The 144,179-nt window shown below is 35.1% G+C and overlaps 7 protein-coding genes, 1 long non-coding RNA gene and 1 other non-coding gene across 12 annotated transcripts; 5 read left to right on the forward strand and 4 right to left on the reverse strand.

Annotated features, from left to right (window-relative positions):
• Positions 1–1,035: 1,035 nt before the first annotated feature.
• On the reverse strand, positions 1,036–5,311 carry LOC7461725 (uncharacterized). 2 transcript variants are annotated; one of them, XM_024595935.2, is made up of 7 exons: positions 4,899–5,311; positions 4,388–4,818; positions 4,141–4,255; positions 3,147–3,818; positions 2,580–2,657; positions 1,645–1,758; positions 1,036–1,427 (listed from the first exon to the last, which is right to left on the reverse strand). In XM_024595935.2, the coding sequence occupies exons 1-7, from the start codon at positions 5,211–5,213 to the stop codon at positions 1,155–1,157; spliced, it is 1,998 nt and encodes a 665-aa protein (XP_024451703.2). In that variant the 5' UTR covers positions 5,214–5,311; the 3' UTR covers positions 1,036–1,154. The 2 variants fall into 2 exon arrangements, with proteins under 2 accessions (XP_024451703.2, XP_002302543.4); XM_002302507.4 differs by having other exon boundaries at positions 1,036–1,424; positions 4,899–5,308.
• A 644-nt stretch (positions 5,312–5,955) lies between these two features.
• Positions 5,956–10,793, reverse strand: LOC7461726 (probable hexosyltransferase MUCI70). The gene is made up of 6 exons (XM_002302508.4): positions 10,220–10,793; positions 9,288–9,505; positions 8,904–9,080; positions 8,663–8,818; positions 6,753–7,029; positions 5,956–6,405 (listed from the first exon to the last, which is right to left on the reverse strand). Exons 1-6 carry the CDS (start codon positions 10,608–10,610, stop codon positions 6,173–6,175), a joined length of 1,452 nt encoding a protein of 483 aa, XP_002302544.1. The 5' UTR covers positions 10,611–10,793; the 3' UTR covers positions 5,956–6,172.
• Positions 10,794–15,468: 4,675 nt separating this feature from the next.
• LOC112326593 (uncharacterized) lies at positions 15,469–18,095 on the forward strand. Of its 3 annotated transcripts, none has more exons than XR_008058459.1 (4): positions 15,469–15,841; positions 16,896–17,194; positions 17,396–17,515; positions 17,592–18,095. XR_008058459.1 is itself a non-coding variant. In XM_052450332.1 (4 exons), exons 2-4 carry the CDS (start codon positions 16,912–16,914, stop codon positions 17,706–17,708), a joined length of 636 nt encoding a protein of 211 aa, XP_052306292.1. In that variant the 5' UTR covers positions 15,473–15,841; positions 16,896–16,911; the 3' UTR covers positions 17,709–18,095. The 3 variants fall into 3 exon arrangements, 2 of the variants coding, with proteins under 2 accessions (XP_052306293.1, XP_052306292.1); XM_052450332.1 differs by having other exon boundaries at positions 15,473–15,841; positions 16,896–17,309; positions 17,395–17,515; XM_052450333.1 differs by having other exon boundaries at positions 15,470–17,309; positions 17,395–17,515.
• A 4,845-nt stretch (positions 18,096–22,940) lies between these two features.
• LOC7461730 (BEACH domain-containing protein C2) lies at positions 22,941–48,618 on the reverse strand. Its single transcript, XM_002302512.4, has 32 exons — positions 48,419–48,618; positions 45,941–48,018; positions 44,660–45,447; positions 43,664–44,371; positions 42,716–42,850; positions 41,626–41,730; positions 41,309–41,422; positions 39,647–39,723; positions 39,151–39,232; positions 37,991–38,305; positions 37,194–37,816; positions 35,901–35,985; positions 35,476–35,670; positions 34,209–34,754; positions 33,975–34,118; positions 33,353–33,811; positions 32,500–32,636; positions 31,181–31,250; positions 31,007–31,090; positions 30,810–30,866; positions 30,643–30,711; positions 30,478–30,564; positions 30,280–30,396; positions 29,333–29,482; positions 28,153–28,237; positions 27,946–28,066; positions 27,684–27,780; positions 27,477–27,590; positions 26,483–26,852; positions 24,429–25,216; positions 23,981–24,103; positions 22,941–23,575 (listed from the first exon to the last, which is right to left on the reverse strand). Exons 2-32 carry the CDS (start codon positions 47,970–47,972, stop codon positions 23,498–23,500), a joined length of 8,955 nt encoding a protein of 2,984 aa, XP_002302548.4. The 5' UTR covers positions 47,973–48,018; positions 48,419–48,618; the 3' UTR covers positions 22,941–23,497.
• Positions 48,619–58,609: 9,991 nt separating this feature from the next.
• LOC7461731 (geraniol 8-hydroxylase) lies at positions 58,610–60,503 on the forward strand. Its single transcript, XM_002301266.4, has 2 exons — positions 58,610–59,566; positions 59,668–60,503. The coding sequence occupies exons 1-2, from the start codon at positions 58,661–58,663 to the stop codon at positions 60,259–60,261; spliced, it is 1,500 nt and encodes a 499-aa protein (XP_002301302.3). The 5' UTR covers positions 58,610–58,660; the 3' UTR covers positions 60,262–60,503.
• A 43,535-nt stretch (positions 60,504–104,038) lies between these two features.
• LOC112326707 (small nucleolar RNA Z247) lies at positions 104,039–104,177 on the forward strand. The gene has a single exon (XR_002980637.1). It is a non-coding gene; the product is annotated as a small nucleolar RNA Z247 (small nucleolar RNA).
• Positions 104,178–108,911: 4,734 nt separating this feature from the next.
• LOC7494016 (geraniol 8-hydroxylase) lies at positions 108,912–110,749 on the forward strand. Its single transcript, XM_002301269.4, has 2 exons — positions 108,912–109,875; positions 109,977–110,749. The coding sequence occupies exons 1-2, from the start codon at positions 108,970–108,972 to the stop codon at positions 110,571–110,573; spliced, it is 1,503 nt and encodes a 500-aa protein (XP_002301305.2). The 5' UTR covers positions 108,912–108,969; the 3' UTR covers positions 110,574–110,749.
• A 14,889-nt stretch (positions 110,750–125,638) lies between these two features.
• LOC112326453 (uncharacterized) lies at positions 125,639–126,589 on the reverse strand. Its single transcript, XM_024594172.1, has 2 exons — positions 126,490–126,589; positions 125,639–126,396 (listed from the first exon to the last, which is right to left on the reverse strand). Exons 1-2 carry the CDS (start codon positions 126,587–126,589, stop codon positions 125,639–125,641), a joined length of 858 nt encoding a protein of 285 aa, XP_024449940.1.
• A 13,429-nt stretch (positions 126,590–140,018) lies between these two features.
• LOC112326449 (uncharacterized) lies at positions 140,019–141,248 on the forward strand. Its single transcript, XR_002980019.2, has 2 exons — positions 140,019–140,161; positions 140,392–141,248. It is a non-coding gene; the product is annotated as an uncharacterized LOC112326449 (long non-coding RNA).
• The last annotated feature ends 2,931 nt before the right edge of the window (positions 141,249–144,179 follow it).

Here is a 144,179-nt window from a genome sequence, read left to right on the forward strand (position 1 = left end):
AAAATAAACAAGAGAGCCATGGCCCGTTGAACATACCTTTGTTTGAATGGGCTAGGCGCAGAGGCTGAGAAGCGCACCTAGCCAATTTTGACTTGATTTTGTTTCGCTTTATTTCTTGTTTCTTTCCCTACAATTTCATCCTTTTTTTTTTTTTTTCTTGCTTAAAATTTAGCTTATGTTCTCTCTCTTTTCTTTTTAAAAAAATGTCCTTGCATTATCATCATAAGTTTTTTTTTTTTAATCTTTTTACTATTGTTGTCTTTTTGTAATCAAATGTATTTGGGCTCAATCAGGTCCATGGCCTGCGGCGTGGATTCCCCCCCCCCCCCCTCTTTATAACATGCTCACATCGAATGAACATCATTTTCTTCTGCTAAAAAATAACTTTATCCAGTACGCTGTGGAGCACTGTTTACATAGCTAGCGATAACATATTGCTTGCCTACCCAAAGTTTTTAATGGACGCGCTTTCTTGTAATCCAAGGACTAGACTTCATTTTCCTTCTTGAAATAGTTTGCACATCATACTAATAATCGATGGCATGAATCTCTCTATGCTAACATGTCATTTGGTACGTCTTGGATCAAGAGATAAAAATAGATGGGATTAAATGATGTGTTTACTAGTTATTCCATTATTAAATCATTTTTTCAAATATATTTAATAATAAAATGAATAATTAAACCAATCATAAGTCAAACAAAATACTTGCACCAGCACAAAGTAAATATATAACATCATTAAATTTACAAAATAATTTTGTCACAAATGCACATTTTTATTTATAAATTAATCCCCAGTTCTTCATTATTTTTGGTTAAAATCTAACATGTTTTTTAAGATTCTTTCTTTTATATTTTCTAGTTTTCAAATCTAAAGGTGAAAATTAAGTAAATTAAAATAAATGGCCCCCTTGGTCCCGGCATGCAACTTTTATTGAATTTGTACATGCATGGCATTCAAAATATGATTAAATGTGAAAATAGGCTTTCAAGCTAAAGACAAACATAGAAAAAAACAAGACGATGCACAAATGAGAGGAAGCGGAAAATTTATTAACTCTTTTTATTAGTTATAAATATGCAATTGCAACTACAAAATAATGTTATATAATGCAAAAATAATTGCAAAATACCTGCTGAAAGCAATTACGTTATTCATCCTCGAGGATCTCTCTATGTACATGCATGCAAGACGTACTGCAGTACTTGTAATTATATCTATGAAATGGAACTTTACCAGCTAACGACACATTGCAACAGGAGCATGTTATATCTGATGTCAAGCCACTTTTGGGTTGTGCCATGGCTGGCACGGTGCTCGTGCTACTGCTTTGGGCATTGATAGCAGCAACTGCTGCCATTCTCCTCTCTGCAGCAGCTGCTCTCTTTTCCCTCTCAATAGCTTCAGCCCTCTTAAGTTCCTGCTGGACGAGAACAGAATATCAAAAGAGGAAAAATTGAACAACCTATAGAGTACAATGAACCTGAATTCTTTAAGAGTATTAAAAACTAATAAACATGTTAAAAGGACTAAAACGGAAACAGCATCAAATCACAAAAGTGCTTTTGAGGATCTTCATTGTCACAATATTCCTATTCTCAACCCAAAAATGGTTGAAAAAATAATAATAAAATCCTTACCTCTGTAGATATTTTTGATCCTCCACTAGGCTGAGATTGTCCCTTGATAGCTGAAATTGGAGTAGCTCGATTAACTAGAACTGCCGCAGCATTTTGGGATGATGCAGCCTCAGCCTGAATTAACATCATAAAAAGTGTTATCAACATATTACAGAAATTTGGAACTGTCAAAAGGCAAGAAAAAGGAAAAACACCTATTTCATGATACAGATCATTTATTGCAAATCCTGAATGCTCAATTGCTCATATAAAACACGCTTTACATGCTTTTGGGCTACTACATGCAGGTTATGCTCACATGATTCGTAAGTCATCTTGGAAGTAAAGATATCAAATCATCTATTTTGGTATACTGCCATTCAATTGCAATGCAAGCATAAGATTGGGTTATCTCTGTATGTAATAGATGATAGATCAATAATGGGCTACCAAAAAACTCCCTGAAGATGACATTACTAACAGGCCTGTTATTCAGCCTTTTAAACATTGATGATAATCTAGACTCTATTTCTCAATGGACTTCATCATTTTATAGAATCAAGAAAGCTTAGGGTCCACTTGAGTGAGAAAAAAAGGAGTGGGTGTATCTCTTTCCAGTTTGAATGACTTCATCATTTTAAGAGGTCACATGTTTCGTTCAAAAATCTCTTCCTTAAACCGGGCACAGAAAAACACACCAAAAGAAGAAGAAAAAAATTATGGCCATCTTAAATTTAATAGCTAGCAAACTTTTTTAATTAACGTAGATGAGAAGTTGATGGTCTGCCTGCCATTCAAATAGGACACTTCTGTAATTTTTTAAAATGGTTGTATTTGTATGTTTATACGTTAAATATGATGCTAATACCAGCTGTGTCCTTGAAAGCTCATCCTAAGACAATGAATAAACAGGTTAGAAGGAACATAGCATCCCAGTGTTAATGAACATAAAATACCTGAGCTTTCTTTTCTCTAGCCTTACGTAATTTCTTCAATTCTTTTGCTCTAGCTTTCCTCTTTTCCTCTTTCTCTGTCTGAACAACCACAAACATAAATTATCAATTTAAGCATTGAACTTGAATGTATCAAAATCACGAAGCAGCAGAATCATGGATGCGTTAAAGTATATGCTTCTACATTAGGCAACTGACTTTATGAAATGCCCCGGAAGTCCCAATGACTTCGTAATTCTAACTCCATACAAGATAAGTAGTGATGGTTAAGTTAACAAATAATTTATGAGCAAAGCTCCAATTGAAAATGACCAATAAAATCTTATAACAATTAGGTTACAGAAAGCCAATGCATTTGACAAGCTAGGATAAGGCATCGATGCTCCACTATGAATCAGCCTGATTAAGACTTTGTTCTGTGTCTCTTCCTTTCATCAATTTTGTCAGATGATGTTACATGGACGGTCATTACTTACAGGACCAGAAAAGGATAGATCTACTTCAAATTTGTTTAAGTAGCAAAAGGCTCAGAACAAAGAAAAAACAAAGATGCATAAATAAAATTACTACCTGCTTAGCAGCTTGAGATTCCTCCATTTCTTTTGTTAATGCACTAGGCACATTAGCAGCATGCCAATCCCATCTATCAATGTTTAAAGCCATAAAGCGTCTAAATGTATTTCTGACTTCCTTATCATTTGCCAGCATATAAGGGGTCCGCCCCCTTTCATCTTTGATACAAGGATCCAAACCCTGTTCTAGGAGTTTCAAAACCTGATGAACATCACCAGATTGTGTTGCTTCATGCAAAGGCGTTGTCATGCCAGCAACTTCACTTTCACTCCCACTTGATACATGCAGATCATCAGATTTTTTTTTAATAGAAGAAGGTTCGGTAGATTCAGCACTATTAATGCTGTCGTTCAAGTCCTCTTTGCTGGGGCCAGGGCAGCTATTTGTAATGGTGCTTGTGGTTGACACCAAGTCATCAATGGTGTCTGGTAGGCTTTCCTTCTCATCCACTTCATAGGTGACTTGTGCCAATTGGTTGTAAATGCGTCGTGCTTCTTTGAAAGTAGGCCTCCTAATACTCAATGGTATATTTCGAACATGGTGCTGATGGCTGAAATATGCTTTATTGCCATCAAAAAGTAGTTGCCGATTGCTTGAAGGTGCATATAAGTAAATACATGATGAAGCGTCAAAATAAGGCTTCCAAACATCAAGTAGTTCTTGAATGTCCTACATTTCATATTTATGAGAAAATAATCAGTTAACAAGGACAGGAATTAAAACATTTATGTCACAACGACATCAAACAATCGATTTACAAACCAAAACTTTGAATCGCCATATTAGGATAAGTTAGTGGAAAAAGATGGAAACCAAATTAATAACACTTATTTTGTTAGATCCCTATTTCACTATTTCAGGATTAACCGTGTAGTTACTTTATTTTACAAATAGATCATGGGAGCCAAACTGTTTATAGAGGCACTGAAAATAGGACTATGCTTAACAACATAATCCAAAAATTATAACAGCGACAGTTTACACTCGATACCTTCTTCAAAGCCAGTTCATTATACCGACGAAGTGAAGCTCCAGCAGAATGTGCAGCTCTACCAGTCCCATCTTTAGATGACTGCTTTTTACCAGCTTTGGCTCTTACAACATATCTAAATCACAAGGGGAGGAAAAACAAAGAATTCAACATTTCCGCAACAAAACGCAGGACAACTTTAATAATTCCCAAGCAACAATTCAAAAGGCACATAAAGATCATAGTTTTGTGCAGTCTCTACACTAACCTGTGAAATGTTTTATGAAGAACAGGCGAATTCCCATCAAAAACACACCCAACAAAATGTCCACCACTAGCAAGCAACACAATCCTCAGACGCGTCCCGTTCCTCTCCTCATGAATCAAAAACTTCAACCTCTCAATCACTTCACTCTCTCTCAAACACCCCCCAAGAACATTATCATTCTCAAAACAAACACTTTCACTATCATTCAAAACCAGACTCTTCCATATCGAAACTCTCTCTCCCGTCTTAAGACGAATAAACAACTTCTGCTTCACACTCTCTACAAACCCTCTTTGCGCATCAGTCCGCAAAATGGACACCTTTTCAGCTTCATCTTCTGATCCTGACACGCTCGAGATATCACAATCTTTGAATGATTCATCAAAATCTTCCTCTTTAACAATATCTTTTCCAGCAATGCTTAATTTAACCTGAAATTAAAACAATTGGTTTTCTACTTAAAGTAAATACATACATACATCCATACATATAAGTTAACCTCTGCAATTACATTGATTCGATGAAAATCGGATTTAAAGTGAAACCGCTGGTCTTGGAGAGAATCGAATTCGGCTTTGCAAGTGTTACAGGTCCATCTAGGAATTGTGACTTCGACGCCGTTTTTGGAAATCGTATCGACTTCGTCTAGAGTTTCGATGGGAGAGGGAATTTCGGGTGCTACTGATGTTGATGCAGGGGAGGGGGAGGAGGAGGGGGAGAGTAAACGACACGCATCGAAGAAATCGGTGGGGACGTCGAAGATAGAACGGTGCCGTTTCTCTTGTGAAGTTGAGTTAGTGGTGGGGAGGAGAGGTGCGGTCGCCATAGTCACCACTGCTTGTCTGTTGGATTACTTCTGTACACGTATTAGGGATTTTGTTGATTTATAAAGAGAGAGAGGTGTCATTCCAGTTTGTCTTCCTTGAAACGACGTCGGCTCCACATAGGAGGTTGTTTTATGCTTCTCGTTCTCTCATAGTCTCATTCAAAAGGAGGCCGTCATCTCAGTTGTCAATAATTTCCATATGTTTATTTTATTATTATTATTATTTTGAGTGTTCATTTTTACATATCCTAATTAATTCTAATTAATTTTACAGGTGATAATAAAGTTAACAATTTCTAAAATTAATAATTATATAAATTTCAAATAACTATAATATTTGTGAAACTCCAATTAATAATCTCTAGAAAATAAACTTAAAACTTAACCAATTAAACAACACCCCTCCAAGTTAAAGTTAATAAAATTAGATCTTTTACTTTCATGAAATGTAGTGTTTTAAATAAAGCTCATATATATAATTATATATTTTTATAAGCTTTTTTGAATCCAATATAATTATAATTATGGATAATTGAGAAACACAACAACATTAAATCTACATATAAAAATAAAAATCAATCATGAATAATGCTAATCCTGCGCAAAGATTGTTCTCAAGACTTTCACCCGTCCTGTAATAGATTTATGTGATCAGCTTATTTCAGGAAGTGGTTTGAGAAAAATATATTTAGTAAAATTAGATCAATTTGATAGAAGAAAAAAAAAACCCATAAAGCTTAACTTTTAGATCAAAGCAACCAACTTTTAAACCTTCCAAAGAATACAAAGAATTCAAAATGCAAGGAGAAACAACAAGGATTGAAAATAACTACAAGTGAACCGCGAAGGAAAACAATCAAACTGCAAGTAAGCCTGATTATATGAATGAATACAATCCAACTGCAAGTATCTGAGCAATGAGGCGGAACAGATGCCGGAGTACCATATGCACCAAAGGATTAACTTATCAATGGCTTTGCCTTACGTACATGCCCCATACTATTAACAAGATCCTTTCGGATGCAAACTGGAAACCTATGGATGTCCTTGAGCACTTTCAACCGCCAAAGAACATATGGGAAACTCATCTGATCCCTAGATGTGAAACGAACTACTTCATTAAACCAGAGGCACATAAACAGGTTAGTCAATGGTGTATGCTCCCTCACAATGATTGAGGCCTCGTTGAGAGCTGCAAAGACCAACAATTATGCAATCACTCATCATGTTCCTACAACGCCAAAAGGTGTGTGTGTGTGTGTCTGTTGGGGGGGGGGGGGAGGGGTTGGGGGAGGAAAGGAGGGGGATTGGATCGATGCAACTCATTCCGGCCGAATCAAATAAGGCTGTGGGCTTCAGGGTGTGAATATAGATGTGTTTCTGTGACTTTCCCTTTCCACCATTACATCCAAATATTTGAGCAAAAAACAGCATTGTGCAAGGAAACTGGCTTGGATCGTAAATCCTGGTCTAGTGTTTGTTACATAAAGCCTATTTTTATTTAATACCATCATCACCTTAAAACAAAATAGAATTTACCTTTCTTTCCGTATAATCTTTTGTCTTCAGGCAACCCATCATGCCGATACTGAGTTATCTGCACCTCCACTTCTTCAGGGGTGGCTTTGTGTTTCTTGACAACAGCCTTAGCCTCATCATAAACACTACTGCGAGCTCCATGTTCAGAAATTGCCAAGACAGAATTTGATCGCCAAAGGAGGGCTTCCAAAACACCTAAAGGGTCTCTCCTAAATTGGGACTTTGAATCGACCCAGATAGAATACTTTGCCTGAGGAAATAAGCGATGTCCCAACATCTGGCAACAGCGGAAGTTGATAAGAATACCCTCCAAAGACAATCAACACACAGACATGAAACATGCCGACAGAAGAGGAAAAGCAGATGAGTGATGCTAGCTTCCAAAAAGAATATACAAGGAATCATGCATGACTTTGATGGGTGTAAATTTCATAGAATCTTTCCAACATAGATTGTATGATCTCATAAGTGATACTGGCCAGTTAACACTTCCATTATCCAAACAGTGGGTGTTTTCTGCCAGTACTAATTAATATTTGCATGGCACTACCAGTTTACAAACAAAACAAGGAAAAACAATTGCTTACAGCAATCAACATATGGAAATTATAATATGATTAAAATAGTTTTGATGCCCCATATTGTTCTGCCTTTTTTAGACAGACAGTTGTTAAACAAGCATGTAGAAGACCAAGTAGGATCCCATTAACTCGCTGCAGATATCCTTTCTTATCCCCCCTCTCATCAATAATTTTCTAAAACAAAAACATATTGAATGGAAGTAGATTAAGAAATAGCAGGTTTTATCATTCCCATGGTTGGTTCTTAAGCACTGAACTCCTTAGATCCTTTGGATCTGAATTGCTGTCCTGGACCATATCTTTATAAATGCTCTCTCATAGACAGACATTATTAAAGGGGCTCATGATACACCGCTAAAGGCACTAGAAGCATGAAACCATAAGGATGCATGGATAACTAATATGCCATAACAAACTACTGAAAGTGAATTGAATCATGAAAATTCTAGCAATGGAAGGCGGACCCACTGTGACCATAAAATCTGACAATCTTCCCTAACCCAAAACCCACAAAGGAAACCAGTAGAAATCCATCCACCCCATTCGAGGTACCCCATGACTTCCCATCATAAACCAGTGGGCAAAGTAAAAATAAAAAAATGGCTACAAGACTCTCCATTTTGGTGACAAGTTACACAAACATTAGGAGATAAGGCCCTGTGAGGACTTCTAATCTGCAACAGATGGTTAGTACTAACCTTCGCTGAGAACCATTGTACACGTGAAAGCCCTAACTTTGGACTTTGATGGAAACCTTAGCTTTCCAGAAAAAATGAGATGAGGTAAAAGCTAGCAAGTTTGGGTTCTGGGAGAGATAGCACAAAAAAGACTAAGAGGACAAATTTCCAGACCCCTTCAAGGATCAAACTCTATGATCTCCCATCTAGAACCCAATTATTCAAGATAGGAAGTAGGGAAAGAAGATCCTGAGCTTTCCCATAATTAAGATTTCAAAGGGTATGACAAATCCAATGAATCCCCCCCCCCCTCCGGCAAGAAACACACACACACTCTCTGGTTTGAAAAAACAAGAAATAAGGAAATTTGAAGCAAATACCAAACAACTGAAAATTCATACCCAATCAAAACTTATGTCCAATCACTGTTTTCCAACAATCTTTGGATTAAGCAATGGAAGGGAGGTTATAAAAGCAGCATTATGTGGGATGAGCAAAAATTGTTAAGACTATAAGTAGAATGGAGATAATAATCATGAAGATGGAAACGAAATCTCAAATGAAGAACTAACAATGAAGCAATAGCATGTCGAAAAGAAAGGAATTCAAGAAAGGAGCAAGAAAGGAGAATGATTGCATATAACTTCGATACCTTAGGGATTTTACCATTCAACCTTTGGTCTGCAAAAGGAAGATCCCTTACAACCACAACACGCCATTTCCCAATAAAATGGTCCTCACCAATTCTGTGCCCCTGTGACTCCTGAGCTGCTAGAGTAATTTCGTCCCAAAAGGCAACATAACAAACCTGCATAGTGGTTTGCAAGTGTTTGTAAAGACTGGATGTAAGAAAGAAATAAAGTAAGACACCTGGACTACGCATGCTGACTGACCTTCTCAAGCGTGGCCTCTGACATTCCAATAGGTTGATGAAGGTCATCTCCACCACCAAAAGCACATGTAGACACCACAACTTTGCAGGTTTGCATGTAACTTCTGTCCTCATCAGAAATCTTAAACCCACCGTTTTCATTGTAAAACCCACAGTGCAGCTCAGCTGTTTCATTCACCTGAAACCACAAATTTACAGGCAGTATGAAAAACAACTGGCATATAAAACCAAAGGATTAGAGAAGTTTGAGGTCAAAGAATCCTGTAGGTTTTGCAGTTTGAGAGTTTCCAGCCAAGGCAACCTTATGCTGCACCTTAGATATCAAGGGAATAATGATCTATTTGATCTTAAATAAAGCCAAAGGTTTTGAGATGTAGCTTATAACCTTAAAACTTCTCTCCCTCTGATCAAAAGTTTGATGTCCAGTAAATAAATTAAATCTTGTGCCTTCTGTGTGCTGTCCAGACAAAGTAATGTTCCCTCCTATATGTCGTGTATCTTTCTCTGATATGTACACCACGTTTTTCACAGGACCACTGAAATTATCATGGATTGGAATATCCAAATGTTGAAGCTCTTCATAAGGTAGCAGTTTCAAGCAACCTGATACGATCCACAAGCTCTGTGTCACATATTGAACTAATTTCAACACCACTACGAATCAACATAGATAAATGCCATAAATAAAAGATCAAGATTTAAAACTTTGCCAAACATCAACACCATAAACCAACTAATCACATGCAACAATAAAGTCAATGAAAAGATTTATCTTGCCTCCTCTCCCCTCCTCCCTCTAACACATATTTTGAACAGAACCATATTTGAACGTATTGCTTATGTGATGAAAACACGGTTTTCTCCTGTGATGTGATTTTAAGGGTGTTTGAAAATGTGATACCAGTTAATTTTCAAAGTGATTTCGCTGGAAAATATATTAAAATAATATTTTTTATTTTTTAAAAGTTATTTTTTCCAGTATATTAAAATAATACGAAAATACCAAAAACTATTAATTTAACATAAATAAAAAATTAACATTTTTGAAACGCAAAAAAAAAATTACATTACTCTAGCCTAAGATTTTTTATTCACAATGGGCAAGCAATGTAATAATCACTAAGATTTTTATCATTTTTATGACAACACAGGATATTCAAGTGAAAATCAACGCAGTAAAACACAATGTATTTCTTCCATTCCAGTTATATCCAAATTAATCACAAGTAAAATAGTTTGCGCCAACGGAATCTCGATGGGAAAAAAATTACAGGAACATTGAACAAATTAAAGAGGTAAATCTCAGTAATTACTTACGTTCTCTAACTCCACCGACAATGTGAGTCACTGGATCAAGCCGGTTCAAATTGCCCCCTGATTTATTATTATTCAAATCAGCTTGAAAACTCGGCTTTCTCACTTCAATAACTTGTTCAGATACTTTTGCATCATCCAAGCTCGGTTTTCTACCAATCTTCGAGGCTTCAAATATTAGCAATCCGGCAGCGGGAAGGAAGATCAAGAGCGTCCAGTATTTTAAAACAAACCTAATGATTCTCTGTGAAAAATTGTTCTTGAATCGGTGATGGTGTTTCTTGCGTTTTCTACGCACTCGAGCTCGCATTCGACTCAGTTCGTCTGAGTCGTCGTCGTCAGCTACCGAGATTGATATGCTGCTGCTGTTGCTGGGGAGTTTTGGTGACGCCATTGTAAGGAAAGAAATTGTGATTGTTTGCAATAAAAGTGTTGTGAAAAATGAGGATTTTGAAATTGGGATTTTGGGTGATTATATTCTCCTCTCCTTTATTTGGTGATTTTTCTTTTCTGGTGAGAATTTTTAAGCTACAAAATAGCGTTAGCAATGAATAATCATTTACAAGTGATGAGAATTGAGAAACAAAACACATTGATTTTTGTTCTTATATATTTTTTATGGGCCATCTTCGTGTCTTTCGGCCCTTATTTATAGTGGATAGGGTTCACTGTAGCCTTTTGTCTGTCTGGGCTTATGCCATCAATTAGTATCGTCATTGTCTTCAAGAGCCATTATGTTACGAGAAATATGACGGAAATCGGAATTGGAATTCGGATATTCTTATTCCAATTTCAGATATAAGAGAATTAGAGCCTGTTTCATTTGTTTTTCTAGCATTTAATATTTCATTTTAAAATAAAATACCAAAAAATGTTTCATAAAGATTTTAAAAAATAAATTTTGAGCACGAAGGTTATTTTCATAAAAGCATATATATATATATATACACACACACACACACACACAGACACACACTGATATCTAGTTACATAGTTTTAATAATTTTAAATATTTTAAAATCAACTAACATGAATTATTTTATTTTAAATATATTAGTTATTATTGTTTCCTTCTTTTTATTATATTTGTATGTTTTCTAAAAAAGAAATAATTCATTTTTTAACAACTCATTTAATTTTTTTAAGAAAATATTTTAATTTATATTTTAATCCAATCAACATGGCAATAGATTACCAAATAATTCAAATGATTTCACTCACAGTATAAAGAACAATTAATTACTAAATAATTTAATTTAATCACATAATACAACATAATATACATAGTAAAGGCCCGGACATACACTCTACTAGATTCGGTTGATCTAAAAAACTAGAAAGAAATAAGGAACTGTGAACAAAAAAAAAAAAAAAGTGATGCCCCATAAACATGAACTAGTTTGTCTTCCACATCGAAGTTACTCTTTCAAGAATTCAAAATTAAGTGTAGAGGGTGTTTGGCAGTGTGGTAGTGGTTGCTTTTCAAATAGCTTTTCGTGCCGAAATACATGCCAATGATGTTTTTTTATTTTTTAAAAATCATTTTTGACATCAGCACATCAAAATGATCCAAAAAGTACAAACCGCACTCAATTTTAGCAAAAAAAAAAATAATTTGAAATTCGGTGAAAAGCAGGTTCAACCGCAGAACCAAACAGCCTCTTATGTTTTACATAAAATATTTTTTAATAATAATGATTGAGGAGAGGATAGTATGTCAAAGAATCATCTCAACCTAAAAGCTTAAGCTGTTAGGTAAGGTCTCAGGATATGATTTATATTATTCTCTAACACACCCCCTCAAGTGAAAGTCTTTTGGGCTTGAAACTTGCAAAAGGCCCACATTACTTGTGCTTAATTTTTTTATCAAATAAATGAGGATGATGAGATTCGAATTCGAGACCACTTTGTCATCAAAGTTCTGATACCATGTCAAAGAATCATCTCAATCCAATAGCTTAAGCTGATAAGTGAAATCCCAGGATATGATTTATATTATTCTATAACAATAAAGATGAAAGTAGTGATAATAAAATGACGATGATTAAAGAAATGATCATGGTGGTGAGAAAGATAGTCTTAAGATGGTAATAAAAGAGATGGTGGCGAGGTGATTATGGTAATAATAATGATATTAATAAAAGAAAAAGAAATAGTGGAGAAGAAGAATAATGATTACGTTGAAAATATTTTAATAATATTGTAATTGAATTACTATTTATATATAAAAAAAGAGCAAAACAAATGGCATAAATATTATAAGTGTTCAATTTTATAAAACAATACCTGTGTGACCAGTTACATGAATACTTGGAATTAGATTGGTTACAAGGGAAAAAAATTGGAAAAACTATCGCTAACTTATATTTTTAATGATCCAAATAGACTTCTTTATTGATTCAACCACGAACAAAGAAATCATCACCGGAGGGGGGTAACTACCATTAGAGGGGTTTGGGTTTATAAGTTTGGTTACATTCTTTTGTTTTTGTTTTTTAAAAATAGTTGAATTTTTTTTATTTTTTTAAATTTTTTTTATATATTTATAAATAAAAAATATTTTTAAAAAGCCTCCAAACTTTTTTAAATGATTGAAAGGCGGGGCCATGTAAAGGGAAGGAAGGCATGCTTTTGGTTCACATCTGGAAAAGGGCACTATGCATGGTGGCAATCAATAGGTATTGTTATTGCCGGTCTGCTTTGAAAATGATACAACGCGATTAAAACATCATCTATATACAATTTTAATGGGTATAACTTAACTGGTCAAATTCTAGATTTACTTCTTATAAATTATCAGTTTAAATTTTACAAATTTCAAGATCATCTGGAGATTTACATGGTTGTTAACTTTAGGATCCATATGATTAATCGAGGTGCGCGCAAGCTGACATGGATATTCACGTTAATAATAATAAAAAAATATAAACATAAATAATGAAAAATGTATACATCTTCAAGTAAATAAAGATTATTATATTTTATTTATGTATTTCATGTTCATTGATATAGTTTATCAATTATACGAGAAGCTTAATTTATGTAATAATTTCTCTGGTCAAATGAATGCGATCATAACAGCAAGTGTGAGTATGATGGTTGATGGGATTGGTCTCTAACGGTTACGAGCCACCAATCAGATGCTTCATTAAACGGTCAAAATATGTTTATAATTCGAATTTTGAAGTATGTTTCAAGGACCACCTTCGCCTATTGAATTAAATACTTTCCTAATCAAATTAGCATAAATACGTGCCTTCTGTTTGACATCCAGTTAAATTAACACAATCCCTCATAAAAGTCACGCATGGCTCACTCCATGGCTAGAAGTCAACGATAGGCAACGATAGGAGATTATGGCCCCTTCTATCCAAATTTAGTTTTATTTTTTAATCTTCCTCTTATGAGAATTTTTATTTTTACTTTTAGATTTGAATTTGAAATAATAATATTACATATCAACTTATAGCTTGTTTTATATCATGTAATAATTGTCTTTTAAAATACATTTAATTTTAAAAAAAAATTTTAAAAAATTATTTATAACATTAATATATAACTAGATAAGATTACGAATTGCATCTCCAAACTTGGTCAATCTCGCCTCTCTATAACCTACTTGCTCAACCAAGCCTTACCTAGCTTGCGAACTTGAGTCGTAGTGATGATCGTTGAGTTTATACTTTTATACCCTATAATTATAGCATAGCTAGCAAAATGAAATAAATTAACTGATTAATTATTATGATTATAAATTGAAACTAATTAATAAATATAAAAACAAAACCAAACGCATAATAATTAGCCCAATTCTCTTGTTCAGTTTCTAGCACCGCGATATCAACAAAACAAAATGAACTTAAACAATTGATGCAATAAAATCTCAATCCTTAATTTTCTTAATAAAAATCTCACTCGATTCCATTAATATTGAAGTCCACAGGAAAGAATGGGTAATGGAAGAGGAACTGTAGTCTTCTCCGCTAAAAAATGCATCTACCCAAAAAAGAAGAACATTAGAAATAAAACATCGACTTCAACAAAATTCTCTTGTCCACTTGGCAAAGATCACCCAATTTACAAGATTTTGAGATTTGGATAACCCATTAGTTTATAGCATCATTATATTAGCAAAAACAAATAGGAATTTAAAAAAATAACTCGAGTTAATCTAGACTAATTTACCAAACATACGACTTGGATCATGAAATTGAGATAATTCAATAGAAAAAAATTAAAAAAAATTATGAAACTTAATTCCAAATCAATTCAGTATTGAAAGATAAAATTAAAAAATAACTCGAGTCAACCCGGGTAAACTAACCAAACCCGTAACCCGAGTCATGAGACGAATATAATCTTATAAAAAGTAAATCAAAATAAATGACGAAGCCTAATTTTTAATCAACCTGATATTGAAAAATATGGTTGAAAAAAAAGAGCCAATTAGAAAAAGAAAAGAAAAACTCAAATCAATCGAGTTAACTCGTCAAACTAGCAATTTAGGTCATAAGACTAAGATAAATTTAATGAAATGCAATCCCTAATAAATTTAATATTGAAGGAAGTAATTAAAAGTAATATATATATATAAATTAAAAAAAATAAAGGGAGTAAGGAAACAAGATACTGTTACAATGAATATTATTTTGTAAAAAGAAATTGAGTCAAACTCTTCATCTTTTAGGTTTTTTTTTTTTAATTCAGATATAGTTTTTTGTTAATTTAGATAAGCATGCAAATTCCAGGATAGTTAAAAAATTCAAAAGATATATCATTAAATTATCCTTAATGATTTAAGAGCAAAGTATCACCTTAGAGTCTCTTAGATACTCTAAGACCGATAGAGATCGTAAACTATAAAGATGGTGATGGAACAATATGAAATTTGTAGGGGCTAAATAGAGAGGTTATTTGGAAAGTTGTTGCGGCTAATTTTTAAATTGTATTTTTTTAGTAATATATTAAAATAATTTTTTATAATATTATTATATTTAATATCAAAATATCAAATAAAAAAATTAATTAAAAATAAAAAATAAAAAAATTTAATTTTTTTTATTAAATTTGTATTGAAAACATAACAGTAAAAACAGTCATCTATCTGCTTTTGCTTTAGAATCTTGCACGCCCAAAAGGCTGTTGAATATTGTCAGAAAAACTGGCACCTCTTTGACCTCGCTCACAAAGACAAAGGACCTACGCTCGTGGCTGATAAGGAGGTGGAGCTGCGGCCTTTAAGTAGCCTTTGAATTCACTTTTTTAAAATAAACCTCTGCCCCCCTCTCTCTCCCTGTCAATGCCCATAAACACAGTCAAGTACACAATCCCGTGTCTGTTCTTTGTCCCTGTAGTCTCACGACAATGGAGGAAAGAGTATCCGAAGAATCAGCACCGTCGATGAAAGTCTCTTGGGATTGGTGCTGATGATCAAGATGACAGACACGTGTTCCCTACGGAGACTAAGTTGCATGAGCTTACACAACAAGCTTTGATATTCAAGTACATATATAGTAGCTGGTCTTCCTGTGCCTCTTGACCTTGCAGTTCCCATTTGGCATAGTGTTGCTAGTAGCTCTCTCTGTTCTTTTAGTGGTGGTGATCTTTATCGGCAATTCCCAAGCTGTAAGTCTATCTTTTTTCTGTTATTGTCACGTCGCTAATTTCTTGGCTGAGGCTTGCTTTAGTTTCTTGATTTTTCCTGGGGTTTGAGCTTCAAAATAGGCTTTTTTTAATTAGATTGATCCGTGTTTGTTTAAGCTCATACTGCTTACAGACCTGGGGTTTTCTTGGTTTTATGGTGTTCTTCTATTAAATTTGTTGCTGCGGGTTTATATTTATTGGAGTGATTTACATGCGGGGCTCACGCTTTTCCAACAATGCTGTCTGTAACTTGAAGTAGTTGAGATTTATCTTTGTGATAAAACATATTGGGATTTGTTGTTACTCTTATGTAACACACCCTTTTGGGGACTCCTGCTTGTTCGAAAAATGATCTGTGGCTGGCGTGAAACTTGAGTTTTATGTTTGTTTAAGGTTAGTTTGTTATAAATTTAAATGAATTCGACCTCCCGTGTTAATTTGCTTTCTTATGTCTGTTGCGGGACTAAGTCCTCAGGGATTTGATTGTAGACAAATGATGGATACAGAACCTGGGAGGTGTAGAAGAACTGTTGGGAAGAAATGGGGTATTTTTTTCCCTAGATTAGCACAGTACGAAAAACTATTTCCCGAACTAGTATAGCTGAAAAAAATAATTCGTAAACTGACACAGTAGTTGATACGCCCACCTAGTATATGTATAACTAGGTCCCGACAAAATTTTTGAAAGTAAATTTATTGATGGATTTATGATTTGTATATGTTATGGTTTGTTTTAGATTTTGTAAAATTATATTTGTTTGTAAATTGTTAAAATTTATGTTGAATTACCGATTTAGGTGTTTTGTGATAAAAGAAATAATGGTTTATTTAACGGGTTTTTTTTATATCTTGTTAATTTTATTATCTAGTTGTAATTTCCGGTAAATGTGTATAAATTTACATTTATGTAGATAATTGATAATGAATTAAAATAAGTATTAAAATAGATTGAATAAGTTTGAGTTAAACTAATATTTTTGCAAATTTATTTACTTAACATAGTTAATTAATACATCTTGTCGTTATAATTTTATAGAGGTTCAATAGAAGTTATGGATGATCGTTCATGGATGTATCGACACTCACCCCAAGGATTGCGGAGGATGGATTATTGTAACGGGGTTCAGAGTTTTATTAATTTTGCAACATCTATTCCGAGAAATTTTACTGATGGTGGTATTAGATGTCCATGTAGGAAGTGTAAAAATTTAAAGTTTCTGCATCAAGATGTTGTAACAATGCATCTTCTAACTAAAGGGTTCATGGAGGATTACATGTGTTGGTATGCACACGGAGAACTATTTGTTCCTCACGAGACCATGGTAGAAAGGACAAGTGAGTCAACTTCTAGTGCTAGCAACATGCATGTAGTTGTAGATGACAATAATAATCCTTATAAAAATATGACTATGGATACGATGAGAATGAATCAAGGTCATGCGAAGCAAATGATAAGATTTCTTTTAATTACATTTATTTATTTTAATTTGTTGTTATTTATAAATATATTTAACTAACAATATTTTTATCTTGCAGGCTACGACTCTTGAACAAGAGCCAAGTCCAATGGAGCTTTTTGTGGAAACACATGTGCGGAGTGATGACCGTCAAAAAAGGGTGCAGCGGCTCGTCAACAACCGAGCTCAACACTTTGTGGTACGTTGGTTTTCAACCATTTTTTTTCTTAAGTTATTATTTACTTGAATTTGATGATTTTATTTTTTATTTTCAGGGGACATATAACAACAGGTTGAATGATAGATATGAGGACGATCTTTCGACCCAGCCAGATTCGGATCCAGATTTGTGGTTAAAGGCAGGATCGTCCGGTGGACCCCATAGAAATTGAGTATACAAACTCTCTAATACCACGACCAAGAACTTGCGGATGACCCGTGGTGTTTCAACCGTTTGGTGCTCGCAATTGGTCCCGAGCACTCAGTCTTCGAAGTTCACAGCCTTGTTAGATCGAGGAGTGAAAGAATGTCTGGTCCATCTCAATAAAAAACATGAACAACTCTCTGCGAATTTAAAGAACTTCGCCAAATAGTTATGGATATGAGATCACATATGAGTGATACATGTGCACCCTCTTATTGGCCTCATAGTCTTAGGGATGACCAACCTCCTCCTCCTCCTCCAGCGTCACCTCTATTATAGTTTCATTGTATTTGAATGTTTTTTTTATTAAGACAATTAATTTTTAAATTTTATATTAACTAATTTTTTTTAATTATTTTCCATTTCTGTTAAATAGATTTTTTTAAAAAAATATTTTTAAATTATTACTAACGGGGTTACCGATGAAATAATTCCATCAGTATATTTCAGAGAATTGAAAAAAAAAACTATTGCAAATGTCATTGCAACTGTTAACTCACTGATGAAGTTTTTCTGTTGATATATTTTAGAGAGTTGGAAATGAATAACTGCAAATTTCACTGCAAATCATCGACAAAATTACCTACAGTTATCATGTCAACGATATGCTAAATAGTATCAAGAGAATTACCAACGGATTGAAGTGAGAGTTTTTTTTTAGCGCGCATGGTCTGTTTATGTCTGTAAAACTATCGGTAAATTTACTAACAACAGACTTACCAATAAACTAGAAATTATAGACGAGCATTTTTTTTACAGATGGTTTTCATCTGTGATTCTGTTGGTGAAATGTAAGTGTAAGTACTAATATAATTTTTTATCGATAAAACTATTAAATTTGGTAATGTGTGTTATGCAAGTAACACATGCACAACTAGCAAATTTTAATTCTCTTCGTGCAAGATTTTGCTTTCTCAGTAATTTATTTATGCAAAAGTCAACATGCATGTTTTATAAAGATCAAAGGACATGAAAAAAAATAAATTTAAAGGCTAAAAACAAGATGACATGACAAAAATAAAAAAGAGGGAAAAGAGAAGAAAAATAAAAAATGAAGCGTTAAAAAAGCAATGTAGCTTCGATGATGAAACTCGTAGTACCATAAGAAAATATTGATGAGATGAATCTATAAACACCATGAAAAACCAATTTCGAAGTTAGTGGTAAGATGTCAACAAGTGAGTATATCGTTGCCTTTAAATAGCACGCATGATATATCATCAACTTTAAAATTGGTTTTTCATGGTATCTATGAATTCATCTCATCGATATTTTTCCGACGGTACTAAAAATTTATCATTTGAGCTCTGGTATTTCTTAGATGCCTCATTCTTTTTTTCTATCCTTTTCTTTTCTCCTTCCTTTCTGTTTTTTTTTTCTAGCTATTAGATTATTTTTGCTTCTTTCATGCTATTAGATCTATATAAAACATGCATGTTGCCTTTTGCATAGATTAATTATTGAGAAAGCAAAAATCCGCAGGAAGATAATTGAAATTTACTAGTTGCGATGTGCTACGTGTACAACATACTAGTTATGCATGTACTGTATGTGCATATAAATTACTATGTTAATTTTTATAATTATTTTTTTATATGTGCTAATTTAGAAAATATTTTTTTCTTATTGTTCATGTTTGTTAGTTTACAACAAAGATGTACTTCCTGGTAAAGAGAATTGTGAACGCCATTTGCATAGAGGCTGTCCACATTCAAGAAAGCCTGTGGAAGCTTCTCAAACTGCTGCTGCTTCTGACAAAGGAGCACCTCTAGCACTGGCATAAGCTTGATCGCTACTGCTAATGCCAACCGCAAAAAACACGTTTACAACCATGACTTCTAGCACTTTTACCGGCTACAACACCACCACTGCAACAGTGATCGATAGTGCTCTTCGTGCTGATTCTTGATTAAAATTAAACGATGAAAAACATATATTAACCTTGTTTAATATTCATATAAACAATTAAACTGGTTTTTTTTGTTGTTAGTACTGGTTTGTAGACCCGCGCTATGTTGCAGGGAAACCAAAAATTATTTAAACCTAAAAAAAACATTCAAGTCCCAAGAAATTATTTAATATTGTAATTAAATTTTAAAGTATAATACTTTTGAATTTTGTTTTTCCTATAAAGATCAATTTTAATTATTGATTGTATGACTGTTAAAGTAATTTAATAAAAAAATATCAAAATAATATTGTCCATATTTTATGTGTGATTGAAAGTCAAAAAATTCATAAAATTCAAAATCTATTTAAAAATCTTAAGAACAAGAAAACAATTTGAATCAAATCTTCATGAACAATTTATTATTAGACACTATTATTTTCATATCAGATATATAATAATTGAAAACATATTATCAAAATAAAAAAAAAAATATAATAGTATTTAAGAACCACGTCAAAACTGAAGAGTAAATTAATTTAATAAATATTTTTTTAAAGAAAAAAAAAAACCTAATACTTTGTTTATTTATTAAGATGATGGATAACATGTGATTAACCATTTGTTTTTAAAAATATATAAACAACGAGTTGTTTGTGTGCATCCCCTCTATTTCATCCGCCTTTTATTTTTTTAAAAAACAAACATAAACGACACAGGTCGTCTGCCGCCCCCCCCCCCCCCCCCCCGGCGGGACCTCGGATTACTAGGAAGTGCAATCCGGCAGTGGGGTGAGAAGTAGAGACTTGCAACTTTTCGCTATGAAATGAAAAACTGAAGAAAACTGACGAATTTTCTGCTATCTGACATGTTGCACTTGTCAGATGGAGCTTGAATGTTATATGCTGTTCATCCGCAATTAATTCTATTTACCATGTGATTAATTATGCAGGAGGTGTAATAATTAATAATCTCATCCTATTAAGGCAACATGTACCACCCCCTTCATGCATAAAATATATATTAAGTATTAAAAATACTTAATTAAATGAAAATTCATTTACAAATTTTGGTGTATTTCAGTATTTGTGAAACCTCAAAGTGCTTCCTAACAATTGAACTGTATGTTCCCAGGACTGATCTTAGATACAGAACGATACAAAGAATCACCCTCCATGGAGGAGATGGCATCTCGAAATGCAGCAGCACAAGGATTTGGGGTTTTCCTCTCCCATAAAAAAGAATCCTAGCTCGAATGTGGGCACCTTCCTTTCTTGCGATTAGTTGCTCAATCAAGTTCATATCATGACAAGAAGTCAGTTAGAGCCAAATTCCTCGTTCTTTCCGACCTGCCTTTTGCTTAAGCCAGTTGGGTCTAATTACAGCCAGTGCCTTGCCTGGTCAAACAAATACCACTTAACACTGACTTTACTATTTGATGGAGGTTCTGCATAAAAACCTAGAGACAACAAATGATAGATTAAACTTGAGAAATGTAATCTACTCCAAATCTTAACCTAAAACTCATCTAAAAAGACGAAGCAATAATTAACAAGTTGCTAATCAGTATCTTTTTGCTACTTCAGGACCTGGGCCATATCTCATTCTGTTCTCAGCCTTGCTTCAGTACTGTACTTCTTGGATTAGTTTCAATACTTTCAGTATCTTTATTCCTACAACCTCTCATTCTGGAGATGTTAGAGTTCCTTATCCGAGTGCTTACAGCTCCCTTTTGTTTTCTTGGAGCGTCTTTGTAGTTTGAAGAACTGGATTTGCACGTGTTTGCTATGACTACTTAATAATTTTCTTTTGAGTGGACAGGAATGTATTACTGCAGACTGGCTTATGTTTAGTTATTTTCCTTTTAGTTTCTTATCCAAGGAAGCTGTCTTGCCTTGCCTCTTAGTCAAACTAACTTGATGCTGATGTATAAGCATGTTCTGCTGCATCTCATCTACTATTAGCCAAGCATGTCCGGGCATTAAAAAAATAAAAATCAACAGAAGAACGGAAGAATATCAATAAATAACAAAAAAGAATTAAACTGTAATTTTTTAGAGAGAAAAGAGAGAAAAAAATAAAAATAAAGGTTTACTAGCAACAAACTAGATTGTCACTGCTGACACGAGTCACTCCACCAGAAAGGAACATGATGACATTTCTAATGACATTATGGAAGATCATTTTTTAGCATGGGGAGGCGCCGTACGCACAACCCAAAGAGCTCGGATGCCTCCCACGCGCCCCATTTTTTTTAATCAAATACTGAATTGCCTATAAGTTGACTTAATAATAATGAAAAAAACTATTGTAAAAAGATGAAAAAGTTCATTGACTCCAGTTTTGAAATTTTTTTTTAAAAGGCATTCGAGTCATTTTATTGTGCTTTTTAATTATTTGTTATTTTAACATTTGGTCAAATATCAAATTGTTTCTTAGTTGATATTATAATAACGAAAAAAGCTATTATGAAAATACAAAAAATACCCCTTGACACCATTTTTAATTTTTTTTGCTTTCAATTATATTTTATTTGTTTCACTGTGTAATTAAGATAAAAAAAAATACTTATTTATCTCCAGTTAATTTGACAATAACTAACTAGTCATGTAAAAAGAATTCAATGTGATTGATAATTAGCGTAAAGTTTCTTAGATGGAGGGGTAAACTATCAATACACTGTTTCAATAAACAATGCAAATGGTCCAGAGATACTGTGTTTTTGGAAGGTCTCTTAGTTTTCGTTGATAGGGATGGTCATGGATACCAATGTGTTGGTTTTTATACTATTCATATACAAACTCGAATTCAAAACAATTATCCAAACCTACCTGACTAGATATGGATACTCAAACCTGAACTCAACCCAAATGCTGTAATTGATAATTATTTAATATATAATTAGATTAATATACATGTAGTTTATATTTTTAACTTTAAATTTATTTATTTATTTTACATCGGTTCAGGTTTAAATCAGGTAGATCCGTGCCCATACCCAATTCAAACCCCACCCTCTACCTTTGAGTTTCACCCAAAACCCAAATCAGGTTTAGGAAGGAATCATCCAGGTTCATGTGGAATTGTCATCCGTATCTCTTTTTTCACAAAACAAAAGCATTTTCAGTAATGAATGAAGTGCCGTTGCATGGCTAAATTTTTATAATTCCCAATCATATCAAGGCATTGTATTCAAACCAAGCACTGATTCCATCATTTTGGAACCATGATTCTGAAATCTAAAATGAGAATTCTCAACTAGCAACAATACCGAGCTATTTTCTTGATTTTTTTTCCACCAAGCTTGAATGATTAAATATTCAACGAGCAGAAAAATCTTTGAGGGAAAGAACAAGCTTGTCAACAGTTATTCAGGTCTCACTAGTTACAAACAGCATTTACAATGTTAGGCAAAATATTTTTGGAACACTGCCATCTAACTATTTTCATACTTTTTAACCAGAACCTTCAACTATCTATATTCAATTTTGACGAAGTAAATTGAGTTGATACATGTACAAAGATACGAGATGGAATGCTGTCATATTTCATTTACAAAATCATGAGAAAAAATGATGGCCAAAAATGAACTCATGCCTTGAGGGAATAATAACTCGTCCAAGACAACAAACTACAACCCAACAAAGAATCAAAAAATGCTGTAAACACTCTGTGGAATCAGGCTCAGGACATAGAGAGTTGTTCCGCTGGTCAAATACATGTTACACCCACAGGACAGCCGCGGACTGTAAATCAACTTCATATCTGATCTAGGGCAGCAAGCATACCCTCGTATACATTAGTGACATTAAAGCAGGATATCGTATTTTCTGTATTCAACTAAATAAAAAATTTCAGAGGCCTAAACGCTACGATTTTATAAGTGGGCTCAGTCCGTCGCCTTCCCAACCAAGCTTGAGCATCTGATCGACCACTTTCAAGCTCAACTGCAAGCAGCGATCAAGGGAGTCACAATAAGGTTTCATTAACAGCAAGCATTTCAATCAAAATAATGAGAGGGTTACGTGCATCACTAACAACTGAAATAGATTACAAAATATTGGACCATTTCCCCCAAAAAGCATTGTTTTCAAATACACACAAGATAGCAAAGCAAACTGAACAATACAAATTTGTGAGAACGCTGTAGATTACTTCAAAATATAAAGGGCCAAGCATTTAGCAGTTTTTGTGTTGCCATGGGACGGTTTAGCAAGTTGAACACATGATGCTTAAATATGAGATTTTTGGGGATAAAGGTCCATTAGATGTGTACTAACAAGACCAGGAGCACATTATCATAGAATTACCCGCTGTTAAGAGAAACAAGAACATGAACAAATTGAACTTACAGCAGGATCAGTGAAGATTATCAACTGCTTATCTGCAGTTGATACCACGAGATTTGTGCTATCATTGTTTAAAGCCAGAGCAGTAATATCCTGGCCTTCTCCAAGTTTCAGAACATGAAATACCTGGACAAAATGTGGCATGCTAGTTAGTAAAATTCAATTAGCAGCGAGATGTAACAGATATATCATAAGCAGAATCTTGAATAACTAAGGACACTTCAGAACTAAGTGAAGTATCTGTTGGGCACTACATAAAATGTCTATGCTATCATGCCAAGACATATAAATAACAGGTCTGTCTATTGAAACAGGGAGGGAAAATTAGCAGCAGCAGCCAAGAGTACCAGAGTCCATTTAACATATGTCAGGGAGCACATGCGGCCATCACTTAAAATACTAAGATGAAGGTCACACATATTAACAATTTAAAATTCTCAGTTTCTTATACCTTTAGTGTATAGAGATCCAGGAAACAAATCGACGGGGCAGGAACATCTAATCTGTTATCTTCACCAGTGTCCACTGATTCTAGATCAAAATCTGCAGCCCCTGTCTTTTTTAAGCTTAAGTTTTGGCTGTTATTAGAGGATCCATGATTTTCTGGACATGAGTTCATGCCAATCAAAGCACACTTCCCATCCACAGATATTTCAATGCAACTAACACTGCCAGATAAAGGAAGTTGTGCTCTAGCAATTAGTATCCCGTTAAGAGTATAGGTGTTTAGAGAATTTTGACATTTGTTCCAAGTCATTACAACCCCCTCGGATGAAAGAAAAACAGAATGGGCCTCCACACCAAACAGCCTTCTGATCAAACGACCCCTTCTTATAGAATGCAACAGCACATCTGATGATTGGGAGCAAGAAACAACGATCCCAAGATCTGAACTGACACAACAACACAGTATTTCTCTGTGGTGACCACGAAGGACATGTATCGGACCCTCAATACGACGCCACCTACTTTTTTCTGCCAGGTTAGTTGCTAGAGTGCTACCGGCTGCAGGTGGGGTTCCGGTGCCTGTGGAAGGATCTGAGATACTACTTGAGCTCGAAGTGAAAGCTCTATGCATCTTCCAGAGTAGTACAGTAGTGTCCCGTGATCCCGTGACAAGATAGTTGCCATCTGGAGAAAGAGCAAGGCAAGTGACTGGAGCACAATGTGCAATGGCAGTTTCTAGGGTTTTTGCACTATCTGCTGATATTAGCTTGATACTATTATCTGCATGTCCACCTAAATATAGCCATAGAAGAATGAATATATTGGTTTTTCAGGAAAATGAAAAACAAATTTCATATGATAGTGAGGAAAAATTTAGCAAAACACAACTATAAATCAAACAAAATAAAAGGAAAATAGAAAAAAAATGACAAAAAATAACACAACTTATGCATAGATGTTTGACTTAAGAGCACATATAAGCATGGATCAAAGGGTGGAATTTCTCCTTTTGTTTTTTGGCCGAAACCCTTGGCACCCTTAAGAGTATCAAGGTGCCATGCAGTTTTTAAGTGAAAAAAGAGTCGAAATAAAAATGAAAATGAAAAGTAATTCAAGAATGCAGTGATGATCTTTCGCATAAAAATATTTCCCTCTATTTTCTTGGAAAGAAAAGGGTAGGAAAATGTGCTTGCTTTCATTTGATTGAGGATCTTGGATAAAGATTCCCAAGCGTTCACCACTTTTTGATATTTTCAATGGTTTTTGCAAGCAATTTAATTCAGTATCAACTCTAGAATCTTCTATATTTCCTACCCATTTAAGCCCTTGAGGTCTTCCCTGTCACACCTTGACCATCCAACAAAAATTCACTAGTTTGGATAGCAAAATGACCTTGTAAACCCTATCAGCCAGAACCGTGAAATTCACCGTGTACCATGGACCAACTCCTGATTCCTGATTAGAACTGATTCAAGAATTTACCCTTCACATTATAAGTCCACAGGATACTTCTAATTCCTTTGACCTTCAAAGCTTGGAACTAAATAAGCAAAGTCGATGCTCAGTCTAATTTCCTAGATAATTGGAGAGAATTAAAACACCATACAACATCAAATGGTTGCAACAGTCCCTTTTTTTTTTTTTGCTTGCCAGAAATTATGTTTTAAAACCTTTCTGGTATAAGTGAAAAAGCAATAATAAAAAATATAGAGGCCCTAAAGACCTTTATTATTTCATGCAAACATAAATTTCAATTTAACCAGGCAATGAACATTGCATGCCAGGCATACAAAAGTAGAGAAGGGATTGCATCTAATATCATCATAATAGAAATGACAAGTAACTCATGTAGTTTTAAGGCAAGTATTCAACATGATACTGGATAGTACACTGCTAACAAATGACACTTCTTTTCTAATTTGAAGTGGTAGCCAATACTAGCAAAGGAGGTGAAACTTTTAAGCCTTAAATATTTTTGACAGATTTAGGAAGGGAATGCAAGCATCTTATTCCAGTGTGGATTGTATGCAGACAGTTTGTGGGTCAATCAATACTTACCAGTAATTATTTCTTTGTCATGAGTGATGGAAACCACCGCTTTGCTTCTAATCCCAGATGAAGCAAATGCAAGTGCTTGGGGAAAATGCCACTCATCTCCACCAGACACAGACTGCCCTTTAAACATTCGCATGAATGTTCCACCAGCAGAGCTTGTTAAGGCCTTTCCATGTTGGAAGAGGAAAGGTGTGCCTTGGCCATCTGGCGTGTTGGGTTGCCACTTGTGCTGGGCAATATGTGCTGCTGGTGCATTTATATCAACAATTATGACAGCATCTGAAGATGCATGAATGGAAGCTGCAGGTAGATTGCAGCGTTCTGGGGCTGGAACAGCATATGGTTTGACTTCTTTTGGGTTCCTGAAGATAGTCTGACATAAAATGAAAATCTAAATCAGAATAATGTGCTCTAAATTAATACTGATGATTTTTATGATGGAATATCCCAACATGCAATTCACCCATTCAAACACAAAAGAAGGTTTTTTTTTTTATTACTATCAAAAGCACCATCAACTGTTATCAAATTGTCCAACTTGTATCTAATGGATCAGCTATCTAAATGTCCAGCCTCTAATCTCAATCCAAAACCCTAGGACTAGTCCAGGGACAACCAATGAAATATGTTCCTCCATGCTATATGATCATTACGTAACCAATTACCATGACCTTCCTCTAAGAAGCAGGTACATATATTGTTCATAAACAAGGTTAACTTATTAACCCAGCATATCCAATTGAGTGTTCTTGTCCTTGAAGAATATCAATTTTATATCATCTATATAATCATGAAATCTTAGCTATACAGGTGTAGGTTTGATAGCATGTGTCAACAGCAGAGTCTTTATCCATTATCACACACTATATCACAGTATACATGGAAAGCAAAAGGCTAAGTAAAAAAAGAATTTAAACAATAACTTGGACTTATACATGCTCATAAGAGAATTACATGCTTCCACAACTGTATCAGATTTAAACAGCCAAATTCATACCTGCAAGTGAAGAACATCAGCTAAGGGCATCCTCTTCAAGTGAGGAGCAGTCAGAAGTTGGGATGGAGTCTGTCCAAAGTATGCAATCTGGTCTTGTGTGGCATGTTGTTGTGCCTTTTTGTAAATAAACCAAAAAAATATAACAATAAGAAATAAGAAACAAAACCTCATTTTAACAAATAACAGAGGATAGCAGTGTTCCCATACTGGATCTGAAATCTTGTCAATATCAACCGCCCCTTCATAGGTGATGTAAAAGAAAACATTGTTTGCAGCTATAGCTTCTTTACCACGTTGCTTAAAGCTGCATGATCCAATTCATTAAACAGTTGAAATGAAAATTCCAGAGTTAAATTGCATATAATTTTTTTTTTCCGGAGGAAAATAATGAGATTGCTAATAATGAAACATAAGGCGTGCAAGAATGAGACATTACTGATGGAATCAAACAAGTTTGCTCAAATCTTACCCGAATATGAGATCAATCCATTCATGCAAATGTGCAGATACATGCTCACTTTCAAGAGCCATCTGATGCTTATGAATAAAATCAGTAGTATTTTCAGCCCAAGGAGGAAGTTTCACAGAATCTGAAAGAGCATTTAATCACAGTAAAGACTTCAACTCTGTAACTTTGAATTTCATTTACTTCACTAAAATATGTCAGTAAACATACCAAGCTTTCCACCCAACTGTGTTGTACCAAAGTCGATTGAATTTTCATTGGTTAAGATCTCGGGAAGATAAAACAGCTCAGGAACCTAAGGCAAACAAGAGCCCACCACCCCAGAAGGAAAAAAAAAAAGAGGTTATTAATTGCCATTATGTAGACAAAGATATGAGCAACAACTTATTATCATAAGAAAAAAAATGTCAAAAGTGCATACAAGAACAAGTGATCATTATTGACACAAGACAAAGGATCAAAGCATACAATAAGATAAAGTGGTGCCTTTTATGCTAACAAGTCATTTCAGCACATGCATTATTCAAGTTGTTAAAAAGTTAATGTATCATTAGTTAAAAGGAAAAATAAAATAAAATAAGTTATTTGAGTTTATCAAACTAAATTATGTGAATAAATTAAAAATATTATGTAAAAATATAAATCCTTTTGTGAGTTGGAGTTTTATTTGTATCTAACATAATCCTTACCATTAAAGAAAATGAATAAAACTAGAAGATTATTTTCTTCTTTTTTCAAAATTTGATGAACTTTTCCTTTATGTTCAATAATATATTTTACCCTTTTTTTAATTTAAAATATTTTAGTTGAATCAAATGTTTGGTTAAGATTGTGAATTACAAATCTGTTCTCTATTCTACATAAAATTTTGAAGAATGATAAAGAAAATTTATAAAATGAGATTATTATTACTGTTATTGTTATTATTATAATTATTATTATTGAGTTTTTCTTACTTATCTTGTTTAAACAATTCTTCCTGAATAAAAAGTAAAAGATAATATTAAATAATCATCAAGACTAAAAAAAGCCTTTTGACTTGTTACAAAAGAAAGGTGAAAAACAGCAAGAAAGAACACAAACACAGGGAAGGGGAAGTAACTTAAGGTAACATTTTTTCTTTATCAAGAAAAGTAACTTTAACCTGTTAAAAAAAAGTAAAATAATGAGAAAGAAGATTGATATGGTATTTAACTTGAGGTAATTTTTTTTTTGTCATGAAAGGTTTCATTAACTGTCAAAAAATTGAAGTACTACAAAAGGAAAGTAAAGTTAAATTCAATTCAATCATTAAATAATATAACGAGGGCATTTTACTCTAATCAAATGTTTCAACAAAGGTAGTGCTTTATGGATAGTTACGGATCTTCAAACAAAACATATTACATACCAATTCCTTCACATCACTCATGTCTTCAGTAACTCCATTCCAGGTAGCAGCAATATCTGAAAACATCCGATCTGCATGATCGAATTTTCCACCTTGCAATTGAATTGAAAGCGTTGTAAACGGTTCAACTCTAACAAGATAATATAAAACCTGTCACAGAACCACCATTAATCATATAAACTGCAGTAACTGCATATCAAGCATTCAAGCTGTACAATAGCATTAAACAACATGCCCAATTGGCATTAAGTTTATTGGTATAGACAAAAGGAAACACAGAAAACACAATATATCAAGGGGAAAATGGTTCAAATGGAACAAAAGACAACATTTGAAAAATCAGAAGGGGGGAGGGGGGAACAAGGCAATCAGGTGCAACTGATTACTATTTCATGAAGTGGTGCCACAAGCTGGATGGAATTGGTGCATAAACACAAATCTACATCCAATTAAATACAAGAATCGAGTTAAAAATCCAAAAACCTCAATTCTACTCTGCAAACCACATGTAGAATGAATTATTTATAATTTTAAATGAAATATTATTCATAAAAACCTACATAACTCACTAGTAGTTTCAAGATCTGTAACATTCATCCAAAATCTGTATCTTGCAACCAGGTTCCATTTTAAATAGGGTCTGATAATTAGCATCTTTACTTAGGCTAATTCAGGTAGGACTTGGGCATTTATCTACTGATAACTATGTTGTAAATTGTGAGGCATCATAAGCATTGTCAAGTACCCTCTTCCCATATTGGTTTCTCTTCTTTGTGATTCCCCGATATGCTACACTTTGATTTCAAGAACTTTCGTAACTAGTATCCCATAATCATGATACGAGAAAACTATGGAAATGAAGAATCTTCATGAAATGAAACGCACAGGTAAAGACAATTATGATGGGAGGACAAGCTTCACAAGATTAAGTGGGGAAAATAACTTACTGTCCCTGCACTTGAGTAATGAGAACCATAATGGAATTTTGGAATGACTGGATCATCAAAGCTAGAATATCTCTCCTGGAACTTTTTCAGCCGATCAGGATTCAAAGCACCAACAGGCTGCAAGTATATATCCTGCTATAATGACAGTAGAGAGAGTGCCGTTCTACTATAATTGAAGAGTAATTCAAGTTATGTCACCTTTGAAAGATCTCGATAAGAAGAAGCATCAGAAAGATCCAAACTTTTTGAACTGTAATCGGAAAGAACCCATGGAAAAACTGGATACTGCAAGGTAACAAGAAAATTTAGAAATATCAAGCACAGCCTTCCACACTAGAACAAGAAATTACCCGAGAAACATGCCTGAGTGATGTCATTATAACTACGCCCAGCCAGAGTATTGAGTTGCATTAGATACTCAAAGTTGCTAATCTGCACAATGGTTGTGTTGAAATTTGTTATTATTCTGAATTAATGTTGCAAATGTGAATGAAACTTGCCATATTACTGAAGTCAATTTGTGTTTATACCTCCCACCTTGCCCAACGTTCCATAAGTTGAGTTCTCTTCAGAAGTTGCTCAGGTCTCTACAACAGGAAAAGGCAAGCAGCTTTCATGATATAATAGCAAAGTGAAAGACAAAAAAACATCCAACAGGCACAAAAACACACGTGCACCCATGACCAATTCTTTTAAGAACTGTATAGTCAGGTAGAGATTTAAAAACCTGAGTAGCCAGATAAATATTGTTCAAATGAGGAGGTCTTGATTGAACTATAGCTCGGTAAGCATTTCTCCGTGCCTCAGTACTCTAAAGGGACAAATATGAACCAAATGTTAGTGGCGGAGTTCTATTAGCATAGGAGAAGAAAATGATCAGGATAAATTTCAAGTGAAATACCCCGAAATCAAAGAAGAAGTTCGATCGGTCAATCATAAACAATTCCAGAGCACTTCTTCTTAGCAAATACCTGAAGATGGCAGCAAACCAGTATGGAGATGAGTGAAGAACAAAAGCAAAATGATATTATGGCCTTGCTACACAATATAACAATTTCTGCTGCGAGTGTCATAACTTCGTGCATATAAAATGATACCAGAAGATATTCTTATGGTCAGTAAATGAGTTGAAAAAATAATAAAATTCTGGAAGCAAGGCAGCATATGAAGTTGAGCAAAAGGATATGCATGTTGCAGGTTATAATGCACACTTCTAATGTCTGTCAACCAAGAATCACACCTGCTAAACAACTGAATTTCTGGAATGTAGGACTGACATTTAGATAATGTGCTAATGCCAGTTCTTAGTAGGACCAGAATGCATTTAATAGTATACAATAGAAAAGCTGCTTACATTCTGAATTCAGAAAAAAACAACTCCGAGAATGACTCCTAAAGTCTTTTAAATCTAAAGATTTCATAGTTGTTAGCAATTGAGAAAGCACAATGATTTCATGACCAGACAGAATGTGATAAACACTGAGCAGGTAAAAAGCTTTAAGGCGAGTACAGTCACTTGACAGCAGGTTCCTTATTCCCATTTTGCAAAGGTTAAGGAAAGATAAGGACCCTGCCAAATAACACACATCAATCCTTCCAAATCAAGGAAAATCAAGGTTGTGTTTCAGAAGACATTGCTAAAAATCATTATATCTATGATACAAATTACTCAAATATATGACATTTGATGTAGTGTCTCGTGTGGGAAAACAATAAATAAAGCATCTCAATAGAGGCAACCTGCATGAATCCGGTGTTATCTTTCTAAAATAAGTTAAGAAACTTTCTATCATTGATGCTTGCATATCAGGCTAGAATGCTAGTGCAACATGTGAACCCAGAACATGTAAAACCATAAATCAGCTGGAGCAAACCAAGAGTCTTAAAGTCAACCAACAGATGACCCGTTAAACCAAATCAACTTGCATCCCCCACATATTACAAAAGAAAAGAGTGTGTCAGCTTTTTTTGGTAAGCCAAAGTTATTATATTTCCTTGTCGTAACTCAATTTAAAATCATAGACTCATGACCCACCTACACACTACAATTGCATTCTTCTGACAAACAACTTGAGTAATCAAACATGTTATCAGAATATAAGACACTCAAATTGTTCATCTTCAAAAAAATTAACAAAGATTCTTAGTTGTTGAAATTAAAGAATAAACAGTAAGAAATACAATTCCAGTTACACTAATAAAAGCCAAATAAAATTTTACCGCCGGCTATAAATCTGATGGAGGGAAGACATCAGCCAACTGTGATCCTTTTCTTGGACTCCCGATTCAGAAGATTCCATTCCATCAGCATTGCTCTCAGTGGTATTAACTATAAAGTTTATTCTCCTAGTAGTTACCTGAAGAAACAGTTACTCATATGCTCAGTAACTACATCCAAATTAACAGCTCAGAGTAAAAATGTCAAGAGTTTCTAGTTTTCAAGTTCTCAAAAGGGAAACAGGCAAAATGCTCTACTTTACATCCTATTTGTTGAAAGCAGTAGAGTGCTTTGCAGACACATTTATGAAAACAAGATTGAATGCCACATGCTACGATGGCACACACCACCAGCAGGGGAAATGATGAAAAGAAATCAGAGTGGTTTTATACGGAAAACTTTCAAACCAAAGGCAATTGCTGCTTGTTGAACACTGCAACAATATCATAGGGCCACATCTCACACCTACTGGCATCATTTCCACTACAAGTTGGGCTCGAAAATTACCACAAATGGCATCTAAGTTGTATCAGTCAACTCCATGATCCTCCACCATAATTATAAAATCAACAAGCATGAATTACAGTGTTACTTAAAGTTCCCTGCATCTCTATATTCCAAAATTGGACAAAACCAAGGAAGCTCTAAATGGTTGAATTCAATTTCCAAGTGCTCCTCATCAGAAACAAGATTTCTTTGCTTCTGGTTTCTTGCACCCAGTTTTAAGATCTTGATGTAGCACCATTTGAAATTATACGAGACTAACATCATAAATTTAAGATTAAAAACATGAAAAAGAGAAAGAATTTGGTGGATGATTAAAAAAGGATGCCATGCTAGTCTCATAGAGCTTACTTGAAATGTTCCTCGCATAACTGTCAGCGGCCGGACCATAGATGAAGGAAGTTCAAGAATGATTCTTTCATCAAGTTCACTGGGTACATAACCTGGTGCAACTGCAGATGCATTTTCCAAGTCTTGGTCCCTGGCAAGCTGAATGTCATTAGGTTCAGCTGGAGGCTGCATATTTTGATCAGTTGCTCCAGACAGGCTCAGCTGACTCTCCCCACTCTGCTCAGTATCAAAGGATCTACCATCAAAATTCTCAATTTCTGTACGTTCCCCATCTTCATTTAGTCCCTCCACTGAGATTGCTTCTGCTGCCAGAACAGGAACATTTCCTTTATCATGCTTTATCTCAATTTGATCCTCATAATTAGCAGCAGCACCAAAATGATCAGACCCTTTATAATTCCTCCTCAAACATCTTCTCATTCTTGAAGAAGTTTCCATAAAATCTAGCTTCCAGAAAACCTACACAATTGTAACAACAATTTTTCAGAAAAGAAGCTACTCTATTTAATAAATAAGAAATTTAATATGAGAACAGCAAACCTAATACATTAGATAAAACATGTCACTGCCAAATGGTTTTGATGATGTAATACACTTCTATAAGTTATCTCACACAACATACACGTTCAGGATTGCACAAGGAGTCCCCAAAGGGCCCGAAAAGACTCTTCATCTCTATCAAGCAATGTATAAGTCTGCGCCAAGCATGAATTCCACTGGATAAACGATGACGAGATATAACATCAACTTGAGCACGCCTGTCAACCTAGCAAAATAATGATAGTAATAAGAAAAAATTCATCCAGGTAGTTATATCATACAAGAAATTATAATGCAAGGCTAGCATGACTCAAACCTCTAATCGTTGCATGTTTCTTGCTAAAGCAAAGCTAGCAACAAGGACTGCAATAAATTTATAGGATAGAGCATTGAAATCTTTCCCATAGACTGATCTTGTGTCAGCTGGTTGTAAGCATTCCATCCATGCAACTCCCATGGCTTCAGCAATATTCCATCTCCTAACACGCTCCATATCACTAGCATTTCTTCTCTGTGCAGACGTGGCCATTGCAACAGCACTAAGGCCCCGTCCAGAACCAATCTTAGCATTACGTTGAAGATCACGCGCAGCTGCCAACGCAGCAGCTTTTGCAGCAGCCTTATCCTTAGGATGAGCTGGTGTTTTGTTAGGCACTTCCAAAGGCTTTTGAAAGCTTGAGAAGGTATGTAATCTAGCAGTTTTTCGCTCCAGCAAGGAAGAGTCACGCCTAAGATGTGTAGTTGTTGCAGGAGCAGGGGTTTCTCCACCTGCAGCACCAGCAGCAATCATTGCCAATGCCATTGCAGCTGGTGGTGATGCAAAAGCAGCTGCCCAAGCGGGAGAAATCATGCAGAGAGCAGCCTGGAGAAATCATACAGCAATTCCAACTTTATTTTTATTTTATTTTGTTTTTGAGAAGAACACCAAAGACTTCTAAAAAGTAATTAAGGAGCGGAATGGAAACCACAGCATAGCAGGCGCTGGCTATCCAAGGTTTAAGAAAAAACATTCAAACAAGAATATATAACAATTTTAAATGAAATAAGAAAGAAAAGCAAAGATGAATTCTTGGTAGTATTTAGGTGCAGAGTTATAATACTTTTCCAAACCAGTGTAATGACAACAGACAAATAAATGGTGCACTTACTGTGTTCCGAAAGAAATTAAGTCATACGAGGCTAGCAACAGATTACAACCGTAAGCTTAAAAACAAAGAAATGAACACCACTTCAGGCATGCACTCACCCTAGAGATGTTTTACAGACATTCGCTTCCAATTATATACCTCTACCCATATTCTTCCATTTCCTAACATGCTAAATCATAATAAGTTCCTTAAATACAATTCCCACAAGACCTAACACTTTATATGCCTTCTGGGACACAAAATTGGTAAAAAACTTAGCCTCCAAATACATCAGCAGAACAATTATCAAAAGTCTGTTAAGAACATACATTACCATGGTGCACAAGAATATGGCAACTAGCATAAAATAAAATCCCTCCAGAAAAGCATCAAAGAATTCATGCCAAAAAAATACAGTCATGAAAATAACTAAACAAAGTAAACATCTTCACTAACCTCTATTTGTAGTGCATCAGCAGCTAATGCACGATCATCAACAACAAGAGGATTTAAACCATCAGCAGTTGCAAGCTCATGAATTCCAGCAAGAAGGGGCCGCCACCTCCTCAATACAGCAACAAATGGTGGTAAGATACCCTCAAGGTACTGTTTACGGAGGGGTTTCCTGTCTCTGCCAACAGCATGCCATACCTGCAACATACATGTTACACTATGTTAACTTTTAAAAAAGAATCTGCATAAATGAAAACAACCACAGTATCCAGCTGCATAAGCACGTGGCAAGTGGAAAGCAGAAATAAGAATCCTGTAAAATAAGATCTCAGATACAAATAAACAACAGAATGGATAAGAGCTGAGGATATAACAACAGCTGTAGTCTAGTGTTACACCATATCAAGACAGTTTTATGCAGAACAAACCTCAGAGTAAAGAACACAAGACGCAACCAACACTCTCTGTCGTTTTGAATCAGAAATTGGCATGTTCAGAACAGGTGAAAGCACACTGTAGATGGATAACACAAATTAGTTCAAGAATTGCATGCCAATAGCACATGGTAGTGAACAACAGCCAAAAAGATTACAATAAGGACTCGAGGATAACAAAAACCCATGTCAAAGCAGTAATAAATAAAATAGCATCTATGCAACATGTTATTGTGAATATGCATTGGGATAGAAAAGAAGAGAATGAACAGGAAACAAAAATAAACATACACAACACTCCACACATATCACGAGAGAGCTGAATCACACTGAAAACGATGATGCTTCTTACACCCCAAAGAAAGCAGGACTCACTTTTCCCAGTAAGAATTTAAACTGTTTATAATTAACTACCTATATTGGTTAACGAAAACCTGAACAAAGACTGCAGTAAATTATGAAGAAGCAAAACATGAGCTGTAAAGTAATTTATCTGATAATGTGTCGTATTCATTAGTTTAGAAGAAAAACATTAAACGCCTATTTTTGATGATGTAGGTTCCCTAGCAGTTCATCAAGTCTATAGTCCAAGTAAGCCCAGGAAAAACATAAACTGCACTTGCTTCCCGCTATAATTAACAGCAAAAACCAGAAATTAAAACATTCAGGTTTTATGTTGTGAAAAGAAGAAGAAGAAGAAGAAGAAGCAAGACAGTTTTAGCTGGAGAGGTGAAATAGGCAACAAGATGACCATAATTTCAGATCAAATGAAAAAAAATCCCAAGAACTGAAACTAGGAGATTCTTCCAATACAATGATGCACCACCCCAGTCAGTGTTGACTTGAGCAAGTCTCAAGGGAGTGCCTATAATAATAGCATACCAACAAGTGCTACCCAGTTCAGTATAAAATATCAAGTAGCTTGGTTTCTTAATTGAGTTACCCAACTGCAAGAGGTTGCAGCTAATACCGTATGCCTAATTATTCTTAAAATTAGTTCCTATCCCCTTTCGATACAACCACAACTTATCAGTGTTGCTTCATGTAAAGAGAACTAAATCATCATACTCTGAAATACTTATGAAAAAATATGAAGATACTCAGAGGGAGTTCTGACCCATGAAAACTTATTCAATTTTCTCCAGCAACATAGTGTTAGCAGTGGTTTGACAAAACTTAAAGGAACATCTCCGTAGTAGAAATTGGATTTCATTTAGAAGTTTGGAAGATCATTATCTCATAAGAAACTTCAAGGAAAAAAAAGTTCAAAGAAAAAACATTTATTACCTCCACAGCAAAGCTGATCGTGGTTGTCTCATAGGCATTCGAGCACTGTTTTCTAAACACATGATGTTGCCAGCTTGTCGGTCAAATCCTTCTGACATCCCATCGTCCATGCTTACATTTCTCATGAGCAAACTGGTCTCCCCATTGTCCTCCTCTCTCATAGACAGAAGCACCATACGGAGCATGCATAGAAATGGTTGGTCGCTATCCAATAGCTGATATAGTGCCGCCATTCCACCCATTCCAGTACCAGATCCTCCACCTATACCAAGACCACCACCAAGTCCAGACTCGTCTAATAACAGAGCTTGAAGCATGGCAACTGACTTTTTAACCAAAGGAAGTTCAATCCAGTTTCCATTTGCATCTTTTTCTAAAGTAGACCTCCAAGATTCCCATCCACTTCCACCACCACCAAAGGGAGCTGTTTTTGAAGACATGCCAACACCATACCACAGTCTGCTCCTAAATTTCCAACCCTCAGCCAAATCCATCATACAGCTCCCATACGAAACAAAAGCACATAAAACAGATTCATAAGGCTCAGCTGCTGCTGCTGCGGTAAGACGTTCCATCACACTCGCAGAAATTTGCCCATTTGCATCAGCCATCGAAGCAAGGACCTTAGGAAGTCACATGTTAGTATATGAAATATAAAATTGTAAATTCTATTAACTGAAAAAAATATATGTGCTAGCAAAACATCCCGAGTAGAAATTAGCATAAAATTCATAGATCTTCTGCTGCCAAGTGCTATGAATAAAGAAGCCAAGCATAAGGGAAAGAATTATACATACATCAAGAGGGAGTCCCCCAGAGTCACTAGATCTGCGATCACCCAAGGCTTCAAATGAATCCGCACCAAGGGAACTTGAGCGATTATTGAGGGGAGATACAAGAGAAAGCGGAGATGGTGAACTATCAGCAACACGTGACGCACAAGAAAGTTTGCTTTGTAATCGTAAGTGATCTTCAACAAGCATTAAAATCACAATAGCATTTTCAACCAAAGCCACCGAAAGCTGAGCAGCGTTGTCTGCTTCAACCTTAGCATCTTTTGGTGGCAAACCCTCAGCTGCAACACCAGCAGCTGCAGCTGCAATTACTTGAGTCTGCAGCAAAAGAAAAGTTTGATGTGGATGTAAGTGTAATTATCCTCATAATCCAACCAGAAATGGTGAAAGATAGCTGTCACCATTCTTTCTAGTAACAGTTTCAACTAATCAAGCAGTAATAACGGTGTCACATAATGCAAATTCATCAATTAAATACAAAGTTTACTATGGTCCCAGAATGTTCTAGCTCTCCACCTAGCCACAAAGTCTTTGAATTGGATGCATATGATAACAAAGTCACAGCACTCATATTTGTTTCCCCGTACACTAGGCCAATTTGTTTGATTATGGAAGTTAGTTGTTATCATAAAGAATGTTATGTTGAAGTCTGGGCTGGTAGTGCTTGACATGGAATTGGTAAAAATAAAATTTGGCATGCCCTAATAAATAATGTGGATATCCCCTTCTGGCAACATATATTTTGGATGTAACACCTTAAAACAGCATATCAGTCGTCATTATGCTAGGCAAGTTATTGTCAGATCAAGTGCTACTAGGCCACAACTGGATAGAACTCTGGGTGAAATGAACTAAGTTCCAAATGGAATAGAAGAGAGTTGATAAAACCTAAATGGGAAATCATATGAATGCTTTAAAATTATTAAAAAGAACATATCAATTTGCAAGTGGAAGTTTTGTCCTGCTCTACTGCCCACTCATTGTGCACATTTTCCATGCAGATTCAATTCTAGATTTTGGTGTTATTCTAGCATAATTCTATTGGTGGTCACACCTGCTTCAGCTTTTTATACATTTTAAGACTCATCCAAAATGAAAATTGAGATTGCATAAAAAATGACATGGCATAATATTCCCAAAGAGCAGAGAAACACAAAAGTTACCTGAACCTGCAATTCTCTTGCAGCAAAGTCTAGCAATGCACCCAAGAGTCTTCTTTTAAATACAGGCAGTGATTCTTCGCGTCTTTAAATGATGAAAAATATAGACCAAATAGAGAAATCAAATATTGGCTATTAGGTATCATCAATAAGAGAGGAATAATAGCTGTAGCTCAGAGTTTATGGATTACAGAAAAGGAATAAAATATCACATGAAGCTAGTGTGAAGTTTGTTCGGGAATTCTATAGATATCTGGATAACAACCATATGGTCCATGTAGTACAGTCAATAATCATTGAAAAAAAATTCCAAGGAAACAAAATGAATCAACTCATTGGAAACCCACTAAGAGACAAGAATTGATGTTATCAGATTTTGAGTCAGCCAACATAGGGACAATCATGATCCATGAAGTTAACTGAACCTCATAAAAGAATAAACCAATTTGAACAGAGCAGGGAAACATCACAGAAGCAGGCCAGTAAGATAGGGGAATACCTAACTCGTTGGTCTCCTGTGCTTGATCCCCCAACAATAGAAAGCCATTCTGCACAATGAATTGTAGCTTCAATATCCTGTAAAGGGGAAATGAAAGCTGATATAAGCAGGGTTTAAGGGGACACCCATCCACTCAACACAGATTTGACAGGGGGGGTATTATATCAGAAAAGATTTGACATATAGAAAACAAGTACAGGTGGAAAATATTGGCAGTTACTGTTTCAAAACAGTGTATGTAACAGATATTTACACTAGCAATATGTTTCAAGCTTCCACATAATAAGCACCATTAACAGCTGTGGTTTCATAGCAGTGTATGTAGAAGGTATTTGCACAACTAGTACGTTTCAAACTGTCACCTAAGGGCAATAACTGACAGCTACAGTTATGTAATAGCTGTAAATCTGCAACCACAACACAATAGTATTTTTTAATTTAAAACCACAGGTAGGAATGAAGATCAGCTTCCAAAGAGAACTTTGAGGTTGTTTCTAACTTGCAGGATTCTAATATCTTTAAAATTTCAGTATATTGCACTTGTCACAAAGCTGATAATTTGTGAAAGTAATTCCAGGATATCATTTCAAAATCTGCAATTATTGAGCTGATTCAACAATGATGCTTAATTTACTCTAGTCAAATGCAAGGAACACCAAGATACGCAGAAGAAACTATAAACATATTTTATTGGAATCAATGATAGAGAACACAAACATAATGGTCAAGCAATTAATATCAAAAGCAGTCTATGGATCCTATCTTCCAACAGGGAATAGAGTAATACTAGTTATTTGACCCACGTTTCGCCATGGGTCGGATAATTTTTTTGGCAAAAAAAATTAAATATGCAAGCTTTTCAAATGTGTTTTTTTTAATTCTAATTATAAATCAAAAGGCCTATACATGCATTTAATTAAATACATCGAAAATCATTTGTGCTAATAAATGCAAATAACAAAGTGTTAAGGCGTCTATTCAACTCGCCTCATTGCAGGTCAAATAAATTTTTTTTTTTTGACACAAAAGAATTAATATGTAGGTGTTATTAACACGCTTTTTTACATTAAGTAAAAAATATAACCGTGACTCAAAAAGTCGATGCTTACATATAATAAAGATCATATGCGTTAATAAAAACATGTAAGATCTTGAACTAGTTTTTAACATAGTAGATGAATGAAACAATATTGCAATTACTACAGTGAAACATTATTTTCTTAGTCTTGGTATAATAATTTTTCAAAAAAAAAAAGTAAGAAAAATTAAAAAACAAATTACAAAAGAATAAAGATAAGAACAAAAAATGAGCATAAATAGGCCAAATGTAGAGTGATAAATATTAAAAGTGTAAAAAATAAAAATAATATTTTTTTCCCAAAAAAAAACTATAAAGAAAAAAAATGGAAAAACTAGAAAAATATTACAAAAAATGAAGATAAGAAGAAAAATGGTGATAAATAGACCAAATGTAAAATGATAAAAATGCCAAGTATAAAGAGAGAGAAAATATAAGAAAAACTGAAAATTACAAATTTTGCCACTGATACAATAAAAAAAAGGAAAATTATACAATTATACCATTTCTACCAGAAAACACCATATCCTTTTAGTATATGTATAATATAAAAAATATAAGAAAAGGTATTGAAAAACACCCACCTTCCAACCATCCTTCTGGCGCATTGAGTGCTCTAACATTATAATCAAGAAGTTGTGTACGAGGTCCTCTATGTCTCCTAAGCTAGCCACATTAGAATCTTTGGTTGCACTCATCTGAAAACACAAGTAATGCAATTAAAAACACAAAATGAATAAGAATAATCAAAGTATGACCCCAAAAGCTTGCTAGATCAATATAAAAGCTCTCAATTAAATATAAAATGTTCTTATCATAACTAGGTGTCATGCCCCTTACAAAATAACATTTAAGTATAAAATCAACAAAATAAATCCATAATGATGTCAGGTTATGTTACCTCATAATTAGAGATTAGAATCTCTAGAAGCCACTCAGGCCATTCCTCCATTTTTGTCAGACTGCTTCTGTTTTCTGGATGACTGCAAGCCAAAAACAGAAGATCCTGAAATCATATAGAATGCAGCAGCTCAGAAACTAAAAATACAGAGGACCTTGATCAGGAAAACTAGAAATGTGAGGTTAAAAAGAGAATTTAGACTACATATTCAACTTATTTCATCAGGAAAACTTTTTGTAATGGGGTTTTGACATGGCCATTTCTAGCAATTCAGCACATCATGCATTACCTTGAACACTTGGTAAAAACATCTGTTGTAGAAATAAGAATCCACAAAATAATTATGCATCAACATGTTGACTGAAATAAAACTGAACATTTACCTATACTCCTGTTAGCTGATCAGCTAGGGCTATGGGAAAAAACACTATAGGACGCAAGAGCAAACCCACTGAACTATATTATGGAGAACCAAGAAATAGAATACTAATGACAATTATAAGCCTTCAAGTTCCTGTACTACAGTATCTTCCAATATCTAAGTTCCAAAAACTAGAGAATATGTTGTTCATTGTTAAATCTTACTGTCTAAATGGTTATTAAAATAATGTATTATAGGGAGCTTCTTGGCTGTCACCTCATTTAATAAATGAAAGATAGCATCTCCCACCCACTTCTTTCATATTTGAAATGACATAAAATTAGCACTCCCTTACAAGAATCCATATCTGGTGTCCACCTTTAGTTTTCCAATTATTTAAAGAAACATAAACTATTACTGTGTTTGCAGCATAGAGTTCAAAAATTCCCTCTATTGGAAACTCTTGTATAGTAGGGTAGCTAAAGGTAAATTTGCAAAAGCATATATAACCTCATAGATCAACTTGTGTAGCCTTTATTAATAACAACACTAAGGTGACACAAAAGTGCAGACTGAATTTCTGCACAACTTGGGCAATTATAAAGCTTCATTCTTTTTCATTTATATACCAGAAACAAATCTGGTTCAACAATGATCTGAAAAGCAAAAAAAATGCCTGCACAGAAATAACAGCACAGAAACATAGCATGTCGCACAAAAAGGAAATACCTGCAATGCTTGGCTTTGCAAGGCTCTAGATGCATAAGGCAGAGACCGCAACAGAACCAACAGAAGTTGTGAATGTTCAAAGCGATGTCCAGAATCATAAAAGTTCAGCCCCTCCTCTGTTGAAGAAGCATTAATCTGAAAAGTACAAAGGAGTGATTTACAATTTGTTTTGAAGTTTTGGTGAATAAAAAAATCATAATGAAGCCATCCATTTAGAGTTTTCAAGACATTTAAGAACAACAGACAATCTCATAATATCTCATTCACAACTTTAAATGTGCTTACTGACCACAGTTAAAACAACAGTTTTACCTGATTCTAATAAAATATGGTGAAGCGTTCACAACAGAAATAAAATCAACATTTCCTATGAAATATTTAGTTATGAAATACAACTTTATTTAACTATGAAACATGACCAAACATTTTGTTATGCATGCTACTGGTGGATAGGTAGATACATAGAATGCTTGTGATCAATTATAAAAAAGCAGTTATTCCAAGGCAAGAAGAAATATCAAGGTGCACCAGCAATGCAAACTACCAATCTTAACATCACCCTTAAGCCTTGACTTTCTAGTGCAAAAAATAAGCACGAGTGTGTGCATGTGTGCAAAAAAGTTGTGCATGTTCCCTCAATGGAAAAAATATGTAATATAGAATTATGGTCTCCTAAAGAGATATACTTCACTGCAGAAGGAACAAAAACCATTAATGATAGAATTACTAAATTTTTTATGCTTTGTTGATTTGGAATAAAAACCTCATCAAAATTCAAAAGGATTTAGCAAACAAAATAGTAAGGAAAAACATTCAAGGATTTGTATTTGAAATCATAAAGAAACATTTACAGATTTTTACTTTGCAATGACAATAAATATTTTTGAAAAACAAGACTATTCATTAATAAACACATTCATCGAAATGGATGAGACTGGAAAAAAATACCGAGGCTGCCAATAAAGCTGTGTACACAGTGGTTGTCATAAGCCTATTGGGCGCTGCTTGGAAAGCCTTCTGTAGTGCAAAAAGTAGTAGAGAAACTTTATCATCAAACATTGTACCGCTGCCATCATGCAGGCCACCACCAAAAAAGGTGCTAGTAGTATCAGAGGGTGCATGTGAACCAAACTTGAAATGACCAGAAGTTACAAGAGCGCCTATTAGCCCAATGATTGCAACAACAATGCCATCACTTTTATCAACATTGTAAACATTATTCCTTGCATTATCAGCACTAATAGAAAGGCTTATACCACCCAAATTCTTAATAAATGGGTTTTCAGAAACAGATGACATCCTTTCAATTTTCATGCCAGGGGAAGAGGTGGCAGGACTGCCACCACCGCCACTATCTAAACGTTCAGATTCATAATCTTGATCCAGAGAAGTCAAGTCCTTTTCCTTTTCATCATTCATTCTTCTTTCTGAAGTACCCTTACCAATATCTAGTTCAGTTTCTTGAACTTGTAAGCTATCATCACTCTTTGCCACTGATTCTGGAATGCTATGTTCACCAGCTTTTGCTTCTCGCTGAAGCAGAACAAGAAGTGTTTCTATACCACCACATGTTATGAATGACTCTGCAAACGTACGAGCTCTAGCTGTATTTGGTTGTATGACTAACCTGTAGATAAGATTCAAAACTCTGGCAACCTGAAAGAAGATTTTTTTGGCAGGAGTCATTTAGGATAGATTTATAAGCAATTGGCCAGTGTAGAACATCATAAAATATTAAAATGGACCATATAATTTATCACATCGATACAGCAAGATTCTGCATATATGAATCTTATTATTATTTAAAAAAAAAAAGCAGACGAAGTTCACAGAGAAAACTCACATGGAAGGCCATGTTAAATGTGGGGAAATACAGACTGCTGAAATGGCTGATATACATTTAACATCATAAGCAAAACATAATGGTCAATAAAGTAACTTTACCTGATTAGGTTGAGGGCAATCAACCATGAACCCAAGCAGACAACGGAGGTCATCTGTGGCCACTGCAGCAGATGCTGCTCCTATTAGAAGTTCTATGATCACTAAGAGTTCATCAACCAAAGCATTCAATTCACCCACTGGATGGGTTGCCTCTTTCGATGAAAACGTATTCACAGAATCCTTCTCGATAACTGTCCAATAACATCTTCTGCAGCCATCAAGCAGCATCTGAATAGCATTGGCATCTCGCATCACCAATGACTCTGAGAAAACCATGTCTGCTAGTGAGGACAGAAGCTTCTTTTGCAATCCATAGTTGCACAAGCTCCAAATTCTCAGATCCAGTAACAGCGTAGTGAAAAGCTGCACTTTGAGGGCATGATTATGCTTCTGGGACTGGCATAGGGAAACAATGGCTGCAACAAGTTCCTCATCTCCAACACCATTGCAATTCCCAGCATCCAACGAAGACAAAGTTTGGAGAAGATAATTTAAGATTTTTGAGAGAACCTCAGGCCCTCTAGTGCGGCACAATTCTTCATTGTTCCCAGGATGTTGAATAGCTATGGAAATTATTCGGAATACTGGAGCAGCCAGAGTAGCTGTGGCAAAGGTTATGGGAATATTTCCTTGTTCTGGTTCCAGACTATCTTTATGCACACTGCTTACCGCTAGAGGAAGTAAGGAAATGGGGCCTCCATAAGCCAACGCCCACAAAGCCTCCACTGGTCGCATTCGTGTAGCAACATGGACTTGTCCTAGAACCTCAGCTGGCCGTCGGAGCATGCCTTATTGGACACAAATAGAAAAATTACGAAGTAACATATAAGTGACCAAATTATTCAGGGCATCAAACAAAAGAAAGCCCTCAACCATACACAAAAAGATATCAAAGGTTTTGTTAAAATTGATGCTGTAGCCCTCAACAAAAAAAAATTCAATACTTGTTGTCAGGTCATTTAGGACTGAATCCGGCAATGAACAGGTGAACCAGACGGGAGACAATTTAAACTGGGCTTAACTGCTAATGATAAGAATAAAAAAAAGAGAGGAAAGAGAAAAGTTAAGAAAATAAAATCTTCTAACTCCACTCATTGAATTATTTATTATAGTGAAAACATGAGGATTGGATAAAAATTGAGTGCAAAAAAAAAAGATAGGCATAGCTGCACTATCAGAGGGGCATCTTCAGAAATAAAATCTTCTTTCAGATAATGATACAACAGGCACCATGGTATGTAGAAGATAAAGGAAAAGGAAATAATTGCATAATGTGCATACCTGCAGCACCAGAAGGAGAAGCATCGGGACAGAAACGCCCACTAAGCAAACTGGGGTGATAGAGAAGGTGAATTGACCCTCCAATCTCTGCATCCAAAAGTGAACTTTCTTCTGCCATTGCTCGAACGTGGTCATTTGTAGCTCGCCAAGGAAGCCCAGCGGCATTACCAAAACAAGGCAGCACATCCCCTCCTCTGGAAGCTAAGCGTGCCATCCTTTCAGGACCAATTGGCTCCTTAAAGATATAAACAGGCCCCATCTCAGCAAACAAAGGACACTGCCTACGACGTCGTTGTAAACCAGCCATTGTAGGAGGAGGGTTTGTCCCAATGCAGCAAAATGCTAGTGGCTTGGAGATCCGAGGGAACTCAAAAGGACGAGTTTCATACAAGGATCCATCAATATACAATCTCAGTTCACTCTCTGTTTTCCCAATCAGTCCCTGCTTGTAAATATGCTCCAAACCAATAAAGTACCAGCATTGTGGCTTGAATGCATGAGTGAAATGCAAAGATGCCTTCTTTCCCTTTCCGCTACCACTTTCAACAACCAAAAACTGAGCATGAAAGTAAGCCTCTATGCCCTGGTTATCAGCAGACAAGAAACTGAACAATCTAGGCATGTGGGTCGCCCCTTCACCAGCAAGAGCACTGGCAGCAGCTGCAGCTGACATAGCAGATGATTTTCCTGACTTGGCTGCTGCAGCAGCTGCAATAGCAGCTGCAGCAGTAGCTGTGTTCAATGTGTCTGCAAATGATTCGATATAAATCCATGTTGCAAATGCATAACCATTGGTAAACGGCCAACGACTCTCTCCTGGACCAAGTAAACCTGAGCTTTCACCATCAAACTCGAAAGTAGATGCTGGTCCCTTTGACTCCTTTCCACCCATTGCCTTCTCCAACACTAGCATTAAGCGATATGCCCATGAAGTAGTAAGCGTTCTTGTAATTACTTGCAACCATCTATGCAAATCAACAACATTAAGTGAATGACCTGCTAGGTACTGGAGACAATAGCATAAAGGAGTCCCGTCCCATTTCATCTGTTCTGTTAACCCACCAGCCTGAACAAAGATTTTCTCTGCGGTCCCCAAAAGTACTCCCAATAAACCAGCCATAGAGCACATGGCTCTGTTTCTTGTGCAAGCCCGTAATATGGCGAGCAACCCCCTCACCATTCGTGTCCTAGGGGACATGAAAACCTCACTGTCACCTACCCAAGGAAGGCAAGGAATAAGCTCACCTGCCACAATGGCTGCCCTAGAGTTCAGCATCACACTAGGAGGATTATGATCCTCATCCTCAAAACTTTCAACTCCACCCATTGTGGCCAAAAGGGAATCAACAACCAAGTAAGCAATGCCCTCAGCTTCCCCTCCACTTCCAAAACTCTCAACTCCACTGACAATGTTCTTCAGCTTGTCCAAGCTTTCAGGCTTTCCCATTATAGCTGAATCCACCAAATGCAATAACTCTGGGGACACATTTGGCATTGCAGCTTTTGGCTTAACCTTTTGCGGTGAACCAGTTGGAGAAAATCCATCAATAAAGTAACCAGAATCTAGACTGGTTGACGAGTGTGACTGCTTAATTGCATAACCAAATTGTGTCTCAGGCCCAGGGCTCGATGCAGAGCGATCATGTTGAATTTCCATGACAGAGGAAGAATCATATTCAACACCATAATTACTGTATGAATTCGGAGAGATTTCTCCAAACCTATCAAATGAGAATCTCTCACTCTCTGAATTCGATGACCGGTTAGAATTGTTATTATTAGCCGGAAACTCACCAAAACTCTTTTCTTGATCTTTTAAAGACACCAGTTCAAACTGATCATCATCATCAGTATCTACAGAATCATCCCCATCCATAACCAGATTTTCATTTTCTATCTCCTCTTGACCACGACTAATCACATTTACATTCTCCTGAGGAGATTCTCCTACCCTACCTTCCTCTACAAAACTATCTACTTCCTGAGCATCACAACTTTCTCCGATCTCCTTGTTTTCTTCTTCTTCTTCCATTTTCCACTTCTTTTAAAGACACCACATTTACCCACCGCACGCAAACCTATTAACCAAACAGAAGAAAATTCAAAATAGAATACCATTTCAAATCAATGCTAGACAATTTCAATACTACAGAACCAAAATAGCTTATACAAATTGCAAAAGAAATTAGCTCAAATGATTTTGAATCACTTAAATTCAGCGGATCTAGCTTCGAAATCACATACATTTAATTTAATAAATGAAGTATATACACTAATCTGCCTTTTTACTTGAATAATCACAACAAGATCTCTTTAATCACCATATAACCGATCAAGTAAGTCCCTCTTTCGAACACACATAACATTCAATATCAAAAGTTAGAAAATGAGATGTAAAATAAAATGACGAGGCTCAGATCAGAGAAAATCCCCAATGACAGCAAGAAATTGAAAATGTAATAAGAAATTGATCCTTACCTTAGAGAAAAGAATCGGTCAGGTTCGATTTTGGAAAAGTAATGATTTTTAAAGGAAAGAAAATTAATTTTGAGAGGAGAGGAGAGGAGAGGATCGGAGAAGACGAAAGAGGAGGCGAATTGAACGCGAGAGAGATGATGGATTCAGCAAGCCCAGTCAATAACCAATGCAAGGTGAAGGGTGGTTAAATTAATTAATGACTTCATTATCAAGCTTATTTGGTTTTGAATTTTGAATATTTTTTTTATGGGTGAGAAAATCTTTGTTTTGTCTTGCTTCCCTTACACGTAAAATAAAATAAATTTATACTTCTGTCGAGTATGTAACAATGTTATAATATTTAAATTAAAAATTAAGAACTTAAAATTCAAAATTAAATTAAACTTCAAAATATTAAAATTTAATTTTAAGTTTATTTTAAAAAAACCAAGGCTTGTTTGTTGGAAAATAAATTTATTTTGAAAAGTGATTTCTACTATGAAAAATAAATTTTTAAAAAATAAATTATTTTTTTGAAGTTTGATAATATCATAAAAAATAATTTGTAAAATAGTTTTTAGTGTTTATCTATATTATTGAAAATAAGTTAAAAATAATTTATTAATATTTTTTTAATTTTATTAAAAAAATAAAGATCATATTTAACAGATAAAAAAGTTGAAAAGAGATAAAAAAAATATAAAAAATCTATTGCAATAAATTATTTTAAATAAAATAAATAGTAATTAAAATAATAAAAAATAAATCTGACAGATAAAAAATTAAAAGATGGTAAAATTTAAAAAATTTTAATTTTATAAATTATTTCAAAGAAAGCAAAATCAAAATAATATAAATTAAATCTAACAAATAAAAAGTTAAAAGATGATAAAATTTTAAAAAATCTAATTTTATAAATTATTTAAATAAAATAAATAGTAATAAAAAAATAAATAGCAAATATAATAAATAAAAATTTTCGTAAAAAAACAAATAACAATGAAGATTAAACTTTATATAAAAATAAATTAAATCAAATTATAAGAGATAAAATTTAAAAATAAATAAAAAATTCAAAGTAAAATATATAATAATGAAAAAATTGATAATCAAATTAAATATAATCAACAAATAATAAAAATATTTTTAAATTTTTCATAATTCTTAGAAAGTAGTTTTTATCTAAAATATAATATATATATTTCTAAAATATTTGTTTTTCATGACAAACAAATAAAAAAATAAAAAATAATTTTAAAAACATTACTTTTCAGGGCTTAAAATATAAAACCAAAAATTTGTACGGCTTTGGAGATACGTTGAATAAAAGAAATAAGAAATAAAGAAACAGACCTTTGGGCATATGGGCTGCCGGATTAGACACGGGGATCTACATGAATGAAACAAATGGGATCTTGGGGCCAATTTATAGGCCTTAAATATGTGGGCTAAAAAAACCAAATATTACCGGGCCATTTCGTAAACGAAAACATAAAATTGGAAATCTTGTATTGTATTGAAAAAAAAAATTAAAGAAAAGAAAAGAAAATATTTTAGACGGTGCTCGATTTTCTTAGATGTCGTGCTCTACTTTTTTTTTTTTTTTTTGTCAAAGGTGATTATTAAGTAACTGGGTGTTTAACTGTTTGTTTGTTTATACTTTCACATTTTCTAGTTAATTGTTTTAGGGTACCTGGATTGTTAATTGTTTTAAACTTTAATCATTGATTTTTTTTCTTTTTAATTTAGCCCTTTAAAATTATGATATCATGGTTTTATATGCTGACATTTGGTTACTCTTTTTTTATTTTTTAGTTTAACGTGGGTGTTCGGGCCAGCTTGCGCGTACCTCGACTAATCCCACGGGCCCTGAAGTTAACGACCATGTAAGCCTCCAGTGGCCATCATATGAGCAACCACCGGGCTCGAACCTGAGATCACAGAGGGAGCAAACCTCTTGATCCCAAACTCTTACCACTGGGCCACCACCTAGATGGTTCTAGTTTTGTTACTCTTACTTGCATTATGCGTTGTCAAATATTACGATTTGGTATCTCAAGTTTTAATTTTTTTTCATTAAGTGGTCCATGTTGTTTTAAATTATTTCAGTTTGATTATAAATCTTGTTTTTATCATCTTTTAGAAAGGAGAGAAGAGAGAAGGGTACTGAAAGGTGAACGAGAGAGAAAGTTCTATAATGACCAAACTATCATCATCAATAATTTATATTTTGATCTCGATGGATTTTTTTTGAAATTTTTTTTAATAAAAATAGTTTTAAACTTTAGACCCTGTTTGTTTTTGTGTTTCAAAAGCGTTTTAAAAAAAAATAATTTTTTTATTTTTTTCTTTGCTTTAAATTAATATATATTTTAATGTTTTCAGATCATTTTGATGCGCTGATATCAAAAATAATTTTTTAAAAAATAAAAAAAATATTATTTTGAGGCATTTTTAAGTAAAAAATATTTTAAAAAATAATCGCAACCACACTCTCAAACAGGTGAATAATGCAAGGAAAGGTAGATTACATGTTTTTTTCATGTGTTTAGGATGAAAAGGAAGGTGAAAGTATAGGTTTATAGGGTTAAAAAACTTGAGCCAAAATTTTTCAATCACGGAGCCATTTTCAATGAATAAAAATGGTTGCAGGCGGACAATACATAATTCATTGTTTATGGAAAAAAACACTAACGGACAAACTAGCCTTAGATCTCAAGCCCATGTGTGTGGGCCTGGTTGTACACATAGGTGTATAGGCCTCGTTATAGATTATGGTAAGTTTTTATTTGAAAAATCATACTTTTGATAATAAAAAAAACATTTTCCCTCCAAAACTAAAAAGAAATTAATGAATACTAATTTCTTATATAATTTAAATTATTGGAGTTTTGACGGGTATTTATTTTAATTACTTTAAAGATTTATTCAAATAAAAGAATCATTGTTTCGCCGAAAATAAAAAATCATTAGTAACAAGAGAAATATATTTATTTTATTAAAATATAAATCATTGTAGTTTTTACAAATATTTATTTTAATTATCATAAAAATATTTTTAAAAATCCATTCCTTTTAAATTTTAAACAGAGAAGCTACATTTGCATGAATAAAAATCATATGTGCTTAATGAAAATGATAATAAAGATAAAATATTTGGACGTGTATATCTTCTTTTTTTTTTTTTGCAAGAAAGATAAGCTTTCAACTTTAGTTTTTTAATTAGTATTGATAACAATTTTTATGATTAATCTATTCATTTATTTTTCAATTTACTTTATTAAGTGTTTATATTGTTTTTCCATTTCTCAATTAAAAAAACTCAAAATATTGAAACATGCATTTATAATGTTGACACCTTCTTTTACCTTAGAAAAATAACTTAAAATACTACTAGCAATATAAAGTAGGTTCACTTGCTAGTTGTTTCTCTAAAGAATGGAAGCAGTGTCATTTCATATGTATTTATCTTTCAATTTTTCATTTTAATCTTTAGTTATTGTTAATAATTTTTTTTTACAATGTTTTAATTCATATAGAATTTTAGTTTAATTTATTAAAGGCAAGTACTAGCTTTCTAATTTTCAATTAAAATTTCTCATGATGTGAGAAAAGGTGTTTATGATGCCTGCATATTATTCTCGTATTAGAAACTAATTTGGATTTCTCTCTGTAGTATAGCGGGAGTACTTGGCTAGTAAATTAGTGTTGTAAATTTTATTATAACATGATTAGTGGGTATATTTGATGTCAAATTTAAAATGAAATATATATACTTTTTGGGTTACAATAATGTTGAAATTTAATCTTTAACACGAGTTCTTTAACATGTAACATTAACATAGTTTAAATAAATTATTAATGAATGAAAAACTAATTTCAAATAATTTTTGGTTGACATGTTTTGGTGAAACCTTATATAAAAAAACTTTATCATATATATATATGTATATATAAATTCTCGATGTTTATAAACTAAGAGGTTGAAAAATTAAAATTAGATCCAAAGGACATCCAAGTTTTTAGAAGGAAGAGGTCTAAGCAAAAAAAACTTTGAGTTTAAACCCATATACACATGTCGACTCGTGCTTGGGCTTCTTACCTGGATTTGAATTTACTGTAAAACAATAATTTGGGTTACAAAAAATTATTTTTTACCAATTAAAATTTAGAATTGGGCCTGGTCCATGAAATTTTTTTTTTCCAGTCAACTATTTTGTCCCATTCAGCCTATGAATGTTAACCATCTATTCCAAAAGTATTTTCTGCAAATCTGAATAATTTTTTTAGCTCAAAAATTAAGATTTATGGCCACTATATTTAGATTTAATTCATGATTTATGGTAGCTAATCAAATATTTATAATTATAGAAATTGATTATAATTATTACCATAATTAATTGTTTAATTTTTTAACTTTTAAAATGTACTATAAAAATGAGAGTGAAGGAAGAGTTTCCAAGAAGTTTTTTTTCTCTCTCCAAATTTTGACACTCTTCCTCAACTCATTTTTAGTGTTTTTTTTATTTTTTTATGCTTTAATTATCCTCTCAAATCTAGAGTATAGGTTCACTTTGCTTAGAGATAATTGAGTAATGATTCAAAGATCTTATTTATAAGTGTATATAAACTAAGGTGATTTTATTTAACATATTGCAAATATCTTAGTTGTACAAGTGATGAACAATAAAATTTTAAAAATAAATAATTCATCATTAATAATAACAAAAATTTTATGATTTTAAAGTATTTTAAAAAATAATTACAATTACAAAATTTAAACATAGTAAATTTTGAGCTAATTTTATTTGGAGCTGGCTTTGATCTGTTCAAGATGACTCGAAACCGGAGAATATGGACATGAGTGAAACGATTGCCAATGTCTTGTCAAAATAAGACATTGAAAATTGATGAAAATTTTGGGACATATGGCTACTTTTTTTCATGAACAAGTTTCTATTTCAGACAGTCGATGAAGACCAGCAGGAAGCAACAAGGTAGAAAGTCTCAGCATTTGAGGCCCTACTTCCACTCTTCCATTAAACTTGTGGACACAAATCAGCAACAGGAACATGATATTGTCAGAGTTCTAATCAGATTGATAGAGTTCCTTTACTGTTTCACGAAAATTAGCAAGTCATTACTCTTGCAATGACTAATAAAAGATTTAATTCATGATTTATAATGACTAATAAAAGATTAATAATGATAATTTATAATAACTGTCGGCAAAGTTTCTATTTCAGACAATCGTTGAAGACCAGCAGGAAGCAACAAGGTAGAAAGTCTCAGCATTTGAGGCCCTACTTCCACTCTTCCATTAAACTTGTGGACACAAATCAGCAACAGGAACATGATATTCTCAGAGTTCTAATCAGATTGATAGAGTTCGTTTACTGTTTCAAGAAAATTAGCAAAACAGGAAGTGGGCCAAGAGGATACCTGCTTTGCTTAGGCCTTAGGACTTGCCTTGTGTTAACTGTCGGCAAAGGACACCAGTCACGTTCTTAACTGTTGTCCGGGTTCGGCCGTGGAGGGAAGCGGGTGAGTGAGGTGAAAAAAACGTTTTCCTTTTTATTTGGGGTAATGTGCAAGTTCACCCCCACTTGATGTTCTTCGTCTCAAACAAAAGAAGAAAGCGTCCGTAATATGAACATAATTTTTTAATTGAGAAAAGAAAACGATATTCTTTATGATTAATCAAATAACCTAAAAAAAATTTAATGAAACCCACGCTGAGCTGCATATAAGACTTCAAGTTAATTTCTAACTCAAGAGAATGAAGTGACTACGCCAATTTTTGCTTGATAAAATAAATAAAATAATAAATAAATAAAAAAAGTGATAAAGCTAATTAAATAACAAAGCGGAAAAACAAAAAGTGATAAATATGAATATTTTATTTTACATGTTTTGATTTATTTTATGCTAGGCTAATGAAAAACCGATTTTGTTTTTATAATTGCATTTTTAAAATATAACTCATTTATATAAAATATAAGAGGAAAAAAAATAAACTATAATAATATCTTTAAAGCATTATGAAATTAAAAAAATCATTTTAAAAGATCAATAACCATTAAAAAAAGAGTTAAGACAAAAAAATTAAAAAATAAGAGAAAGGGTATTAATCAATATTTAAGTAGAAAAAATAAATGAAAAAAAAAAGAGATAGGCCCACGTGCATGGCTAACCAGTAAAGAGCCCAAGCGCGTCTATGCCTGGAAGACTAAGAGCATGTTTGGGAACGCGGCTGCGGCTGCGGCCGCGTTCCCAAAAAATTTGAAAATTATTTTTTTTTTTTGTTAAAATTTAATATGGTTTGTACGTTTTGGATCGTTTTGATGTGCTGATGTCAAAAATGATTTTTAAAAAATGAAAAAACATCATTGGCATGTATTTTGACACGAAAAGTTATTTGAAAAGCACCCGCAACCACACTGCCAAACACGCTCTAAGCTTGCTGATTTAGGCGATAACATGATAAGAATGGTAGCAAGCACCAAAAATAGAGAATTGGCCAAAACAGGGTTAAAATACCAAGAACCATAAAATCTTATTTTTATTTCTAAAATATTAATATGATAAGTTCTTTCTCCATTATAAAAGATTTACAAATCTTTATATAAACTTAAAACTGCCATAACAAGATAGAAAGAATTAGGATCCTAATCATCTTTTCTCGATCCCTCATCTTCTTCATCTTTTCTCAATCATTGATTCTTGGCTTTTCTTATCTCTTACATGTCGTTATTGTTCCCACCAGGCAGAAGCTCGATTCTTCAATCTAATCATAATTAACTTTACTCACATCTATTAGAGAATCTTTTTGTATTAAAAAAATCATTACATCTCATTCAACGAATTTATGAACTCTGCTGCTTATAAAGTTCCATCAAATCTAGAGATTTTAATATAAATTCAAAAATCTGTGGTTCTTTTTTCTTTCCATGATCAGAAGGTTGCTTCATATGCTCTTGCATTTGGAATGGGTTTATGGTACAACATAAGGATCCATGGTCACTTTCTTCCTATTTTTGTTCCCGTAGGTCTCTCTGTTTTAACTAACGAGTTAATTCTAAAATTTGCCTCTGCATGTCCTCTATCATGAGCTTCTAAATGTTTCTCTCATTAGAAGAACCTCCCAATCCCTTCCTATCAGACCATGTTCGACTTTTCATCGTCTTCTCATTATTGTTGTTTAGCAGTATACATTAAGTAAAAACTGACTTAGGATTGCAGCACACAACAAAACAATAACCTAAAATCATTGGGCTATAATACCAACTACTACAAACAAAAGCAAGACAAGGATAACAACAAGTATGTGAAATAGAAAATTGGTAGAAACAAGATTAAAACACAAATAACCCTAAAATCTTTTTTATTTTCATTTATAAAATATTAATTTGATAATTTATGCCTCTCTAGAGGCTTACATGTCTTTATACATGCCTAAAACCGACCTTAACAAGGTAGAGAAAATCAAAATCCTAAAACAAAAAAAAAGATAGCTAATAATCATAAAATTTAGAGAAAAAAAATAACAAAACTGAATAAAATAAAAATTTTAAAGCCTAATTTGAGAACAACCATGTAGTGGATGAATTGATAAAAATTCGAGTATAATCTAATGGTAAGATTAAAAGTTATGATTTCTTTTAGCCATTATGTTGGTATGGCATGACCAAACTTCCTCTTAAGTCTAGCCATGTCCTACTGATTTATAAAAGCATATGTTAGGCTGTCCATATAGTTTGTTTGTGACAAATACCTACCTAGTTATGACATATCTCCATAAGATTACTCACAATCCTTATTTTCTACTAGCCCAGCTACATGTACCATGTTTGGAATGTTTTTTTGTTGTCCACTTTACTCTTTTTTTTCTTTCTAAACAAGTGATTGGTTGTCTACTAGACTGTTTTTCAATCACCTTTGGTAATTAGAAAATCATGGTTCAAGTTCTTGAACCATGCAAACCTATTTTCCTCCTTATTTTCACTCGAAAACACCATAAGACTTTAATAAACCTATTAGAACCCCAAAAACTCTTTGATCAATCTAAAAATGTAATAATTAACCAAATCAAAAAAGATTAATAGACTTTTTTTTGGCATGGTTATAGAAAAACACCACCTCCATTAAAATCTTCTCGAGAATATGAACTCATTTATACAAATGTCGATCTTTTTAGTGGCTATAATATATTGAACCAAGCATTTTCTCTCTCCTAAATTTTTTTTGATAACTTTCTCTCCATGGAGAAAATAAAGTTTGCTATCAAAACGTGAATCGCAAAAATAACAAGGACAAAAAGATAAGAAAAAAAAAACTTCGGGTATCAAACTAAAATTTTTCGTGCAAAGAACTAAATGGAGCATGTTTTATTGTTCTTTGTCAAATGTGATCTATTTTTTTTAATTCTTATCTTAAACCTGGAATAAAATGTGATTTTACAAAACCTGTGAGGATTGAATTGTAAGTTTCAAAAGCTTGATCAACAAAAAAAGAAACTCGACTATTCAAATGAACACGCGAGTCCACAATGCATTGCATTGTGAGGCGTGCTATACACATAAAAAACACACACACACTTCTTTCCCTCAATTGGCTTGGGAACATTGAAAGGATATGCTTCAATTTTGTACCAATATAATTCACTTTGCTTTTCACTTTGTATAGACAATCTATTCGAGAATTAATCGTATTATTTGGACTGATTACTCTTAATTAATGTGTTCTCCTATGCTTTCTTCCTCATTTCTCTCTTTATTAAAAAACAATTATTAATATAATTATTCTAGCCAATCTTTATAAAATTCACTATTTTTTAAATGTATTTACACCTGAAATAAATATATAAATATTAATTAATCATAGAAAACAACGATGGTTTATGATAAAATTGATCAAGAGAATAATTGAATAAAAAAATCTATCAAGCTGGAGAAGTTTTTGATTGACTAAAAGAGTTGAAATAGCATTTGATCAAGTAATCAAAAATCATGATCGATCGATGAATAAATTTTAAACATGCAATGGGTAATTAAAAGAGAGTTTTATTCAAAACGAAAAGTCATATGATATCAAAGAAGTTTAGTTTATTTTTTTAATAATGGTAAATGTTTTCTTAAAAACGTGAAGAACATTTATACTGATACGCATGCCTCTGCTTGCAATGAAGGCGGATTCCCTTGCTAATTGTTTCCCTAAGGAAGGGTAGACGTGTCATTTCATCCAAGGATCCGGTCTATATTAGTGATGGCGCATATTCAATATTGATCGATGATTTCACAGCTTGGTCTGGTAATTATTTTTTGTCCAGAGAAGTTCATTATCTCATGTTATGTTCACCTGGTTTAATTTCAAGCTTTAAATTTGTTTTGGTTCACGTGCTACATCCTATTTATTTATGATGTTAAAAAATATTCCAGTATTAAATTGATGTTTAATTTTATAAAAATAAAATAAAATTTTATAAATTAAAAAAAAATAAAAAATTAAATTTAATATATAAAAAAATAGAACGAAGTTTTGCAAAAACTATAATGAGAGTATACTTTTAATCAAAAAATTAATTTTTTTATTCATGCATTTTGTTTTTTTATTTTTATGAAAAAATGTTTTTTTAATGGAAAGTATTATTTTTTAAATAAAAACTTATTATAATTGTGAAAGTTAGTTTTATTTATAAAAAACTTTGAATTTATTATTTTTACGCACCTATATGAAAAAAAATTAAAACCAATAAATCTAAGAAAATTATATAAAAAAATACAATAAAAACAAAAAATAGATATTTTATCCTTATTAAATATCAATAAGTAAATTATTTTTAAAATATTGTATATTAGGCTAATAAATAATTATTTATAAAGCAATTGACAATATCATCGTAGAAAATACCTAATCTTATTTAAAACAATGAAATAGTATAACCACTTAAATATTATTTTAATAAATTGATTTTTAAATTTTTTTTATTAAAAATGAAAAATAAAAAATACAGGGATATCTAAAAAAAAGTTACTCACACGCTATTATTTGTCTTTTCAACCATCTTTGAATGATTGAAAAGTCGGTGTATAAGTTTTTGTACTTTAAAATTTTAATTTTCAATTTGTATCCACTTCAAATACGTCCTATTTTTTTTTAATAAATCCATTTGAAACTCCCCAGAAAAACCTATATATGCATGCCTCTAGGCTCTAGCACATTGTAGAGACGACATAGAGAGAGGCCATAAGAAAATATCAGCCAATGGAGTACCTTTTTTACCTGCTACTAATTTCTTTTTGTTGGGCATGTCTACACGTGCTCAACGCATCCGTTCTACTTCGCCGGAAGTCCGGTTGCACCGTCCTCCCACCTGGCCCTCGCCAGTTGCCGATAATTGGAAACATATTAGCCCTCGGTGACAAGCCCCACCGAACACTTGCTAAACTCTCACAAACTTATGGACCTTTAATGACCCTCAAGCTTGGTAGGATAACCACAATAGTCATCTCCTCTCCGAATATCGCCAAAGAAGCATTACAGAAACATGACCAAGCCTTGTCTAGCAGAACAGTCCCAGATGCTCTTCATGTACAATACTATAACTACCACAAAAATTCAATGATATGGTTGCCTGCGTCGACTCAATGGAAATTTCTCAGAAAACTCACTGCCACACAAATGTTCACTTCGCAAAGGCTTGATGCCAGCCGAGCCCTCCGTGGAAAAAAGGTTCAAGAATTGCTAGAATATGTTCATGAAAAGTGCAACAACGGACATGCTGTCGACGTTGGTAGATCTGTTTTCACAACTGTCCTTAATTTAATTTCAAACACCTTCTTCTCTCTTGATGTAACCAATTACAATTCTGATTTGTCTCAAGAGTTCAGCAATCTTGTGGTGGGTTTCTTGGAACAAATTGGCAAGCCAAATATTGCCGACTATTTCCCAATACTTCGATTAGTAGATCCACAAGGTATAAGACGAAAGACGAATAATTATTTGAAAAGATTAACTCAAATTTTTGATAGTATCATCAACGAGAGGACACGACTACGTTCTTCTTCGGTTGCATCCAAGGCAAGCCATGATGTACTTGATGCCCTGCTGATTCTAGCCAAAGAAAACAATACTGAATTGAGCTCCACTGACATACAGGTTTTGCTTATTGTAAGTATTGAGATTAGATTATCTAATTCAAAATTATGACCAAGTTTTTCTGCACACTAACCTTCAGTTCAGAAATTAATTATCTTACGTGTTTACATCAGGATTTTTTCATTGCGGGCACTGACACTACCTCAAGCACAGTAGAGTGGGCAATGACAGAGTTATTACTGAACCCTGATAAAATGGTCAAAGCCAAAAATGAGCTCCAACAAGTCGAAGGACCAGTTCAAGAATCAGACATCTCCAAGTGTCCTTACCTTCAAGCAATAGTCAAAGAGACATTTCGGCTGCACCCACCATCACCATTCCTGCCCCGTAAAGCCGTATCCGAAGTAGAGATGCAAGGCTTCACAGTGCCCAAAAATGCACAAGTACTAATCACTATTTGGGCAATAGGGAGAGATCCAGCCATATGGCCAGAACCTAATTCGTTCAAGCCTGAAAGGTTCTTAGAATGCCAAGCTGACGTGAAAGGAAGAGATTTTGAGCTAATTCCATTTGGAGCAGGAAGAAGGATTTGCCCTGGATTGCCTCTGGGCCACAAGATGGTGCATTTGACGTTGGCATCTCTCATCCACTCTTTTGATTGGAAGATTGCTGATGACTTGACACCAGAGGATATAGACATGAGTGAAACGTTTGGGTTTACATTACATAAGAGTGAGCCTCTCCGGGCTATACCCATGAAAACGTGAACTTATTTCTCTGCAATGTTACCATGACCTCTGGGACGAGGTATGAGATATTACGTTCTATTCCCATTGCTGGATTTGGACAGGGTACGCCTTGTAACTAACCGGGAGAACTGTTTCCCGAAATTAGAAATATAAAATAAAAAACAGAGCTGTCCTAACTTTATTGACTCTGATAAGGGGAAGTTGACACATCTAGCGGCTTGCGCACGATATTTTCCTGTTATGTTTATGGGTTTCTGGTCTGCTTTCTCTCCCTCTTTCTACTGTCTCCTCCCTCTTTCATTTTCTTTTCCTTTCATTAGCTTATCTCCTGCTTATCTCTGATTTTTCGGCACAGAAATCATAGTGCATCGCCCATCGCTTGTGGATTTTTTTTTCTTTTTCATTATCGCTAGCTTGAGCACTACCGTTATGGTTGTTTCGGCAATTCTATTCTTCTCTCTAATGATTTTCTTACCTCATTTTTTTTAAAAATTTTCTCTGCTTTCTATAAACACCCTCCATCATGGATGGGTTTAGTGTTTTTTTTTAGGATCCATGCTCTCTTTTTCATGGTCGGACAGTAATGGATGTTTGGGGAATTGTTTGAAGGCTAGATTTCAAAGATTTTAGATTTAAGACTCCATTTTAGTGGCTAGATTTAATGTAGATTGGTGGTTTTAGATGTTAATTGGATGATAATTCATGAGGTTGGGTTTCTTATTTTGAAGGATTTTAAAAGTTTTTGTTGGAATCTAAGTTGTTTATTGGAAATTTTATGATGTTTAGTGGTATATTCTGTGATTTATTTTGATAAAAGAGAGTAAAGAGAAATTATAGAAAAAAATATTTTTATCATTTATTATAAATCTTGATTTTTATTTTTTCTCTTCTTTATTTATTTATTTGTATTTGTTTTTTTAATTAAAAAAACATGTTATTATTGATGGTGTCGTGTATCATGTATAGTAGCCAATCAAATCGTTACGTAAATAGTTACAAGTAATATTAATTTTGTTTATATATATACTAGTTACATGCCCCGCGCGATGCCGCGGGTCAATTATTTTTTGCATTTTAAAAATAGTCAAGATCTAAAAGTGTTAGGTTTTTTTGCAAAGTTATACCCAAGAGTTTCAGGTTTGGTTGCAACGCCTGACCCAAGAGTAATGTTTATAATATTAATAATAACATTAAACTTGGGTTAACCCTTAGCATAAAAGTGTCTGGACTGCAATACCAGACCCAATAGCATTGGACGTGGGTCTGGCTGTAAGGTCGTGTCATAAAAGTGTGATAATTAAATAGATTAGTTAAAAAGAAAAAAAATCAACAGGAAGAAAAAAACTAATGAAAAAAGAAAAAAAAATGAATTAATTGGGTTAACCCTTCAAACCAGGTTAACCCGTCATACTTTGAATTCGCATCGTGAAAGTTTGATAATTAAAAAGAAAAAAACAAATTAATGGGTTAACCCAGAATTAACTGGGCTAACTCGTCAAACCAGGTTAACCTGTCAAACCCGGAATCCGTGTAATGAAAGTTTGATAACTAAATAGAAAAAAATTTAACATTAACAATTTAAATTAAACAAAAAAAATTAATTAAAAAGAAAAAAAAAACTAAAGGCATCAGCCGAGAACTACTTATAAAAAAATTTAACATTAATAAGCTAAATTAATTAAATAAAATTAATTAAAAAGAAAAAATAAAAGAAAAAAAACCTCTAAGAAGAAAAAAAACTAAATAGAAAGAAATTTAACATTAACAAACTAAACTAAACGAAAAAAATAATTAAAAAGAAAAAAAAAGCAAAAGATAAAATAAAATTCTGGTTAACTCGTCAAACCAAGTTAACCCTTTAAACCCGGGATCCGTGTCATGAATGTCTGGTGACTAAATAAAAAAAAAGTGAACATTAATAAACTGAACTAAACAAAAAAAATTAATTAAAAAGAAAAAAAATCCGGGTTAACTCGTCAAACCATGTTAACCTGTTAAACCCAGTATTTGTGTCATGAAAGTCTGATAACTAAATAAAAAAAATTTAACATTAACAAACTAAATTAAACAAAAATATTTATGAAAATAATAATAAAAAAAATTGACGGGTCAACCCGGAATTAACTGGGTTCACCCGTGAAACCAGGTTAACCCGTGAAACTCGGGATATGTGTCATGAAAGTCTAATAACTAAATAGAAAGAAATTTAACATTAACAAACTAAACTAAACGAAAAAAAATTAATTAAAAAAAACAAAAAAAGAAGGAAAAAAAATCCCAAAAAGCATAAAAAAACAGCTAAAAAAACTTAGACAACTTAAAAAAACAAAAACAAAAACAAAAACAAAAACGCCTAAGGAATTACTGTCTTACTGTGGACTGCACTGTGCAGTCCACAGTAAAACACTGATTCCTTTTAGCTATTTATGAAAGTTTGATAACTGAATAGGAAAAAAAAATTACGGGTTAACCCAAAATTAGCTGGGTTAACCCGTCAAACCCGGAATCCGTGTCATGAAAGTTTGATAACTAAATAGAAAAAATTTAACATTAACAAACTAAATTAAACGAAAAAATTAATTAAAAAGAAAAACCAGAAAAAAATCCGGGTTAACCCGTCAAACCCGGAACCCGTGTCATGAAAGTTTGATAACTAAATAGAAAAAAATTTAACATTAACAAAAAAAAATTCATTAAAAAAAACAAAGAAAAAAAACAGCTTAAAAAAACAAAGCAAAAAAAAAAAAAAAAAAAACAGCTCAGCGTTTCACTTTGGACTGCACTTGAAAAAATAATTAATTAAAAAGTAAACCAGAAAAAAAATCTGGGTTAACCCGTCAAACCCGGAACCCGTGTCATGAAAGTTTCATAATTAAATAGAAAGAAATTTAACATTAATAAAAAAAAATTAAACAAAAAAAATCATTAAAAAAATCAAAGAAAAAAACAGCTTAAAAAAATAAAACAAAACAGCTTAAAAAAAAATTTAAAAAGCAAAAAAAAAATAAAAAAATTGAGGGAAAGCATCTGCTCAGCGTTTCACTGTGGACTTGCACAGTGAAACACTGAGCAATTTTAGTATATTTTACAATATATATATATAAAAGTTCACGTTTTATCTTCGGATTTGATATAGAAAATAGTGCTAACACAGCCAAAGGGAAGAATAGCATGCAACATCCAACTTTTGAATTTCTTCTTTGATAAACTAAGGATATGTTTATTTTTTGAAAAATTATTTTTCAAATTTTTTTTATTTGTTTGTTATTAGAAAAGTTGGTCAATAGAAAACACTTTCTAGTCAAAGAAAAATTTGACTTGGTTTCCAAGAAAGTGTTTTCCTAAAAAATTTGGACGGAAAACACTTTTCGAAAGTTGTGAAAAATTTAGAAATGTCATATTATTTGCTGATTATATCAAATTTGATCCTCAAACTTTTGATTGCTATATATATTTTGTTTTGAATATTTATTTTTCAATTTCATCTCTTAAAATTTAATTTTTATATTAACTTTGATCCTATTTTTATAATTGTTATTTGCTTTTCCCTTATCATTTTTTTATTGAAATTTTTTATTTATCAAATTTGGTTCTTATTCTTTTGATTGTTACTTATTTTATTTGAAATAATTTATGAAATGTTAATTATTATTATTTTAATTTCTTCATCTTTTATTTTTTTTATTTTTTAGATTTGATCTCTATTATTTTGATTATTATTTATTTTATTTGAGATAATTTATGAAATTATATTTTTTTTCAATTTCATTTTCATTCAACTTTTTAATTTGTAAGATTTGTTCCTCATTATTTTAATAAACTTGAGAAAAATAAAACATTAATAAGTTATTTTCCAGCTCATTTTCCATGACATAACCAAACACTGGAAAGTGTTTTCCAGCTTATTTTCCATTACACTACCAAACATAAAAAAATAATTCATTTTATCGGAATTCACTTTTCCGGAATTTATTTTTTAAAAGAAAATTACTTTTCAGCAAACAAACGGGGCTTAAGTGATTAATTATTTTCCCTGTTTCTAAGAACATGAAATTCAAACATCAGTCTGGGTAAAACATGGTCTGGACATCATCAGTTTCGAAATACAGTTTTCTTTTGGCTTGGCGGGATTCATCCGCAGATATTGTTGACTGTAATGAAGAGCTTGCTGACATCATGGATCCAGGTGTGATCCTTACGTTGGGAGTGAGGTTTTCTGGGGTGGCTGGGCTGCTTAGTGGTCCGGTGAAGGAGCTGGACGAAACTGCAGAAGCAACTGTGGAAGCAACCATGGAAGATGCTGAAAACTTGTGAACACTTTTCTGATTTCTTCTAGATTAATGGCGTCCATTTCTTTCTGAAGTAACCCTCATGAAGTATGAATCATCATGATGCAAAAGATTTGTTTCTCCAATTCCTTTAGTTTTTGTTCTCCACCTGCTTAATTTCTCCATCCTTTCAAAATATACCATCAATTCCTTCCACGTCCTATGCGTTTTCAATCACGGAGCCATTTTCAATGAATAAAAATGGTTGCAGGCGGACAATGCATAATTCATTGTTTAAGGAAAAAAACACAAACGGACAAACTAGCCTTAGATCTCAAGCCCATGTGTGTGGGCCTGGTTGTACACATAGGTGTATAGGCCTCGTTATAGATTATGGTAAGTTTTTATTTGAAAAATCATACTTTTGATAATAAAAAAAGCATTTTCCCTCCAAAACTAAAAAGAAATTAATGAATACTAAAAATGAATTTTTGACTAAATAAATGGATTGTTTCTTATATAATTTAAATTATTGGAATTTTGACAGGTATTTATTTTAATTACTTTAAGGATTTATTCAAATAACCATGTTATAAATAAAAGAATCATTGTTTCGTCAAAATAAAAAATCATTAGTAACAAAAGAGAATATTTACAAGAGAAATACATTTATTTTATTAAAATATAAATCAGTGTATTTCTTACAAATATTTATTTTAATTATCATAAAAATATTTTTAAAAATTCATTCCTTTTAAATTTTAAGTAGAGAAGCTACATTTGCATGAATAAAAATCATATATGCTTGATGAAAATGATAGTAAAGATAAAATATTTGCACGTGTATATCTTTTTTTTTTTTGCAAGAAAGATAAGCTTTCTACTTTAGTTTTTAATTAGTATTGATAACACTTTTTATGATTAATCTATCTATTTATTTTTCAATTTACTTTATTAAGTGTTTATTTTGTTTTTCCATTTCTCAATTAAAATAACTCAAAATATTGAAACATGCATTTATAATGTTTGTTGTTACTCATTTTTTAAGCCATACATGCTAATGGAGATGGTGTATATCCCTTTTAAATTGAAGGTAGGAGTTTAGTTCAAGGTTGCTGGGAGATTGACAAAAGCAAAGAAGAAAGAAATGTTTTTCAAACCCTGTTTCAGTTGGCATCTGCTCTCTTTATCCTTCCCATTTGTTGCTAAAATTGTCAGGATTCTTAAGCTAATAAAAAAAAAACTGATTCTGCTGCTGTTGTAATTTTTTGTTCCAACTTAGGCCTTGATTCTGACTTGGTTTCGTGCAATATCTGACCATCCTGGCTATATTCTGTCACTCATGACATGTTGAAGAATTGACCTACACCTTTATTGGGTCCTAGGGCTTACTATTTTTATGGCAGACTCTCAGTCAAATTAGGATGCTTGGCATTGTCAGTTTCCTGAATTAGATCAGGAGATCCTTTTTGACCAACCAGGTTGCAGCCAGATTCTATTCTTCAAAACGAATTTATCTCATTTTTATTCCTTCATGAAAGTTGTAGTCCTGTATGTGTAGATCAATTTGGATTTTTGAATCGCTTGATTTCGATATCAAAAGCTCAAGATATTCCCGTTTGAATATCTAAACGTGAAAGCAGAGAATTCCACTGCGAGAAGGATTTTAACCTGAGTTTTGCATTAAAGACTCTACTTCCGTCACAATTTTGTTGGTCGTTATTCTTAGGTCATACTCTCAGTCATATTGGGATGCTCGACATTGTCAATTTCTGAATCAGATCATGAGACCTCTTTTTACCAACCAGATTGCTGCCAGTTTCTGTTCTTTAAAATGATTTTATCACACTTCGAATCCTTCATCAAAGTTGTAGTCTTGGACGCATAGATAAATTTGGGCTTTCGAATCGCTTGATTTCGATATCAGGAGCTCAAGATATTCCTGTTTGAATATTTAATGTGAAAGCAGAGAATTCTGCTATGAGAAGGTTTGACCTGAGTTTGCAGGTTTGATTCGAGGGACCTAATTGCAAGATTCTTAAAGTTTGAAGACCAATTGCGGGCCAATGTGAAGGAATTTTTTTGGACCAAGGATTGAATTAAAAAGATGCTAAAATAAGGGAGTTGATTTAAGATGAAATTAGAAGAAATTTCACCGGATTTGAAGGAATTGAAGAAACGGGGATTGGATAGAAAATAAAAATCTGTCACACTGAATTACGTGGTTGCTGTTGTGTTTACCTTTGCCTTATTTTTTCAGCAACAAACGACACCGACATACATTGCTTCGCGTTGTTTTTTTTTTCCTTTCTTCAGCTGAGAAAAAGGCGGCACCGTTTTGAAACAACCCTTTACGGTACTGTTTATTTGTATTTTTTAGTACAGTACCTCCCCATCTGCAACTCTTTCCCTCCTTTGCAGCCGCTCCTGCTGGCTTTTCTTTTATTCCCTCGTCCTTGCGTCCGCAGGCTAGCTTAGTCTGTACGAGTGCCACCTATTTTCACGCCAAGTTTGCAGCTGCAAGGAAAACGGTTTTAGCAAGGGAATGGCTTTGTACGTTCACAATTCTAGCTGTGAAAGAAGACAAAGAGAGGAGCCTCACACCATCTAAGGGCTGGGATTTTTATCCCCAATAGCATCTCCAATGCAAAATGCTATTTTGAAAAGCTATATTAATAAAATAGCATTTTGAATAGTGTAAATATAGCTTTTTTTACCATATCTATTCCAATGGAAAAAAGCCATTTGAAGAGTCATTTATATTGGAGTGGAAGAAACAAGTGTCTTATTATTTCTTAATAAATTTAATGTTACTTTTTTTTCCACATGTCTATATTTAATTGGTTTATTTTTTTAGTGGCCCCACTTTATTGGTTTTGGCTCTTTGAAGAGATATGTAGGAATAGCATTTGTGGGAGAGAAAAGCCATTTTAGCATTTTGTTTGGCTTTCCCCTTGAAGTGTGCAAAACAAGCAAAGAAAAGCTAAAATATTAGTTTTTTATTTTTGACTATTCATTTGGCTTCTCCATTGGAGATGCTCTAATACACACGGCTAGGATGAGAGGGGGTGGGGCTGGTCTCCATGTTTTTGCTTGGCTATATAAGCAAGTTGTTAAGTAAACAAAAAGGAAGAAAAAACAGAGAGAGGAGTGACAGACGGAGAGAGTTTAAAAACAGAGAGAGAAAAAGTTTAAAAGAGGGAGAGAAAAAAGAGGAGAAAAGGAAAAATAGAGAGAGCCAGGAGGAGGCTGAGAGTAGGAGAAATAGAGAAACAACAAGAACAAGAAGAAATTACCTTCAGTCTATCCTACCTTGCCGAACAGGGGTTTACAAAAACTCTTAAGAGGTTTTGAAAAATCTCCTAGCGGCTAAAAGAGGAAGGCTTTCTTTGGTTATTAGAGGTAAAAAGGCAGAAGCTTTTCCACCAGTTGTATCTCAGTTTCTGCATTCAAACGTGCAGGATCCGTATGTATGAGTCTTGAATTTCTTTTTCTTTAACATATGTAAAGCTGTTTGTTTGGTTTTCTTTTCTTTTCAAAATCTGTTTTCTGCTTCTGTTTTGGGACATTCATTTTCCATCTTAGCAACAAAGTTGTATGCTTGCCCACTGTTCCTCCCATGCCTTTGAGTTTAGATTATTATTTATGTTAGAGCTGCATTTTTTTTCCTTCTGCTGGTTACTCATACGGCGACTCATTTAGAAAGAAAAACGAGAGAAGGTCCTCTTCAGTTGAGGTGATGTTTTGGCTGGTTCTGGAGTGTGCTTTCCTTCCCGTTTTCTTTGAAAGAGAGATAGCTGGCCATTTGATTTGTTGTTTCTGTTTTAGTGTCTTTGATATACATGATATAAAGGCATGCTCTTTTGGTTCTTTCATTTTTGTATAAAGCAAACCATGACAGTGTTAGAGGTTAGAAAAAGGGTAGGCGTGAGCAACGTTTTCTGTATTAGGTTTGGTTTTCAAATGTTAGCTTCCATGTGTATATGACTTGCTCCTCTTTGTCGAAAATGATGGGTCATGCCATGTTTAGGCTTTGAGTTAAAAGGCTGGTTTAGCTTTCCAGTTCTATTGCTGTAAGAGACCGTAGGTTTTAAAGGTCTTCGTCATCCCTGCCTTCCTTTGGTTTGAGTGTCTCTGTGCAACTGGAACATTGCATAGGCATAGTTATGGTTTATAGGTGCAGAAGAAAGAGTGAAAAAAACGTGAGGGAGGGTCCTTTTAATTAAGAGGACTTTGTTTTTTGCAGGTTCTGGTTTCATGCTTTTTTTTCTCTGTTTTTTTTTTTGTAAAAATGAGATAACATACACTTTGTTTTTTAGTCTTAGCATTTAATATGTGTTCTTTCCTGCTGTGTCAAACGAGCATGACATTTGTTTAAAGATCAAGAAAAGGATGGGTGGTGGGGCATGACTTCTGTTATAGGTTTCAGTTTCAGAACTTTGCGGACTTGTGCTTTTCTTTTGAGAATAATGGGTAGACTTGTTTCAGACTTTAAATTTAAGTTGAAATGCTAGGTCTCGGTTGCTGGATTCGAATTGTTTTAAGCTTCCTGTGAATTCTGGAATACACATGTGTACAGTTTGTTATTTTAATTGTGATACTTGGTTTAATTACGTTGTCTGTGTTTTGACAAAAATAAAAAAAAAATTTGTATGTTGCATACGACCAATACCCTAATATATTTTGAATTTTATTTTTTTAAAAAAGCAAATATTCAAGGTTTCAAAATATGTTTTAGCATGAATTTCTTAAACACAAAAAATATTTTCTTGCAACTTGGATTTTACAACATGTTTGTAAATTCCAAACGGTGTTGACCAATATTTCAAAAATATAAAAATCTTATTTTTGAGAATTCGTCTTTATTCACTATTAATGTTTGGATAAAGAAATTCCAAAGGGGTAAATATCCAAAATATTATTAGGAATAATTTGTTATTATTCAGTATTAATGTTTGGATAAAGAAATTCCAAAGGGGTTAATATCCAAAATATTATTAGGAATAATTTGTTATTATTCACTACAAATGTTTTGATAAAGAAACCCCAAAGGGGTTAATATTCAAAATATTATTGGAAATAATTCGTCATTGTTCACTGTTAATATTTGGATAAAGAAACCCCAAGTGGTAAATATCAAAAATATTTTTCTAGGAATAACAAGTCATTATCCCTAAATAATATAAAGACAAATAAACCTATGAAAGGTAAATGTCCAAAATATTGTTAATAGGAATACAACTTGTTTATTTTTAACATAAGGGCAGATTTAGGCATAAATGAGCTTTTAAAGCACCTTGAATTTTCTTAGATTTCTAACTTAGTTTTTTTTTGTTTCTTTTCCTTGCGATTTACGAGTTGCGAACACTTGAAATACTAAGGGAAAAATGACCTTTTAAGCACATTGAATCCCCTTAGATTTCTATCTTAGCTGTCTCTAAATTCATAAATTCTAAATTTATTTCAAATCAAACATAGACTTCAAGAGATCTGTACCGTTTCTCTTTGGCACTAAAGACATATCTAAATGTATGATCCATATTGGCCAAGGGTTCTTTCCCTTAGACTTTGAACCCAAGTTCGTTCATCATAGCAGACTTATCCGAGGAAACTGATGGGATTAGAGAACATCAACACCATAACAATTATAAGGCAAACCAAACATCAAGCAGCTTACCTTAGGTAGGGCGTACTAGGGGTGCTAAAACCTTTCCTTTACGCAACCAGTCCCTTGCCTTAGAATCTCTGAAAGACCAGTTAGGTTTCCTAATGACCATAGTACTAGGTGGCGACTCCCTTTTTTCACAAAACAAAGACCTCGACATCAATCCCTGCTCCGGGAAGGGTCGCCTCGACGTCAAGCTCTCGAGAGCGTACGACAATGTTGACACCTTCTTTTACCTTAAAAATTAACTTTAAATACTACTAGCAATATAAAGTAGGTTAACTTGCTAGTTGTTTCTTTAAAGAATGGAAGTAGTGTCATTTCATATGTATTTATCTTTCAGTTTTTCATTTTAGTCTTTAGTTATTGTTAATAAACTTTTTTTACAATGTTTTGATTCATATAGATTTTTAGTTTAATTTATTAAAGGCAAATACTAACTTCCTAATTTTCAATTAAAATTTCTCATGATGTGAGAAAAAGTGTTTATGATGCCTGCATATTATTCTCGTATTAGAAACTAATTTGGATTTCTATATGTAATATAGCGGGAGTACTTGGCTAGTAAATTAATGTTGTAAATTTTATTAAAACATGTCTAATGGGTATATTTAAGGTCAAATTAAAATTAGAGTTTATTTATTTTTTGGGTTAAAAGAATGTTGAAATTTAATTTTTAACACAAAGCTCTTTAATATGGAACATTAATCTCAAAAAACTTTTGGTTGACATGTTTTGGTGAAACCCAAAACCCTGTAAAAGAACTTTATCCTATATATATCCTATATATAGGTGCTTTTGGAGGTTGAGATCCTAGCAGATCTTAAGACCTTTTTTTGGGTGAAGCTCACAAGTTCACCATATTTAAGCTGATCATATGGTATGGTTTTGGTTGTAAAGGTATCTTTGATTTTGTTTCTAACCTTTTCTCCTAAGAGAATAGATAAGCCTGCAAGGAATTTTTCTTTCAAAAAAGGTTGGTTGGTTTGGACCTGTTTCTTAATCTGTTTGACTAGGTTGGTGTGTGATATATATATATATATATATATAATCTTTTGGTATTTATAAACTGAGAAGTTGAAAAATTAAATTTAGACCCAAATGACATCCAAGCTTTTAGAAGGGAGAGGTCCAAGCAAAAAAGACTTTGAGTTTAAACCCACATACACGTGCCGACCCGTGCTTGGACTTTTGGCCTGGGTTTGAAAAATTATTTCAAAAAATCTATGATTTTTCGCAAATTTTTTACTTTATTTTGAATAATATTGGTTTGTATTTTTATACTGTAAAGATACAAATCCGGTATTAAAATACCCGGTTTTTGTCAAAACATAAAAAAATATTTTGTTTTCATGCATACGACCAGGTCTCTCAAAAATAATAAAAAATCATATTGTATTTTCGTATAACAAAGAAAATTTCAAAAATATGTATTAGCATATATTTTGGCTTTAATAACCAGTTTATTAAAGTTACGAGAACTAGGCCAATATTTCAAAAATTCCAAAAAAAATATTTTGTTTTCTTTTAATATCTGGGGTTACGACCTTATACGTAAGACGTATTCCGGATATTAAATTCTTTTGTTGACATCAGAATTACCCGATAAGATAAGGATCTCCTTACCGAGGAGGACTTTTCTTAAACCATAGATGGACCAACAACTAGAAAACACGACAGGACCTTAGGTTTTATCAGATAATAAAACAATGCAGCCTACCTTAAGTAGAGCGTATTTGGGGTGCTAATACCTTCCCTTTACGCAACCAGTCCCCGTACCCGATCTCTAAGACCAGTTAGGGTTCCTAGTGACCAAAATACTAGGTGGCGACTCCCATTCCATTTAACTGATAAAAGACAAGAATTTCTTGTCTCCCCATATTTGCCACACATTAAATACATTTTTAGGGTGAATGTTTTCGCCGCGACACCACACACGTGCGACAGAATGACAACTCTACTGGGGACTTTATGGACTAAGCTTTGTTTTTGTCTGGTAACTGTGTTTTGTTTGGTTTGCGTGTTTTTTGTTAATATGCTTATTTTATTTATTTTTGTACATGCTTTAATTTATGTAAATATATGTTCATGCATTGTATAGAACTGCCTCATGCATCACATATTTTAATTTTTGAAAAACACACACAAGCTTCTAAGTTAGGTGGGGAATTAGCGATCTGCCCTATGACTATTGGTCAGGGTTCAGATGCGTGAAACACCCAACTCATATCTGAGTGCCTGCTTGGTAATGGTGGGCATACGTGCCTTAACTGTTTCTTGCAACGCCCCCACACTGTCTTTATGAAGATCGTCACTGGGCAGATATGAGACCCTTTTGAGACCAGATAGTCAACCTACCTTTTGTCTCACTTAATGAATAGAACCTGTTCTTATGTTGTGTGTTTTACGTTTTGTTTTGCATCAAGGTAAATCCTTTCTGAAGCATCTTGAACTCAAGACTTGTGGTTGACACAATGGCCGTTACTTAGGAAATTTCCGTTGTGGAGCAAAAATCAAAATTCTTAGGGTTACGACTATGTGTCAACTCTGGAAGGGCGAGCTCATCATATAAGAAACATACTCATACATACCGCCAGGTTGAATCGTAGGTCCCCCATTCAAGATTTGCTACACCTGAAAGATGAAAAATGAAGAAAGAGCTCAATTGGAGGCCCATTATCAAAATGAAATTGAGAGCATCAAAGGTGAAATAGCTAGACTTACAGATCTGCTTGAACAAGTGCTGAGCTCCAAAAATGGAAAAAAGGGATTTTTGCACAACCTCTTGTGAAAACACCATCAATCCACGTCCCAGGGACATCTCAAAACTTGGGGGAAGATTCAACAGTAGAACAACATTTTGTGCCTATCGCCCCTATCCCGTGAAGTCAAGCTCCCATCACCATAGATTTAACAGCAGATGGATCCCCTGACACTAGATCCACTGATTTTATAAACTACAACAAGTTGTCTGCTTTGGAATAAAGATTAAGAGAAGTTGAGGGTAATAATTGGTTTGATCCCATGCGAGTAGCTGAAGTGTGTTTGATACCAAACATCATAGTACCAAATAACTTTAGGATACCAGAGTTCATCAAATACACTGGATTGGAATGTCCAAACACTCACCTTCGATCTTACTGCAATAAAATGGTCGAGGTGATTTATGATGATAGGATGCTGATATACTTTTTCCAAGATAGTCTTACTGGATATGCTCTGAGCTAGTACATGAGACTAGATAATATTAAAACATGGCTGGTAGACGCCTTCTTGAAGCAGTATAAATTTGATCTGGAAATTGCTCATGACAGAACCATCTTAATGGCTATGGAGAAGGAAAACCAAGAGTCTATGAGGGCATACACGCAAAAGATGGCGAGATAAGGCAACATATATTCAACCTCCACTGATAGATACAGAAATGGTGATGTTGTTTGCCAACACCTTTCAATCCCCTTATTATGAGCATTTAATAGGAAGCTCAGCTCAACATTTCTATAAAGTTGTGAGGATTGCTGAAAGAATTGAACAAGCTATGAAGAGGGGAAAGATTGAAGGTTCTGCCATGGATTCCAGAACAATGATGAGAGATGACTCTGAAGGTGGATGAACAAGAGGCAAGTTGAGTGTGTGTAAGGTGATGTCATTGGCTATATTGTCCCCCGAACATCTTTAGAATGATAAGTGATCGAAAATGCTTAGCAAAACACAGATATTGCCAGAAAAGCTAATCCAAGAATGGCGATGAATTGTCAATCATATTTTGTTTTGGGATCATATCTCATCTCTTTAACGAAACATGTCTTTTATTTGTTTCTTTGTTGTTTTGAAATAACGAGATGTTTCTTTCAAAGTTTATTTTGGAAAAATATTTTGATCAAACTCCAACATGTAATTAAGGCTAATCAATTTTGAAAGATTAAAAGTATTTTGATTGCAAAAATGACTCGATGCTTGGGGTGCCCAAACAAATTTTAAGCTCACACATGAAACTAAATCACCCACCATGTAGCTAAGTTTTAGCAGTATGCATAATGACATGTAATGGATTCAGTAGTTATAGACTTGCGAATCAAGGTTCTTACAAGTCCAAATCATTACACTGGACGAGGTCAAAATTTATCGGTTTACACCAACCTTGCTTGAAATGAGAAAAAGGCTATCTTTGTTTTATCCTTTCACAATAGAGGAAATATATTATTTGCAATCCCATTTTAAGCCTAATAGAATATTTCTTTTCAAAAAACCCTGACCAGGATCACACCTCACACTAGGGGCAAATAAGTGCTTTTTTTGGGAAGAAGACAAAAGTGGAATCAATGGTAAAAAGAAGGCTTAGAACAAAAGTCCAACGTTTGAGAGAGAGCTAAAAGAAAGAAGACATAGACTGGGGGCATGTTAGGAAACTCTAAGAAAGGCTATGTGAAAGCCATATATAAAAAAAAAGAAAAAAAAAGAAAATTGCCTACACTTAAAGGCAGGTCAAAGATAAAGGAAGGAGAATGCCTATTGAGTCTAGGAAAGACAAAAGAAGTTTCAATCAAGGAAAGACACAAAAATGTCAAAAGTCGATACCATAAAAAAAAAATGAGCTACAAACTCGACTTTTGGCATCCAGTATAAAGCTCCTGATGTTATCAGATGATTGAGATTGGTTATTCATCAAAGAAAAAGTAGGATTTGCATTATGACCTATGTTAAGAGAATTATGATATTTGAGGTTAATAAGGTTATATGTCACTTTCTCTATAAAGACAATGTTACTACCCAATTTTTGACCCATGTTTTGATATTTTTTCAGGAAAAAATCCAAAAATAGCAAAAAACATCGAAAATCCAAAAAATACATTTTTTAATATATTTGCATCATTTTTAGAATTTTTAACATCGTCTCAAAAGAATTTAAATTTTCAAAGGTTTTAGAACGCGTTCGACTTTTAATGCGTTATTTTTAAAATCACCGATTTTTTTCATTCGAGTCGATGTTGATAAGAAAAATCCAAAAAAAAAAGAAAAAATCAAATTTACAAAAAAAAAAAGAAGTTGAGGGACCAAGTTTGAGACCTATCAAAATTTTTGCCTATAAATAGTAGCCTTCAACACACACAAAAAGAGGGGGGCAATTTTGCAAAATAGAGAAAATCCACAAAAAAAAAACCCTAAAAACCATAACTCTTACTCCCCCCTCACACAAACCAGCCGGTGGCGCCCCCTGGATTTGGTTTCTTCTTCCTTCAACCTAAGCTAGCCCTCCCTCTCAACCATTACATTTCCCTGCCAGCCGCCAGCCATACCTAGACAACCCCAACAACAACAGCCACGACCCAGTTCAGCCCTTCACCTGATCTCCCTTCCCATCAACATTTGCCTTCATTTTCACCTCTTCAGCCGACCTCACACCCGGCCACAACTTCCTTCATCTTCCCCGCACAAGCCTTCCTTCTCCCTTTTCACCCGCTACTAACCCTCTGCTCCCGGTTCCTTCTTCCACAGCCATCCCCACCTTCACCACAGCAGCCAACCACTTCCCTCTCTCGGATGCACGCAGACCAGCCTCTCCCTCAACAGTAACGACCCAGCTTCAACAGTACCCACATACCAGCCTCCAACAACACACCACAGAGTCGTCCCCCTTGTCTCCATCGACCAGCTCTCCTTTGCACAGACCGGCCTCGTAGTAGCTCCTCCCCCAGCAGCGGCCGAACAAAAGTAAGCCACCGCCTCCCAGCTTCTCCACCCGACCCCAAGGCAGACACAACAGCTACCAAAAGACAGAGACAAAGCATAAATAAAACAGATCTAAAAAAGGAAAGACCTGAGAACAGATCTGGGAAGGAGAAAGAAAAATTAAAACCTACTGCTTGTGTGTTTTTTTTCTTTTGTTACAGGTAACGGTGGTCCTCACCGCTGGCAAGGAAGGGGAGAGGGGAAGAAGACATTCCAGATCCTCTGGTTTTCTTGGAGTTTCCTGCGGCGGCGCGTGAACCCACGCGCCGCTAGTGGCGTGGCGAGTGGAGAAGACGTGCCGCCACTATTTTTGTGGTTCAGAAGGACTTCCCTGCAATTCCTGGAGTTTTAGGGGCTGTTTTGTAATTTTTAAATTGTTTAATGTAATTTTTGTTTAGTTTTGAATTTTTATCATTTGTAATGTGGATGTAAAAAAAGAAAAGAAAAAGAAAAAGAAAAGGAGAAAAAAAAGAAAAAAAATATAATGAAAGTGAATGTGTTGTTTATATTTTTTATGAATTTGTTTTTATTTATTTATGATAAAATTGCAAATAATAAAGAAGAATTTAATATTTTGATTTGCTCACGGTCCAGAATTATGAATTTACACGTAAGTTGTATTTCTAATATCTATGAAAAGACAATTATTAAAACTTATTTAACACATCAAATTGCGAAGTAGTTTACCTCAGGTAGGGTGTGTTAGGGGTGCTAATACCTTTCCTAACCACAACTAGTCCCTTACCCGTGAATCTCTAAAAAGACCAGTACATCCGGGTTTCCTAGTAACTCTCAATTAAATACTAGGTGGCGACTCCCAATGAATCTAATCAACATAATGAAAAATTGCCAGTCGATGCCGCGCGGGTGACGTGCGACAAACAACAAGAGAAAGAGAAATGATGAATAGTTGATGTGGATCCTAGGTTTTTGAAACCCTCGAACACCTTTTGAGCCTGTAAAATTCCTTTCTTTCATAGCCATAAACCATAGCCTACATTACGTGGTTTTAAAAGCTCTTTTCAATCAAGTAAGCAATTTGAACCGATAAATGACGCTCTCAAAGCTTGAATTTTGTTTTTCCGTAAGGGTCATGTTCATGGATTAAGCTACTTGTTATTATGTATGTTGATAAAATAAGTCCTAAAAAAAAAAGGAAACCACCTTTCTTGATAAAAGCCTGAGTTTTGACTTGAGCATCTTGTTTCTTGAAATTCACAGAAGGTCACCTCATCACAAACCATCAAAAGATATACCCAAGATTAGAGATTTAAAATTGACATAAAGAACCATGGAAAAAGCCATTTTAATCTTTCAACGGGTCAATTTTTGTTTTTAAAATACAAGATAATCAAAGGACTACATGTATTGAATGACGTGTGTTGGGTCTTTGATCAAAGAAGCTTGAAAAAAAAAATAGTTTTACAAAACTGACATCTCTCTGATTTCATTTCAATAATTAGACTTTGAAATATGAGAGTTGATTCCCGAACAAGAAAGATTGTCAAACAAAAAGAGCACCGATCGAGTTTTCAACAGAAGTGACATCAATACTTCTCGACACTTCTTGAAAAGTTGAGCAGCCGGGGGCAATACAGTGGACCCTAAGAAGGAAACTGAGGACAATGGTGTTCAAAGAAAGATAATCAGATGAACGAGCACTAGAAGCAAGTTGATGGCTGATTAGCAATCTAAGATGAGGATGACACCAGAAAACCTCTTGATGAGTGCTGTTAGGATACACAGCTAATCAAAGAACGATTCTCGAGAGAATCCAAGAGATGAATGATTTGTTAAGCTCCTTTTATGACGAATCAAGCAACACCACACTTGGGGGCATTGTCAAGCTTGATAAACAGTGAAACCAGTAATCATCGAAGACAGCCTAGGATGGGCTCTGCATTTATAGTGGAGTGGATGACCAACACATGAACGGGCTAGTACATGGAAATAGCAAAGAAGGCTTTGGATAACAAACAAAGGCACCCTATAACGATGGAACATCCAAGAGGGGGGACCTATATTTCAAATCAGGTAGGGATGCATGCATGTCATCTAACCTCAAAGCATTGCACATATATTTTTATTCGTTACAGGTGTCGCACGTCGGAAAACCCCGCGCGGTGTCTGCTCCTGGCGATGACGGTTTTTTCTCTCTGTTATTGGAATTGATTTTGTTTGGAGTCGCCACCTAGTATTTAATTGAGGGTTACTAGGAAACCCAGGTTGACTGGTCTTGTCAGAGATTCGCGGGTAAGGGACTGATTGTGGTTAGGGAAGGTATTAGCACCCCTAACACACCCTACCTGAGGTAAGCTACTTCGTGGCTGTGATGTGTTAAAGAAGTTTTAAAAATTTTGTTTTTTCATCGGAATTTAGAAATACAACTTTCGTACAAGTTTGTATTTCTACACCGTGATCCAATCAAAATATTAAATCCTTCTTTATTCTTTTACCGTCTCATTATAAAAAATCCCTGAAATAAAAACAAACATGCATTTTTCATATTTTTTGTTTTTTTTTGTTTTTGCTTTTTTTTTTTTTTTTTGTTTTTTTACATCCACAATACAAATTATAATATTAAAAAATAAATAAAAATTACATCAAATAATTCAAACTTTACAAAACAGTCCTCAAAACTCCAGGAACTGCAAAGGAAGTGCTTCAGGAACTGCAGAAATTCATGGTGGCGCGTCTTCCCACGCGCCGCCATCACTGGCGGCGCGTGGGTTCACGTGCCGCCGCTGGCAACGCCAGAAACGGGCGGATCTGCCCTGGCTTCTCCTTCTCTTCCCTTCCCTGCCAGAAGTGAGGTACACCACTCCCTGCAAAACACAAAAAAACGCAAGCAACGGTCTGTTTTGCTTCACTGCAGATCCGGTTTCTTCTTCTTCAAGTGGCCGGTCGCTGGACCATGGAGCTGCTGGTCTGTGGGCGCTGGTTGAAGGAGACGGCGAGGTGGCTTGCTGCCGTGTGACCTTGTATAGCCGGCGTTGATGGAGATCAGGTCTGTCCGTTGACCCGGAGGGAAGTGGGGGGGGTCGGTTGAGAGAGACCCGGCTGTGGGTTGCTGCTGCTGCTGCTGCTGCTTGCCACCGCTGGGGGGAGGAGCTGGAGACAGCTGCCGCTGTGATAAGGAGACACTGCTGCTGTTGTGGTGCTTGCTGGAGCTGGATCGGAGTGGGAGGAGCTGCTACAAGGTGTGGGTTTCTCCAGGTGTGGCCGGCGGCTGTTGATGGAGGCGACGAGGTGGCTGGCTATGTAGCAGCTGTGGCTTGGAGAGAGTCCGGCTGGAAGAAAAGGGAAGGGATGATGGCGCCGGTTTGAGGGAAAAATGGAAGGGGAGAGGCCTTGGTCGGGTGTGTGTGTTGGTCTGCTGTGGGGAAGAGAGGCAGAGAGGTTGAAGGCAAATGGAACCACGGGGGGCTGTGTGCGGCCTTGGTTCTGGCCGAAAAAATTCAAAGGGGGGGGGGGGGGCGGCGGCTGCTCTTGAAGAAGAAGAAGATTAAGTTTTTTAGGGTTAGGATTTTTCTTCTTTTTTTTTGTTGTCAAAAATGCCCCCCCAGGTTTTGAGTTAAAGGCTGCTATTTATAGGCAGAATATTTTTTCGGGCTTTAAAATTGGTCCCTCAAGTTTTGTGTTTGGCCCCTAATTTCAATCAATTCACTTGGTAAAAATTAAATTGGGTCTCTTAAAATTCCGATCTTTTCAATTAAGTCCAAATTAAGCTCCCAAACTTAATTTTTCACCAATTAAGTCCTCAAATTAATTTGACCCGCTTAAAGTATAATTAAGTCCTTGCACTTAATTAAATCCTTCAATTGGACCTAAATTAATTCTTAAACATAATTAAAATTCAATTTGGCCCATGGTTAAATCAAATTGGCCCATTAAAAATTTAATTATGTCATTGGACTTAATTTTTATGCAAATTCGTCCAATACTCATTTAATTTGACATTTGAATTTGCATTTTTTTTTTCTATTTTTGGGCATAACAGCGTACACTTGGGCCTTGAAATTCCTCTGAAAATTGCAGCTTGATTTTCGCCTATTTTTGCAGCCTTTCTTGGTCGGCTTTCTCCGCATTGCCAGCCTTTATTTTATTTTTTTGATTTTTATTTTGAAAAAAAGTGAATTTTGGGGAATCACCCAAAATTAGGGTGATGACAGTTGCCCCCTCTTTACAATGCTTATGGTAGAAAGTCTCGTAAGAGACTTTAGATAGTAAGCGTTGTAAAGAAGAAAAACAAGGATGAGATATGATTGACTCATCTTGTTGAGGAATGATGAATCCTCTTGAGGGTTAGAAAGCGCACTCGAAAGGAGGTAGGGTTAGAAAAACACACTACCTAAGAGGTTAGGACTCGAAGGAGCTCTTAAAAAGAGAGGCAGGGTTAGAAAACACACTACCTAAGATGGTCGATGGCCCTAAGGCGCACTTAAAAAGAGGCAGGGTTGGAAAACACACTACCTAAGGTGGTCGATGGCCCTAAGGCGCACTTAAAAAGAGGCAGGGTTGGAAAACACACTACCTAAGGTGGTTGAGGGCTTGAAGGCACACTAAAAAAGAGGCAGGGTTGGAAAACACGCTACCTAAAAGGTCAGGGCTCGAAGGCACACTCAAAAGGAGATAGGGTTAGAAAACACACTACCTAAGGTGGTCGAGGACTTTAAGGCGCACTCAAAAGGAGGTAGGGTTAGAAAACACACTACACAAGGTGGTTGATGGCCCTAAGGCGCACTTAAAAAGAGGCAGGGTTGGAAAACGCATTACCTAAAAGGTTAATGGGGCTAAGACGTACTTAAAAAAGAGGCAGGGTTGGAAAACACACTACCTAAGGTGATTGATGGCTCGAAGGCGCACTAAAAAAAAGAGGCAGGGTTGGAAAACACACTACCTAAGGTGGTTGATGGTTCGAAGGCGCACTAAAAAAAGAGGCAGAGTTGGAAAATGCACTCCCTAAGATGGTTGATGGCTCGCAGGCGCACTAAAAAGGAAGGCAAGGTTAGAAAACACACTACCTAAGGTGGTTGATGGCCCTAAGGCGCACTTAAAAAGAGGTAGGGTTGGAAAACACACTACCTAAGGTGGTTGATGACCCTAAGGCGCACTTAAAAAAGAGGTAGGGTTGGAAAACACACTACCTAAGGTGGTTGATGACCCTAAGGCGCACTTAAAAAAGAGGTAGGGTTGGAAAACACACTACCTAAAGTGGTCGAAGGCTCTAAGGCGCACTTAAAAGGAGGCAGGGTTGGAAAACACACTACCTAAGATGGTTGATGGCCCTCAGGCGCACTTAAAAGGAAGTAGGGTTAGGAAACACACTACGCAAGAGGTGAGGGCTCAAAGGAGCTCTCAAAAGGAGAGGTAGGGTTAGAAAACACACTACCTAAGATGGTCGAGGGCTCTAAGGCTCGCTCAAAAAAGAAGGTAGACAGGGCTAGAAAGCACACTACCTAAGATGTGAGGGCTCAGCCCACTCAAAAAGGAGGCAGGGTTAGAAAACACACTACCTAATGTGTAAGGGCTCGGAAGCCCACTCAAAAAAGGAGGCAGGGTTAGAAAACACACTACCTAAGGTGTGAGGGCTCGAAGGCTCACTCAAAAGAAGGTAGATAGGGCTAGAAAGCAAACTACCTAAGATGTGAGGGCTAGAAAGCAAACTACCTAAGATGTGAGGGCTCGAAAGCCCACTCAAAAATGGAGGCAAGGTTAGAAAACACACTACCTAAGATGTGAGGGCTCGGAAGCCCACTAAAAAAGGAGGCAGGGTTAGAAAACACACTACCTAAGGTGGTTGATGGCCCTAAGGCGCACTTAAAAAGAGGCAGGGTTGGAAAACGCATTACCTAAAAGGTTAATGGCCCTAAGACGTACTTAAAAAGAGGCAGGGTTGGAAAACACACTACCTAAGGTGTGAGGGCTCGGAGGCTCACTCAAAAGAAGGTAGATAGGGCTAGAAAGCAAACTACCTAAGATGTGAGGGCTCGAAAGCCCACTCAAAAATGGAGGCAAGGTTAGAAAACACACTACCTAAGATGTGAGGGCTCGGAAGCCCACTAAAAAAGGAGGCAGGGTTAGAAAACACACTACCTAAGGTGTGAGGGCTCAAAGGCCCACTCAAAAAGAAGGTAGATATGGCTAGAAAGCCCATTATCTAAGATGTGAGGGCTCGAAAGCCCACTTAAAAATGGAGGTAGGGTTAGAAAACACACTACCTAAGGTGTGAGGGCTCGAAGGCCCACTCAAAAAGAAGGTAAATAGGGCTAGAAAGCACACTACCTAAGGTGTGAGGGCTCGAAAGCCCACTCAAAAATGGAGGCAGGGTTAGAAAACACACTACCTAAGGTGTGAGGGCTCGAAGGCCCACTAAAAAAGAAGGTAGATATGGCTAGAAAGCCCACTATCTAAGATGTGAGGGCTCGAAAGCCCACTTAAAAATGGAGGCAGATAGGGCTCGAAAGCACACTACCTAAGATGTGAGGGCTCGAAAGCCCACTAAAAAATAGAGGCAGGGTTAGAAAACACACTACCTAAAGTGTGAGGGCTCGAAGGCCCACTAAAAAGGAGGCAGATAGGGCTAGAAAGCATACTATCTAAATGGTGAGGGCTTAACAGCCCGCTAAAAGAGGTGACGGTGAGACACTGCTATGTCAAGGATGAAAGCAATGTATCGTGATCAATATGCATGTATACTTACCTGAGAAATGTAGGTCCCCTTTCTTCATGGAGTTCCCTTTTCTACATGGAGTTCTCTTTTCTTCATGGAGTTCTCATTTTCTCAAAAGTTTGAGTCTCTGATCGTAAGCTTCGATGGCTCTTTTCGCTCTTGCTTACTTGAGTCATCTCTTGTGATTTTGACCCTTAGAAGGACTTGATATCATCATACTTCTTTGTCCTCCGCCCCTTTATCTCAAGGGTTGCCAATTTTGCCCGACATTTTTCCTAGGAAGGGAATCATGGAGCCAGCTCTACCAGATGTTTTTTTATTGCCCCCTAGCTTGATCATGCCCCCAAATATTCAATTCAGGTTTGTGGATGAGGCTATATGAAGGAGGGTTTGGTTTTTGACAAGGAGTGGTTTTCATGCAGAATTTTTGGAATTTCAAAACTATTCCAGACACAGAAATCATTTTGACATCGATTCAAAGCAGACTCATTCTGAAGAAATTCAAATGATTCCTATGGAGAGGTTTTCAGATGTGATGAAAACTTTTTGTTTTGATTTTTGGTGAAAAATATGAAGTGACATCTGGTTGGTCATAATAGGTTTAAATTTCAATTTGAGGGTTAATGAGAACCATTTTCAAAGCATTCATTTTATTTGCATGAATAATGATTTTGTTTCGCACGAGAAAGCATTGCCTACCGATCCAGATTGCTTGCCTTTGATCAGAAAGGGCTTGATTAGGCACGTAATGTAGGTTTGGCTCTTGGCTATGAAGAAAAGGATATTTGTAGGCTCAAAAGGTGTTTAAGGGATTTCAAGACTAAGGATCACTTGTGCTTATATCCCAACCTCTTTTTTTCATACATTTCTGGACCTTGGAATTTGATTTGTAAAATGGTCCACGGTGCCCCCCAGTGTTGGGCTTGGGCTCTTTCTCTTTGTTTTTGTTTTCTTCATTTGATTTTGAGCATCATTGCATTGACTTGAATTTTTTATGCTCAGAATTTTGGATCCCTTGGATTTTTTTTATGCCCCCCCAGCTTTGCATGGGCACCTTCGATGATTGAGAACTTTCTTTTATGCCCCCCAGTATTGTCTTGGCACTTTCAATCATTGAGGACTTTTTCGTGCCCCCCAAGAGTTATTTGGGCACTTTCAATCATTAAAGATTTTTTGCACTTGCCCCCCAGTATTGTTTGGGCACTTTCATCGTTGAAGACTTTTTATGCCCCCCAGTATTGTTTGGGCACTTTCAATCATTAAGGATTTTTTTGGCACTTGCCCCCCCAGTGTAGGGTGTGATCCTAGTCAAGGTTATTTTTTCAAGAAAAATTTATTAGGCTCAAAAGGGGACTGCAAAGGATATATTTCAGCCTTGTGAAAAGATTATAAAAAATGACCTTTCTTCATCTCAAATGCATGCATTTAGGATCGGTAAGCCTTGCTTTCATGCGAGTATGCAGAGTGATTTCTCATTATTCATGCAAATAAAACTCCGCTTTTGGAGTCACTTCATTGTGGTTTTTTTTTTTGGTTTTCTAGGTGTATGCTTACCTCTCTAAGGAATCACCTGAATTTCCAGGACTTGTTTGTTTGAACAAACACCAACATGATTTCTGTTTTTGTACTAAACTTTGATTTCCCAAAAATCCTTGTGAAAACATGGGGTCATGCTTGGTTTTGGGAAAAAGGGAAAAACACCAAAGAATTCTTGGTGCAATGGTTTTGTAAGTATAAAGGTGTGCTCAGTATGTTATTTGCATGAACACAAAAAAACATATGATTTTATTAACAGGAAAGGCTCATTGGACAGGGAAAACCTTGTGGAATTTTGAGCCAAATTACCGACAAAAACTGGAATATGTTGAAAAAATCAAGAAATTTTTGCAGGCATGATCAAGCAGGGGTAGGTTTTTTTTTTTTTTTTTGGGCAGAACAAGAACAAGCTCCATTCTACAACGGAGGTGCAATTCCCATTCGGATTGTGTTAAGGCTCTTGACCATGTTGTCCCCCAATTTCTTCGGGTTGAGTTGTTGTTGGGGTTTGAACAAAGATGATAGGTCAACTGGAAGGAATCAATATTTGCTCGAGTAAGCTAGAGGTGAGTCAAGCTTTTGTTCAGAGACTCCAACTCTTTTTGAAAATGGGTGCTGAGGCGAGCACGTTCTTTATCTCCAATGTTTTTTGCTCAAAATTGTGTGTTGCAGACTCATAGGGGACCCACTTTTTATTCTGGTGCATGCATGAAAAAATGTATGAACATGCAATTTATATGATGAACTCGCCCCAATGCAAATAAATGATAGCACATACAACCTAAGGACATGTTCTATTCGTTATGTGAACATGAGTAGGTTTTCTACCTGGTCTCAAAAGGGTCTATGAACTGCCCAGTGACCACCTCGCGTGAAGGCAGTATAAGGGTTTACAAGGGATGGTTGGGGCACTATGTGACCGCCATCACCAAGTAAACACTCAGCTCATAGTTGGATGTTTCACGAATCTGAACCCCGACTGAAAGTCATGAGGCAGACCGCTACTCCCCACCTAACTTAGAAGCTTGTGTGTGCTTTCAAAAATAAATACAAGTGATGCATGAAGCAATTCTAAAAAATGCATGGATAAAACAAGACAAAAATGCAAAAACTTAAACACATCACATGCACAAAGCTTAGTCCAATATTTTCAGAAACAATACCTCCCCAGTGGAGTCGCCATTCTATCGCACGTCGGAAAACCCCGCGCGGCGTCTGCTCCTGGCGATGACGGTTTTTTCTCTCTGTTATTGGAATTGATTTTGTTTGGAGTCGCCACCTAGTATTTAATTGAGGGTTACTAGGAAACCCAGGTTGACTGGTCTTGTCAGAGATTCGCGGGTAAGGGACTGATTGTGGTTAGGGAAGGTATTAGCACCCCTAACACACCCTACCTGAGGTAAGCTGCTTCGTGGCTGTGATGTGTTAAAGAAGTTTTAAAAATTTTGATTTTTCATCGGAATTTAGAAATACAACTTTCGTACAAGTTTGTATTTCTACACCGTGATCCAATCAAAATATTAAATCCTTCTTTATTCTTTTGCCGTCTCATTATAAAAAATCCCTGAAATAAAAACAAACATGCATTTTTCATATTTTTTGTTTTTTTTTGTTTTTGCTTTTTTTGTTTTTTTTGTTTTTTTACATCCACAATACAAATTATAATATTAAAAAATAAATAAAAATTACATCAAATAATTCAAACTTTACAAAACAGTCCTCAAAACTCCAGGAACTGCAAAGGAAGTGCTTCAGGAACTGCAGAAATTCATGGTGGCGCGTCTTCCCACGCGCCGCCATCACTGGCGGCGCGTGGGTTCACGTGCCGCCGCTGGCAACGCCAGAAACGGGGGATCTGCCCTGGCTTCTCCTTCTCTTCCCTTCCCTGCCAGAAGTGAGGTACACCACTCCCTGCAAAACACAAAAAAACGCAAGCAACGGTCTGTTTTGCTTCACTGCAGATCCGGTTTCTTCTTCTTCAAGTGGCCGGTCGCTGGACCATGGAGCTGCTGGTCTGTGGGCGCTGGTTGAAGGAGACGGCGAGGTGGCTTGCTGCCGTGTGACCTTGTAGAGCCGGCGTTGATGGAGATCGGTCTGTCCGTTGACCCGGAGGGAAGTGGGGGGGGTCGGTTGAGAGAGACCCGGCTGTGGGTTGTTGTTGCTGCTGCTGCTGCTGCCACCGCTGGGGGGAGGAGCTGGAGACAGCGCCGCTGTGATAAGGAGACACTGCTGCTGTTGTGGTGCTTGCTGGAGCTGGATCGGAGTGGGAGGAGCTGCTACAGGTGTGGGTTTCTCCAGGTGTGGCCGGCGGCTGTTGATGGAGGCGACGAGGTGGCTGGCTATGTAGCAGCTGTGGCTTGGAGAGAGTCCGGCTGGAAGAAAAGGGAAGGGATGATGGCGCCGGTTTGAGGGAAAAATGGAAGGGGAGAGGCCTTGGTCGGGTGTGTGTGTTGGTCTGCTGTGGGGAAGAGAGGCAGAGAGGTTGAAGGCAAATGGAAACCACGGGGGGCTGTGTGCGGCCTTGGTTCTGGCCGAAAAATTCAAAGGGGGGGGGGGGGGGGCGGCGGCTGCTCTTGAAGAAGAAGAAGATTAAGTTTTTTAGGGTTAGGATTTTTCTTCTTTTTTTTTGTTGTCAAAAATGCCCCCCCAGGTTTTGAGTTAAAGACTGCTATTTATAGGCAGAATATTTTTTCGGGCTTCAAAATTGGTCCCTCAAGTTTTGTGTTTGGCCCCTAATTTCAATCAATTCACTTGGTAAAAATTAAATTGGGTCTCTTAAAATTCCGATCTTTTCAATTAAGTCCAAATTAAGCTCCCAAACTTAATTTTTCACCAATTAAGTCCTCAAATTAATTTGACCCGCTTAAAGTATAATTAAGTCCTTGCACTTAATTAAATCCTTCAATTGGACCTAAATTAATTCTTAAACATAATTAAAATTCAATTTGGCCCATGGTTAAATCAAATTGGCCCATTAAAAATTTAATTATGTCATTGGACTTAATTTTTATGCAAATTCGTCCAATACTCATTTAATTTGACCTTTGAATTTGCATTTTTCTATTTTTGGGCATAACAGCGTACACTTGGGCCTTGAAATTCCTCTGAAAATTGCAGCTTGATTTTCGCCTATTTTTGCAGCCTTTCTTGGTCGGCTTTCTCCGCATTGCCAGCCTTTATTTTATTTTTTTGATTTTTATTTTGAAAAAAAGTGAATTTTGGGGAATCACCCAAAATTGGGTGATGACAACAGGAAAATCCTCAAAGAAGTCCAGCAAGATTGAAAAAAAAAAACAAAGAAAAAAAAATAATCATTGAGCTGATAATAATAGAGAATTATGGTTGTAACCCTGGAACGGGAAGAAGATGAGATTAACCCTACTGTTAGGAAAATCTCAAAGAAATGAGAAGATCAACCTTGTCATTATGAGGAGTCTTTAGGTCAACCCTGTAATTAGGAAACACCAAGTTTTTCAACCTTGTCCTCGAGAAAAACCCACTTAATTTCAGTAATCAAGAAGGACAGATGTCAACCCTACAATTAGGAAGGAGAAATGTCAGTCCTGCAAAATCACAAAAATAATAAAAAAAAGAAAGAAAAAAAAAGAAAAAAAGAAAGAAAGCATCAAGTGAAAAGTTTGATCAAACCTTATCATCAAAAAGAAGAAGAAGAAGAAGAAGAAGAAAGAAGCAAGTTCAAACCTTGCCAACAGGAAGAACACACAGATTTTGGTTCTGGTTAAAGAGGATCGCCGAATGGGATCTCAGGTTAGCCCAACCACACACAGGATATTGGTTCTGGTTAAAGGGGATCGCCGGATAGGATCTCAGGTTAGCCCAACCACGCAGATTTTGGTTATGGTTAAAGGGGATCGCCGGATGGGATCTCAGGTTAGCCCAACCACACACAGGATATTGGTTCTGGTTAAAGGGGATCACTAGATGGAATCTCAGGTTAGCCCAACAATGCAGATTTTGGTTCTGGTTAAAGGGGATTGCCGCATGGGATCTCAGGTTAGCCCAACCACACAGATTTTGGTTCTGGTTAAAGGGGATCGCCGGATGGGATCTCAGGTTAGCCCAACCACATAAAGGATTTTAGCTTTTGTTAAAAGGAAGTCGCCACAGGAGATTTCAACAAAAAAAGAAAGAAGAAGAAGACAGAATTTAGAGGAGCGCCAAGATCAGGTTCTCAAGATAATCAAGTTCCTGGTTGAAACCAAATTGCGGTAAAGATAGATTTTCAGATCAACCAAGTTTTGAGAAGATCAAGATTGAAAGTTCAGTTTTGCTTATCTTTACAAAACTTACTACGCAAAGTCTTTGCTCCGTAAGCATTGTAAAGAGGGGGCATCTGTTGTTACCTATTTTTGGGTTCCCACACAAAAAATGAGAAAATACAAAAAAAAATATTCAGAAGAAATCCAAAAATAATAGGAGCGAGAAAAAGATGCTGGAATGCCGAAAAAAGGTCAAAATTGGTTGAGGAGGTTCAAAAATGCAAAAGGTTGAAATTTGACAGTATATTTTTGATCGATAAGAGCCTTGTTGACAAAGAAAATTCAAGTTGAGAAAGAAAAGTCTAAAATCAGATGTTTATGGACTCAATTAAATTTTATCTAAGGTTTAATTGAATTTATGGAAGGTTTGATTTCAAGAAAAATTGATTTTTAAGTTAATTTAGGCTTTTATTTGAAGAAATTAAAGTTCTGGGTCCAATTATAATTTTGGAGAGTTGATTTGGTCAAATCAGGGGCTTAATTGCATAATTATTGGAGTTTGACGACCAATTAGGGACTTAATTGAAACAATCCGAAACCAAGGACCAAACTGGAAAAGGCGCTAAAATCAAAGGATCCAATTACAACTTTTCCGGGGGGGGGGCTTGATTACAAAATTGTAAAAACATCCAAGGACCAAATCAGAAATATCATTTTGAAATTGAAACGACGCCGTTTCATTAAGAATTACTGCACACTGTTCACTGTCTTCAAGCGACGGTTTTTGCAGAAAAAACAGTAACGGTGGAGCTGCAATCAAGGGGAGGCATGTCTCGCGGCTGATTTCCTCACCACCATAATGCACGCCGGCCGTTACCATGTGCCTGCCATAACGCATGCATCCTCTGGCTATAAAAGCCAGAGGAGGGATATAGCAAAAAAAAAGAAGAAAAAGGCAAGGAGACAGTAGAAAAAAAAAACAAGGGGAAACAAAGGAGAAAAAGACAGAAAGAGGGGAACGTAAGGGGGAAAAACAGAGATGAGCTGGGTAGAGAGTAGGCAGAGAGTGAGCGAAATATGAGATAAAGCAAAGAGCAATAATATAAAAAAAAAATAGAGAAGAGTAATAGAAGAGATCAAAGGGGCGACAGAGCAGAACAAGAGAAGAACTAAGAAAAGAAACAGAGAGAAGGAGAGAACCAGACGCAGAGAGAGGAGAAGAGACGGACACGAGGAGAAGACAGAACGAAAGGGAAGCCAGACGCAGGGAGTGGCATCATAACTTCTTCCCAGAATCCCAGCGACAAGCTCAGGAGAGATTTCTCCCAGCAGCGGTTGTGAACCAGGTAGGCTTTTCATTCATTCTCCTTCTGTTTATAATTTGCACAAACACTGTGCAGGTGCAATTTAATTACATTTTGGTTGTAGCAGGCGTGCGTGAATTGTTCACGCAGGTTTGCGTTTGAAAGCCAGTCTTCAAAAATTATTTCAAAAAATTTGTGATTTTCCGCAAATTTTTTACTTCATTTTGATCAATATTGGTTTGTATTTTTATACTGTAAAGATACAAATCCGATATTAAAATACTCATTTTTCGTCAAAACATAAAAAATATTTGGTTTTCATGCATACAGCCAAGTCTCTCAAAAATAAAAAAAAATCATATTGTATTTTCATATAACAAAGAAAATTTCAAAAATATGTATTAACATGCATTTTGGCTTTAATAACCAGTTTATTAAAGTTACGAGAACTAGGCCAATATTTCAAAAATTCTAAAAATAATATTTTGTTTTCTTTTAATATCTGGGGTTACGACCTTATACGTAAGACATATTCCGGATATTAAATTCTTTTGTTGACATCAGAATTATCCGATAAGATAAGGATCTCCTTACCAAGGAGGACTTTTCTTAAACCATAGATGTACCATCAACTAGAAAACACGACAGGACCTTAGATTTTATCAGACAATAAAACAATGCAGCCTACCTTAGGTAGGATGTATTTGGGGTGCTAATACCTTCCCTTTACGCAACTAGTCCCCGTACCCGATCTCTAAGACTAGTTAGGGTTCCTAATGACCAAAATACTAGGTGGCGACTCCCATTCCATTTAACTGATAAAAGACAAGAATTTCTTGTCTCCCCACATTAGCCACACATTAAATACATTTTTAGGGTGAATGTTTTCACTACGACGTCGCACACGTGCGACAAGAAGTATCGTATTTTTTGGATTTGTGTGATATTTACCAACGCCAGAGTTGGAAATATTTGTAGGAATTGTTCACTGATGCTAGAGTCAGGAACAGGAAAGGAATAATAAAAAAAAGGAAAAAGAGAACAAATTATTAGCAATTTTAGACCAAACCAACAATGCAGCTTGTCTTAGGTAGGACGCTTAAGGGGTGATAACATATTTCCTTTTGCGTAACTAGTCCCGTACCATAGAATCTCTGTTGACCAGTTAGGGTTTCTAGTGACCACAATACTAGGTGGCGACTCCTTGAACAAGACCTTTTCCCCTAAAAGAACAAGATGCCAGGTATCTGTTCCTTTTCCAATCGAGATTATTTTTTTTAATAGGTCGCCACGATGTCCGGGTGTGATAGAATGGCGATTCCACTGGGGAATTTAGGACTAAGCTTTGCTATTTGTCTTTTTTATTGCTAAACTATATTTGTCGTACTGTTTTTTTCTCCTTGTTGTGGCTATGTTGAGTTTATCAAGTTTTATTTATTTATTTATTTATTTTTGCTCTTTTTACTGTTTTAGCATGCATTGTTTTTCATGTTTATCATGCATATATATTGGATATGGATCTAAGGTCTTCACTCATCACTTATCTCATTTTTAAAATACGTGTGGTATCAACTTTAAGATAAGTGGAGGAGTAACGACACCCCAATGGCTTTAGCCTGGGTAAGGCTCGTGAAACTATCCAAGTCTTGCATGATTGTTTGCTCGACAGTGGTCGATATGCCGAATTGCTATTACTCATGGCCTCTATCTTCATGTTGCTTGTAAACCTCATATCATCCTTTTGAGGACGATCACTAAGCATGCGAAAGACTTTTGAGACTAGATAACAAAATTACCTTGATGCATTTAAATGACTAGAACCTATCATTTAGGTTGATCCCTGTGTAATTTCACTGAGATAATCTTAAAAGTGTAAGCATTCTTCTTAAAGAGCTTTCGGGTGACATAATGGTCGCTATTCCTAAGATAACAATTGTTGAGTATAGAATCGAGTCTGAATCCTTGCAAATGACCGAGAGAGACTACCCTATACTGGATGCCACTACTCAAAGACATTAGATGCATAATAAAAGACACCAAAAATATGGTTGAAAGTTTAGATGAAAAAAGGCTAAACAGATCTCCTTTCGGCATTGCAATGAATATCGGATTTGAATCTGACCACACATCCAAAGAATAGTGATCGTTATGTCACCCCATAAAAGGTGAATCCATACCCAATATGTTGCATTCATCTTTATGCATGTTCGAACATACACTTATGAACTGTCATGATATCGCACTCCGAGTGAAATACAGGTCTCCTATTGAAACACACCTATGACACTCGACTGAAAAAAAAGACATATGGAAAACAAAGAAAGAGCCCAGTTGAAAGCCCAACACCGAAAAGAGATGGAAAGTCTTAGAGAAGAAGTCGTTAGGCTTACTAGCCTACTCGAACAGGCCTTGAGATCTAAACTTGAAGAAGCAAAATCTACAGCTCAGCCTGAACCTATGCTCGTAAATCCACAGAATCAAAAGGCAAATGAGGTGTCTCAACAGGCTATGTATTCCTAAATTGCTCAACCAACATATCACATAAGAATGTCATCTACCATTGACCTTACAATAGAGGAATCTCAAAAGAACAAGATAGTAAAAGAAGATGGCCTGGACAAAGGGGCTGCCCTGGAACAAAGACTAAGGGCAGTCAAGGGAACTAGCCTACATGACCATATAAAAGCTGTCGAGATGTATTTGGTACCTAACATAGTCATTCCTAAGAAGTTTAGGGTGCCAGGATTTGTCAAATATACAGGAACTCAATGCCCTGTAACTCATCTCAAGGCCTATTATAACAAAATGGCTGAGGTGGTTTATGACAAGAACTATTGATTTACTTCTTTCAAGACAGTTTGAGTGACGTTGCCCATACTTGGTATATGCAGTTGGACAATACCAAGATAAAAAAAATAGAAGGACTTAGTTGATGCCTTTATTAGGCAATATAAGTTCAATATGGATGTGGGCCCTGATAGGTCAAGTGACAACAAGGAGTCCATAAGAGAATACACTTATAGGTGGTGTGAGACAGCCGCACAGGCTAATCCTTCTTTATTTGGAGAAAGAGATGATCAATTTGTTTATCAACACTTGCAAGGCCCCGTATTTTGAATACCTGGTTGGAAGCTCTGCACAACATTTTTCTAACCTGGTTGCTATAGCTGAGAGGATTGAACAAGTTATCCATTTAGGAAGGATTGCTGACTCAACGGAGGAGAAACATTCCACTAGAGAAAAGAAAGAAACTGAGGTTCACAATGTCAAAGGTGGTTACAAAAATGAGAGAAAGAGCTACCAAAACAAAGACATCTAGAGATCACTCGTTCTGAAGATGAAGCTACAATGTCATTAGGCCAAGAATGGTCTATGTGTAACCTTCACTAACTATTGGAAAGGTACCCTTGTTAAGGAATTCATAGGAGAGGGATGGTTGGAAGATTCCAGAAATTCCAATCGATGATTGCTAAATGTTTAGCCCTTTTATGTGTCACCTTGCTAGTATAAGGTCTTTGTTGCTTTTTTTAGGATTTCAATGAGTTTTTCCTTCAATTGTGTCTCTTCCTTTGATTTACAACCAAAATATCCTGAAGGAGATTCCCTCTAAGAACTCACAAATACATTTTTGAAGCCTCACGGATCTTATAGACGCAATTCATCTCTTTTACCAAAATCAGTTTCCCCATTTGAGTTTTGAAAAATTGAACTTGCATTTTGATTTAAAAAATAATTTGATGTTTATTTAAAATGATATTTTTGACATTCTACTTGTAAAATGACACATGAATCAAGCAACTCCTTCATTGAGGAGACTAAACTCTGAACCAAAGTGCCCGAATAAAAAATGAACTTTCACCCTCATCTCGTGACTCTTGAACCAATTGTTTTAAATGTATGGTTAATGGTATGTAGTGAGTCATTGCTCATAGATTCGTGAAATGCATCCCTTTGAAAAGACCAAACCATCACATTGGACGAGGCCAAAGTTTATTGATCTTAACTGATTGCGTTTGAAATGAGGAAAGACCATCTTTGTTATTCCTTTCACATTCTAAAAAATATATCCCTTGCGGTCCCTCTTTGAGCCTGAATAATTTTTTCTTTCATGAAAAATCCCGACTAGGATCACACCCTACACTAGGGGTAAGTGAGTATTTTAATTAAAAAAAGCCATGAGAAAGCCAGAAAGGCAAAAGAACCCAAGAAACTCAATGACTAGGGGCATGCCCAAATCACAAGAAAGAGTGATAACCAAGATAAAGTGAGTATTATGCCCTAGAAAAGCAAAAAAATAAAAAAGGCGAATCAAAGAAGAGCGGCAAAAGAAAAGATGAATGACATAAAGAGTCGAATTGCTGATAGTGATCCTCGGTCTTTGAAACCCTGAAACACTCTTTGAGTCTTATCAATCCTTTTCTTTTATAGCAAAAAAAAAAAAAAAACCATAGCCTACATTACGTACCTGTAGAAGTCCTTTCTAATCAAGCAAGCAAGTAACCTGGATTAATAAGCAATGCTCTCAAAATGCAAAGAGTACTTTTTTATTAGAGTCATGACATTGAGAACAAGCTATTCATTATTATTCATGCTGATAAAATAAGTGTTCAAAAAGAGACAAGTTTTTCTCAAACAAAACCTCGAGCTTTTTCTCGAGCCCTTCAATTTGGAAACCCATAAGAAACAGATAGTCTCCTCATGACATACTTTCACCAAAGACAATATCGCCAAACACAAAAGCAAATAATTTCTTTTCCAAGAAAAAAAAACAAAAAACAAAAAACAAAAACAAGGAGTTGCAAGAATTCAAGAGCAAATTGTTTCAAACTTACATCAAAACAAATTTTGTTTTCAAAATGCAAGATCAAGATTTCAAGATTCATTCTGAACAGATATTCCTTCACCAAACTAAAAAGGAGAGAAATGAGAGAATTGTCACTTAAAACCATTATTTGTCTAAGTCGTTGACAGAACACAGTTAAAGGCAATGACCAATACAAGGGGGCAACATTGTGTTTAGAAGGAAAATCGATCCCTTCTAGAAAAAAAAAGAAAAAAAAAGAGAGGAACATTTCCTACAACAAGACAAGGGGGCATTGTGGTTTATAAAAGGCAGCTTGATCCTTTTAGCAAGTGACACCAAATGTTTTTAGCAGTGAGACGGGGAGTAATGAATGATCCTCTCAAATTATTTGACGAGACAAAAAAATCTCTAGCAAGCAAGTGGGTTACGATAGGCACTATGAAGGCTAAGTTGTGTAAACAAATCTAGAAAAAGACTTACATGGGCCAACTCGAGTAGGTTAGAAGCTAAACGACAAAGATGACCCAAATCAGAAATAGCAAGTCCTCATCCATCAAGCAAACAAGAAGATTAAGAAAAAATAAGGACCTATATTTCAAATCAGGTAAAGATGCATGCATATAATCTAAACTTTGAGACATTGAACAACGAGTTTTGCAAATTTCACAAGAGAAAATCTCTGACGAGATCCTTCAAATGGAAGGCCGCCTTGAAATGGCCAAGATTGAAATTGCTTTTGGAAATATTTCACCTTTGAGAAATTTTAGCCTGGGCAGGCCGCCCACGAGAATTAGGCTGCAAAAAAAAAAAAAAAAAAAAACAACAAAAGAAATCTCTTTATATTTTTCCACCACCTTTTCTCAACCATCTAAGGTAGTGCGTTTCCTAACCCTACCTCCTTTCGAGCGCGCCTTTGAGCCCTTATTTCCTTCCGAGCACGCCTTTGAGCCCTCGCTTCCTTTTCGAGCGCGCCTTTGAGCCCTCGCTTTCTCTTGAGCGTGCCTTTAAGCCCTCACCTCTTCTCGAACGCGCCTTTGAGCCCTCGCTTCTTTTCGAGCGCACCTTCGAGCCCTCGACCATTCTATTGAGTGCGCCTTCGAGCCTTCACCTCCTTTTGAGTGCGCCTTTGAGCCCCCACTTTCTTCGAGTGCGGCTTCGAGCCCTCAACCATCCTTTTGAGTGCGCCTTCGAGCCCTCATTTTCCTTTCTCTTTTTACTTGGGTAGGTCATCCATTACAATGGGACCATTTTCTTTGTATTTTTTTCACCTGGGTAGATCACCCATTACAATGAGACCACTTCTAAAAAAAAAAAGGGGGGAAGGGTTTTCACAATTATTCTTCTTCACAAAACTTATTATACAAAGTCAAAAGAAAATAAGTTTTCTAATGCCTTTGCACCGTAAGCATTGTAAAAAGAGGGCAACTGTTGTAACCAAATTTTGGCCCATTGGTTTTTAATTTAATTTTTATGGGGTTTAAAATGTAAAATTAAAAAAAAGTGATTTGTCAGCTTGTACGGAAACTAGGGACTACAATGTGTTTTTGCCATTCTATCCTTATCTTTAAGATAATCCTTACCTTCAAAATAATGATAGTTGTCTGCTTTCGAATTCGATTCTAATTCGAACTTCAAAAAAGAGAATGAGTTTGATTGAGACTTTACTTTTCGCAAGCGATGGGATACTTGCATTATAAATACTGATCTCAGTGTATGCAGAAAAAGAGGGGGGGACGATTAGGGGGAAACCCTAAAAGAAAAGACCCCAAGAGGAGGCCATTACCAGAAACCCTAAAAGAGAGAAAAAAAAAGAAAAAAAAGGGGGCGACGAACCCTATACTAGCTGCCGCCCCCCTCAACCCCTTTTTTTAGCCCAGTCTCCCTCGACTTCACCTCTAACAGCCGCACACATAGGTAAGTTTCCTTCCTTCATTGCTAAAATAATTAACTGGTTACTGTTGCATGCATGCGTGAACCTTTCACGCATGGCTGGGCTAGATCCAGCCCAAAAAGAAAAAAAAAGAGTGGGTCGGGTTTGGGCTTTAGGCCTAGCTGACCCAAATTGTGTTTGCTAAGGGTGTGCTTGGCAAAACACACTCTTATGCCTTGGCCATAATTTTTATGTCCATTCTAATTTGATATTTGACCAAACGAACCCCTTTTCGATAACAAAAAATTCCAAAAATATTTGGGGGCCTTCGTTGATTTATTTGTGGGCCCTTCGCACTTTGTTTTATTTTTTTTCTTTGTGTTTGTATTTTTTGTAGATGTGCTCAATCTGTGGACTATTGCTGTTAAATGCAAATATATCGTGCAATGTTTTTTTTTTTCTTCCATCTAAAAAAAGGCAAATAATAATGAAGGATAAACAAGAAAAAAATGGCATAGAAAATTTCTTCTTTAAATTCATTTTTTGCGAAAATATTCACTGACGTCAGAGTCAGGAGTATCGTATTTTTTGCGAAAATATTCACTGCGATATTTACCAACGCCAGAGTTGGAAATATTCATAGGAATTGTTCACTGATGCCAGAGTCAGGAACAGGAAAGGAAGAATAAAAAAGGAAAAAGAGAACAAATTATAAGCAATTTTAGACAAAACCAGCAATGCAGCTTGCCTTAGGTAGGAAGATTAAGGGGTGATAACATATTTCCTTTTGCGTAATCAATCCCGTACCATAGAATCTCTGTTGACCAGTTAGGGTTTCTAGTGACCATAATACTGGGTGACGACTTATTGAATAAAACCTTTTCCCCTAAAAAACAGGATGCCAGATATCTATTCATTTTTCAATCAAGATTATTTTTTTAATAGGTAGCCATGATCTTCGGGTGGGACACAGACAATCGATGAAGACCAGCAGGAAGCAACAAGGTAGAAAGTCTCAGCATTTGAGGCCAACTTCCACTCTTCCATTAAACTTGTGGACACAAATCAGCAACAGGAACATGATATTGTCAGAGTTCTAATCAGATTGATAGAGTTCCTTTACTGTTTCAAGAAAATTAGCAAAACAGGAAGTGGGCCAAGAGGATACCTGCTTTGTTTAGGCCTTAGGACTTGCCTTGTGTTAACTGTCGGCAAAGGACACCATTCACGTTCTTAACTGTTGTTGTCGTTGATATCTGCCAACAACAATCATCTTTATTTTTAGATTTAATTCATGATTTTATAATGAATAATAAAAAATTAATAATGATAAAAATTAATACTGTTTCAAGAAAATTAGCAAGTCATTAATCTTGCAACGCCTAAAATGTGTTTATATTTTTGACGTGAACCTTTAGGACTTCATAGTTAGGTCTGATTTAATGAATCTTACAGCTAGATCAGAACTTTGATTTTGTCGTGTTTTTTAAAAGTAAAATTTAATCTGGGACAAAATTGTACAGAGGAGGAGCTGGCTTCGTATGTTCAAGATGACTCGAAACCGGAGAATATGGACGGAGAATATTTGAGGCCCTACTTCCAGTCTTCCATTAAACTTGTGGACACAAATCAGCAACAGGAACATGTTATTGTCAGAGTTCTAATCAGATTGATAGAGTTCCTTTACTGTTTCACGAAAATAAGACATTGAAAATTGATGAAAATTGTGGAACATATGGCTACTTTTCATGAATATCACGTGGCTTGGATTATCGATGAAGACCAGCAGGAAGCAACAAGGTAGAAGGTCTCAGCATTTGAGGCCAACTTCCACTCTTCCATTAAACTTGTGGACACAAATCAGCAACAGGAACATGATATTGTCAGAGTTCTAATCGGATTGATAGAGTTCCTTTACTGTTTCACGAAAATTAGCAAGTCATTAATCTTGCAACGCCTAAAATGTGTTTATATTTTTGACGTGAACCTTTAGGACTTCATAGTTAGGTCTGATTTAATGAATCTTACAGCTAGATCAGAACTTTGATTTTGTCGTGTTTTTTAAAAGTAAAATTTAATCGAAAATACATTAAATGATATTTTTTTAAAAAATATTTTTTATATTAACATATAAAAATTATAAATCAATATCTAAAAAATATTAATTTAATACTTTTTTAAATTAAAAAAATTAAAAAAACCGATGACTGAACTTGACAATTTTTTTTTTAGATAAACTATCCAATTTAAACCAACAAACAAAAGATGAGCAGATTGAGAATGTGGTTGCGGTTACTTTTCAAAGTGCTTTTCACTTGGAAATTGATCAAAATATTTTTTTTTTAAAAAAATCATTTTTGATATCAGCATATCAAAATGATTTGAAAATATTCAAAAAAATATTAATTTAAAGTAAAAAAAATAAAAAAATTTAATTCTTTTAAAAATATTTTTAAAATATAAAAACAAACAGCACCGCATCCAACCGGTCAAGGAGGGCAAAGGACTTCAGTCATGTTTTTTAACTTTTACCGTCACCAAGAAAAAGAGCTAATGAGTGACAATCATCTCTCCTCCATCTAAAACATTTCACCTAAAATTTCATTTCATGAAACTGGATGCTTGCTGGAAAATTTGTTAAAACCAGATTAATTAATGGACATATTCATGATCAAATTAAAAGTGTAGTTCTTTCATTTTTTTAGAGTTAAAACTTTATTGTTATTTAATTTCCAACATAAATTTTTTAATATAAGATATTAATATGATTTAAACAAATTATGAGTGAATGAGAAATTGATCTTAAATAACTTTTTGTTGATATGTTCTTGTGAAACCTAAAACCCCCTTTTACTTTGGTTCAAAGATCTTGTTTAAAAATACATGGTGTGGGAATCTTAAGAGATATTGTAAACATCATAGTTTTACAAAGTGAGTAGCAATTAATCTTAAAAACAAATAATTTATTTTCAACAACAATAAAATTTTATTGTTTTAAAGTGTTTCAACAAGAAAATATCTTTTTTTGTTTAATTTAAAAATAAATATTTTTATTATTAGAATGCATGCTAGAATTTTGATTTGATATGCTAGAATTCTATTATTAAATATATATATATATATATATATATATATATATATATATATATTTGTTGTATGTTTAACTACGACAAATATAATTTTGAAAAATAAAAGAATAAAATAAAAAAATCATGTGAAAAAACACCGTAGCAATCTATAATATTTTTTAAAAAAAAATTACAAAGAATAAAAAAATAATAATTTACAATCACCCCCACACCATTTAGAGTATTGTTAATAATTTGTCTGGGTTCGGCCGTGGAGGGAAGCGGGTGAGTGAGGTGAAAAAAACGTTTTCCTTTTTATTTGGGGTAATGTGCAAGTTCACCCCCACTTGATGTTCTTCGTCTCAAACAAAAGAAGAAAGCGTCCGTAATATGAACATAATTTTTTAATTGAGAAAAGAAAACGATATTCTTTATGATTAATCAAATAACCTAAAAAAAATTTAATGAAACCCACGCTGAGCTGCATATAAGACTTCAAGTTAATTTCTAACTCAAGAGAATGAAGTGACCACGCCAATTTTTGCTTGATAAAATAAATAAAATAATAAATAAATAAATAAAGTGATAAAGCTAATTAAATAACAAAGCGGAAAAACAAAAAGTGATAAATATGAATATTTTATTTTACATGTTTTGATTTATTTTATGCTAGGCTAATGAAAAACCGATTTTGTTTTTATAATTGCATTTTTAAAATATAACTCATGTATATAAAATATAAGAGGAAAAAAAAACTATAATAATATCTTTAAAGCATTATGAAATTAAAAAAATCATTTTAAAAGATCAATAACCATTAAAAAAGAGTTAAGACAAAAAAATTAAAAAATAAAAGAAAGGGTATTAATCAATATTTAAGTAGAAAAAATAAATGAAAAAAAAGAGAGGTAAGCCCACGTGCATGGCTAACCAGTAAAGAGCCCAAATACGTTTATACTTGGAAGACTAAGCTTGCTGATTTAGGCGATAACATGATAAGAATGGTAGCAAGCACCAAAAATAGAGAATTGGCCAAAACAGGGTTAAAATACCAAGAACCATAAAATCTTATTTTTATTTCTAAAATATTAATATGATAAGTTCTTTCTCCATTATAAAAGATTTACAAATCTTTATATAAACTTAAAACTGCCATAACAAGATAGAAAGAATTAGGATCATAATCATCTTTTCTCAATCCCTCATCTTCTTCATCTTTTCTCAATCATTGATTATCGACTTTTCTTATCTCTTCATGTCCTTATTGTTCCCACCAGGCAGAAGCTCAATCCTTCAATCTAACCATAATTAACTTCACTCACATCTATTCGAGAACCTCTTTGTATTAAAAAAATTATTCCATCTCATTCAACAAATTTATGAACTCTGCTACTTATAAAGTTCCATCAAATCTAGAGATTTTAATATAAATTCAGAAATCTGTGGTTCTTTTTTCTTTCCATGATCAAAAGGTTGCTTCCTATGGTCTTGCATTTGGAATGGGTTTATGGTACTACATAAGGATCCATGGTCACTTTCTTCATATCTTTGTTCCCGTAGGTCTCTCTGTTTTAACTAACGAGTTAATTCTAAAATTTACCTCTACATGTCCTCTATCATGAGCTTCTAAATGTTTCTCTCATTAAAAGAACCTCCTAATCCCTTCCTATCAGACCACGTTTAACTCTTCGTCGTCTTCCAATTACGGTTGTTTAGTAGTAAACATTAAGCAAAAACTAACTTAGGATTGCAACACACAACAAAACAATAACCTAGAATCTTAGGGCTATGATACCAACTAATACAAACAAAAGCACGACAAGGATAACAAGTATGTAAAATAGAAAATTGGTAGAAACAAGATTAAAACACAAATAACCCTAAAATCTTTTTTTTTCATTTATAAAATATTAATTTGATAATTTATGCCTCTCTGGAGGCTTACATGTCTTTATACATGCCTAAAACTGACCTTAACAAGGTAGAGAAAATCAAAATCCTAAAATAAAAAATAAAGATAGCTAATAATCATAAAATTTAGAGAGAAAAAAATAACAAAACTGAATAAAATAAAATTTTTAAAGCCTAATTTGAGAACAACCATGTAGTGGATGAATTGATAAAAATTCAAATATAATCTAACGGTAGGATCAAAAGTTATGATTTCTTTTAGGCACTATATCGGTATGGCATGGCCAAACTTCCTCTTGAGTCTAGCCATCACCTACTGATTCATAAAAGCATTTGTTAGGCTATCCACATAGTTTGTTTGTGACAAATACCTACCTAGTTATGACAGATCTCCATAAGACTACTCAAATCCTTATTTTCTGCTAGCCAGCTACATGTACCACATTTGGAATTTTTGTTGTTGTCCATTTTACTCTTTTTTTTTCTTTCTAAACAAGTGATTGGTCGTCCACTAGACTGTTTTTCAATCACCTTCGATAATCAGAAAATCATGGTTCAAGTTCTTGAACCATCCAAACCTAACTTCCTCCTCATTTTCGCCGAAAACACCATGAGACTTTAATAAACCCATTAAAACCTCAAAAACTCTTTAATCAGTCTAAAAATGTAATAATTAATCAAATCAAAAAAGATTAATAGACTTTTTTTTGGCATGGTTATAGAAAAACACCACCTCCATTAAACTCTTCTCGAGAATATGAACTCATTTATACAAATGTTGATTTTTTTAGTGGCCATAATATATTGAACCAAACACCTTCTCTCTCCTAATTTTATTTTGATAACTTTCTCTACATGGAGAAAATAAAGTTTGGTATCGAAACGTGAATCACAAAAATAACAAGGACAAGAAGATAAGAAAAAAAACTTCAGGTATCAAACTAAAATTTTTCATGCAAAGAACTAAATATGGGGCATGTTTTATTGTTCTTTGTCAAATGTGATCTTTTTTTTTTAATTCCTATCTTAAACCTGGAATAAAATGTGATTTTACAAAACCTATGAGGATTGAATTGGAAGTTTCAAAAGCATTGTGAGGAGTGCTATAGACACAACACACACACTCTCTCTTCTTTCCCTCAATTGGCTTTGGAACATTGAAAGGATATGCTTCAATTTTGTACCAGTATAATTCACTTTGCTTTTCACTTTGTATGGACAATCTATTCGAGGATTAATCGTATTATTTGGACTAATTACTCTTAATTAATGTGTTCTCCTATGCTCTTTTTTTTCCCCTAATTTGTCTCTCTATTAAAAAACGATTATAAATGTAATTCTTCTAGCCAATTAATCTTTATCAAACTCACTATTATTATTATTATTATTTTGTATTTACACCTAAAATAAATATATAAGTATTAATCATAGAAAACAATGATGGTTTATAACAAAATTAAAGAGAATAGCTGAATTCATCCATGAACAAGAAGAATTAATCAAGCTGGAAAAGTTTTTGATTCACTAAGAGAGTTGAAATAGCATTTGATCAAGTGATAAAAAATCATGATTGATTAAAAGAAAACGATCAACCAATAAGATCATCAGCAGAATAACTAATTAAAATATTAACAGAAGAATTCATATGAGATCAATAGAAGAGAAATTTAGTTTATTTCTTTCATATTAAATAATGGTAAATGTTTTCTTAGAAACGTGAAGAACATTTATACTGATGCAGAAACGTCATGTATATTGATATGCATGCCTCTGCCTGCAATGGAGGCGGATTCCCTTGCTAATTGTTTCCCTAAAGAAGGGTAGACGTGTCATTTCATCCAAAGATCCAGTCTATATTAGTGATAGTACATATTTGTAGAAGAACAGGTCCATAATGTAGAAGAACAGGTCAACCAGAACTCTTCAATACCAGCAGCCGGTTCCTGAAATAAAGGAGATAATGTTAACAACAGAAGATAAGATAACAAGCCTTTCAAATTCAAATGTATATCATGCTTAGGCTAACTAACATGATAGTTGTTGCATTACTGTAAAACTCTGTAAAACTCAAAGTCTATTTAAAGACAATGAGAATGAAGAAGAAGCACTGCAGAAGAATTAATACAACAGTTCTTTAATCTTTCTCTCAAGTCCACGTTTAATTCTTTATTTCTATATGGTATCAGAGCCTCTAAAAAAACCAATGTCTATTTACTATTGATTCACAATGACTTCCTCATCTTCCACCTCAAATAATTCTACTGATCCCCTTCTCTCTATCCCATCCCTCTCCAGTCTCCCTTTTACTATAAGCATCAAACTCAACTCCTCCAATTATCCTGTTTGGAAGGCTCAAACACTGCCTTACTTCAGAGGTCATGGTGTTTTTGGTTACCTTGATGGTACAATCCCCATTCCCTCACAAGAAATTGATGCTCTTCATCCCAGCACAGGTGCTGGTATCAAAATCCCAAATCCCCAGTATGTTCAATGGCTTCATCAGGATTCTATCATTCTTGCCACCATAAATGCCTCCCTCACTGAAGACGTTCTCACTCAAATCATGTCTTATACAACATTCTGTGAGGTTTGGCTTTCTTTAGAGCGCACATTTTCTTCCATTTCACGTGCCAAAGCTGTCCAAATTCGCACTCAACTAGCCAATATTCGCAAGGGTTCTCTGTCGGCTAATGAATATTTTCTCTTCATTAAATGCCTGGCTGACGAACTTGTTCTTGCTGGCCAACCTCTCACAGCTGATGATATCATCACCTATGTGCTTGCAGGACTTGGCCATGAATATGATTCTTTAGCTTCTATCATCACCTCTCGTTTCGATTCTGTCACTCTTGAGGAACTCTACTCACTTCTTCTTATAAGTGAGTCCTGTATTAATCATAACAACCAGCCACTTCATGCCACTCCTTTAGTTAATGTGGCTACAAAGCATTCTCTGCACCACCCCTCATCCTCTTCTCCCATCCATGCAAACTTTCACAACCCAAATCGTGGAACTGATTTTTACCGTGGTAGAGGTTGTCGTTCACGTTTCAACTCCCGTAACCATGGTTCATCTACCTCTGTTACATGTCAGGTATGTTTTAAACCAGGTCATTCTGCTAGATAGTTTTATCACCGGTTTGATCTTTCTTATCAGGATCAACGCCATAATAGAAACCAGCCTCAAGCCATGGTTGCTGCACGTTACCACATTGCTGATAATGAGTGGCATCCTGATACTGGAGCCACCCATCATTTACGCAATAATGCCAACAACATTCATGTGTTTAATGACGATGACAACAACCACGATCATATTCAGGTGGCTAATGGTGCAGGTTTGGAAATCCTTCACAGTGGCACTTCCACTTTCTCTTCTCCTTCTAAATCCTTTATGCTTAAACAAATTCTTTGTGTTCCTAACATAAACAAAAATCTTCTGTCTGTTCATCGTTTTTGTCTAGACAATAATGTTTTCTTCGAGTTTCATGCTTCTTTCTTCCTTGTGAAGGATTACTTGGGGAACATCCTGCATCGAGGTCCACTCAGTAATGGTCTTTACACCTTCTTTGCATCTCTAGCTCATCTTCAACCTCAAGGTCTATCCAGTATTCATGTGTCTGCCCAGCTTTGGCACCGCCATCTCGGTCATGCTTCTTTTCTAGTCATCAATAAAGCTATCTCAATAGCTCCTCGTAATAAACTTCCTTCCATTTGTTCTGAATGTCAGTTGGCTAAAAGCCATGCTATGCCTTTTAAACATGTTCATGTTTCTGTTTTGAAACCTTTGGAATTAATATATTCAGATGTTTGAGGCCCTGCTCCTGTTTTATCCACCACTGGTGCTCGTTACTACATCAGTTTTCTCGATGAAGCAACAAAATATTTATGGTTATTTTCCTTAAAACTCAAATCTGATGCATATCATACTTTTATTAATTTTCAAACTGTTGTAGAATGCCAATTTGATACAAAAATAAAAGCTCTGCAATCAGATTGGGGTGGGGAATTTCGTAGCCTCAATAAATATTTACACAGTCAAGGCATTAATCATCGAATAACCTGTCCCTATACCCATCAACAAGCTGGTGCAATTGAAAGACGTCACCGTTAAATTGTTGAAGTAGGTTTATCTTTACTTGCTCATTCAAAATTACCGCAAAATTTTTGGGAAGATGCCTTCTTGACTGCTGTTTATATTATTAATAGATTGCCAACTCCAGTTTTACAAAATTATTCTCCTTACGAAAAGGCCCACAATCATAAACCTGATTATCGTTTTTTTACGTGCTTTTGGTTGCGCTTGTTGGCCTTATTTACACCCTTATAATAAACATAAAATGGATTTTCGATCAAAAAGCTGCATATTTATTGGGTATAGTATAGGTCATCAAGGCTACAAATGTTTAGATGTCACTACTGGAAAAATTTTCATCTCCCATCTTGTCGTTTTTTATGAGTCTATTTATCCCTATATAGTACCTACATCTGCTTCACTCACACCCAAATCCGATCCTGTTGTTCTCCCACCAAATCTTCAACTGTCATCCTCTAGTGCTCTTATTTCTGCAGGTACAATTACTCAGCCTCCTGCACCAAGCCAGCTACATATGATCTCCCCATCCAGTCCTTCAAATTATCTTCATGATAATTCTACCTCCCCTGCCAGCAATCCTACTCCATCTCATCAGCAGAATAATACCGATCCAGCTCCATCACCTTCTCCACCTCAGCAGCCGGTTCACACCTCTCATTCCATGATCACAAGAAGTAAGAATAACATCCACAAACCAAAAATCCTATCTAATCACCACATTCGCTATCCCATTCCCAAAGCCCTTATGACCACACTCCAACCACAAAACAGAGAACCCACTTGCTATTCAACTGCAGTCAAACACCACCATTGGCGTGAGGCTATGAACAAAGAATTTGATGCACTGTTAGCAAATGGAACCTGGACTTTGGTTCCCAAACCATAGAATGCCAATCTAGTTGGCTGCAAATGGGTTTACAAAGTCAAAAGGAAAGCTGATGGTAACATTGAACGTTTCAAGGCACGTCTAGTAGCCAAAGGTTTCCATCAACAAGAGGGTGTTGATTTTGGTGAGACATTCAGTCCAGTGGTTAAACCACCTACTGTCCGTTTGGTGTTGTCTCTTGCAGTTTCTCATGATTGGTATCTTTGTCAAATAGATGTGCAAAATGCCTTCTTACATGGCCTTCTCCACGAAGATGTATTTATGACTCAACCTCCCGGCTTCATTCATCCGCAATTGCCTCACCATGTCTGCAAGTTACAGAGATCTCTGTATGGTCTTCATCAGGCACCAAGAGCATGGTTCTCTCGGTTGACTGATCAGCTGCAGGCCATCGGCTTCATTAACAGTCAAGCTAATCACTCTCTATATATTTATCACCAAGGCTCCACACTCATTTATCTTCTCATTTATGTCGATGACATAATTTTGGCTGGGGATGACATGCAATCTATTAAACGTGTGATTCAGTTATTACATAACAAGTTTGCAGTGAAAGACATTGGTGACTTAACGTTCTTTTTAGGAATTGAAGCAATCAGAGACGCCAGTGGTTTGCATTTATCCTAGCGCCGTTACATTCTAGATCTTTTTACTCGCAGCAAGATGGACAAAGCAAAGCCATGCTTGACGCCCATGTCCACCTCCCAGTTATTATCAAAATCTGATGGAATACCTTTTGCTGACCCTCATTTATATCGCAACATTATTGGCGGGCTGCAATACCTCTCCTTCACTAGGCCTGATGTTGCCTTTGCAGTTCACAAGGTTAGCAAATATATGTATAATCCGCTTGAACCACATTGGACAGCTGTAAAATGTATTTTGCGCTACTTAAAAAGCACAATCTCTCATGCGTTGTTAATTCAACCAAGTACTGCCGTCAAACTTCATTGCTTCAGCGATGCGGATTGGGCATCTGATCATGATGACAGACGCTCAGTTGGTGCCTTTTGTGTTTATCTAGGCAAAAATATAATTTCATGGGGGTGCAAACAGCAGCAAACTATTGCACGCAGTAGTACTGAAGCAAAATACAAAGCTCTTGCCAATGCTGCTGCAGAAATTCAATGGATGCAATCCTTGCTAACAGACCTTCATGTACAACTTGTCCAGCCTCAGGTTCTTTGGTGTGACAACATCAGAGCTACATACTTGACCAGTAATCCTCTATTTCATGCCCGCACAAAACATATTGAAATTGACTTTCACTTTGTTCGTGATCAAGTTCTACGTGGTCAACTTCATGTTCAATTTGTATCTAGCAAAGATCAGTATGCAGATGCCCTCACTAAGCCGTTGTCTTCCACTCGGTTTCTTCTTCTACGTGACAGTCTCACTGTTCGTTCCTTACCCTTTCAGCTGCGGGGGTGTGTAGAAGAACATGTCCATAATGTAGAAGAACAGGTCAATCAGAACTCTTCAATACCAACAGTCGGTTCCTGAAATAAAGGAGATAATGTTAACAACAGAAGATAAGATAACAAGCCTTTCAAATTCAAATGTATATCATGCTTAGGCTATAACATGATAGTTGTTGCATTACTGTAAAACTCTGTATAACTCAAAGTCTATTTAAAGACAACGAGAATGAAGAAGAAGCACTGCAGAAGAATTAATACAACAGTTCTTTAATCTTTCTCTCCAGTCCACGTTTAATTCTTTATATTGATCGATGATTTCTCAGCTTGGTTTGGTAATTATTTTGTCCTTGAATATTATCAAATTCAGAATTTCATTACTCTCATATTATCTTCACTTGGTTTCAAGCTTAAAATTTGTTTTGGATAACGTTCTACATCCTATTTATAAATGTAAAAAAATATCTCAGTATTAAATTGATGTTTAATTTTATAAAAATAAAATTTAATTTTACAAATTAAAAAAATAAAAAATTTAATTTAATATATAAAAAAATAGAATGAAGTTTTGCAAAAACTATAATGAGAGTATACTTTTAATCAAAAAATTAATTTTTTTATTCATGCATTTCTTTTTTATTTTTATGAAAAAATGTTTTTTTAATGAAAAGTATTATTTTTTAAATAAAAATTATTATAATTGTGAAAGTTAGTTTTATTTATAAAAAACTTTGAATTTATTATTTTTACGCACCTATATGAAAAAATTAAGAATAATAAATCTAAGAAAATTACATAAAAAAATACAATAAAAAAATAGATATTTTATCCTTATTAAATATCAATGAGTAAATTATTTTTAAAATATTGTATACTAGACTAATACATAATTATTTATAAAGCAATTGACAATATCATCATAGAAAAAACCCTAATCTTATTTAAAACAATGAAATAGGATAACCACTTAAATATTATTTTAATAAATTGATTTTAAAAGATTTTTTTTATTAAAAATAAAAAATACAGGGATATCTAAAAAAAGTTACTCACACGCTATTATTTGTCTTTTCAACCATCTTTGAATGATTGAAAAGTCGGTGTATAAGTTTTTGTACTTTAAAATTTTAATTTTCAATTTGTATCCACTTCAAATACGTCCTATTTTTTTAATAAATCCATTTGAAACTCCCCAAAAAAACCTATATATGCATGCCTCTAGGCTCTAGCACATTGTAGAGACGACATAAAGAGAGGCCATAAGAAAATATCAGCCAATGGAGTACCTTTTTTACCTGCTACTAATTTCTTTTTGTTGGGCATGTCTACACGTGCTCAACGCATCCGTTCTACTTCGCCGGAAGTCCGGTTGCACCGTCCTCCCACCTGGCCCTCGCCAGTTGCCGATAATTGGAAACATATTAGCCCTCGGTGACAAGCCCCACCGAACACTTGCTAAACTCTCACAAACTTATGGACCTTTAATGACCCTCAAGCTTGGTAGGATAACCACAATAGTCATCTCCTCTCCGAATATCGCCAAAGAAGCATTACAGAAACATGACCAAGCCTTGTCTAGCAGAACAGTCCCAGATGCTCTTCATGTACAATACTATAACTACCACAAAAATTCAATGGTATGGTTGCCTGCGTCGACTCATTGGAAATTTCTCAGAAAACTCACTGCCACACAAATGTTCACTTCGCAAAGGCTTGATGCCAGCCGAGCCCTCCGTGGAAAAAAGGTTCAAGAATTGCTAGAATATGTTCATGAAAAGTGCAACAACGGACATGCTGTCGACGTTGGTAGATCTGTTTTCACAACTGTCCTTAATTTAATTTCAAACACCTTCTTCTCTCTTGATGTAACCAATTACAATTCTGATTTGTCTCAAGAGTTCAGCAATCTTGTGGTGGGTGTCTTGGAACAAATTGGCAAGCCAAATATTGCCGACTATTTCCCAATACTTCGATTAGTAGATCCACAAGGTATAAGACGAAAGACGAATAATTATTTGAAAAGATTAACTCAAATTTTTGATAGTATCATCAACGAGAGGACACGACTACGTTCTTCTTCGGTTGCATCCAAGGCAAGCCATGATGTACTTGATGCCCTGCTGATTCTAGCCAAAGAAAACAATACTGAATTGAGCTCCACTGACATACAGGTTTTGCTTATTGTAAGTATTGAGATTAGATTATCTAATTCATAATTATGACCAAGTTTTTCTGCACACTAACCTTCAGTTCAGAGATTAATTGTCTTACGTGTTTACATCAGGATTTTTTCATTGCGGGCACTGACACTACCTCAAGCACAGTAGAGTGGGCAATGACAGAGTTATTACTGAACCCTGATAAAATGGTCAAAGCCAAAAATGAGCTCCAACAAGTCGAAGGACCAGTTCAAGAATCAGACATCTCCAAGTGTCCTTACCTTCAAGCAATAGTCAAAGAGACATTTCGGCTGCACCCACCAGCACCACTCCTGCTGCCCCGTAAAGCCGTATCCGAAGTAGAGATGCAAGGCTTCACAGTGCCCAAAAATGCACAAATACTAATCAATATTTGGGCAATAGGAAGAGATCCAGCCATATGGCCAGATCCTAATTCGTTCAAGCCTGAAAGGTTCCTAGAATGCCAAGCTGACGTGAAAGGAAGAGATTTTGAGCTAATTCCATTTGGAGCAGGAAGAAGGATTTGCCCTGGATTGCCTTTGGGCCACAAGATGGTGCATTTGACGTTGGCATCTCTCATCCACTCTTTTGATTGGAAGATTGCAGGTGACTTGACACCAGAGGATATAGACACGAGTGAAACGTTTGGGCTTACATTACATAAGAGTGAGCCTCTCCGGGCTATACCCATGAAAACGTGAACTTATTTCTCTACAATGTTACCATGGCCTCTGGGACGAGGTATGAGATATTATTACTCTATGTGATCTATTTTGAGAAAAGAGATAGATACAAAGAATAAAGAGAAATCTTATTATTGATGGTGTAGTGTATCATGTGAAACAAGCTTGTATGAAAAAACATCATTTGCAGGTTTTGTTGTCTTTTTATGCTTGTAGCAAAAAATGGGAGACAATTTGACAACATAAAATTGAAAGCTTTCTATCAACGATTGTGTTAGTGTATGTGTATAGTAGCCAATCAAATAGTTACATGTAATATTAATTTTGTTTTATCTTCGGATTTGTAACACAGCCAAAGGGGAGAATAGCATGCAACATCCAACTTTTGAATTTCTTCTACGATAAACTATGTGATTAATTATTTTCCCTGTTTCTAAGAACATGAAATTCAAACATCACACAGTCTGGGTAAAACATGGTCTGGGGTGGCTGGGCTGCTTAGTGGTCCAGTGAAGGAGCTGGACGAAACTGCAGAAGCAACTGTGGAAGCAACCATGGAAGATGCTGATTTATATATGTGCATATATGTGCACGAGGGCCAGGTAGCTAGCTCATCGTCAGCCCTGTCCTCAAACACTATATTGTTTTATGTTTAGAGGAAAATGGAAAAATGGAAATCATTTTCAAATCAAACCAGTTTTCTAGGATAGTCTTTACACATTTGAACACTTTTGAATTATCATGAAAAACCTGTGGACACTTTTCTGATTTCTTCTAGATTTAATGGCTTCCATTTCTTTCTGAAGTAACCCTCATGAAGTATATATGAACCATCATGATACAAAAGATTTGTTTCTCAATTATCGTTAATTGAGAAAAAGCTCATTCCTGGAATACCTATATTATCACTATGGAACCACATTTTGAATATGTATAGCTGGAGTTGATGTCTCCATAATGTGAAAAGGAACAACAAAAACATAAGAAGAAGAGTCATTGTTTTGTTCTGCAAGCGGAGGAGGCTGCTATTGTGGGAAGGCACCAGTGGCAGCAACCTGTGAGTGGCCAACTAGGCTACAACGTTGGTTTGGTGGAGGGAGAAGTCGGCAGCAACATCAAAGTCCAATTGGGAGAGGAAGAGAGGAGTTATGATGTCAAAAGGCTCTATACCAAGTTGAGAAGAAGTAGGAGACTTAACCTATTAGTTGATCATTTTTTTCTATTTATATGTGTAGGGCAATATAAAATAGTAAAGGTAGAGATTACAATACTAGAATAGTGCCTATAATATTTCCTATATATATATATTTTATAATACAAAGCTTCATATTTAGGTTTGGATTATTAGGAATTTGACATAATATAACAAGCAATGATCACTATAGTAAGTGAAGTACAACAACTACAAGAAGGTAAATTTCAGGAAATGGGATTATGGCATGGAAACTAGCTCATTTTTTACCCATATAGTCTCAATTCTCAAGTACCAAACCCAACTTAAACCATGTTTTCTTTGTATATCCATGGATCAAGCTGCAAACTTGATTTCCTTATAGTCGAATTTGTAGACCATCCATCTTCTGATTCTTCTTCGATTATGAATTCTTTACAAAATAAACTTGTAGACCATACAGCTTATTAGCAGCTTGACCCCTAATAGTATAAACAATTCTTTACAAAATAAACTTGTGAAAATCATATCTCTATCAATAACAATAAAAGTTAATAATCCATGGAACTTATAGAAATGATCCATCTTCCGATTCTTCTTCGATTATGAAGTACCAAACCCAACTTCTTTTTACTTGAAAAAAGGACTGGCTTTTTTTTTTAAAGGAAATTTGGCTTCTAGAAAAGGAAAAGCACTGGGCAGAGAAGCCTATGCAGGTGAGGGCAATCAAGGCTTTAGGAAAAGGGTTTGATTTGAGGAGTGATTTCAGATTGAAATTTGAAAAAAGAACGAGCAGTAATAACGAAAGGAAGGTTGTGTTTCTGAGGGCCTTACTGTTTCCAAGTAACTAAATTTATCTCAGGCATTTCATCAAATAGAAGCACAGGATCACCTGAAACCCCAATTTAAAAGAGCAGTTTGTACATAAACATGACATTAAAAACCCACTTTGAATGTAAGACCATGAAGAAAATCACCAGCTAGTGGTGGTGGTGGTGGTGGAGGCTCTGTTGATGGTGGTGGTGGAATGTCCTCAACAAAACTAACTTCCCAGCTGACTATAGCCACCTAACTAACCAACAATCACGTGTGAAAATCAAAAATCCAAATAACTAACTGCATTAATTAGTTGTTGCTGCTAGTTGTAGCTTTCTGTCTTCAATACAAGAATTCGTGCTAAAATCTATAAACTGCTCATTCAATTCTTTCAAACCTTCCCCTGTTGCATCCTCTTGAAACAGATCGAACCATTTGACTAGTCCCATTACCACATCTTTATTACCCTTCTTCATGATTTTTCTATCCAAAATTGCCACTAGTTGCACCTTAAAACGACCATACTCATCCATCCTTGGTAATTCTATAGCCACTACAGCACTACCTCCCACCTTTTTCTCAAGAAATGAGACACGAAACACTGGATGAATAGAAGAATCTGCTGGCAATTATAGCTTGTAGGCTATTGGCCCAACCTTTTGTATAATTTTACTTTGTTGTTTTCCACCATTGTCTACTATTAAATGATGAAATAATGTATTTCCTTAAGGTTGACGAATTAAAAAGAAAGAAATAAGAAGAGAGAAAACTACAGAAATAATGACATTCTTTTATTACTTGATCATCATGTTTCTTACAATTCTTCCTTTATACAATTCCATTTCAACTAACTACCCGTTAACTAAAAAAACTAATTGTCATCTAACTTCCCAGATGACATAACTACCTAACTAACTAACAATCACGTGTGAAAATCAGAAATCCAAATAAAAAGTTCTTGGTAAATGGTAAGTGCATAATCTAGTAGCATATAAAAAGTTCTCTAATGACTCTCATCATCTCGCGCGCTACTATTCAACTTTGATAATTGGCTTTTTTTGTTTCACTATTTATATATCTATACATAAGGTGTACATTGAAGCTCTTTGTGGTTGGCTATCCAAGTTTTCTTCTCCAAAAGTTAAATCTTACTCTAGTGGCAACTTTTTAATCCTTGAGGGTATTTGGTTGCGTGGTTGCTTCTGCGTTTGAAGCAATCACAACAACTCACCCGTTTGGTAATGCTCCAACAGCAGATTTCTACTGGTGGGGCCTATTGTTAATTGTGGCACGGCCACAGGTTTGCAAGAAGCAGCAATTTGTTCCTTCTTGAGCTGGAAAACTCATGATCCACTGTTCCGGCCAGACCGGTCCGGTTCAACGCTAAAAATGCATTGAACTTATGAATTAATGAAATCTCGACCCTTAATGTTGGAGAATATATCTTAATAGTTAAATCTACAATATTTAAATTAAAAACCATCAATATTAATATATATTTTTTAAAATTATTTTATAACCTCAATTTCAAAAGCATTCTTAACCAAACACATTAAACTACTTTTTCTTTAACCTCAATTTCAACTACAGTTTTAACCAAACATCTATTTTTTCAAACCAACCTCAACTAAAAGTACTTTTTATAAAACAACTTTTTTCAAATCACAACTACAACAGCTACCGCAATACCAAACACACTCTTATAGAATAAATCGACCACTATTGCTAGTAAATTTCATGATTGGTTAGTGTCGTGATGTGCACGATGTTGAATGACGAGTTTTCCTCCTTGATTGAAGGGTTTTGGGATTAATCATAAAATTATGATTTTGAAGGAGTTGACACCTAGTATCATGCATGGTCACTAAAAAACCTAATGGTCTACGAGAGTTTTATGAGTAAAAACTATTCAAGCGGAATACTTTTCTGTATTGATTAAGTTCAATATATATACAAGATACATTGGGGTTCCCTTGTAAATCAGAGACTGATAAGGAATGACAGCTAATTGAATATAGATTGATACAAAATATTCTTACGTATCTTTCCTACTTATCTCAAGATACAGCTTTCCTATTTACATCAAAACACTATTAATATAATTTCCAACACTCCCCCTCAAGTTGGAGAGTGAATATCAATAACTCCCAACTTGCACATGAGCTGTCTGAACTTCTCTTTTCCCAAAGCTTTTGTAAACACATCTGCTAATTGTTGTGAAGAAATCACGTATTGAGTAGCAATTTCACCTCGTAAAATTTTGTCCCGAATAAAGTGGCAATCCATTTCAATATGCCAAGTTCTCTCATGAAACACAGGACTTTTTGCAATGTGTAAGGCAACTTGATTATCACAATGAAGAGTAACAGGATCTGAAACTGGCATATGTAAATCTGTTAATAAATGTCTTAACCAAGTAAGCTCACAACATGTACCTACCATTGCTCTGTATTCAGCTTCCGCACTTGATAAGGAAACTGTCTTTTGCCTTTTGGTTCTCCATGAAATTAAATAATTTCCAAGGAATACAATACCCAATGGTGGAGCGGCGAGTGACAGGACAGCCCACCCAATCAGAGTTACAAAATGCCCTTAAGTGTAATGAGTTATTTGAATGAAGAAGCAAACCTTGACCAGGAGCTGATTTTAAATAACGAACAACTCGAAGAGCAGCAGCCATGTGAGGTTGACGTGGTTCATGCATGAATCGGCTGAGAATGTGAACTAAATATGTGATATCAGGTCTAGTGATGGTTAAGTAAATTAATCGACCAACTAGACGCTGGTATATACAAGGATCTTTGAGCAATTCTCCTGTATTTGAAAGTCTGCATTCTTCCATAGGAAACTCAACTGGTTTGGCACCCAAGTATCCACTGTCTTTGATAATTTCCAAAGCATATTTGCGCTGAGAAATGTAAATGCCTTTCTTGGAACGGGCTATTTCAATGCCTAAGAACAATTTCATATCACCAAGGTCTTTGATGCAGAAACGAGTATGAAGGAACTGCTTTAAACCTTTGATGGATTCAATGTTGTTCCCGGTTATCAAAATGTCATCCACATAGATCAATAGGATAGTAAGAGATGTGTCGTCTCTTTTGATGAACAAGGAATAGTCGGCTTTTGACTGAAAAAAACCAGTAGCAAGAACAGCTTCTGTGAACTTAGAGAACCACTGTCAAGACGCTTGCTTAAGGCCGTATAGTGACTTATGGAGGCGACACACAATGTTCTCCCCCTGTCGCCGAAGACCAGGAGGAGGAGACATATATATTTCTTCTAATAAATCACCATTTAAGAAAGCATTGTTAACGTCTAGCTGATGTAAAGGCTAGTTCAGACTGGCAGCAATAGCAAGGAGGCAGCGGACAGTGACCATTTTTGCAGTGGGGGAAAACGTATCATGATAATCAATTCCAGCAGTTTGTGTGAAACCCCGAGCGACCAGGTGAGCTTTATAGCGCTCAACAGACCCGTCAGCCTTGCGTTTGATGCGATACACCCATTTACAACTGATCGGGCGTTTGCTAGGGGGCAAAGGAACAAGGCTCCATGTCTGATTGTCAATGAGAGCTTTAAGCTCAGAATTGATAGCTTCCTGCCACTTAGGATCAGTCATAGCAAGTTCATATGAAGGAGGTTCCTCATCACGACTAACATTGGCAATATAACAGAGATGTGATGGAGAATACCGATTATAAGAAATAAAATGACAGAGAGGATACTTCGTACCTGGTGTAGGTGCAGACGAGGCCAAGAACAATTGGTGTGGAGGCAGAATCACCTGCGAGCAAACATAATCCTTGAGGCGGACGTTGGCTTCTCGAGGGCGTTGAGAACGGCGAAATGGCTGATCAGGAATAACCAGAGTAGGTTCAGGAAAGACAGGGTCATCCGGCTGAACAGGGGTTTGCTGTGCAGCTGGTGGAGTTAATGGAGTATAGGAAGGTGGCTCAGGAAGAGAAGGTACTGAGTCGGTTGGTGCAGGTGAAGAGGATATGGGGGGCTCAAAGGGGTCGATGATGACTGATGAGGGAGGAAGATGGGAATAAGAATCAGACAAAATAGGAAGAGGAATAGACAAGGCTGGTGGATTGTGTGCTGGAGGATTGACTTGTGGTGGATGATAAAAGGTGTCTTCAAGAAATACCACATCCTGATTAGTGAAAATTTTATGAGTAGCAAGATCATAAAGTTTGTAAGCCTTTTGTCCCATAGGGTAACCAAGAAAAATGCATTTTGTGGCACAGGGAGAAAATTTTGAGGATGGATTGACTATGGTTGCAAAAGCAATACATCCAAAAACTCGCATGCGAGAATAATCAAGAAGTTTGTTGTAAAGAATCTCAAATGGTGTTTTTTTGTGAAGCAACAGAGTAGGAAGGCAATTACTAATATGGACGGCAGTAAGAATACATTCTCCCCAGAAAGTAAAGGGTAAATGAGATTGAAAACGTAGAGCGCGAGCAGTTTCAAGGATGTGTCTATGTTTGTGCTCAACGACACCATTTTGCTTAGGTGTATATACACAAGAGTGTTGAAAAAGAACACCTTCCTCAAGAAAATAAAATTTTAATGAAAGAAATTCAGCCCCATTATCAGAACGGAGTTTTTGAACTTTTGTATTGAATTGAGTGTGAACATAATGAAAAAACTGACGAAGTAGAGTTTGTGTCTCACTCTTGTTACGCATTAAAAAAACCCATGTAAAACGAAAAAATCATCCACAATGGTCAAGAAATAAAAAGCACCAGAAATAGAAGGGGTTTTATAACGACCCCAAATATCACAATGAATAAGAGAAAAACACTTCGAAGTTGAAATTGAACTAGAAGGAAAAGGTTGACGAATTTGTTTTGCCAATGGACGAACGTCACATTTATGACTGGAATCAAAATTAAATTTAAGCGAATTATCAGCTAAAAATTGTAAACGATTAGAAGAAAGGTGACCCAATCGGCGATGCCAAAGATTGGATGAGATAATCAAATTGCAAGCAAAACGGGTAGAAGGAGGAGTTGAAGCCAACGCCACAAGGTAATACAGGTCATCACGTCGCTTACCCACACTAATCATCGTCCTCATAGCCAAGTCTTGCAAAATACACCAAGATGGAAAAAAAGTCACTGAGCAATGTAAATCATCGATTGTCTTGCCAATAGACATAAGATCAACTTTAAAGCTTGGCACACAGAGGACATTATTCAATTGAAAAGAATTGTTAAATTGAATTGAGCCAGTCACAGTAATTTTAGCCACATCTCTACTAGGTAAGGAAACAGGTGCCAAAGATTGATTCTTGTCGACATGCTTTAATAATGTGGGAGAAGAAGTAGTATGATGGGTTGCCCCACTGTCAAGTATCCAGCGATTGTGAGCAACCGGTAATAAACCTGATGTATGTTTGAAGGTTGAGTCAGCAACAACATTAGCCTGTGGAGTGACAAGCTTGGTGGTCAAGGCACTGAGTATCTGAACATATTGATCCTCAGTTAAGTTGGGCAGAGAGACCTGGAGTTCTGAAAAGTTGGATTAAAATCCACTTGATTTGCAGAGGGGTTACCAGATGCAGAGTGTGAGTTATGCCTGTCATAGTGATTAGTACTTAAAAGTGCATTTTTATCAAGGTTTTATATCATCATTTTGCACTTGAAGTATCAATAACTCCTTAACTAAAGCATGTTTTATAATAACATATCTAATAGTATAAGATACCTTTAATTTATGGTAAATGTTCATCTTAAATGCATGCCTATCACATAAATGAAAGGATTGATTGATGAGTTGAAGTACTGAAATCGAAAGGACAGAAAGATGGCCAAACTTAGAAAAGAGATGTTGGTGCAGTCCAAACTGGAACACTGTTTGGTAATCGGGTCATATCTGGAGTTGTAGATCTTGGATTTAGATCTGCCTTATATGGATGGAAAGCTAATACATAGACCTACAACTTTCATGAGGAGTCCAAGATTTAAGAAGACCGTTTTCAAGTCCAAATTGCAGCAACAACAAAGAAGTCCGAATCTGTCCTGCAGCCCAGACACTGTTTAGTGTTCAGCCCATATCTCGAGTTCTAGAAGTCCAAATGATCTCAAATTTTTACCCTGGAAAGATGAGACAATTCTCTAGAACTTTCATGGTTTAAGTTTGTTCAAATTATGACGTCAGCAATGACGTTTTTGGCAGACAAGAAGATAAGGATTGTCACCAAGTCAAGATTTGGCCACCCACTCATCAATTAGTCAACAAATCAATAGTTCCGAATTTTGGCCTATAAAAGGAGGCATTTGCCATGTATTTAGGCATCTTGGTTTTCAGATCAAGATCATGCTCTTGCTCTCTCTTTATATTTTGTAATGCTTAAGTTTTGCTTATATTAATTTCTTGCTTATGCTTTTCATTTCCTTTCCTTGTTTATTTATGTTTCTTTCTTTCATTATGTGTTGCTAAGTTAATTATGTCAAGGTGAAAAGGGTACACTAATGGTGTAAGAATAAGTATAATATAAACTTAACATGGACCTTAATGTTGGATACTAACATGCTTTATATTTGTTATCTTGTTCACTTTTAATACTTTGCTTGTTAAATGGTTAATCTAGATTTATGTTGTATAACACTTGGTACAACAAATACTTGGCACTTTCATAGCCCATACTGTATGGTATAACCGACACCTGAGCTATGAAAGGAACTTGATTTGTTGTTAACATAAGTTATAATCATGAATGCATGACAACATTTACAAGTATTAGCTTTATTCGAATAAGATAACTAATGTAATCATGTTAACAATTTGTAATCCGATTGGAACCTCCTTTGTGTGTGGTTTCCAGTTGAGTAATAAAAAGAGTTTATACTATACTTGTTTGAAATACCATTAGTGGATCCTCTAACCTTGACAATTGTTTTATCCTTGTTTAATCCTTACATCAATATCACATCTCAAAGCTCTCTTTAACTTATTATTGTTGTTATTGTTGTTGTTGTTGTTGTTATCTATAATTTATACAATTAACCTCCCTGTGGTTCGACCCCGGTCTTGCCGGGTTATTTATTACTTCGACACTCCTGCACTTGGGAGAAGACATCAATCTTTTGGTCGTGTCAAGTTTTTGGCGCCGTTGCCGGGGAGGTAAATTCTTGTACAAATTATAGTATTTATTTTATTTTCTCTTTTCACTTTTCATTGTATTTAACTTCGTTTATTTTGTTTTGTTTCGTTTTCTTTTACTTTCTTCTTCTTTTTATTCTCTTTTTTACACGTGCATGAGAGTTTGGTCACGTACATTAAGTGGTAGACTTTGTAGGGTATCCTCATCATTTTCAAAAAATATGGCTGAAGAAGTTAACCAATCACTTCATAATGAGAATAATGAGAATATTCGGGTTAGAACACTTAGAGACCACATGAATCCCACAAGAACAAGTGCACCCTCATGCATAGTTTTTCCACCTGATGCATCTCATTTTAATTTTAAGCCAGGCATTATTCAACTTTTACCTTCTTTTCATGGTTTAGATTTAGAAAATCCATACTTGCATTTAAGGGAATTTGAGGAGGTCTGTAACACCTATAATGACTCAAATTGTAGCATGAACACCATTAGGTTAAAGCTTTTTCCTTTTTCATTAAAAGATAAAGCTAAAACATGGCTATAAAATTTGAGACCAGGATCCATTCGTGCTTGGGATGAAATGCAACAACAATTTTTAAAGAAGTTTTTTCCATCCCACAGAACAAACTCTTTCAAAAGACAAATCATCACTTTCACTCAAAAACCAGGAGAAACATTTTACCAATGTTGGGATAGATATCGAGACTTGCTTAATACTTGCCCTCATCATGGTTTTGAAACATGGAGATTGGTTTCACATTTTTATGAAGGGTTAACTCCTAGAGATAGGCAAATGGTTGAATTGATGTGCAATGGAACTTTTGAGGATAAAGACCCTAATGAAGCCATGGAATACCTAGACTTGCTAGCTGAAAATGCGCAAAATTGGGACACTACAGGAACTTATGAGGCACCAAGTAAAACCCAACCTCATACATCTAGTGGAGGTATGTACAACCTTAGGGAAGATCATGACCTCCAAGCCAAGTTTGCATCTTTAGCTAAAAAAGTCGAGGCATTAGAATTAAAAAAGAGTGGTCAACTAAAATTTGTTCAAGACATTGTGTGTCAAATCTGTGAAACCAATGAACATTCAACCAATGATTGTCCAACTTTGCCCTCTTTTAAGGAATGTCTCCATGAACAAACCCATGCATTAAACAGTTTCCAAAGGCCCAATCATAACCCATACTCGCAAACATACAACCCTGGTTGGAGAAATCACCCAAATTTCAATTGGAAGAGTGATAACAATAATGCACAAACTTCACAACCACCGTTTCAAGCACACCATAATTTCCAAAATTCTCATGGATATGCACCTCCTTATGCTCCCCCTCTTAGAAGAAATCTTGAGGAAACATTGCATGCATTCATGGAAAAGCAAGAGGCAATTAACACTCAACTTGCTCAAAGCATGACAGATTTTAAAGATACTCTTGCAAAATTGACATCTGCTCTCAGTTTCCAAGAGAAAGGTAAGTTTCCATCTCAACCACAACAAAATTCCAAGGGGCAGTACCATGCAAATGCAAGTAGTTCGGGAAGCCAACATATGGATCACGTAAAATCAGTCATCACTCTTCGTAGTGGTAAGGTTATTGAAAAACCCATTCTTGAACCTTGTGAGAATGATGATGAGTCAATCTCTGAGGGTAAGGAAGGGGTTGAATCTGATCATTACAAAGAAAAGATTGATTCTCCGCCAGCACTTCCATTTCCTCATGCCATGACCAAACAAAGGAAAGTCAATCACAACTTTGAAATCTTTGAAACTTTCAAACAGGTAAGGATCAATATACCTTTGTTGGATGCTATTAAACAGGTTCCTTCTTATGCTAAATTTTTGAAAGATCTGTGCACTGTGAAGAGAAAATTGAATGTGAAAAAGAAAGCCTTTTTAGCCGAACAAGTAAGTGCCATTCTTCAGAACAATAATGCTTTGAAATATAAAGACCCTAGTTGTCCTACAATTTCATGCTTTATTGGAGAACATAAAATTGAAAGAGCCTTACTTGATCTTGGAGCTAGTGTGAATTTACTTCCATATTCAGTTTTTCAAAGTCTTAATCTAGGTGAGTTAAAACCAACTTTTGTAACTCTTTTACTTGCCGATAGATCTGTAAAAGTGCCTAGAGGAATAGTTGAGGATGTGTTAGTACAAGTCGATAAATTCATTTACCCTGTGGATTTTATTGTCTTGGATACACTACCTATTGAAGCATGTAATTCATTTCCTGTTATTTTAGGACGTCCATTTCTTGCAACTTCTAATGCATTGATTAATTGTAGGAATGGACTGATGAAGCTATCATTTGGAAACATGACATTGGAGATGAATATTTTCAACATTTGCAAGTAACCTGGAGATGATAATGATTTACAAGAAGTAGATTCTATTGAAGAATTAGTTTATGATCAACTTGAATCTACTTTGAGTAAAATTGAGTTGGATGAATTTGAAGATTTGCAAATGATTTATTCTCAGGAAGAAATCACGGATGAAAAAGACACTGAAAATGTTGATGCGGATCATTTGTCAAGATTGACAATAGATTCGACATCTGACATTACACCAATCGATGATTACTTTCCTGAAAAATCCTTACTTTCTCTTAGTTCAATGCCTTGGTTTGCTAAAAATATCAATTTTCTTACAACAGGAGATTTGCCAGCTCAGTGGAGTACCGAAGACAAAGTAAAGTTTTTGAACGAAATGAAGAACTTTTATCGGGATAACCCTTACTTATTCAAAAATTGTCCTGATCAAATATTTCAAAGATACATTCCCGACAATGAGGTAAGTAGTGTCATTAAACTTTGTCATTCTGAGGCAAGTGGGAGTCATTTCTCGTCAAAAAGGACGACTGCAAAAATCTTACAATCTGGATTCTATTGGCTCACCATGTTCAAAGACACACATGTGTTCTGCAAAGCTTGTGAAAATTGTCTAAAGTCAGGATTTATTTCAAAACATAAGGAATCTTTAGATAATCTTCTATTGACTTTTGCGACATATCCTCGTGACAATGTGCATGGTGCATTTCATGACTTATGACCCAATTTTTATAAAGAACATGCTCCACATAGTCTTGGGAATCTGACTATAAAAGACCCTGTTTGCCAGTTTTTAAGAAAACTGGATGGGAAGCCTATCCCCGACCCATAGAGGGTGTTTAAGCCGTTCTTGGACGTAAAACCAAGGGAAGATGTGAGCCACAATCACAACTATGATTTGAGTCTTAGTTTGTAAAAATTTATGTCTTTTGGTTTTATTAATATCATATTATTTTTTTTTGTTATTTCTTATATTTGTTTAAGTGTGTTTCAGGTTTGTCAGTGTTCGTTGTTTCAGGTGATGTCTTCTATACTCTATCTTTCTACCTTAGGACATTGAGGACAATGTCTCGTTTTGGTTGGGGGGAGAGGGTAGTAGTAGTTGACATTAAAAAAAAAAAAAAAAAACTAACCAACTAACTTTTTTTGTTTTTAAAACCATTTGACAAAACTGTTATTACTAGGATGGCAGAGTAAGGAGGAATTTTAGTGACTCTTGAGACGCATCTTAGTAAACATTTTCCAATGGTTATTTGCAATATTCATAAGGCCTATTAGAATACTTCTTGAAATATTCAGGTTTACAAACTCTCGCATTATTATCACTTGATTCTGCTCATATACTCATTTAACAAGTATTCTTAAACCTTCATTTTCACACACACACTTTAACATATGATTGTGGGTTGCACATTGGATTATTACATTATTTATGTTCTTTTGTTAAAGGTAACAACTAAGGGAAAGGGATAGTATATAATTTTCAAAAAAAAAAAAACAAATTGATAATATTGATGATAATAAAAACATAGATAAGTTTGGTTTCGTAGCCTCCCTAACCTAAGCAATTAAGCCCGAATGGGTGTTTTAACACCTAATACCCTAAAGTCAACTGACTTGGGAGCTATTGGCCCAAAGCTTGTTACATGGGTTAAGGAGAAAAGCTTAAGGGAATCAAACATTGCACTATCTACGTATCAGTATCTGCAACCCGAGTTACTAAGCTCGTAGGGGTGTCTCAACACCTAATGCCCTAAGATCAACTGGTCTGGGAGTCATTAGCTGAAAGCTCGTTACATGGGTTAAAGATGCATTGTGTTTTAAGTTACATATATATAAAAAAAATAAAAAAAAATAAAATAATCCCAACCCAAGGAAGTTAACCTTAAACATTAGAACAAAATATTGTTTTCTTCTAATAGAAGCCCCATCATCTATGTTTCATACATTGAGCACATAACAAGGAAGGTTTATTAATATTTTGTTTAAGAGATATTGAGCAGATATATAAAATTTAATGAGAGTTTGTTTATCTGGATAGATTAATGGAAGTTGAATGATGAATGCCTTGCTTTGTGAAAGTTGCAAATTGTTTTTCTATTTTAACGCTTTGATTACTAGGGACTAGTAATAAGCTGGTTGGGGGGTGTGATTAGTACTTAAAAGTGCATTTTTATCAAGGTTTTATATCATCATTTTGCACTTGAAGTATCAATAACTCCTTAACTAAAGCATGTTTTATAATAACATATCTAATAATATAAGATACCTTTAATTTATGGTAAATGTTCATCTTAAATGCTGGCCTATCACATAAATGAAAGGATTGATTGATGAGTTGAAGTACTGAAATCGAAAGGACAGAAAGATGGCCAAACTTAGAAAAGAGATGTTGGTGCAGTCCAAACTGGAACACTGTTTGGTAATCGGGTCATATCTGGAGTTGTAGATCTTGGATTTAGATCTGCCTTATATGGATGGAAAGCTAATACATAGGCCTACAACTTTCATGAGGAGTCCAAGATTTAAGAAGACCGTTTTCAAGTCCAAATTGCAGCAACAACAAAGAAGTCTGAATCTGTCCTGCAGCCCAGACACTGTTTAGTGTTCAGCCCATATCTCGAGTTCTAGAAGTCCAAATGATCTCAAATTTTACCTTGGAAAGATGAGACAATTCTCTAGAACTTTCATGGTTTAAGTTTGTTCAAATTATGACGTCATCAATGACGTTTTTGGCAGACAAGAAGATAAGGATTGTCACCAAGTCAAGATTTGGCCACCCACTCATCAATTAGTCAACAAATCAATAGTTCCGAATTTTGGCCTATAAAAGGAGGCATTTGCCATGTATTTAGGCATCTTGGTTTTCAGATCAAGATCATGCTCTTGCTCTCTCTTTATATTTTGTAATGCTTAAGTTTTGCTTATATTAATTTCTTGCTTATGCTTTTCATTTCCTTTCCTTGTTTATTTATGTTTCTTTCTTTCATTATGTGTTGCTAAGTTAATTATGTCAAGGTGAAAAGGGTACACTAATGGTGTAAGAATAAGTATAATATAAACTTAACATGGACCTTAATGTTGGATACTAACATGCTTTATATTTGTTATCTTGTTCACTTTTAATACTTTGCTTGTTAAATGGTTAATCTAGATTTATGTTGTATAACACTTGGTACAACAAATACTTGGCACTTTCATAGCCCATACTGTATGGTATAACCGACACCTGAGCTATGAAAGGAACTTGATTTGTTGTTAACATAAGTTATAATCATGAATGCATGACAACATTTACAAGTATTAGCTTTATTCGAATAAGATAACTAATGTAATCATGTTAACAATTTGTAATCCGATTGGAACCTCCTTTGTGTGTGGTTTCCAGTTGAGTAATAAAAAGAGTTTATACTATACTTGTTTGAAATACCATTAGTGGATCCTCTAACCTTGACAATTGTTTTATCCTTGTTTAATCCTTACATCAATATCACATCTCAAAGCTCTCTTTAACTTATTATTGTTGTTATTGTTGTTGTTGTTGTTATCTATAATTTATACAATTAACCTCCCTGTGGTTCGACCCCGGTCTTGCCGAGTTATTTATTACTTCGACACTCCTGCACTTGGGAGAAGACATCAATCTTTTGGTCGTGTCACATAGCCTTGGCGTTGGTGTGGTGCCTTTTCTTTACTTTTTGGATGACCAGGAGGGTAGCCAATTAATTTGTAACAGGTTGCTTTCTTGTGATACATATCACCACAGTAAGTGCACTGAAAAGGCTCTTTATTACGTGAATTATTTGATTGATTCCCATGAACTTGATTATTGTGCCGACCCTTAGACATGTTGTAATTGCCACACACAACCATGGCTGCTGTATTTGATGGTATGGTGACAGCAGCCCCCAACTCTCGTTGTTTTTCTTCCTGCACAACAGAGGCATAAGCTTGACGAACCGATGGTAAAGGGTTCATCAGTAAAATCTGACCTCTTGCACCTGAATATGACTCGTTGAGTCCCATGAGAAACTGTATAAGTTTGGTTCGATCATTATGCGCACCACAGGTACATGTTTCTGAATTAAAGGATACAAGCTCGTCCCATAAACCCTTCAATTTTGTGTAATATGCTGCAACTGACATCTGACCTTGCTCAATCCTATAGATGTCACGTTGAACCTGAAAAATACAGGGAGCGTTGCCTAAAGAAAATCTTTCATGAAGATCTTCCCAGATGGGATGAGGAGTGTTGCATGAAAGAACAGAATCGGCTAACTCTGGTTCAAGAGAATTTAGGATCCATGAAAGCACCATGTCGTTGCAGCGCTGCCAAAGGGCATGTTCTTCAGGATTTGAAGCCTCATGGGGTTCTTTGATTTTTCCAGTAATAAAACCTATCTTATTCTTGGCACTTAGAGAAATTTTCATGGCACGGTGCCAAGAATTATAATTGTCACCATTCAATCATTTTGAAACAAGAAGCAAACCAGAGTGATCTGAGTGGTGGAGGAATAATGGAGAACCAAGGGTGCTGGGAGCAGAGGATGAATTGCCAGAACTCAAGAAATCAATATCATTAGCAGCCATGATTTTAAAAGAAAAAAAAGAAGGCAAGGCAGAGACGCAACAAACAGATGCGTTGAAGAAGAAGAAAAAATAGGGTTAGGTTGTAGCCTGCTCTGATACCATATGAGTAAAAACTATTCAAGCGGAATACTTTTCTGTATTGATTAAGTTCAATATATATACAAGATACATTAGGGTTCCCTTATAAATCAGAGACTGATAAGGAATGACAGCTAATTAAATGCAGATTGATACAAAATATTCTTACGTATCTTTCCTACTTATCTCAAGATACAACTTTCCTATTTACATCAAAACACTATTAATATAATTTCCAACAAGTTTGGATAAGAGGACTAGTTGTGCAAAGGAAAAACACATCACTCTCAATGAACCATACCTATGCTAAGATGCATTATTGATTGGTCCTTTTGCTAGGTCGTGTTTATATTCGTTGGTATTTTCTAAGGTTCAAGGCAGATCTCTCTTCGTGAGAAAGTCTATGTCTTATCGAGTTAAATCCTAAATATTCTAGTGCCTAAATCTTAGCATCACATTTATTTTCTACTTTGTATCCTTAATATCTGAAGATACTTAACAGTGTAATTTTATACCCTCAAATAATAAAGTCTATAGCTAATTCCTAATATTTATTGTTATTAATTCATTTCATTTAATACCAGGTATATGCATTACGTTGTAAAATTCATACTCTGAATATTAATTAAACAAATTAATTTTTGTGATATTTTTGAAAATTTAGCCAAATCGTTATGGATAATCGTAATTTGGTTATGATATCCATTTTTTATTTTTAAAACATGGTAAAATACAATTGTTTTTATAAAATATACATTGAAATGTTTTTGAATTTGGTTGTATGCACACAAAAAAAAACATATTTTTTTTTAAATAATGAATTTTGGATTTCTTTTTTTGAGTTAAAAATGAAAACATGATGTTTTTAAGAGATACTTGGCCATACAAAAAAACAAATTGATAATTTTTGTCCTAACAACTCAATGAATCACAAATCATCATCGATCATTTCCAAAACCATATGCACAATGAATATTTTGTCCCAAAAACTAACAATTTATCAAATAAATGGTTTGGGTTTAGGAATCGACCTTCCATGGTTGTTGTGGTTGTTTACCTTTCAAGGCTGCTAGGTATTCCCGGCAGCGCGTGGAACCACACACCATCACTATGAAAGCATGGAGTCATACGTTATTTCTGTAAAGGAGGAGCACTTAGTGAATCTAAAACTCATCTATCTCCTCTTTGATTCTTCACTGACGGTGCAACAAACAAACACTTATAGACAGAGCTCTGATCTATTGAAGTTTCAGTCTTCTTCTTGTTTTTCAGTCCAGATCTGTCCCTTCTCCCTACTTCTGTGTTTTAATGATGATACTGGTGGGAGATAATTTTACAAGGTCTAAAACTACTATATACCCTCTTCAACTTCCCTCTAGCAGATCCATAAATAGATCTCTGTAGAGGGAGCTCTACTACGTTGAAGTTTAATCTATGCTCTTGTTTTTCAGCCTAGATATGTCTTTTCTCCCTACTACTGCGTTTTAGAGATGCTACTGGTAGGAGAAAGTTTTACTACGTCTGAAACTACTACATCCCTTCTTAGATTCCTCACTAGTAGTGTCATAAATAGATTTCTGTAGAGGGAGTTCTGCTATTTGAAGTTCAATGTCTACTCTTATTTTTTCTTCACAGTTGGTTGCTACTTCTACTGCTTGTAAGGGCTGTTTTGTGATGATTTTAGGGTTGTCTTGGGGTGACTTGGAAATGGAATTTTCTGGTACGGAAATGGTCGCTTAGATGTTGTTTTAGTGGTTGAGGCTTTATATGGTTTGGGGTCTGTTTTAAGTTGTTTTTGTTGGAGTTTTCATGTCTGGGAGGTCTATTGATGACAGTGTTCATCTCTGTCTAGGCTGCTTCGATTAGGGTTTTGTGTTGCTTTTATAGGATCAATGAGGAGGCTTTAGGACTTATGAATTAATGAAATCTCGACCCTTAATGTTGGAGAATATATTTTAGTCATTCACTGAAGCTCAAGATAAATGTTTGTCCTGCTGTGCAACTCAAAAAGGGAGGACCAAGACGGTGCTGAGTCTGTTTTTTAGAGAGAATCTGCATGTGTTTATAGTGACTTTAAAGCTAGAATTTTGGCTAAGAGTGAAGTACAAATACCATAGTATAAGTTGACATAAACTTTGTGTGGTACGGTGAAGGGATGGGGTAGAAATTAGGGCTGAAAAGTGAGAACTTGGTCATCTTTTTCTCTTGTTTTAATAGGAAGAAAACAAGGAATAGTGAAATTATATTATTTTTTTTAATTTGGTCCCCAAACCTTATAACGTTGCAATGGAACTCCCAATCAGCCCTAATCTTTTGGATTCCTTACAATTCCACCCTTGACCTTATTTGATTGGACCCTCAAATTTATGCTCTTTTTACAAAGTGATCCTTGATTTTGAAACTCTTCAATTTGACCCTAATTGACCTTCAAACTTCTAATTTCTTGTAATTTTATCTGTGATGTCATCCAATTAATCTTGAAAAAATTAAATTATCTCTAATATAATTTTAAAGTGAATTTTTATATTTCCAATACAGGAGTCGGTTCTTGTTCACAATAACATCGTTAATCTTCCGAGCTTTCTTCCTGGGGTTGCTCTTCCCTACATAGAGCATTTCTAACTATATTCTGGCATCTTTCGCAATTGCTTTTGCAATCGCAGTGAATTTACGCATATGAACTTCCCTTGCTCTATCTGCATTAGGAATTAATTAGTTGAAAAATTCATGAGTAATGTGTGTATGAGATTCCTATGCATCTTTCAGCTTGTTGTTTAGTTTATAAACCCGTTTCAAGTTCGGAAATTTGAATTCCTCTGCTGTCAAATGTATGCATTAGATGATGCCGATAGAGAATTGAGATGAAGAGTGTATTTTAGTTTCATAGTATATGTATGTAAAGAGAGCAGAGCTATACCCAAGACTAGGATCATTGGATCAATGCTATCTGCCAATAACTCGATTTTCCAGGTTTCTTCTTTCCAGAGTCCTTCCTCCCCTGAGCTAGTGAAAGGGAAAGCCAGGTTTCACCAAATCTGTTGGTGGGAGAAACCACTTGTGGTGGCTTTGAAACACTCGGAGGGGATAAAACACACTGTTTTATTTCAAGAACAAAAGCTTACAAACACAAAAAGCTTAATACACGCCCTCTCTCTTTCTCTCTAGTGTTTCTCTCTAATCTCTCCACACAATTTAACAGAAGCTGGGCACTCTATTTATACACGAAATCAAAATACAAAAATTCAAACTTTCCAAGTGTGAAGGCGGCTGGCGGTTGCGGCTGGTGGCTGGCGGTTGCGGCTGGTCGGTGGGTGGTTGCCTTCCTTGACCTTCTGGATTGAGTTTAAGTTTCAACAAATCTCCCCTTTAAACTCAATCGAGGGATATCATGCCAAGCATGAACTTTAATCGGATAAATACTTCTCCTTTTAATGGCTTTGTGAAGATGTCAGCAACTTGATCATTTGTGTTGCAAGATATCAGTTGGACTTCTTCATTCTTCACATGTTCTCGGATAAAGTGATGACGTGTATCAATGTGTTTGCTCCTCTCATGATACACTGGGTTCTTTGCCAATGCGATTGCTGATTGATTGTCAATATAAATCTCCGTAGGATTTTCTTGAGGAAATCCCAAAAACTTCAGCATATTCCTTAACCATATTGAGTGGCATACGGCTGAGTTGGCAGCAACATACTCAGCTTCACAGCTTGATAATGTTACAATCGATTGCTTCTTGGATGACCATGTGAAAGATGTGTCTCCCATGAAAAAGACAAACCCTGTTGTGCTTTTCATTTCATCCAAATCTCTACCCCAATCACTATCCGAGTAGCCTACAAGATTAAAGTCTTTACTTGAGGTATAAAACATACCTTCATTCATTGTGCCTTTGATGTAGCGAAGAATTCTCTTGGCTGCATTCAAGTGAGACTGGTCTGGTGTCTTCATGTATCTGCTGACGAGTCCGACTCCGTAGAGTATATCCGGTCTGGTACATGTCAAGTACCTTAAGCTTCCTACTAAGCTTTTGAAGTAAGTTGGATCAACATTTCCAACCTTACTCTTCCTCAATTCCACTCCATTCTCAACTGGAGTTGATACCGGATTGCAGCTTTCCATCTTGAACCTTTCAAGAATATCTTTGGCGTAACCGCTTTGGGATACAAAAATCCCTTCTTCTTTCTGCGTTACTTCCAAGCCAAGAAAATGTGACATTAGACCAATGTCAGTCATCTCAAACTCATGTACCATGTTTTGTTTGAAGTCATCAAACATGGTAGGGTTGTTGCCGGTGAATATCAAATCATCAACATACAGGCACGCAAATAAGATGCTGCCATCTGCTCCTTTCTTCATATATATGGCGTGTTCATATGGACATTTCTCAAATCCATTATCTTGAAAATACCTGTCAATTCTGGTATTCCAAGCACGTGGAGCTTGCTTCAAACCGTAGAGAGCTTTCTTCAACTTGTATACTTTGCCTTTATTTTCAGCTTCAATGTATCCAAGTGGTTGTTCAACATAAATCTCTTCTTCTAGGAAGCCATTCAGAAATGCTGACTTCACATCGAGTTGATAGATCTTCCATCTATGTTGTGCAGCTAGTGAGATCATCAGTCTGATTGTCTCTAGCCGGGCTACTGGAGCAAATACTTCTCCATAGTCAATGCCTTCTCTCTGTTTGTAGCCTTTAGCCACTAATCTGGCTTTGTATCTTTGCACTTCTCCTTTTGCATTCTTCTTTGTCTTATAGACCCATTTGACACCTATTGCTTTCTTGTTTTCTGGTAGATAAGTCAGCTTCCAGGTATCATTCTTCTCAATGGCATGTATTTCTTCATCCATTGCTTTAATCCATTTCTCTTCTGTGACAGCTTCATTGAAGCTTAATGGGTCACTATCTGCAAAGAAACAAAACAAATTTGTATCTTCCATTACTTGAGTGGCATCGTACAGCTCTTCAAGATTTCTCATCCTTCTTGGTTCTTCTGATGAGGATGCTGATGGTGGTGTTGATGATGATGCTCCTGGTGTGTTCCTCCTGTTGAATACAGGGAATCTGTGTACCGGACTTTGTGGTTCAGCTGCTGGCACAATCGGTTCTTCGACAAGTACTGTTGGTACTTCTTCACCTTCAAGGATCAAATCAATGTTGATCCATTTGACTGCTTCTTGATCATCATTCCATTCCCAAGATTTATCTTCTTCAAAGATAACATCTGTACTCATAATCACCTTCTTCGTGATGGGATTATACAGCTTGTATCCCATCCTTCTTTCACCATATCCGACAAAGATGCATTTCTTGCTTTTATTATCGAGCTTTGTCCTTCTTGCATCTGGGATCTTTGCATATGCCACACAACCAAAGACTCGTAGATGAGTAACACTTGGTTTGTGACCACTCCATGCTTCTTCTGGAATGACTCCTTACAAACTTCTGGTTGGGCAGCGATTCAGTAGATACACTGCACATGATACAGCTTCAGCCCAATATTGTTTGGGCAACTTCTTTGCTTTGAGCAGACTTCTTGCCATGTCAAGAATCGTGCGATTCTTCCTTTCAGCTACACCATTCAGCTGTGGTGTATAAGCTGGTGTTGTCTGATGTCTGATGCCTTGTTGTGTACAATAGGCTTCAAAGTAATTTGCTGTATATTCTCCACCTTGATCAGATCTCACGGTTCTAATCATGTAGCCACTTTGCTTCTCCATAATTGCTTTAAAATCTTTAAAACAATTGAATACTTCTGACTTCCTCTTCAGAAAGTATATCCACGTCTTTCTACTAAAATCATCAATAAAAGTGAGGAAGTACCTATTTTGTCCAGTCGACATAGGCGTTATTGGGCCACACACATCTGTGTGTACTAACTCCAGTGGCCTCTTTGCTTTCCAGTTGACTTCTTTGGCAAAACTGGATCTGTGATGTTTGCTGAGGACACAACTTTCACAGACTTCATCTGGATGATCAATGTGAGGCAAACCTTTGACCATCTTCTTGCTTGCTAGCATCTTCAAGCTCGTGAAATTCAGATGTCCAAGCCTTAGGTGCCAAAGCCATTCTTCACTGTTGGTGATGGCACTCAAACACCTTGCTGCATCATACTGGATGTTCAAAGGAAACATCCTATTCTTGGACATTTTCACATAGGCAATTAATCTCCAATTGTTGTCTCTAATTGTCAGATGACAATTCTTCGAGTAAAAAGTATATCCTCTCTCCAAAAGTTGACCTAAGCTGATCAGGTTCTGTTTTATGGCTGGGACATAATACACATCGGCGATGTAGCTGGAATCGCCGTTCTTCAACTTGATTGGGATGCTGCCTTTACCTTTGAATGGAACCTTTGAGGTATCTCCAAAAGTAACTAGACCTTGCTTGGTCTCATCTAGATCACCAAATAACTCTCGGTAGCCGCACATGTGATTGCTGGCTCCAGTATCTAGATACCATATATTTTCCTGTTTCTCGCCAAGTTTTTGTTGGACAAGAAATGCAGCTTCTTCTCTGTCATCCTTCTCTGCATAGTTGGTTTGCTCACGTATCTCCAACGGAGCTTTCCTTCTGCATTCAGTGCTATAGTGCCCAAATTGATTGCAACTATAACATTGGATATTCCTCTTGTCACGGTTATTGTAACCGCCTCCTCTTCCTCTAGGAGTGAATGCTTGTTGTCCTCGACCTCCTCTGGTGGTGTTTCTACCACCTCTTCCTCTAAAGCTTGTATTCCAAGATCCTCTTCCTTGGAATTGCTGAAATCCTCCTCTGGATTGTTGACTTCTTGCTTGAGTGGTATATCCACTTGTTGAAGTCTCCCCTTGCTCATATCTGTCTTTGAGCGACAACTTTGCTTGTAAGGCATACTCGATGGCCTTATCTCCATTTCGCTTTACAATCTTCTACTCATGAGCTTGCAAAGAACTCATAAGTTCATCCACTGTCAACTTGTCCACTTCCTTGGACTCTTCAATGGCGACAACAACAAAATCAAATTTTGGATCTAGGGATCTCAAAATTTTCTCAGTAATTCGAGAATCGACGATGGCTTCTCCATTTCTCCTCATCTGATTGACTATCACCATAATCCTTGTGTGATAATCAGAAATAGATTCTGAGGACTTCATTTGCAATAACTCAAATTCACCTCGCAAAGATTGAAGACGAATCTTCTTGATTCTGTCAGCACCTTTGTATTTTTGTTGGAGAGCCTCCCATATGTCTTTTGATGTTTCAGCGGAAGCTATGATCTCGAATGTATCTTCATCAAGACCTTGGTAGATGATGGTCTTTGCTTTGTTGTCCTTCTTTCTGTTGACTTTCAGGGCTTGCTTCTATGCCTCTTGTAAAACATCTTCTTCTTCTTTGGACTCTGGTTCATCATAACCATAATGTACAATCTCCAAACACTCTTGTGAACCGAGGAATGTCTTTAATCTGATGCACCAACTATCATAGTTGTCTTTGGTCAGCTTCGGGATGAGTGTTTGTGTACTTTCTGTAGTCATTTTGCTCTTTGAATGACTATATCTCCTTCTAGGAGTTGAATTTGGCAAAACAGACACTGTAGATCGATCCGGAATGGTCGAAATAGTTGGGAACCGGTCTGACTTTGTAGAAATCAGGTCAGAAAATCGGTGAACCGGTCAACAAACCAATTCTGTACGGCGGGCGGTTCGCTGGGTTGAACCGGGAATATTCTGTGGAATATTCTATCGGCTCGGCTCTACGCGGCTTAACGGCTCAAATATGGCGCGCGTGTGGCTCAGTCGTCGTCTACCTCGGGGCGCGTGGTATGCGCGTGGGAAAACAGTGTCGAATATTCAGGAGGCGTGTGTGGCTCACCCCGGTGTCCGATTGAGCTGATGTTTGCGGCAGTGAGTTCATATGGATGAGCTCTACACGGGGGAATGATCAAAATTGGTTTTTGACAACTTTGAAAATTCGGCTATCTCTGAAAATACCTCTGTTTTCTGACGAACGGGGCTAAGATACCAATTGTTGGTGGGAGAAACCACTTGTGGTGGCTTTGAAACACTCGGAGGGGATAAAACACACTGTTTTATTTCAAGAACAAAAGCTTACAAACACAAAAAGCTTAATACACGCCCTCTCTCTTTCTCTCTAGTGTTTCTCTCTAATCTCTCCACACAATTTAACAGAAGCTGGGCACTCTATTTATACACGAAATCAAAATACAAAAATTCAAACTTTCCAAGTGTGAAGGCGGCTGGCGGCTGCGGCTGGTGGCTGGCGGTTGCGGCTGGTCGGTGGGTGGTTGCCTTCCTTGACCTTCTGGATTGAGTTTAAGTTTCAACAAAATCCACATCATGGTCTTTTTTTATTTTAAGCTAAAAAAAAAATAGATCATTGATAACTGTCGGCAAAAGACACCATTCACGTTCTTAACTGTTGTTGTCGTTGATATCCTGCCAACAACAATCATCTTATTTTTAGATTTAATTCATGATTTATAATTAATAATAAAAGATTAATAATGATAAGAATTGATTATGATTATTACTAGAATTAATTATTTAACCTTTTAAGTTTTAAAATTCACTATAAAAATAAAGGTGAAAAAAAAGTTTCTAACAAGTTTTTTTTAAAAAAAATTTGACACACCTTTTCAACTCATTTTTAGTGTTTCCTTTATCTTTTTATGCTTTAATTATCCTCTAAATTCTAGAGCTTAAGTTAACTTTGTTGAGAGATAATTGAGTTCTTTTAATTTGATTTAAAGACCTTATTTATAAGTAGATATAAATTAAGGTGATTTTATTTGAATCTTGAAACATATTGCAAATATCTTAGTAATAAAATTTTAAGAACAAATGATTCATCATTAACAACAACAAAAAATTTATTATTTTAAAATACTTTAATTAAAAATAAGTATCATTCTTCGTTTAATTTAAACATATATATTTTTATTATTAGAAAATTTAAACATAGTAAATTTGGATTAATTACAATACACAAATCTCGGCTTCTCCAGGCTATCCCTATCGAAGTGTGAACTTACTCTGCATTCGGCAATGCTACCATGGCCATTTGGAGAGCTGCAAACCTGCAAAAGGATGTATATTTAACCATAATAGTCGTTAGAAAATGTTGGGTGGAATTGATGTTGTTAATGTCATCTATCCCTTTTGCAATTGCCAATGGCATTGATTAGGTAAATTCTTCCGTGCCTTGTCAAAATAAACGTAGTAAGTTTTTTTTTCCAGACAATCGATGAAGACCAGCAGGAAGCAACAAGGTAGAAAGTCTCAGCATTTGAGGCCCTACTTCCACTCTTCCATTAAACTTGTGGACACAAATCAGCAACAGGAACATGATATTGTCAGAGTTCTAATCAGATTGATAGAGTTCCTTTACTGTTTCACGAAAATTAGCAAGTCATTACTCTTGCAATGACTAATAAAAGATTTAATTCATGATTTATAATGACTAATAAAAGATTAATAATGATAATTTATAATAACTGTCGGCAAAGTTTCTATTTCAGACAATCGTTGAAGACCAGCAGGAAGCAACAAGGTAGAAAGTCTCAGCATTTGAGGCCCTACTTCCACTCTTCCATTAAACTTGTGGACACAAATCAGCAACAGGAACATGATATTGTCAGAGTTCTAATCAGATTGATAGAGTTCCTTTACTGTTTCACGAAAATTAGCAGCTCATTAACTAAGAGTTCTAATCAGATTGATAGAGTTCGTTTACTGTTTCAAGAAAATTAGCAAGTCATTAATCATGCAACGCCTAAAATGTGTTTATATTTTTGACGTGAACCTTGAGGACTTCATAGTTAGGTCTGATTTAATGAATCTGACAGCTAGATCAGAACTTTGATTTTGTCTGAGAGTGTTTGGCGCAAGTGAGTGTTTCCCGGTATGTTCTGTATTTTATTTTAAAAAATATTTTTTAATTGAAAATATATTAAATGATATATTTTAAAAAAATATCTTTTATATTAACATATAAAAATTATAAAACAATATTTAAAAAATATTAATTTAATATTTTTTAAAATAAATTTTTTAAAAAAAACCATGACTGAACTTGACAATTTTTTTGGGGATAAACTATCCAATTTAAACCAACAAACAGAAGTGGGGTAAGAGCCGAAGAGGATACCTGCTTACTGCTTAGGCCTTGGGATAACTTTTTGTTTAACATAAAATATTAATATGATTTTTTAACATAAAATATTAATATGATTTAAAAAGATTATGAGTGAATGAGAAATTGATCTCAAAAAACTTTTTGTTGGTATGTTTTCACTACACCATTAAACAGTTTTACTGATGGATTCATTCCGTCGGTGTAAGGCATGCAATTCGTCGGTAAAATTCTTACCAACGGCATCACCGACGGAATACGTCCGTCTTGATCATCGGTAATTCCCCGTTCTGTCGCTAACTCTATCAGAAATAAAAAAAAACCAAACACCGACGGTCTTACAGACGGCGAAGCGCGCCAAAAATTTTTTTCCCGTGAGAACTTCACCGACAGAATAATTCCGTCTGTATTTTCAATGGTAATCACCGACGGAATGGCCGTTGGTGATTGTGGCATGGGCAGTAAATATTTCAGAACTCTCTATAAAATACCGACAAATATAGTCCGTCGGTAATAGCGATGGTAAACACCGACGGAATATATCCGTCGGTGATTGTGGCATGGGTAGTAATTGTTTTGCAACTCTTGGTAAAATACCGACGGCCTGGTTTCGTCTGTAAGGCCGTTGGTATTTATTTAAAATATTTATTTAAAAATTATTTATTAATAATAAAAAAACTAATTAACCAAATAAATAACCAAATAAAATTATATTAAACAATAAAAATATAAAAATAATGTTAAATAATATTCATCCAAATATTCATTACAAATTTAATGTGTTTCAAAAACAAAATTAAACTAGAATAACGGCGGAGCTAGAGGAGGAGGAGGAGGAGGAGGCTGGTTGTTCCCGGGACCGTGGGGTTAAAAGGGGCTACACATGTATTGCCTGTCTATCCTCCTGCACAAAAGCTTGAATTGCAAACTTACAGCACGCACAACACAATAACAAAAGCAAAAAATTATAAAATAAATATTTCATGTTCCAAAATATCATCCATAATATTACATTATAAAAAAAAAAGGCTTTACAACATATTTAGTCATAATTTTCATCTTCGTCCTCAATTGAATTGTTATCAGCTTCATCGCACTCTTCAATGTGGTTATCATCTTCTTCATCAACATTCTCTAGCCTACTAAAGCTCAAAACAGCATTCAACTCCTCTGTGTCAACATCAACAAGAATATCATCAAAAACATGAAAATTCAAATTTTCTTCTAAGTCAATCGAAGGAGCAACTCGGTATGGTTCAACTAACTCACTAGCTTGAAAGACTTCATCTATCACACTTGTGTCTTCGTTGTCATCCTAAACAACCTCGACACGACCCTTGGGTTTGGTTTTTAAAACGGATAACCAATCAACTCTTGATCGATCCTTTCTAAAGAAAAGGGTGTATGTGTAATAAACTTGTTGACATTGCTTTGCGAAAACAAAGACATCGTTAACGTTGCGGTGTCTAGGTTTTGAGTTGATTTCAACGAGACCATAGTGAGGATCTACTCTGATTCCTCTGTCAGTTGTGTCATACAAATAGCATTATAATAAAAACACTTTATTCTACTCGCTATGATATTGTAGTTCGATGACCTTTTCCAATCTACCATAGTAGTCAACTTCAAACTCACTAGAAGTCGATCCCTTAATACAAAATCCGTTGTTGTATGTCTTTCTTCCATGCCCGTATTCTTCAGTATAAAAGACATATCCATTGACAAAATACCCGTTATAGCACTTGACTTTTTTTTCAGGGCCCAGGCTTAGTAAAGACAGTGAAATAGCAGCACTACCTCCCATTTGATAAACCTTGTATATCAAATACAACAATAATCTATAAACAAATATTCTATAATATTGACGTACAATTAATTACCTTGCAAGAGATAATGAGTTTGTGATAGGACTTACATGTGTTCTAAACCACGTGGCAAATTGTTCATCTTGTAATTGAAAGATCTAGGATTCAGTTAGCTATGAGTTATTGGACAGTAAGTATCGTCGATGTTGCCTGCAAGGTTGTTCCAAATTATATGAGTTTATGATATCACAAAATATAAATAGTACACTCTTGACAAAGTTTAAGTCGAACATCTACTTAATAAAAGATCTCAACTCATCGCAGTTAAATAGGACATAACTGTGTGCTTGTCTGGACTCTATTTTAGACAAATATCTTCCCCTTACGACATTTTTAGGCGTGGGTCGTCCAAGATTGAAGAATATTGACAAGTTTCCACTTGAAGGCACTTCACCACCATCATCATGTCGTGGAACACGGTTGATCCTCGTTCTCAAATGAGGTTTGAAATAGTATGAGATAAATGTTGAGATCTCCTTAACAATATAGGCCTCATATATTGATGCCTCAACATGCGCCTTGTTCTTAACCTTTTTTAAAAAAAATTGAACAAGTACCTGCATATATAGAATTAATAAAAAATTATCAATTAAAAAAATAAAAAAAACATTTAATTATGAATTACATAGCAACTGTAATATATAACCTCTCGAATGGATACATCCATCTATACTAGACCGGTCCTCCAACTTTTACCTCAAACGGTAAATGTACGGGTAGATGCTCCATTGAGTCAAAAAATGATGGAGGGAATATCATCTCAAGTTTGCATATTGTCTCGACGATATTCGTTTCAAGCCTTTCAATGTGATCAACATTCAACTTGTTGGAGCATATATCTCTGAAGAAATGACTGATCTCCGTGAGTGCATCCCATATCCCCTTCGACAACAAATCATGAAAAGCTAATGGGATGAGTGTTTGCATAAACACATGGTAATCATGACTCTTCATTCCATATAATCTGCATTCCTCCGTATTAACCAACCTTGATATGTTCGAGGCATGTCCATCGGGAAAACACAGACTCTTAAGCTATTTGTAGACTAGTAGTTGTGCGTTTTTCTCTAACACGAAGCTTGCTCTTGGTTTTGCAACCCGTGACCCAGATATCACAAACTAACTCCATATTTTTATGGTTACAGAACAACGCTAAATCCAATCTAGCCTTGATGTTGTCCTTTGTCTTCCCCTTCACATCCATGACGGTGTTGAAAATGTTCACGTTCTTTTCATTGTGCATGACGTCAAGGTTATGGCAGAGCAGATTGGTTTTCCAATAAGGAAGCTCCTAAAAGATACTTCGCTTTACCCAATTATGGGTCAAACCAAAACCAGGAAACTTTTGCTTACCTGACTGGAGACCATACACAATGTCACCGTACTCTGACACAACATCATGCAATTCTTCACCAGAAAGACATGGGGGTGCAACATCCTTTTCAACTTTGCCAACAAAGAAATCCTTTCTATTCTTTCTGTACCTGTGATTCGGTGGTAAGAAACGACGGTGACAATAAAAAAAAGAAGCTTTACCTCCGTTTGTTAGCGTGAATGCTCTTTTTACAAAGTGATCCTTGATTTTGAAACTCTTCAATTTGACCCTCAATTTACCTTCAAACTTCTAATTTCTTGCAATTTTATCCCTGATCTCATCCAATTAATCTTGGAAAAATTAAACTATCTCTAATACAATTTTAAAGTGAATTTTTGTGTTTCCAATACAGGAGTCGGTTCTTGTTCGCAATAACATCGTTAATCTTCCGAGCTTCCTTCCTGGGGCTGCTCTTCCCTACATAGAGCATTTCTAACTATATTCTGGCATCTTTCGCAATTGCTTTTGCAGTCGCAGTGAATTTACGGATCCACTCGATATCCTCCCCACCATACAAGCATATGAACTTCCCTTGCTCTATCTGCATTAGGAATTAATTAGTTGAAAAATTCATGAGTAATGTGTGTATGAGATTCCTATGCATCTTTCAGCTTGTTGTTTAGTTTATAAACCCGTTTCAAGTTCGGAAATTTGAATTCCTCTGCTGTCAAATGTATGCATTAGATGATGCCGATAGAGAATTGAGATGAAGAGTGTATTTTAGTTTCATAGTATATGTATGTAAAGAGAGCAAAGCTATACCCAAGACAAGGATCATTGGATCAATGCTATCTGCCAGTAACTCGATTTTCCAGGTTTCTTCTTTCCAGAGTCCTTCCTCCCCTGAGCTAGTGAAAGGGAAAGCCAGGTTCACCAAATCCACATGATGGTCTTTTTTATTTTAAGCTAAAAAAAATAGATCATTGAGAATAAAAGTTGGACTTTTTATTTTAAGTTAGGAAGGAAAATCACCAATAACAAATGGTTGGATTGAGCAGACGGACCTAGGGAGCAGAGACCATGAGCGGGTTGGCCGACTGAATTTTCCAATTTAAACCAAAAAACAGGAAGTGGGCCCAGAGGATACCTGCTTTGCTTTGCTTAGGCCTTAGGACTTGCCTTGTGTTAACGGTCGGCAAACAACACCATTCACGTTCTTAACTGTCGTTGTCGTTGATAACCTGCCATTGACAATCATATTTCATCCCATGATTTATTGTGGTTAATTAAAGATTAATAATAATAAAAATTAATTATGATTATTATTAAAATTAATTATTTAACCTTTTAAGTTTTAAAATTTACTATAAAAATAAAGGTGAAAGAAGAGTTTCGAACAAGTTTTTTTTTTCTTTAAATTTTAACACATATTTTTTCAACTTATTTTTAGTGTTTTCTTTATCTTTTATGCTTTAATTATCCTCTAAAATCTAAAGATTATGTTAACTTTGTTGAGAGATAATTGAGTTCTTTTAATTTGATTCAAAAATCTTATTTATAAGTAGATATAAACTAAGGTGATTTGAATCTTGAGACATATTGCAAATATCTTATTAATAAAGTTTTAAGAACAAATAATTCATCATTAACAATAATAAAAATTTTATTACTTTAAAGTACTTTAACAAATAAGTATCATCCTTCGTTTAATTTAAAAACATATATATTTTTATTATTAGAAAACTTAAATATTGACATTTTTATTATTAGAAAATCTAAACATAGTAAATTTTCAGCTAATTTTATTTGGAGCTGGCTTTGATCTGTCCAAGATGACTCGAAACCGGAGAATATGGACGTGAGTGAAACGATTGCCAATGTCTTGTCAAAATAAGACATTGAAAATTGATGAAAATTGTGGAACATATGGCTACTTTTCATGAAGAAGTTTCTATTTCAGACCATCGATGAAGACCAGCAGGAAGCAACAAGGTAGAAAGTCTCAGCATTTGAGGCCATCTTCCACTCTTCCATTAAACTTGTGGACACAAATCAGCAACAGGAACATGATATTCTCAGAGTTCTAATCAGATTGATAGAGTTCCTTTACTGTTTCAAGAAAATTAGCAAGTCATTACTCTTGCAACGCCTAAAATGTGTTTATATTTTTGACGTGAACCTTTAGGACTTCATAGTTAGGTCTGATTTAATGAATCTTACAGCTAGATCAGAACTTTGATTTTGTCGTGTTTTTTAAAAGTAAAATTTAATCTGGGACAAAATTGTACAGAGGAGGAGCTGGCTTCGTATGTTCAAGATGACTCGAAACCGGAGAATATGGACGGAGAATATTTGAGGCCCTACTTCCAGTCTTCCATTAAACTCGTGGACACAAATCAGCAACAGGAACATGTTATTGTCAGAGTTCTAATCAGATTGATAGAGTTCCTTTACTGTTTCAAGAAAATTAGCAAGTCATTACTCTTGCAACGCCTAAAATGTGTTTATATTTTTGACGTGAACCTTTAGGACTTCATAGTTAGGTCTGATTTAATGAATCTTACAGCTAGATCAGAACTTCGATTTTGTCGTGTTTTTTAAAAGTAAAATTTAATCGAAAATACATTAAATGATATTTTTTAAAAAATATTTTTTATATTAACATATAAAAATTATAAATCAATATCTAAAAAATATTAATTTAATATTTTTTTAAATAAAAAAAATTAAAAAAACCGATGACTGAACTTGACAATTTTTTTTTAGGATAAACTATCCAATTTAAACCAACAAACAGAAGTGGGGTAAGAGCCGAAGAGGATACCTGCTTAGGCCTTGGGATTTGCCTTGTGTTAACCAAGAAAAAGAGCTAATGAGTGACTATCATCTCTCATCCATCTAAAACATTTCATCTAAAATTTCATGAAACTGGATGTCTGCTGTAAAATTTGCTAAAACGAGGTTAATTAATGGACATATCCAAGTTAAAAATGGGATTCTTATTTTTTAGTGTTGAAATTTTATTAATATTTAATAGAAAAGAAAACTTTTTTTTTCACCTCACTCCCCCGCTTCCCTCCACCGCCGAACTCGGACAAATTTGCCCCTTCTCTTATCTTTTATTTTTTCAACGGAGTCAAGTCTCTCCTTTTCTAATTGTTTTTAAAATTTTTAAATATATTTAAAGGGAATTCAAAACATTTAAAAAAAAACCTAGAATTCAAACAATTTTAAAATCATAATTATATAAAATAAAAATTTATGATAAATATATTTTCAAAAGAAATATAATAATAAAATTTTAGTATACATACTAATACTAAATATATATTCAAATTTGTAATTGATATCAAATCAAAGTCCTAACATGCATTCTAATAATAAAAATATTTTTTTTAAAATTAAATATAAAAAGATTTTTACTTATTGAAGCACTTTAAAGTAATAAAAAAATTTCAAAAGTACTTCTGAAAAAATTTGAATTTTTTTTATTTTAAATTAATATTTTTTTTTTGTGTTTTTAGATCATTTTCATGCACAAATATCAAAAATAATTTTTAAAAACTAAAAAAAATATTCTTTTAATATATTTCTAAGTAAAAAATACTTTAAAAAACAATTATAACCACATGAGCTTTTTCCACTTGTAAATTATTTGGGGGTAATGTGCAAGTTCACCCCCTACTTTTCTGGAAAACAAATTTTGATTCGTTTGGGTGGTACAGTGGTACACGGGGCGTGTATCATTCTTGTTTTTAATGTTATTTGATTAATCATAAAGAATATCGTTTTGTTTTTTTATTAAAAAAGTATGATACTTAAAAACACTTTCATATTAGAGAAGCTTTCATTTTTTGTGTTATATATATTATTTATGCTTGATAAAATAAATTAAAAATACATAAAATGATAAAAAATAAAAAAAAGGTAATAAAGCTAATTTATTTAGTAAAAACAAAAGATAAATGTAAATATAAATGTTTTATTTTACATGTTTTGATTTATTTTATGTTAGAGACTAATTTGCGTTGTTAATAAAAAAATAGATTTTGTTTTAATAATTACGCTATTAAAATATAACTCATTTATATAAAATATAAGAGGAAAAAAGTTAAAATTAAAATATAATAATCTCTTTAAAACATTATGAAATTAAAAAAAAATCATTTTAAAAGATCAGTAACTATTAAAAAAAAGGTT

This window comes from Populus trichocarpa, chromosome 2, assembly GCF_000002775.5.
Source record: "Populus trichocarpa isolate Nisqually-1 chromosome 2, P.trichocarpa_v4.1, whole genome shotgun sequence".
NCBI lineage: Eukaryota > Viridiplantae > Streptophyta > Magnoliopsida > Malpighiales > Salicaceae > Populus > Populus trichocarpa.

Bases quoted from the DNA above. Each gene is read 5' to 3' on its own strand.
- LOC7461725 (XM_024595935.2), bottom strand. From the start codon at position 5,213: ATGGCGACCGCACCTCTCCTCCCCACCACTAACTCAACTTCACAAGAG. The intron at 4,256-4,387 runs GTTAGTGTAGAG...CTTGTGATTTAG, and splicing joins CTTCATAAAACATTTCACAG to ATATGTTGTAAGAGCCAAAG. The intron at 3,819-4,140 runs GTATCGAGTGTA...TATGAAATGTAG, and splicing joins ATGAACTGGCTTTGAAGAAG to GACATTCAAGAACTACTTGA.
- LOC7461726 (XM_002302508.4), bottom strand. From the start codon at position 10,610: ATGGCGTCACCAAAACTCCCCAGCAACAGCAGCAGCATATCAATCTCG. The intron at 9,506-10,219 runs GTAAGTAATTAC...GGATCGTATCAG, and splicing joins TGTCGGTGGAGTTAGAGAAC to GTTGCTTGAAACTGCTACCT. The intron at 9,081-9,287 runs GTTATAAGCTAC...TTGTGGTTTCAG, and splicing joins AGAGGGAGAGAAGTTTTAAG to GTGAATGAAACAGCTGAGCT.
- LOC112326593 (XM_052450333.1), top strand. From the start codon at position 16,912: ATGGATGATCGTTCATGGATGTATCGACACTCACCCCAAGGATTGCGG. The intron at 17,310-17,394 runs GATAAGATTTCT...TTTTATCTTGCA, and splicing joins CAAGGTCATGCGAAGCAAAT to GGCTACGACTCTTGAACAAG. The intron at 17,516-17,591 runs GTACGTTGGTTT...TTTTATTTTCAG, and splicing joins ACCGAGCTCAACACTTTGTG to GGGACATATAACAACAGGTT.
- LOC7461730 (XM_002302512.4), bottom strand. From the start codon at position 47,972: ATGGAAGAAGAAGAAGAAAACAAGGAGATCGGAGAAAGTTGTGATGCT. The intron at 30,867-31,006 runs GTTTTTAAATCT...TTCCTGTTGTAG, and splicing joins ATATTTATCTGGCTACTCAG to AGACCTGAGCAACTTCTGAA. The intron at 30,397-30,477 runs GTGACATAACTT...ATATACTTGCAG, and splicing joins CTTATCGAGATCTTTCAAAG to CCTGTTGGTGCTTTGAATCC.
- LOC7461731 (XM_002301266.4), top strand. From the start codon at position 58,661: ATGGAGTACCTTTTTTACCTGCTACTAATTTCTTTTTGTTGGGCATGT. The intron at 59,567-59,667 runs GTAAGTATTGAG...TGTTTACATCAG, and splicing joins ACATACAGGTTTTGCTTATT to GATTTTTTCATTGCGGGCAC.
- LOC7494016 (XM_002301269.4), top strand. From the start codon at position 108,970: ATGGAGTACCTTTTTTACCTGCTACTAATTTCTTTTTGTTGGGCATGT. The intron at 109,876-109,976 runs GTAAGTATTGAG...TGTTTACATCAG, and splicing joins ACATACAGGTTTTGCTTATT to GATTTTTTCATTGCGGGCAC.
- LOC112326453 (XM_024594172.1), bottom strand. From the start codon at position 126,589: ATGGCTGCTAATGATATTGATTTCTTGAGTTCTGGCAATTCATCCTCT. The intron at 126,397-126,489 runs GTTTGCTTCTTG...AGAATAAGATAG, and splicing joins CCACCACTCAGATCACTCTG to GTTTTATTACTGGAAAAATC.